General features: G+C 35.2%; 4 protein-coding genes across 4 annotated transcripts in view; 1 reads left to right on the plus strand and 3 right to left on the minus strand.

The window, feature by feature from the left end:
• Positions 1-10,447: 10,447 nt before the first annotated feature.
• Positions 10,448-45,370, minus strand: LOC141542605 (putative polypeptide N-acetylgalactosaminyltransferase 8). Its single transcript, XM_074267142.1, has 11 exons — positions 45,143-45,370; positions 42,339-42,612; positions 38,392-38,558; positions 35,161-35,344; positions 34,404-34,601; positions 29,727-29,841; positions 19,619-19,804; positions 17,650-17,787; positions 16,983-17,078; positions 15,743-15,910; positions 10,448-12,315 (listed from the first exon to the last, which is right to left on the minus strand). The coding sequence occupies exons 1-11, from the start codon at positions 45,339-45,341 to the stop codon at positions 12,169-12,171; spliced, it is 1,872 nt and encodes a 623-aa protein (XP_074123243.1). The 5' UTR covers positions 45,342-45,370; the 3' UTR covers positions 10,448-12,168.
• A 14,717-nt stretch (positions 45,371-60,087) lies between these two features.
• On the plus strand, positions 60,088-84,466 carry LOC141543923 (putative polypeptide N-acetylgalactosaminyltransferase 8). Its single transcript, XM_074269594.1, has 10 exons — positions 60,088-60,377; positions 66,662-66,828; positions 71,709-71,892; positions 73,177-73,374; positions 74,192-74,306; positions 76,398-76,583; positions 78,049-78,186; positions 78,775-78,870; positions 82,600-82,767; positions 84,308-84,466. Exons 1-10 carry the CDS (start codon positions 60,088-60,090, stop codon positions 84,461-84,463), a joined length of 1,698 nt encoding a protein of 565 aa, XP_074125695.1. The 3' UTR covers positions 84,464-84,466.
• Positions 84,467-93,423: 8,957 nt separating this feature from the next.
• LOC141543925 (putative polypeptide N-acetylgalactosaminyltransferase 8) lies at positions 93,424-120,955 on the minus strand. The gene is given in 11 exon segments (XM_074269595.1): positions 93,424-93,579; positions 94,249-94,368; positions 94,370-94,417; positions 96,659-96,754; positions 99,246-99,383; positions 100,331-100,516; positions 108,968-109,082; positions 110,154-110,351; positions 113,710-113,893; positions 117,821-117,987; positions 120,702-120,955. Coding segments are annotated over 11 exon segments (1,662 nt in total).
• An 11,951-nt stretch (positions 120,956-132,906) lies between these two features.
• LOC141542606 (putative polypeptide N-acetylgalactosaminyltransferase 8) overlaps positions 132,907-141,000 on the minus strand; it is a 24,775-nt gene continuing 16,681 nt past the window's right edge. The window contains exons 7-11 of the mRNA XM_074267143.1: positions 137,760-137,945; positions 137,101-137,238; positions 135,676-135,771; positions 135,114-135,281; positions 132,907-133,359 (exon numbers count right to left, since the gene is read on the minus strand). Of these exons, the coding sequence (XP_074123244.1) occupies positions 133,216-133,359; positions 135,114-135,281; positions 135,676-135,771; positions 137,101-137,238; positions 137,760-137,945 (732 nt within the window). The 3' untranslated portion in view covers positions 132,907-133,215. The remainder of the gene's footprint in view (positions 133,360-135,113; positions 135,282-135,675; positions 135,772-137,100; positions 137,239-137,759; positions 137,946-141,000) is intronic.

Genomic DNA, 141,000 nt, shown 5'->3' on the forward strand with positions numbered 1-141,000 from the left:
AAAACTAAAACTAAAATGTGGCAAAATTAGAGTAGAATCCAGGTATTCCCACCTGGTTCTTTTAAGATTTTTTAAGATCTCTGCAATGGAAAGGATTCCATCTTCTGGATTTCCATTTTTTTTTCCTAGTGTCTTTCTCATTTCCAAATAATCTATCCCTATATTTACAAAGAAGTCTGTTATATTCTTATTTCCCCTTTCCAAATGGAGAACAAACTCAGGAATCTTGCCACCTAACATTTGCCTCAACGTGACCATCCATAATGGCAACTGTATGATAGCATGTCAGTTGAAATGATAGATTCAGAAAATCCCATTCCTTTTGATATTATTGATCAGCTTCAGCAAGCTGGACTACTTGAGATGGCAAAGTCCAATCTGTGGGTTCAATTTTCCTTTAGTATTTCTTTTTGCCCGTCAAATATAATAAAGGGTATCCTTAAAATCTTAATAACTTTTTTAAGCTATCAAAGTTTAAAACAGCAGTAACACTTTTGGAACACCCTGTATTTAAGGAATTTCTAAGTGTGATAATGTGGTAATAAATTTTCATTCATATATTACAAAATTATAAAATAATTAAAAAAACTTTTTTTCTCTTTCTCAAGACTAGCCTTTTCCCATAGTATAGATGCCTCTCTCTCAAGGTACTAGCTCTACCCCACCTCTTATAACTTGTATCCTTTGAAGGAATTATAGGAGAAAAAAAAGCAAGTTGAGACAGAGTAATGTGTCTTTTTTAACTTCAGGATTCATATGTATAGGAATTAAGGTGCTAAAGGAGGGAGATAAATGAACCTGAAGTCCAGGAGGGATACTTGTTTTGAAGCAATCCAAGAAAAAGACATTTGAGAGTGATTTAAACAACAGACTCTTTTAGCTCTCTGTGTATAAAAGAACTATAGCCCTGCCAGATGAAATTGAAATGTAATCCTTCCACAGGCCTGCTGCTCTTGAGCTAGGCTCAGGAGGTAAGTAGTACCAACTGCTGAGGGCAAAGGACTTGGACAGAGATGAGAAGAGTCTTCTTAACCTCTGCTTTTAGTAAAGCACAGTGACTATACAAGCAGAGGGACATTTATAAAAAGACAAATGAACAGCCAACTTTCAAGAGTAGAAATCATCTTTTCAATGTCCCTGACAAGTGATCATCCAGTCCCCCTCTCAAGACTTGAGTAATTGAGAGCTCCTCATATTCTAACTTAAGCCATTTTATTTTTAAAAAGCTCTAGTTGTTAACATTTTTCTTTATATGGAGCTAAAATATGTTTTTAAAATAACCATTCTTTGGTCTAGTTCTGCCATCTAAGGTCAAGCAATATAAATTTATCTGCCTTCCACATGACCATCCTTAAGATGCTTCAAGATAGTTATCCTGTAACCCCTTAAATCTTTTATTGTCCAGAACAAACATACCCACTTCTTTCAATTAATTCTAATATGGTATGGTTTCTAAACCTCATATAAATATACACACCATCCTCTGGAAGTCTTCCAGTTTGTCAATGACCAGCCTAAGATGAGGCACTCTGAGATCCAGGCTTTTTACTGTTCCTCATACAATACACTCTATGTCACTGACTCCAGACATTTTCACTGATTGTGCTTTGCCATGGAATTTCTCCTTCCTCATTTCTTTCTGCTGGCTTTTCTGGCTTTCTAGTTTTAGCTAAAATCCTACCCTACACGAAGCCTTTCCCTAGTCCACTTAATGTCTGTGGGCTCCTAAGATTATCTCCAGTTTACCCTAATTAGATCTTACTTTTATATAATCATTTGCATGTTGACTCCTTATTAAATTGTAAACTCCTTGAGGGCAAGGTCTGATTTTGACTTTTCTTTGCAATCCCAGCATTTAGAATAGTGCCTGTATTATAGTCAGTGTTTAATAAATATTTGTTGACTAACTCAGAATTGAGTACAGTATTGCCGAAGGTCCATGACCTAGGTAAGGTACAACTGAGATTATTACTTAATTACTTAATGTAACCCAAGATCATAATAGATGTTTGTTCCATTCTCATAAATTGACTTTACTTCAGAGCCTCACTCAAGGAGCAAGTACCAAGTTTGAAGTCTGTTAGAATTCCTAAGTTCCTTTTTTGTCATTTAAACTGATTTCTGATGTCTAGCATTATAGATGGTTTCATTTTTTATTCTTGTAGCCCCAGAGCTTAGCAAAGTGTTCAGCACATAATAGTAGATGCTTAAAAATATTTGTTGATTGGTTAATTCTCATCTCCCTTATGCTGTACAAACAAATGGTCTTTTGAATCCAAGTACAAGTCTTCACATTTTCCCCCATTATATTTCACATTGGGCACCATTCCAACCTGTCAAGATGTTTTCTGTCATCCAGAGTGTTATTTATCCTTCCCAACTATATGCCATCTGCAAATCTGATAATGCTATCTCAGCCACCTCTGTCTCAAATCAAATGATCTGACTTACTTTATTATTTCCTCATGAGTCATATTATCCACCCTTTATTATGTCTGTGGCCCTTTTCTCTCTGCCCTCTCCAAGTTCCTAAAAATTGTATATGCCTAAAAGCTTTTAAAGTCCTCTATTAAGATGAGTTCCTTCTATTGAAGGTGAGCAGGAGAAGTCTGGTAGATGATATGGAATAGCCTATTGTAGAATTAACATAGCTTTGAAAATGATATTGAAAATTGGGAGTTGAGGGGGAAACCTTTAAAAGATGACTATTATCGTTATTAACAATAATGGCTATTGTTATACTGAGGAAAATTTTAAAGGGCATCTAGTACATTATTTCCCTCACCAGTATTATTACTATATAAGAATTTTCATTTCATTTCCTTTCATTTCAATCAGTCCAGAAAGATGGCCAACTATCTCTTCCTCCAAGTTGTGTTTTTCAGGGCTTACAGAACAAGCCTGTCAGGCTTCTCAGTCTGATATACAATGCCTCATAAGATCTATCTCCAAATTTATATTGCTTAAAGAATATTTTAAAAGACATAGAGCCTATCCCATACTTCATGACTAAACAGGTAGGTTAGGTGATCAACTATCCTCCTTCACTTCAATCCAACTCCACTCTCCCAGTCAACTGCTTGTTGAGCATCTCTACTCATATGTCTCTTGGACATCTCAAATTCAACCATTCAAAATAGCACACATTATAGTTTCCTCCCAAACCCACCCCCCTCCAGACTCCCCTAATTCTATTGAGAATACTACTATCCTTCCAGTCACCTAAGTTTAAAATCTTAGAGAAGCCCTAAGCCATCCCTATGACATCAATTACATGTCTTATTGCCTTTATTTTCTCCCTTCTACAATTCATTATCTACACAGCTGCCAAGATAATATTCCTGAAACCCAGTTTCATGCCTGTGTCATTTTTTAATGCCAAAAAGCTTCAGTGATTTGATCTTGACTCTAGGATGAAATATAAAATCCTAAGCGTGATATTTAAGATCCTCCAATAAGACTTTTACTTACATTTCCTATACTCTGTTCCAGCTAAACTACTCATTTCTTTATATAAAACATTCAACCCTCATACTTGTGACTGAACTATGACTAGAATAAACTCATTCTTCATTCTCTCAGAATTCAGAACAGAACTCAGAAGAGTTCAGTGTCACTTTCTACAGAGCAAATCACCTGAATTGTCAATACTCTATACCTCTTAAAATTACATCTGAGTAAAATGCAAATTGAAACATCTCTGAATTGTTTAATTCAGATTGTCTAATATGACAAAAAATGAAAATGACAAATGTTGGAGAGGATTTGAGGGAAATGGGACATGAATATACTGTTGTTAAAGTTGTCGACTGATCCAACTATTCTAGAGAGCAATTTGGAATGAAGCCCAAAGAGTTATAAAATTGTACTGTCTGTGTTACAAAGAAATTTAAAAAAGAAAAAAGGTCCTATATGTACAAAAATATTTATAGTAGCTCTTTTTGTAACAAAGAATTGTAATTTAGGTTATGCCCATCAACCAGGGAATGACTAAACAAGTTGTGATAGGTGACTGTGATAGAATAATATTGTGCAATAGGAAATGATGAGCAGAATGCTTTCAGAAAAATCTGGACTCTTGATTTGATGCAAAATGAAGAGGACAGAACCAGGAAAGCATTGTACACAATAATAGCAGTGTTATATGATGATCAAATATGAACGATTTAGTTATTCTCAGAAAGATAATAACGTAAGACAATACCAAAGGATGTAAGTTATAAAATATTATTCACCTCAGAGAAAAAAACTGATGGAGTATAAATGTAGATCAAAGCATGTTTTACTACTGCCTTCATTTTTCTTGGTTTTTGGTTGTTTGGCCTATGTTTTCTTTTACAATATAGCTCATATGGAAATATTTTGCATGATTACATATGTATATCTATATCAAATTCTTACTTTCTTAAGAAGAGAATTTAGAATTCAAAATTTTATTTATTTTTTTATTAATTTTATAATTATACATTTTTGACTGTATATATGCATGAGTAATTTTTTTATAACATTATCCCTTGCATTCATTTTTCCAGATTTTCCCCTCCCTCCCTCTACTCCCTCCCCTAGATGACAGGCAATCTCATACATTTTACATGTGTTACAGTATAACCTAGATATGTGTAAATCCAATTTTCTTGTTGCACATTAAGTATTAGATTCCGAAGGTATAAGTAACCTGGGTAGATAGACAGTAGTGCTAACAATTTACATTCGCTTCCCAGTGTTCCTTCTCTGGGTGTAGTTATTTCTGTCCATCATTGATCAACTGGAAGTGAGTTGGCTTTTCTTTATGTTGAAGATTTCCACTTCCATCAGAATACATCCTCATACAGTATCATTGTTGAAGTGTACAGCGATCTTCTGGTTCTGTTCATTTCACTCAGCATCAGTTCATGTAAGTCTCTCCAAGCCTCTCTGAATTCCTCCTGCTGGTCATTTCTTACAGAGCAATAATGTTCCATAACCTTCATATACCATAATTTACCCAACCATTCTCCAATTGATGGACATCCATTCATCTTCCAGTTTCTAGCCACTACAAAAAGAGCTGCCACAAACATTTTGGCACATACAGGTCCCTTTCCCCTCCTCAGTATTTCTTTAGGACATAAGCCCAATAACAGCAATGCTGGATCAAAGGGTATGCACAGTTTGATAACTTTTTGGGCATAGTTCCAAATTGCTCTCCAAAATGGCCGGGTTCTTTCACAACTCCACCAACAATGTATCAGTGTCCCAGTTTTCCCACATCCCCTCCAACGTTCATCATTATTTGTTCCTGTCATCTTGGCCAATCTAAGAGGTGTGTAGTGGTATCTCAGAGTTGTCTTAATTTGCATTTCTCTGATCAATAGTGATTTGGAACACTCTTTCATATGAGTGGATATAATTTCAATTTCATCATCTGAGAATTGTCTGTTCATATCCTTTGACCATTTATCAATTGGAGAATGGTTTGATTTCTTATAAATTAGGATCAATTATCTGTATATTTTGGAGATGAGACCTTTATCAGAACCTTTAACTATAAAAATATTTTCCCAATTTGTTACTTCCCTTCTAATCTTGTTTGAATTAGTATTGTTTGTACAGAAACTTTTTAGTTTGATGTAATCAAAATCTAGAATTCAAAATTTTAAAAACAAATGCTAAAAATTGTTTTTACATGTAATTGGAAAATATATATATATATAAAATGACTTTCAATTTGTACATATTTTGGATTTATTTTTCATTAGACACACTTTTAAATCCCTCTCTTTCACACCTTTCACTTAACTCATATCCCGGACAAAGTTAATGAATATCACCTGCAAGGCCCCTCCTCCACAGATGGTGCTTAATCATTCAATAAGCAAGACAGAGAAGAGCATTTGTTAAGCATCTACTACTATGTGCTAAGCCTTTTCAGAGAAGGGCTTTATAGAATGATAAGCTTGGCCACAGGGTGGGATGTCATAGCCCACATCTCTGGAACTCTTCCAACACGCTGTCCTGAGCAGGAGAAAGCAAGGGCTTCGCCCCATCTTGGAGTCTTTTCAGCCTCCTCTTCTAGGTCATTTCCTCAATAAAAAAGCAATAATAAGACACAGACCCAATACTAGGAAGGGGATGTAAAATCTTCTGCCCTCTTGCTCCTGCCTCTCCAGAAATCTGGGGCTGTAACCTATTCTTTGAGTGGGAAGAACTGCTCAGAGGGTCTTAAAGCTTGGAGCAAAGACCACATGAAGCCTCTGAAGCACTCACAGCATGTCCCCATGTAGCTTTACATAAGCTGGCTTTCTCATGTGTCACCCCCACTCCCAGTGTAACACTGGGGCCTCTGACTGATCTCTCAAACATCTTTCTGCAAAGAGTGAATCAGAGCTGGAGGAGCAGGAGTCCAAAGGCTACTGCCCATGTGGTCCTGGTGGGCCCCAGGAATGGCTAAGAGAAAGATCTCAAGAAGAAATAGGAAATTCCTGATGATCCAAATAATTGGTTTCCTCAGAGAATGAATGCTTGAAGGCAGGGCACTAGGCTCCTTAAGAGATAGAGATAGGGAAAGTTAGATGAGAGTACCAAATAACATAGTTCCAGATATTCCATTTAACAGGCACAAAGATTACTTCTTGGGAACCCACTTGAGATTAGTTCATGGCCTTTCAGAGCAGTTACTAATTTTAGGCTGGTTTGTTCCAGCTCCACAGTGAAATGTAATCCTTGAAGGCAGCAAGGAGGTGGTAGGTGGTACAGGGCCTGGTATCTGGAAATGCTGAGTTCAAATCCACGTCAAACACTTACTAGCCTGTGGCCATGGACAAGTACTTTACCTCTACCTACCTCTGTTTTCTCAACTGTAAAATGGGGATAATAATAGCATCTCTCTCCTAGAGTTGTTGTGAGAATTGGATGAGATAAAGTTTGTAAAGTGCTTGTTGTGGTGCCTGGCCTATTAAAAATCCACTGATCTTTAATAAATGCTTGTTTCCTGCCTTCCTTAAAAGAAGAGATTTTTTTCCATTTTGGTATCTGCAGACACTTAAGGATTTGAGCTGAATTGGACAGTGAGTGTTAAAAGAACTAAATTAGATTGTGCACTAAGAAAACAGTTCTCCATGGCTCTTTACAGTTCTCATTTACCTGCATAGCAGCTGAACATGACAAATTAAATCAGTGCTCTCTGTCTAGATTGAGTTTTCATTTGTCTCACATTGCCAAACTTCTACCTCCCAAATAACATTTATGTTATATAATATGCATCATATTATTATAATTTTAACAAAATATATTTATATAACTTATAAATATATATATATATATATATATATATATATTTATAAATTCAATGCTGAAAAAACTCTAGAATTCCCATTCCACTTTCCCCAAAGCTCTATCATGTGTATTTTAAAAAATATTCTCTTCAAATCCTTAAACTATTATAATTCATTTAAGTCTGAAAGTCTCCAACAATATTTTACTGTCTATATCTTCTTGTTTGTTTAGATTTTAAGTACCTAGCTTCCATTCAATTAGGCATATATTTATTTTTTCATTTTTTAATTTATTTCATTATCTGTGGTACCTTTAAGAATAAAATGGTATCCCTAATTGTTTCCCTTAATCATATTTATTTTTATTATTGCATTCTCTTTGTTCATCGTTGCCAATCTAGCTTTTAAAGATTCATTTGAGGCAAATTAAATCCTATTAGAACTTCTTATTTTAACTCTATGTGATTCATTAAAGTTTAAAGACATTTCATATAAACAACAAATACTTGGAATCTTTCTTCTGTTCCATTTTTCTTTCCATTTAACAAGCACAATGATTGTCATTTATCTTTCCTTTATCAAAGTGTCATGTTTCTTCTGTCTTTTCCCCACCGATACAATTTAGAAGAAGAGAAAAAGGAGACAAAAAGGGGAAAGAAATCAGCATTTCCTACTTGTTTTATTGCTTGGAAAAATTATCATACCAAGACCAAAATTATTGTTTTTCCCCTTATCTTTTTCTTTCTTTTATAATGAGCCCTCCAAAAAAAATGACAAATTTGTTGTATGCTTTCTTTATCACTATCTCCCCAACTCAAACCTCTGTCTTCCTTTCCCTATCACAGTCCAGTCCTGTTTACATTATTGTATGTATTTCCATTATCCTACTGTTTTTTCCTATCCTTTACTTGTACAGTGAAGAATGAAATTCATGAAATCTCTACTCATTATACCTCCAGCTTCAGTGTTTCATTTTCTTCTATGGTGAATGAATTTCAAGAAATAGTTTAAGTTTCTCTTTCTTTTTCCCTACTCTTATCTCTTTTTCTTTTCAGATAATCTATCTATGGCCATTGCAGAACCATTCTCTTTTCTGGAGTTTGACCCTGAGAGTACATTAATTGACTGAATCATTTCATTCTGATAGGAGAAGTTTTCCCTTGCTTATTCAATTTCTTAATTTTTTCCACTGACTTTTCCCCCCATCTGGGTAAACGTCACTTAGATGGAGACTTCTGGTTCAATCACTTCTTAGGAGTGTCAGGATCCCCATGTGAAGATCACCCTTCACTTTTTCTTAGGAGACACCATGTTTTTCAGAGCTAAGACCCAGCAAGCAAGCTCTGCCCTGGCTTTGGCATAACAACAATCCTTTGCCCTCACCCTATGAATTAATTCAGTTATAGCACAATCACAGAGCTGTATCACACCAGGCCTAGGTGGCTTTTGAGCTTGAACAAGCTCCTACAGGAACCATGATTTGGTCATGAAGCCCTGCCATGAATCCAACTTATCTGTTGCTGTTACCTCCTCATTGTCATGGCTGTAATTCACTGTGTGTTTCTCTTATTACTATATGCATCAAGGCTTAGCCTCATTACAGGACATCTCCTTGGTACTAGGGCAGACCCTGGTACCTGTGTCCAGTTTCCTTCCTCCACTGAAATAAAGAAAAGTATTTGTTTATAATTTGTTTATAAGTTTGCTCTTTGGTTTTATTTTTATTTTTATTTTCAGAGTTAACGATGGTTGTATATTTTTGAACTTTAGTCAATTATTTCGTTTGTCAGAGCTAGTAGTTGGGGTCTTACCTCTGTGAGTTCTTTTGCATTTTCAGAGTCATTACCGGTTGTATAACCTCTGTGGCAGTTTGGTCATTTATTTTCAGACTGTGACAGAAGTAACTCTGCTACACTTAGTTAAAGTAAAACTACTCAGTGGTATTCTGGTAAATGTTTAATAACCAACTTCCTTGCCACCATTTACACACCCACCCCAAAGGTAAGTACAAGACACTTGAAATCAGTATCAACTTTTTCTTCACTTCTTCACTTTAAGTCTAGACAATCAACAAAACAATAAATCAACAATTATTGCTGATTTCCAAGGTGTAAATTTAAACATCAGGGAACAGGTTCAACACAACCCCTGGGACTTCCCCATTTGCTGTAGTTTCCAAATTTCTTTCAACTCTGTAGCTACTAGAGACACTGAAATATAGAAAGAGCAGGAAGTGGGGACTTGATAGTAGTTACTGCCAGTAGTTCTTGTTTCAGTATAGGAGAATTGATCAAGGGTTTGATAACAGTCACTTTGAACCCTTAGTGAGAGGTCTGAAGTTGGGGCAGGAGCCAGAAAAATAGGAAATACATCTTTTTGTCAGTCAACAAGTCCACAAACATTTTAAAGCACCTAATGTGTGCCAGGCACTCTGCTAAGTTTTGAGGATATAAATAGCTGGAAATAGCATGGAAAGACAGCTTCTGTCCTAAGAGAGCTTACTATCTAAGGAATACAAGAGGAATACAACCAATAAAAAGGAAATTAAAAAGGAGGAAAAAAAGTATTTTATGAGGGGAGCATGATGGACAAATTCAAAGAAGTACGGTGTGGTATTTATATAGAGCTTTACAGTTTATATACCTCATCTCAGTTGACTCTCACAATAGGTAGTATAAGTGGTTTTACCCTTGTTTTATATATACATCATGATATTAAACTGCAAAGGCTTAAATGGCATGTATAAGGTTTTCTTGTTCAGTTGTTTTTCAGTTATTTCCAACTCTTTGTGGCATCATTTGGGATTTTCTTGGCAAAGATACTGGGGTGATTTGCTATTTCCTTCTCCAGCTCATTTTTTTACAAATGAGGAAACTGAGGCAAACTGGGCTAAATGACCTGCCCAGAGTCAGATAGCTAGCAAGTGTCTGAGGCCGAGTTTGTATTCAAGAAGATGAGCCTTCCTAAATCCAGACCTGGTTTTGTATATACTGCAGTACTTAGCTGCTCCCAAAAGTATCAATTCTTTTGTACCTAGAGCAAGGTACAATTTATTGTTTTATATTTTGAATTTTTCTTATGTTTTGCTATGCACATATCAATGATTTTTTCTATTTAAGTTTTAAATCACACACACACACACACACACACAATGTGTGTGGTATTCAGCTCACCCAATAAATGCCAGAGATGTCTCAAGGTGCCAGGAGAAAGTTTATTCAATTCTCATGAGAAGCGGGCAATCACTCTCACCATATGGAAAGGTGAAAGTGGAGCACAGACAGAAGGGGCACTGTATAATTTCCCTTACATAATATTAACCATCCCCACTGATTCATTCTCATTGACTGAGAATGTGACTTTACATTCTAAGTCAAAAACTACAACAAATAGGGAAGCAACCCATAGATTCAAATGTAAACAAATACATTCCTTTTACTGATCCTGAGACATGTGCTTTCAAGGTATGAGAGATTAGGATTGAGTCAGTCCACTCTAAATTCTCCCAGACCTGCTCCCCTATCCTTGGAATTATTTGCCATTGAGGAAAGGCAGGGAAAAATAAGAACCTGATCCCATAGCTTGGTTAATTTATAATTTGCTTTTTGAAGAAATATCAAATTTTCTATTTGTGTGTGTGTGTGTGTGTGTTTTTAAAGAGGGAGAGAGAAAGAAACGTAGACCTCATCATTTGGAAGGTTAGGAGGAGCACATCCCTTAGAATGTCCCACAAGGAGCCTGATGTGCAGAATTTAAAAGAAGATAATGCTAAAAAAAAAAAAAAAAAAAAAAGCTAATCTAATTTGCATTCTTTATATGAAGAAACATCAAAAAAAGAAACTGCTCCCAGACTACATAGATTTTCTGATCTCACTATATAACTAAGCAATTCTGTACTTCCCAAAACTTTATAAAGACTGGTAAGTTCTACCTCAGGATCTTTGGTCATTAAGAGACTCCTTTGACCCAAGTTATTTGTTACTGCTAGCTTAATTAATAAATTGACCATGGTTGGACCATTGTTTGTTAATTTTCAAATCTAACACTAGGTATGGGGATAAAGTTATACAAAACAAGCCTGCTATCCCTTTTTTACTCTCTTGACCTTCTTTCATCTCCTCAGCCTCAAATTTTTCCCCAATAAATACACATATACCCAGCCAGCAAATGCTGTTTCAGAGAGATTAGCCAGGGGTGTGCTGCAGCCAGCTCATTCAGGCCACTGAGAACTGATTGTTAAATTTTCAATGTGAAGATTTACATCTGATATTGACATATGTTACAAATCATGGTTTGATTTATTGTTTATTGATTGTCTAGACTTAAGGAAAGTGATGAAGAAGATGTTAATAATGAATGTAAGACTTAAAAGTGTATCATGAGTACATTTTAGGAGATTCAGTTGTTAAGACATTTACTAGCAGATCTCTGGAATGTCGCTGTTTGTATGGCTTGTTTTGTTTTGTTTTTAGTGGGGAGTAATGGAAACAAATAGTGACAGTTTTTCTTTTTTCCTACCCTTCCAGTCCAAAGATATTTCTAAAGAGAAATATCTCTTTAGAATGTAAAGGCATTCACAACTCATTTCCCCCTTCCCCCCCTCTCTGTATTTTTTCTATTTCCCTCTTTCTCTCTCAGCATTATAATATAACGGAAAAAATGTTGAATTTAGTATCAGAGGACCCAGACTTCAATTTCTTCATTCATAAAATGAGGGGATTGAACTAGATGATTCTTTGATATTATTATAAGGAATTTATGATATTATCCCATTACTTGTATGTGGGGAAATTGTCACTACATATAAATCACAATGTGCTCTCTACTTTGAGTAGAGGGAAAATTGCTAGTTGTCTCTAATTGAAAAACCTTGTTCCCAGATCTCAGTTTCCTGGGTTCAAGTTGCTTGAATGGCTCAATACCTGCTGGCAGCTTCTTCTCTGACAGTATGTTGGATAGTCCATATTTGGCCAGTGCACTCCCGGAGCACAAGGATATAAAAACTGGAGTGGTTCTTGATCTCCAGGCACCTCTTGGTGGTCCGATTGATGACAGCTGCCCCCTTGATGGGAAAAGAGAAGAGACAGTAGGACTGAATTGTCCTGTTAGCCCCCTTTTCCATACCCCTATCTATACTACTCTCTGGTTTCTTCTGCTGCAACTTTCAAGAAGATGCCCAAATTACCCAAGTTCTCAACATCAGATTAAAATTAAGGATGGTTGTACAATGCATTTGTGGTAAAGGGATCATAGGCTGTCTTCAAAGTGAGGGGCTTAGACTCTGGAGGGAAGTGGTATGACCTCAAAGAATCTGTTAGGAACAGTTGGAGGGTGGGAAGATGGATTGCATAGCACTCTCCCAGAGGCAATCATTCATATGTACCTTCCTTCCTTTACAAGCTTTACAAGCTCCTAATCCTCTCTCTTTCTCTTTTATGTCACTAGTTATAATTCAACAACAGACAACAGTTGTGCTATTAGGAAAAATTGTTACTCTAACCCATCTATGTTCCATATCACCTAATGACTACCCAGCAAACGTTCCCCAAAGGGGCCCTTTGTACTCCTAAGTCAGTAACTGATGAATAAGAATCTCACCCTATCTCTTTTCATTTTGGTAGGGAAGAGTGAATCTAACACAAGAAGCAGAGATGGATATATTATACGCAGTGTCTTGGATCATATTTTATTAACTTTCCCTCCAACTCTTCCAGATCTTAGCTATAATGATACCACTAGGATATCAGTCACCTGGGTTTACAACCCCAGTATCCCCCTCAGCTCCCTAACTTTTATTCACCTCACAGGTCCAAGCAGTTGACAAATCTTGAACCTTTCCATCTCTACAATATTTCTGTCTTTTCTGTACTCACACAGGCAACAATACAGTTCAGGCCCTCATTATCTCCCTCTTGATCTATGGCAGTGACCTACTAACTGGTGTCCCTGTCTCGTCTTTCCCTATTCCCATTCTTCTAAAGGTACTAAGGGACACCTAAAAGACAAGTCTGACTATATATATCATGCCCATAATGAATAAAAATCTAGTGGTTCCTATTGGCACTTAGATACAATATAAACTTTTCTATTTGACATTTAAAGTCCTTTACCAACCTACACCCAAACAACTTTTCCTGCTTTATTATGCTCTACTTCTCTTTCTATCCTCTGAATATGTGTTTCATATTCATTTGAAAACAAGACTAAAATATACAAATATGAATAGTAAATTAAATTGTGATACCATTCATTAAATAGAATCAATTAAATAGAGAATGGATTTCAACTGAAAACTTGCTAAATTGAAACCAGAGACAATTCAATATGTATCCTATTCTATTATCCCCAGGATACTTCTTTTAAAATGAAGCATATTGAATCATACTGTTCCCACTGAAAAAATTGTTTAAAATATTTAGTGAGTCAATTGGTTTTGGTTTTTGTTTTTTTTTTTTTACCATTTAGATAAAAAAATTAAGGTATTTTTCTTTATCCCATTCTTCTTAATTTTTATTTTTATAATTGTTTTATGCTGTATAAAACACTAATACTATAGTACATATATAGTACACGTATACAACTTATATATGTATACATATATAGCATACAAACATACATTTGGGCCAGGGGCTCAAAATTATTTAATTATTTTTAACATTTAAATAAAAAAAATTTAAGATATTGTTTATTTCTTTATCCCATTCTTTTTAATTTTCATTTTTGTATTCATTTTATGCTGTGTAAAACATACTGATACTGTAGTATATGTATACAACTTATATAGATATATGTATATATATATACATATATAAAGATATAGATATAGATATATAGTAAACAAACATATTTGGGATAGAGGCTAAAAAATTATTTTACTAATCGTTGTGTGCTATCAAAAAAAATAATTGTTGCGCTAGGGAAATGGATCTAAAAATGCTGAAAAGATATCAGTCTTTCTAGGTTCACAAAGTAAAGGGAATAAGGCTTCTCTCTGATTCTTTACTCTGACACTGATGTATAATCCCCTATCCTGAATTAAAAGTATCAATTCTTTTGTACCTGTAGCAAACAGGAGGGGATGCTGAGGGAGATGGCTCACTTGACTTAATCAGTCAATCCAGAAATTGTCTAGACAACTGATCCCCAACATGGCTGAAGAGCATCAGCTTCATGCAAGGCATTAGTGGCATAAAGAATGGGTTGTTGTCCAACTCTTGTGACCCCGTTTGGGGCTTTCTTGGCAAAGACAGTAGTGGGGTGCATTTCTTTCACTAGCTCATTTTACAGATGAGGAAACTGAGGCAAACAGGGTTAAGTGACTTGCTTAACATCTCAAATCTAGCAAATATCCGAGGTCATCTTGACTCCAGGCTCACCATTCTACCCACTGCACCATCTAGCTGCCCTGGATCTCTCTCTGCCAGTAGATCTCTCTCCTACAGGAGAGTATTTACCTCATATCCCATTAGACTATTCAGAAGAAAACAGTATGCAAAGGATTTTGGGCCTAAACCCCTTAAAAAGCAGCTGAAAGAAGTCGTTATCCTGGAGAAGAAAAGACTCAGGGAGGCATGATAGCTCTGCCTGAAAGGCTGTAATGTGGGAAATGTATCAATTTGTCAAATGCTCAATTTGTCCCCAAAGAGAAGAAACCGAAGCAACTGGCTGAAACAGCAAGGAGGCAAATGTAGTTATGACGTCAGGAAAAAAAACCAAAAACTTCCTAACAATCAGAGCTGGATGTCTTGAGAAGTAGTGAGTTCCCTGACCTTGAAGGTCTTCAAGCAGAAGCTGGAGGATTCCTTGTTAGATAAATCACAATAGGAATTTTTTGAGAGTACAGTATTGATTACAATTGGCCACTGAAGTCCCTTCTGGGCAAATGGGTAAATCTGGGTTCAGGGCTCTAAGCTTCTGAAAAGGAAAGGGACAGATACTGAACAGAACAGCAGGAGAGGACAGACAATCCTGCAGAAAGCAAGGAGCAGTTTTATACATTCAATTCAGGATCAATCAGGGATGACTCATATCCAGAAGGGAATCTGTCCCAAGCACAAGACCCTAATCTAGAAACCAAAGTTGGAAATATTAGTAAACAGGAAAAAACACTGAATGCAATGAAGAAATAAATGAGTCTTAAACACATGTAACAGAAAGAAAAACAAAAGAAGAAGGACCTAAAGATTTTTAGAAAAATTAGAGATGATAGATGGCTATTTTATTTGGTGTTTGTTAAATCACCTTTTTATTGAAACTCAATTTCTTTATCTGCAAAATGAGGTACAGATGGCCTCTGAGATCCTGTTATGTTCTCGATCTATGATATCATGACCCAATGACTACTTCTTCTGAATAATATTTCCAAAATACATCTTTTACTATGTCACTCTCCTGCCCCAAAATGGGAAATGATGTCGAATTTCCTTTTATATCAAAATTTAATTCTTTATCTAAATCTTTAAGAGAATTAGAAAACTCCATCAACTCACCTGTTTAAAATCCCAGTACATGTATAGCTCTTTATTAATTGCTTCAGTGCATGTCTTTAATATTGGCCAATGCCCTTCACCTGGGTCTATGAGGCAGCGATCTTGCCAATACCACTCAGCATATAGGCGCCCCACATAGAATTCTCCTGTCCTGCAGTAGAAAATGAGCTAAAAAAAGATCAGAGGAACCTGTCAACAATGAAGAACCATCTATAGAAAATATTATACCTAGAAAAAAACTAAAGAGATCAGCATATGGGAAGTCTTTGTTTTTTCCATCCCTATTCTCAGGAAGCAGAAGTATACTCTTCATCTTACTCCATTGTCTCCTTTATTTCCATGAAAAAGAAAACTTCTATAAGGGTGAGATAGATTTTTTTTGCCTTAATTCCATTTTAGTCCCAATAGCAACATGATACAAGAGAGCATGGCTCCATAGGGAAAAATACTAAATTGGAAAACCTATGGGCTTTCAGAACTGATCATGTTAGGGAATGTCTTTTCTTTTAAGTGATGTTTAAAAAGTTCAAGAGACATAGTTTTTGGGTAATTGATAATTTTATTAATAATTCTAGCATTTTATTAATAAATGGAGTGATCATTTGGTACTCTCATATATACACACACATACTCACACATAAGGTTTATGTGTCCTTCATAGAATGAGTGTTCTTGAGAGTGCCAATCAGCTCAGATTGCTTAAATGATTAATGAGAAGAATGAATATTACAGTGATAGGTGGAACCATTCTAATGTTAGGATTACATTCACTTGACCACTTCTAGGACCCATCGTGCCCATGTGCTTCTTTCTTGACCACAGGTGTGGCAGTGTGGGGCCAAGATTGAGGTCTTGCCCTATTCCCGAGTTGCTCACTTAGAGAGAGCCCATAAGCCCTATGCTCTGAAGCTGGGATCAGCCATAAAACACAATGCTCTTCGGGTGGCTGAAGTGTGGATGGATGAGTACAAATCCATGGTCTACTTCTTTTGGAAGGATTCTTTTGGAAGGATTCTTTTGGAATCCTGTAAATACTAATGCTCACATTTTATAGTATCATCCCTTTGCTACCTACATTGAGAACAAAAAAAGCTTTGTCCAAATTTAGATGTTTCCTTCATATTACACATCCCTTTAACATGAACTATTTCCCAATCTCCCAAGGGAAATGTGCTAACTGTAGTTCTAACTGTAAGAACTAGCAAAGATTACGATAGGCAAGATCATCAATAGATAATACCTGTGATCTGTACTCTTTACAATTTTCCAAGATTGGAGTATTTGATGAAAAAGGTCCCTCATCAATGCAGACGTGTTCATTTGCAGAGTTCTTCATCTAGAAAGCAAAAGTCACACCATATATTTAGTGAGGAGAGGCAAAAGAAGTAGGCCCATTATTCCTCCCTAACATTTTCCATCTGGGGAATATCATAAGGAATGCCTACTAAAAGGAAATGGAATTTGGGACCTCAGTGATAGGAAGGAAACAAATACAACAATATGATATCATCTTGTAATTCTAAAATGTTGTAGGTATTTCAACATGTCTGTTCTTAGTTTTAGGCCTTTAAGGTGTTTCCACATGCTTGAGATGGGGGAATGAGATTTCTTAAACATCTTTTGGGAGCTAAAATTCTCAAGAGAATAGAGCAAAAGTTGGAGAAGTTGTTGTGGAGGAGAAAACTGGAAGAGGTGAGCGAGGGGAAAGAAGTAGGATGAAGTAGGGCCTGAGAAATGCAAGAAGCCTGGATATCTTGGAAAGGGAAGAAACATTGGTTATGGCACAGAAAGGGCTCTAGTTTTAGAATAAAATACCCAAAATGAATTTAGGTCAAACAGAGTTTTATATTATATGATTTTTGGAGGGTAGTAAGAGGGAGAGAGAAAGTCATGAACACAGCACTCACTTTTCCATAGCCAACAATGTTTTGAATTGGCTTTAGAGAGGGATACACATTTTTGAGGTACCAGTCAAAACTTTTGCATTTCAATTTCTTTTGGAGTTCCTTCCTGGGAGAGATATCTCCATATTCGATTCCTGGGTTCTGTGAAGAAATATCTTGTCATCCAAATACCTATGTATCACAATGTAAAATACTTTTATTAGTTTCTGGGGGGAGATCACTCCAAAGGACAAGTTGGTATCTGTCTAGGGTTTTGTGTGTAACTTTCATGTTCTTTGGTCCTCATGTGGACTTGCTTCCCTATATGTCAAGAAACTGATTAAGATTGAACAAGACAGAAATTTGTGTTGTTTAACATTTGGATCAGCAAAATGCTTTCTCTGACATCAAAAGCAAGAACAATACAGATGGACAGACACACAGAGAGAACCAAGAAGAGTCAGGACAACATGGAGTCCTATTTTTTTCATTATTCTTTTGTATTATGGTATAACTGAATAGCTGAGTTCTCATCCTATAATCAAACTCTGAATTAATTTTTACATTAGTGATACTTTAGTTAGTTAAATAAGGGAACTTCATGTAATCTTTTCTTTCTGGGAACTTTAATATCTATTTCACACCAGTCAAACTGGGGATACGGTAAGGCTTAAATGAGATAGAAGATATATAGCACTTTGCAAATCTAAAATCACTATATAAATGCCAGTTATCATTATTATTGTTATTATTATTATTATCAACCTGCAGTTATTAGATCTCTAGGCTGGTGATGACTTTATTCTCTGAATTTTCTATATATGTTTGCCTAAAAATACTATTTTATGGAGAACTCATACAAAAAAGCATTCCCATGGTGGTCAGAAGAAGCAATACAAGGACATTCTCATAATTTCTCTGTAGAACTTTGGCATTGATTATGAGACAGGAGACATTCAGCATAATAGGCCCGCATCAACAAAGACCTTGTGTTCTATGAGCAACTCAAGATGAGCAGATTTAGAGACATCTCCACTCCAAATTTTATATGATTTATTGATATTCAACTTAAAGTAAATCAAGCCTTCTGAGCTTATATTGGCCTGATCAGTCACAGTCAGACACACTATATTTTGACCCCAATATAATGATGTCATTTCGGTAGTCTGAGAACAGAAGACAACCACAAACCAACCATATTCTAGCTGAGCTCAAGCAATTATAGAATAATATAGGGGCAAACTGGCAAATGTTTAACAACTAGGCTCCTTAGGGGGAGAGAAAGGAATGGGTACACACAAACTTTTAAGTTTAATTTGTTTTATTAACACTTTCTTAATCTAGAAATCAATAAAACAAAAATAAATCAAGCCTTGATTTATAGCAGTTTCTAATTTCGGAGGTAAAAATGCTTACCCTGAAAATTCAACTTTTGACTCTCCAAGCTCTCTAAAACTGGCTCCCACAATTCCCTAAGTCAAACCCACCAAGAGCTTCCCTATTATGTAGTGGTATTGCTAGCTCCCCTCTCTCAGCTCAACTGGGAGATTTTCTCTTCTAAACATTTTCCAGTCACCTCTTCTAACCAGGATGTTTAGGTTCCTAGTGCACCAAATGTGCTTTTACTGTCTTCTGTGAAGACATCTTGGCAAGAAGGACCAGCGAGCCTATCTCAAGGCTCCATGTGCATGCTAGCACAAGGCGAACTCAGTTTTAGCAATTTCAATCACAAACATGAGTATTGTAGTATTGTAGCTAAGCACTTTCTTGCACATGTGACAGAATTACAACGGTCTCTCTGTCACAAAGCCAGCTATACTTTGGAGGACTCAGCATCTCTAGCCTCCTCCGTGGACTTAATGGATGTGGGATTCAGTGAAAGGAGACTGCTAGGTAACACCTTGGCCAGGGCTGCATTCCCACTTTTTTCTCTATGCTCTTTGATATCCTTCCCATTCTGTTTGCCCCTCCTTTTTCAAAGTCCCCAACAAACCTCTAGAGGCAGATTCCAAAAGAAGTAGACCATGGATTTGTACTCATCCATCCACACTTCAGCCACCCGAAGAGCATTGTGTTTTATGGCCAATCCCAGCTTCGGAGCGTAAGGCTTGTGGGCTCGCTCTAAGTGAGCAACTCGGGAGCAGGGCAAGACCTCAATCTTGCCCCCACACTGCCACACCTGTGGTCAAGAAAGAAGCACATGGGCACGATGGGTCCTAGAAGTGGTCAAGTGAATGTAATTCTAACATTTCCAAGCTACATTTTAGTTCTATTTTTTCAAAACAAAAATCTAGCCTCTACCAGGTCTTTGTCTAAGCTGCATGTCTAACATACTCTTTCCAGCAAGTCAAACTCATCTTTGCTAGGAATTTTTCTTCCTATTTAGGGGAGAAATTATCTCTCCTTCCCAGAATTTTAGATCAGGGTGTGGGGAATGGGGGGATGGGGAGAGAGACATCATGAAGGAGGAAGAGGAGAGAAGTGGATGAAGTATTTATTCTCTTTTCTAAGCATCTGTTCAATTCCCTAAACCATTTTAACATTCTAAGCTTCTTCACTATTTCCTCCATTTAGGAACACATGGATTTTTTTAAAAATTGAAAGTTGACTTAAACAAAAAGAAGTCTGTCTCTTGTCTTCCAGTCTGGCTCATACCGGTGCTTAATAAATGATTTGGTTTTTTTCCTCCCTTTATTCATCAACCATGGAAGCTGCATGATTTTTTTCAGATTCCAATTTTCTACCACAATCAACTGAATACAAATATGCAATTATATTTCTTTCCCCAGATATTTCACAAAAACATTAGGATAGGTTGTTATTACCGGCATAATAATAAGTAATAAGAGAAGATGCAAGGATTGCCAAGTCTTATTCCAGACAGTGTTCCTTACATTTACAGATTACTTTGGTGAGTCGAAAAAACTGGCTTTTGAACAGCCTTCCTTCTTGCCAATCAGCTTCCCAAAGAGTATCTTCATAATACTTTAAATGGATAAAATATTTTATTATTTATTTTTATAATCTTAATTTCAAATTTTCTTAGGACAATATACTTTCCCTAAAAGACAATCCCACAAAAATATTTTGGGGTTATTTTGCATAATGAAGGATGTTATAGATATAAAAGAGATAGTATCATTTTTCTAGAAAAGCTTCGGTGACCAAATAGGAAGAGTAGTGGATAGAGTGGTAAGCCTGCAATAGGAAGCCCTAAATTCAATTCTAATCTCAGACAAGTACTAGATATGTGACCTTAAACATGTAATTTAACCTTTGCCTTACTTTCCTCATTTGTAAAATGAGCACAATTATAGTTCCTACTCTCTCTCCCCCGAGAGTTTTTGTGAGGATAAAAATGAAATAATGAAATCCAATCCCAGACACTTAGTTGTGTGACTTCGGCCAAGTCACTTAATCCTGTTTGCTTCAGTTTCCTCATTTGTAAAATGACTTGGAAAAGGCAAAGGCAAACTACTCCACTATCTTTGTTAAGAAAATCCCAAATCGAATCTGACTAAACAGCAAGTAGTAGAATCATTATTATCTTGGACACACCATTTAATTTCTGTATACTTTTTTTTTCATTTTTAAGTGTTTGTCCAAGGTAATTTTTGCAGGGTTAGGACTAGAATCCAGCTCTTCTGAGCTCTAGCTTTTATTACTCTTTACACTGACATAACTGCCTGTTGTTTTCTTCTTACTCTGGTACTGAAATAAATTATGACTTTCAAAGCTCTTTTATATTCATTATCCCATTTGGCTGCCACAAAAAAAAATTTAAGTAGGAAGAGTCAATATTATTACTATCTCAGGTTTATAGATGAGGAAGCTGAGGCTAAGCAAAAGTAAGAGATTTTGCCTCTGATGTTAGAACTCCCAAGTGTAATAAAAGGACTAGAATTTTTCTGACTCTTAGATCAATGTTCTCATTGCCACTTGTTTCCTTTTCAAGATAGCAAAGGGCTATGGCTAATTTATTCCTTTGTTTAATGCTTTAATTAATAGAATGCTCTCTTTCTCACAATGTCATACCTCTGAGAGTCATCATGATACAGTAGAAATAAGACCAGTCTGGTGGTTTCAATATCTGGTCTTGCATCCTGTTTTCAAAATTTAGTAAATGTGTGAATCTAGGTAAGTTATAACCTCTCTGAGTTCCAGTTTTTTAATTTATAAAACAGAGATAAAAATACTTACTAAAATTACTTCACAATGTTGTTAGGTGTGTGGAGCAATTGTGCTCTAGTCTCACTTTCCCAGGATGTGACCAGGTATATCCCCTCCTCAGAGTTCTAGGGATGCCTCTGAGGGGCCAGAAATGTATGATGATTAGTGCTATAGGTTAAAGCCCTCCATTTTGGTGTGGTAAACCAGTTAAGATTTATTAACATTTACAAATGGATATCTACTTTAACATAGAAAAAGAATAGAAATATAAATTCTCTGGGAAAAGAGAAATATTATTTAATACAATTTCTACATAGCATTGGTCCCACCAATTTTGTCAAGTGTAGCATTGCAGCTAGATGGCTCTTTTCCTCCTAAATCCCAAAAGTGGTTCTTCAGAAAACTGATGCTAAGCTGGTTGGTTGCAAAATCCAATATAGATTCCATTCCTGAGATCTTCCTTCTTGATTTCTTGAAGTCAAGAGATCATAACTATCTCTGACTTCCTTCATCGGGGACTAAGAAAGAATGGACAAACAGAAGCAATAACAGGGTTGTGTGCTCAGTTTCATGTCAACTTCAGGTGAAAGAGCCCAAGGTCCCTTTCCTACCAGAAGGTAACTCATCTTCCTTGTCCAATGCCAGCAAGTGGGAAACACTCCACACGAAGAGTCTGGTAACTTTTGAGTTCCCGCTTCATAGCCAATCACAGAGGCTTTTTCATCATATGGCTATCAGACTAGCACTAATTAGAGTATAATCTCTCCAAGTTCTTCCACTGTACATAATCATGCTTTTTCCAGAAGGAGGCTCCCCAACCTCTTCCACATAAAGGACTTCACCAGCACCCAGGTTATGTAAATGAAGTGCTCCTACATGGTTGCTTCATTGCAAAATGGAGATGACGTAGAATTTTGAAAGATTATCTTGGATAACCATAAGATCTGGCAGGTTCTACCATCCTAGAAAGTTTTCATGTGCAATCCTGGAAACAAATTAAATCTGCTATATGAGGATCAGTCATCATTAACACTATTGCCATTGTAGACAAATTCTGAAGTCATCTAATAAAGAAAATGAAAAATTGTTCTCAGTCTATTGAGTCCCCCTTCTATTTCTGCAGAGTGGCAGAAAACAGAGTAATTAAGAATTACACAATTGTTTCTTGGTTTGCTTTGTGTCTGTGTATGGGTGGAAGGGTGGATGTTTTGTTTTTGCTTTTTTTTTTAACCATCTTTAAACCATCCACTTTAACTTAGCTGTTAATATTCTAAATGTGAGTTCCTTATCCAGTGATCAACAAATGAACCTATTTTCTCAAAGAAATATAAAGTATCAATCTTGACATTCTTGCTTTAAACAAAACCAAAAGGAAGAAGTAACAGCTAAATGGAAGGAAGGCTAATAGTTTCTTCTTGGAGAAGCCAATAAAGGAATTTGCAAAAGTGGTTTTATCAAACTCATAAGTATTTGTGAAAAGTCCACAGTGGAAATAATTGAGGCACTTCAAGGTGCTAGACAGGGCTGGAACCAGTTCTCACTAGTTTCAAGGCTGGCTCTCTGTCCATTATGCCAAACTACCTTTTGACCATGAGAAAAAAAAGGAGGAGGGAAAGGTTGTTACACTATGGTACACAAAGGATACAAGATGCTTAATGAAAATACAGAATAGTACAATTGTACTGCAAGGCACCATAAAACAGAAGTGTTGTTACTTCTTATTTATGTAATTTGTCATAGTGTGCCTTACAATTGGGGGAGCATTGGGTCCCTAGAAATTTTATCTTCTCTCATTTGCAAAAGTATTCAAGCCTAGGCTAATTATTGTCTCCAGATTATCCCAGCATCTCCATCACTTAGAACCCCTCCTCCTTTGAGGTTTGTTGAGCCCATCTATAGCACCAAAGACTTGATGAGATCATTCAAACTAAATCTGCACATGCACTTAGACACTTGGTGACTCCAATAACAAAGATGGAATAGATGGGGATGGTCAGAAATGTAATAGAAATCTAAGCAGGATTAAAAATGAGAGAAGTTAGATACATCTTTGAGAATTCTCATGACTATGCATCATGATTGCTATCCTCAAGAAAAGAATTAATTTAGCAAACATGGTGAACACTGAAACACAATTGGCAGGAAAAACCTCATTAGTGTGAGAATCAGGTGTACAGACTGCTCAATTTCTAGATTAAAGAGCAAATTTCTTCAAAGTAGGAGCAGAAGAAATGAGGGTAAATGAGAAAAAGATAAAGTATGCAGTTAGAAGAATTTTACTGTCATTTATTAAAATAAATAATTGTTGAGATATAGAAAAAAATCTATAGACCCAGGTTTCAATAATTTCATTCAGACATTTAATCAATGTAAGCTAAATGCTGTAAGAAGGACATGCACACTAACCCTTAAAATGTCTAATTCATTAGATATTAAAAATATGGAAGTCAATGGTAACAGTTTAAAATATGAATTCAATTATCAATCTCAGAAAGGTGAAGGAAAAACAAGAGCATGATAGTCTGATAAAACAGAGAGAAGCCAACGTAGGTAAAGCTAGTTTAGAGAGAGTTATGTGACTTGCCCAGGGATTAAGTGTCTGATGGCATATCTGAACTTAAGTCATCTTGACTCCAAGTCCAACACTTTTACCCACTATGCTACCCAATTGCCAAGAAGCTGACAGAATGATAGGATTGGAACTTTTCCATTTTACAGATGAGGAAATTGAATTCCAGAAACCTCAATTGTCAGCACAAGAAAAATAATCCCTTGGAGAATTTTAATAATCAAATATTTGTATATATGATAAATGATAGGCACGTGGGGGGAAAAGACAAAAATGGGACAGCCTCTTCCCTGAAGACATTTAAATTCCTACATAGATACAAAATAAAACTAACAACTGTGAGAAGTCTCTCAGAGAAGGTGGGCCAGGAACTGAGTTTGAAGGAAAATAAAGATTATAAGAATTGAAGTCAGAAAGGAGGGCTTTCCAGGTGTTGGCATTACTTAAAGAAAATTACAGAGGGGAGAAAGGGAAAGCCACCTTGAGAATATCTAGAAGTTCAATTTGAATAGAAAGTAGAATGTACAAAAAAGGATAATATTGAAATTAAAGATAAAAATGTGCCTTGGTGTCAGATCGCTGAGGAACCTAAATTCCAGGATAAGGAGCTTATGCTTTATTCTGAAGACATTAAGGAGTCACTTAGAAGTCTTAAACAGAACAATGATACAAGATCAGACCTGTGCCACAGGAAGATTAATTTGTCAGCTTTGTGGAGGTGGATTAGAAAAGGAATTTGGCCTAGATGCAAACAGTTCAATTGCAATTGCAATAGTCCAAGCAAGAGCCAATGGGGAGCTGAATGGGTGGTAGAATTCCATTGATGGTTGGTTCGTTGTTGTCCTTTACTCTCAAAGAGAACCAAAATGACATTCACTATGTTGGGGTCAAGGTGCAATGTGTCCATCTGTGGTTAATCGAATTGATACGAGCTTGGAAGGCTCTATCACAGGCCAGGCACAAAGAGTCCATATGGTCCTTTGGACTGGAACCATGCAAGTGTAGAAGAGACAAAAATGAGAAGTATTGTCAAGATGGAGCCCACATCTTGGCAACTGATGGCTATGGAGAGTGAAGGAAGGGGGAAAAGTAAGGGAGGACTCAGTCTATGAACTGGGTAAATGGAAGCATATTGGTGCCCAGAACCATGCCTGGGAATGTTTTGCATATGGGACAAGTTCTGCCAGCTATAGCAGAGGCAAGCAGCATGTACCTCCCCTTGTGCATACAGGTGGGGTGAGGGGATGGACCTGAACGGAATTTGGGTAAAAAAGGTCACTCCTGTCTGCCATCTGAAAATTTCTCACAAGAATAGAGTTACTTAGGGTTAGACTCTGTCTTTTCTGTACTGCAGAAGTACTAAAAGTCTGTTGGAGAAAAAGCCCAAATCACTCTAAGATATGGTTCCAATGTTGCTTTTAAGAGGAAAGAAAGTAATTTAAAGATTAATTTGTAGGAGAAGAAATCAGTTCTATTTTGGCTCTGTTAACTTTGAGAATGTAGATGGGGTGCTATAGATGGGCTCAACAAATCTCAAAGGAGGAGGGGTTCTAAGTGATGGAGCTGCTGGGATAATCTGGAGACAGTAATTAGCCTAGGCTTGAATACTTTTGCAAATGAGAGAAGATAAAATTTCTAGGGACCCAATGATCCCCCAATTGTAAGGCACACTATGACAAATTACATAAATAAGAAGTAACAACACTTCTGTTTTATGGTGCCTTGCAGTACAATTGTACTATTCTGTATTTTCATTAAGCATCTTGTATCCTTTGGAAACTGCTAAACATGAGTGGGGGAAGAGACAGAACATTGCAGTGGAATCCAACTACTGATTAACTCAGCTCCAGTTACCATAGTGTAACAACTTTTCCCTCCTCCTTTTTTTCCCATGGTTAAGAGGTAGCTTGGCATAACGGACAGAGAGCCAGCCTTGAAACTAGTGAGAACTGGTTCCAGCCCTGTCTGGGTGAGTTAACCTTGAAGTGCCTCAAGCAATATTCTAAAACCACATATTTCAGTGAAGGAGATGAACAGCTTTGTATAGTGAGTTTTTTCACCTGAGAGCTCCTTCTATCAGTGAAATGTCAGACCCTGTCCTGCCAAACCATTTTGTGGCTCCACAAATGTGCTCCTTTTTCTCGGACCCACTTCTTAGGTGACAAAGAGTTGATGATGGTGGGCTGAATGAAAAGGTTCCAGATTCTTATAAAGGACATCTGACAGAGGTCACAGTTGGGACTTTTAAAGGGACAGACACAGAATTTTTCAATTCTTGGTCTTCTGGACTTCAATCTAGTATTTGCTTTTGTTTTTTTCTTTTAAGGTGAAGTAGATTGACCACTAATCCTGAAATCAGAAAGACCAGAGTTCAAATCCAGCCTCAAGCATTAAGCTGTGGTATTGTTCAGTTGTTCAGTCCTGTCCAAATCTTCAACACTCCATTGACCATATTGTCCATGGCTTCTTTTCTTTTCTTTTTTTTGGCAAATGAAATGGTGCACCATTTCCTCCAGCGGTTTAAGGCAAACAGAAATCACACAGAAAGTGTTTGAAATCAGATTTGAATTCAATTCTCCTGACTCGAGACTCAGTGCACTATCCACTGAGCCATGTAGCTATGTGACCCTAAGCAAATCCACTAATCTCAGTTTGCCTCAGTTTCCTCAACTGTAAAATGGGTGTCATAACTGTAGTTCTTTCCCAGGGTTGTTATAAGTATCAAATCAAATGAGAAAATATTTGCAAAATGCCCAACACATAGTAAGCATTTAAAAATTCTTGTTTTCTCTTTCCCCACATGATAGTGCCAATGAAATAAGATGCAGGAATCAAGTGGACAACCCAGAATGGAAGCCAGCATCAGTTTATGGAAGTGTTCAGACCTTTACTCCCCTACTCAATAAATTTCATGGCTCCCTATTATTTCCAAGATCAAATGCCAAATCTTCTCTTTGGCTTCTGAAGTCCTTCACCACCTGTCCTCTTCTCCCCTTTCCAATCTTCTTATTTAGAGTTAATCCCCTTCAAATACTTTCTGCTCTAGGGATGCAAGATTTCTTGGTGTTCTTTAAGAACCGCCCTCTATCTCCTACTTCTTGGTGCCTTTTCATTGACTATCCTTCCATGCCTGGAACATTCTTCCTTCTCACCTGTTTCCTTGTTTTCCTGGATTTTTTGGAGACTTAGCTCAAATCCTATTTTCTTCAAGAGGTCCTTTCCTAGTCCTCCTTATGAAATCAACTCCTATGTAGTTCTTTGTGGGCTGTCATTCCCATTAGAATGTAAGCTCCTTGAGGGTAGAGTGTGTTTTTGCCTTTCTTTGTACCCCCAGAACTTAGCACAATACCTGACATATAATAAGAACCTAATAACAGCTTGTGGATGATTATCACAATAATGAACAGCTAACTTTTACTCAGACTTTCAACTTTCTGGCTACACATCACTTGGAGATACAAAGAAAGAAGAAGGGAGAATCAGAAGTCCAGGAGGACAGTGCTGGCCTAGCATGTCCATGGCCAGGAAGGTGGGTAGAGTACCAGGCCTGATGTCAGGAAAACTCATTTTCCTGACTCCAAATCTGGCCTCAGACACTTCCCAGCTGTATGACCCTGGCCAAGTCACTTAATCCTGTTTGCCTCAGTTTCCTCATCTCTAAAATGAACAGTAGAAGAAGGAAATATTTTTGCTAAGAAAACCCCAAATGGAGTCAGGAAGAACTGGACACAACTGAAAAATTACTGCAAAACAAAAGGCATGTCCAAACCTGTAGATATATCAAACAGCTCACTGCGGTCATTAAGTCAAGCAGCAGATTTACTTGCACACCATGTGGAAGTTAAATGCAATTTCTACAAAAGCTGCAAGACAGGGACAGCTGGAATGCTGTGAGATGATGTCTCCTTCCTTCTGTGATGTGGAAAATAGGAAACTTGAAAGTCCTTACAAAGGCCTTTTGGATAATTGGTGAAATCCCCTCTCCCTCAAGGACAAAGTGCCATGCCACAGAAAGTGAGAGTGAATTGAAAGTAAAATTTATCAGGATTTGTTCAACTCCTTTGTAACTTACTATCCTATTATCTTTTCATTTTCATTTTATTTTAGCCCATGTGCCATTTGAGTGAGTTCTTTGGAGATCTGCCAAATAGAGAAGCAAGGAAATTAAGACCTAAGTAGGTAGGCAGACGGGCTTCAAGGAGTTATGAATTTTGAAGATGCAGGATAGAACAATAGTAAAAAATACATTGGTTTTAGAGTGAGAAGACCTAGATTAAAATATCAGCTTTGTCATTTACTACTTGTCACTTACCCTTCAGACACTAGTCATGTGGCCCTGGGTAACTCAATTAACTGCCATTTACCTAAGTGTCCTCAATGATATATACATATGCATAATATATTCATACCCTCATAAATGTCCCTGCAGGCCAAGCTCCACATTTTCTTTTCTTCTCTCCCTCCCTCGCTCCTCTCTCTCTCTCTCTCTCTCTCTCTCTCCACATATATAAAGATATGCATATATACACATGCATACATATACTTACTTTATATACATATATATTTGAGTGTGCACATAAACATTCATACATATATGTTTATTCCCTTTCCCTCCCCCCCAACTTTATGTGATCTTGGGTAAATCACAAACTTTGTTGGCTTCAATTTCCTTATTCATCAAATGATAAGGTTGGATGAGATGAGCTTTAAGGTCCCTTACAGATAATGTCTATGAACTTATGATTATTGCATTTTTTTGATACCCCCAAATAAGAACCCAGAAAAGCTTGGGAAACCCTGTGAATGATACAGTTTCTTCCCATTTGTAGTTTTGAGTGGGCACAGCAAGCTTTGAGCACCACCTGGTGGCTAGGAAAAATGTAGCTTGAGTAGCTCTTAGTGTTAATAGCTGCCAGGTCACCAGTAGGATCACCATCATTACCGAGTTAGGGACTAGTGAAAGATAACATCTCAGGAGCTCTATCCAAGTTGTTCTTGCTTTTCTTCATCTCTTTATGTTCTACCCTATTACCTGGCAAAATGAAGACCTGACCTTCCTAAGCAGAGGAAGTCCAATCTTTTCCGGTGAATTTTAGAACTCCCATCATTCTCTCAATTTCTTTTTCTACCTTTGGCTTAAACTAGAATAAAACTAAAATGATAAGTGTAATATATTGTATCTAGGTTTTACTGTAACACATGTAAAATGTATGGGATTGCCTGTCATCGGGGGGAGGGAATGGAGGGAGGGAGGGATAATTTGGAAAAATGAATACAAGGGATAATATTATAAAAAAATTACTCATGCATATATACTGTGAAAAAAATTTCCAAATAAAATTTTAAAAAATGATAAGTGTACCCTCAGGCTGAGCTCCACATTTTCTCCTCCATAGATCTGCATTCCTCCATCCAGCAATCCAATCTCTTCCAAAAACAATCTGTTTGCCCCAAAGATGCCGAAAATGGAAGGACTCCTGCAGGAAGACAGAGACAGAGAGTCATTACTTCCCTCAGGAGATAAATGATCAGAGTTGGAGTGGGGTGAGGCTAGTGACAGGAAAATGAATTGGGTAAAAGAAATAGCAAGAGAAAAGCACCAGGCAGATTTATAATTCTATTAAACATTTAAAGATCAACTAATTCCATTATTAAATAAATTATTTGGAATTTAAGTAAAGAAATAAATACAATATTGATATCTAAATAAAAAGAGTACTCTAAGAGTAAAAACAGTAAAAGAAAATTATAGACAAATTTAATTAATAAAAATGGATTCAAAAATCTGAAATAAAATATTAGCTAAGAAATTACAGCAATATATTGCAAAGAAAATACATTTTGATTAAGTGGGATTTGCACCAGCAATGCAGGAATGATTTAACATTAGAAAAACTATTAATATACTTCATTATATCAATAATAAAAGTTAGAAAAATTATATGATAAAAAAAGAAAAAGAAAAAACTATAAGATTATATAAATATATACAGAAAAAGCTTTTGATAAAGTACAATACTCATTTTTATTGAAAAAACACTTCAAAGTATTGGTATAAACAGATTTTTCTTTAAATTGATAAAAGATATTTGTCTAAAACAAACAAGTATTATTTGTAATGGGGACAAACTGGAAGCCTTCCCAGTAAGATCTGGTGTGAAAAAAGGATACCATTATCAATATTATTCAATATTGTATTATAAATCCTGGCAAAAACAATAAGACAAGATAAAGAAAGAGAAAAAGTCAGAACTGAGAATGAAGTATTAAAATTATTTCCTTTTTTTGCAGATGATATGATGACATACAAAAAAGCCCAAAGAATAAACTAAAAAGTTAGTTGGAACAATAATTTTAACAAGGTAGCAGGATGTAAAATAAATCCACATAAATCATCAACATTCCTGAAGATCAGAAACAAAACTCTGAAAGAAAAGACTGTAACACTAGACAGTATAAAATAGTTGGGAATAAAACTCCCAAAACAAATCCAGGAATTATATAAACAAAATTATAAAAAAAAACCACTTTTGATACAAATGAAATTAGATTTAAATAAGTGGAGAAACATTCATTGTTCATGGATAGGCAGGATCAATATAATAAAAAAGACAATTTTACCCAAATTACTTTGTATATCAAATGCCATAACAATTAAATTGCCAAAAAAATTTTACTGAATTAGGATAAAATAAAAATTCAAGATTATCAAAGGAAATGTGAAAAACAAATGTAAAAGAAGGAGGTTTACCAGTACTAGATTTTAAACTATATTATAAAATAGTAATTATCAAAGCTATCTAGTATTGGCTAAGAAATGAAAAGTAGATCATTGGAATAGAGTAGATACATAATTTACAATGTAAATAAACATAATAATCTTATATTTGACAAGTGTAAAGACTTAAGATTTTAAGATGAAAATTCATAAGTAAAAAAAGTTTGTTAAAACTGGAAAGCAACACATCAGAAACTGGACATATTTTACACCATTTATCAAAACAACTTCAAAATAGATATATTACATACATAAAGAAGGTTTTACACCAACGAGAGGAAGACAAAACATATTAATTATCATATTTATAGATAGGTGAACAATTTATGAATAAACTATTTTTAAAAAGTAAAGTTAGGCATAAATCAGATAATTTCAATTGGATTTAATTTAAAAGTTTTTGTACAAATAACACAAATGTAGCCAAGATCAGAAGAAGAGCAAAAAATTGGGGAGAAATTTTATAGACTGTTTATCAGATAAAAATATCAAATTTAAAATATATAAAGAACTCTGTAAAATCCATAAGAATATGAGTCATTCCCCAATTGACAAATTGTCAAAGAGTTTGAACAAGAACTTTTCCAATGAAGAAATCAAAACAATTCATAATTATATGACAAAAAATGCTCTGAATCATTATTGAGTAGAGAAATGCAAATTAAAACAATCTGGATATATTATTTTATATCTACCATTTCAGCTAAAATGATAGAAAGGGAAAGTGACATATGTTATAGGGGATGTGGAAAAACTGGAACACTAATTCATTGTTGGTGGAATTGTGAACTGATCCAATCACTTTGGATAATGATCTAGAATTATGCCCAAAGAGTTATTAAACTGCTTATTCCCTTTGACTCAGCAATACCACTACTTGGCCTATTTATGAAGGTGATTGTGGAAAAAGCAAAAGAAACTATATGTTCTAAAATGTTTACAGCAGCTCTTATTGTGGTGAAAAAGAAATGGAAATTGCAGGGATGCCCATATTTGGGGAATAGTTGAATAAGTTGTGCTATACAATTATGATAGAACACTACTATAGTATTAAAAATGATAAGTTCAATGATTTTTTAAAAACATGGAAATATTTACACAGAATAATGAAGAGCAAGCTAAGCAGAACTCAGAGAATATTATAAACAGTTACAATAATGTTGTTTTAAAAATGACTTTGAAAATTTTTCATATCCAAGGGCTCTGATAAAGGCCTCATTTTACAAATATATAGAAAATAACTCAAATTTATAAGAAATCAAGCCATTCTCGAATTAATAAATGGTCAAAGGATATGAACAAACGCTTTTAAGATGAAGAAATTAAAGCCATTTCTAGTCATATAAAAAATGCTCCAAATCACTATTGATTAGAGAAATGCAAATTAAGACAACTCTGAAGTACCACTACACACTTCTCAGATTAGCTAAGGTGACAGCAAATGATAATGATGAATGTTGGAGAGGATGTGGGAAATCTGGGGCACTAATACACTATTGGTGGAGTTGTGAATTGATTCAACCATTTTGGAGAGCAATTTGGAACTATGTCCTTTGATCCAGCAGTGTCTACTGGGTCTGTATCCCAAAGATATCATTAAAAAAAAAAAAAAAAGGAGAAAGGACCTACATGTGCAAAAATGTTTGTAGCAGCACTTTTTGTAGTAGCAAAGAACTAGAAACTCAGCGGATGCCCATTAGTTGGGAAATGGCTGAATAAGTTATTATATATGAATGTTATGGAATATTATTGTTCTATAAGAAATGATCAGCAGGATGCTTTCAGAAAGGCCTGGAGAGACTTACACAAACTAATGCTAAGTGACGCCAGTAGAACCAAGAAAACATTATATACAGCAACAATAAGATTATATGATGATCAACTGTGATGGTCTTGATTCTTTTCAACAATGAGGTAATTCAGACCAATTCCAACAGACTTGTGATGGAGAGAAATAGCTGCATCTAAAAAGAGGACCACGGGGACTGAATGTGGATCAAAACATAGTATTTTCAACTTTTTTGTGGTTGTTTGCTTGCTTTTTTTCCTTTTCTTTTTTTTTTTTCCTTTTTCATCTGATTTTTCTTGTGCAATATGATAAATGTGGAAATACATTTAGAAGAACCACACATATTTAACCTATATTGGATTACTTGCTTGTCTAGGGGGAATGGAGAAAAAAGTTGGAACACAAGTTTTTGTAAGGGTGAATATTAAAAACTATCTTTGTATAGTTTTTTTATGTATTTTGAAATAATAACCCATTACTAAAAATTTTTTTTAAATTTTAAATAACTTTAAATTACTGTTATTTTGACTATTATAAATATAATATAATTAATAAATATTATAAATAATTATAAATATAATATAATTATAAATATTTATAACTAAAGAACAAGTGAAGAAAAAGTATCTGTCCACAGAAAGAACTGATAAATAGAAGTACATATAGGATAATTTTACAGATAAACATAACGAATAACCAACCATATATAAATATATTTGTGTCTAATAATAGCCATCTCTAGGCTGGGGGAATGGAAGGAAAAAACTTTATATTATAATTTTGTTGTATATTTCAAAGATCTACATAGCAAATTGTGCATAGCAGATTTGCAGTTTCATGTGCAACCATCTTTTTTTTGTACAATAATACAATATTGTATTATGAACAAGAATTTCTATAAATTAATCATTTAAAAAAGGAAATAGCAAAGAAAGTCTGTTCCAAAATATATACATCCTGAAAAATCTTTAATGAAAGAGCAGAAGAATTTATGTTCAATCCTAATCAGAGGTACTGGAATAAAAGCAAAAACAGGTTTGTTATGTAGCTTTTGCTCTATATATGATATGCTCAATCCTCTGTTAATATTTTATTTTGATGGTTTATCTTGGCATGGCCCTGGGTTTTCAGGCCTTATGTCAGAGAAGTAAAAAATCCTGAGAAAGAAATTATAAGAGTTTGTCTATCTGTTATATGAAGATCAGCCTAATTACAGGCAAAAAAAAAATCTATCTCCTTAATTCTGGCCATCAAATGATGATGAATTCTTTTGGGAATGTGTATTTAGTGAAACTATACTCACATCACTAAAATCAAAGACAATCTATTATAATCCATTTTATACAAACTCTAGAATGATTGAAAAGGAAGAGAAACTAAATTTGTATTTATAATCTCACCCTCTCAAATGCAAAAGTCGAAGTCTCCAGGGCCACAGGTGGCTCTTTCCTTTGAAAATTTTTCCTACTTACTTCACTGGTGCAGTATCATCATTCAGAGCAAGCCAATCTTTTGGCAAAGGATCATAGCGACACCACAGAAGCCAGTTAAAGCCATAGGCAGCCAGTGAGTGTGGAATAACCTTGAAGCTGTTGAAATGAATGTTGTCAAACATGGGTGTTACAATCACAGTGTGGTCCTCCTGGATCCGAGCCAAGATGGGTTCTGCCCTATAAAGAAAATATGCAAAAAAAAAAATTAATCATGAGAACTATTGGTAAGGTTTGTACACATGCATTAACTACATGTCTATGTCTTTATTTTCCTCAATTCTTCTATGTGGTGCATCAGGTCTATTCTCACCCCCATATCTTCAAGATAAAAACCACAGAGTGGGTTTAGAGCCTTTGAGGGTCTAGGGAGAGGCCAGGAATCAGAATCAGAACCACATGTTCTTGAAAAACACCCTCATCCCCAGCATGTTGTTGGTCCTAAGTTTACAAGTATAAAGTTTGCAGATTCCCAGTCTAATGCTTTCTCTACCCCTAACTATATCCTTTCCATACTACTATATACTTTATATACTATATACTTTCTATTCATAATAATTCAGTACTTCCTTGGTTGTTCAAACTCCCAGAAACAAATCTATCTCCTGCTTCTTTGGGATTTGATTTTATCCGCCATCTAGAACTGCCTTTCCCCCTCTTCTTCTTCCTGCAAATTCATGAATAAGTCTAACATCTGGCTATTCCACTTTCCGAGATGAACAATGCCATTCAGTCTTACCACCCAATATTCACTTCAATGTGAGCATCCAAGATGACAACCACATCTGATGTGGCAGCTTGCCAGCCTGAGTTTCGAGCCCCAGCAATCCCTTTTCTCTTGGTGTGACGTATCAATTTCAGCAATCCAGGATACTTGAGAGCATAAAGGTCCATCTGCTTGTCTAATTTGTCCTTTAATTCATCTGCAATCAAACACAATCTTTGCAAGTTCCTAGATACAAAATTCAATGACATCTAGAAATTTATGCATGGCTGCAAACCTGCCAGAATACTAAATTACTAAATGAGGCAAAGTTTAAACAAAACCTTCCCTCTTTATTACACCAAGATAACTGATGAAGAAGTACCCAAATTCTCAAGGTGATTCAGTTGTGACAAAAATATGTATGTGAAATTGCTGCCCCTTCTTCCCCTATTGATTAAGTTGCTTTAGTACTGATTGAGTTTATCCACCTGCCCCTCCTTTGTAACCAAATTCTTTCTTATCTTTGAAGGAGGAAATACTCATTCATTTGGCCTGCCATGGGGCCCAGTATTGGAGATGCAAAATCTTTAACCTTCAAGTTGTTTGGGCCTATGAAGAATTGCTGACTGTGTGGAAATAAAAGAGAGTAAGGAAGATATATCACAATATGGTTCAGCAGGGAAAACTCCTATCATGGGTCTTATATTTTTGAGCACATAAGATTCCGTTGATATTTAAAGATTAATGCCATTTATAATTTTAATTCATTGATTTGCATAAATGATTTGTACTACTTATGTATTTGTTTGAATTACTGCATTCATCATTTTAGGGAACCCTAAAGAACAGGTATAAAGGAATGCATCAGTACTTTACAAGGCCTTCTTTATACTTTGCAGTTCCCTAAGGGGAAATGATAATAATAAAAGAAATGATAATAACTAGCATTTATATAGAACTTTAAGATTTGCAAAGAGTTTTATAAATATTAACTCATTTTATTCTCACTACAACCCTAGAAAGTAGGTACTGTTATTTACAGATGAGGAAACCAAAACAAACAGGTTAATTGACTTGCCCAAGATCACACAGTGTCTGAGGTCCTATCTGAACTCAGGCCTTGATGACTTGAAGCCATCCTGACTTCAAGTCCAAGGACAATCTATTTACTGAATTAGTTAGTTGACATCTAATAGAAACAGGATTATAATTTGAGTCTCTTGCTTTCCAACTCAATGATCTTTCCATATACCATACTGTTACTATGATTGCATTTCATGCTTTTTTAAAGGAGCCTTTCCAGGGAGCAACAGCAGTAAGATCAGATTTGGAGACAGAGGGTCAATCATGGAATTATAGAATTAGACCTAGAAAAGTCTTCAAGGGTCATCCAGTCTAGTCTCATTTCACCTATAATGAAATTGGACCCTTACTGCATTCAGACTCCATTATAGAAGGAAGGAAGGAAAGAGGGAAAGAAGGAGGGAAGGAAAGAGGGAAGGAAGGAAGGAAGGAAAGAGGGAAGGGAGGAAGGAAGGAAAGAGGGAAGGAAGGAGGGAAGGAAGGAAGGAAGGAAGGAAGGAAGGAAGGAAGGAAGGAAGGAAGGAAGGAAGGAAGGAAGGAAGGAAGGAAGGAAGGAAGGAAGAGATAAAGAACACTGACAAGCAAGAACATCTAAAAACATTAAACACACTCTCTCTTCTTTGATTTTCATTGAAGTCCATGCAGAAGGCAAGTATGCTGATAACTTCTGCTCTTGGTGCTAGGAAAGAAGGAATTAGATAGTCGGTAAATTATTTACCATTTTTAGTTGCTGGATCAGTTCTAAAATAATATGGTACAAAAAACCCTGACAGGTTATTATGTCTATCTCCCTGCCACCAGATCAAATTAAATCCCATCCATGACCATAATAATGACCCCATGTTTTAAGACTGGAGGAGGATTATTACATAGCATTTTGTAGTCACCGCTGCAATGCTGAAAAATCATGACTGACAGGAAATAGTTCTTTATGATCAACCAGAGTCTTTGATGCCATTTGTTGTTTTCATTCTTTTTATTTTGTTTTAAAATAAGCATATTTTATTTAAAATAAATCCTCCAGCATGAAATGGAGTTGATGGGCTTTGCTTAGGAGGTTGTGTGAACAATATACTTGTCAAATGCATCTATACAACTCAGCAACAATTCATTATTAGACAGGATATTTCCAAGTTGGTGGCTTGAAAGGACTTTTTCAAAGCTTCATAGTTATCTATTTCATCATCTCCATCTTCATAAATTTTCTTCAATTTTCCTCATTAAGACCTATATCATTATTAAAGGAAGATTCCTCTCCCTGCCCCCCCTTTTCTGTATTCTTTCTCCACTGGATCAGGTAAGCCTGCCCCTTCTTTCTTAACACAGGAACCGTATCAGTCTTGGTCTTTCTTACACCATCTCCTACAGAGATACTTCAAGAGTTGTTGACAGAATAGTTTTTCCCATTAAGATTCTCTACCAAAAATTCAAATGACCTCTCCCCGAACCAAGTCTGTACATTTGCAATGAGCACATTTAAGGTGAGGTAAATTTTCACTTATGTATCTGACTGACCCTATCCATAACTAGTGATGTGCACTTTGTGTACCAGACCAGAGGCTGGTTTATCATCAGCAGCAGCTCCTCCTTTCTCCTGTCCCTTCTGCTTTGTCTTGCGTTTGTTTTCTGGCTCTAATCTGAACTTTGCGGCTGTTAAACACATACTTTCCCAACAATCCTTCACTTCTCCAGGTCTTTCTCCAGGTAAAATGAATGGATTGGACTGGATGATCTCAAAGGCCTCCTTCCACTTCATTTCTGTAGTAAATAGGTCATATTTTCCAGACTTTCATTAGCATTTAGGTAGACTAATGAGTAGAGTACTGGGTTTGAAGTCAAGAAGAAATGAGTTCAAATCTAGCCTCACATCCTTACTAATTATATGACTCGGGGCAAGACAATGTTTCCTCAATTGTGTGGAAATAAAAATGAAAATTTAAAAAAACTATTCATGGTTCTTGTAAGACTCAAATGAGATAATATTTATAAAATTCTTGGTACATAGTAAATATTATTTAAATATTAATTATTATTATCATATCCGAGGTTCTTCTGTCTTTACATTTTCTATATTCCTGAAAAAATATTCAAACTCAAAAGTGTTTGTAAAGCCTTCTGAAAGACACAATTCAGAGCCCAAACTACTCAGTATCCAGGTAGATTTCTTAACCAGACACTTACTATGTGAACTAAAATCATCCACCAGAATGAGTTCTTTCAGCAGGTGAGAAGGGGTCCTATTAATGATGCTGGTGATGGCCCGTTGGATAACTGACATGGCTTCGTCCAGAAAGATGAGAATAACACTAAGAGTTGGGAGCTGGCTTGGATAGTTCTTCGTGAGACACCTTCAAAAAATCATATTTTCAGTATTAGTCTTGATGATAATAATAACAAATAGTAGTAGTAATAATATATATGTCTATGTATGTGTATGTATGTGTAATATACATAAATGTATATAATATACATATAACACACATGTATATTATGTATATATAATATACACATAATAATATATATATATATATACAAGAGAGAGAAGCTTATAACATGACTTTAGAGTTTCTCCCAAGTCAACTAATTCAGATCACTTGCCTTTAGTCATAACTGAAACCTTTCACAGCTGAGATTGTCACTTATCCTATCAGGAAGATTTGAGGTAGAGATAGCAATAAATACTTATCCCAATAGCAAAAAAGTAGTTATTCTATATATCTTATCTACATTTCTCTTCATATTGTAATGGAACACATCTTCTCATTTAGTCTTCCATACATTTATATTTGGATGTCCTTGCAGCCCTTCAAACTAACTTTACAAAAAACAGTGGGTTGCCAATAGATGTATTGCATTGCACCATCATTAATAATAATAATAATAATAGCTAGCATTTTTACAGAGTTTTAAGATTTGCAAATATTTTTACACTTTACAAATATTATATTGTTGATCCTCACAATAAGCCTGGAAAGCAAATGACGTTGATGATGTTATTATTTTCATTTTACAGATAAGGTAATCAAGGCAGATAGAGATTAAGTGACTTCTCTAGAAGCATAAGACCAACATGTATTTGGGATAGATTTTGAGCTCAAGTTTTCCTGACTCCAGGTTCAAAGTCTATATGTTGTATCCCCTCATTACCTCAAGTGCTGCTGTGAAGGGCTGCATACAGCTAGGGTGTTAAGGAATTGGAAGAGTAGTGACTTCTGTCAGTGACTTATTAGGAAACTTTTGGGAACATGATATTAGGGGGAAGGATAGGAGGAGAACCCAGGATAGCAGGGTTATAGTGTCTGAACATTCTTGTGTGGGCTGGAAAATTCTGTGAAGGAGATGTGTTTGTTTGTGTCTTTCTATTCTCAGAAGGAAGGAAGCCAGAAAAACATCTTCATTTCCCTTCTCCTAAAGTCTTCTGGGGTATCCTGTGCTTAATAACTCCCTTCGTGGGGGGGGAGTCAGTTTTCTAATGCAATTGAGACCGAACGTTTGTAAGTCATCTCAATAGAATGTTAGCTTCCTAAGGGAAGACTTTTTTTTTTTGCTTTTGTCTTTGAAGTCCCAGCAGCTAGCAAGGCCATTGACCCTTAGTAGGTGAATAATAAGTGCCTGGTTAATTGATTAAACTTTGAAATTGAACTCTAATCTCCTTGCCCAAGGATTTCCCTTTGATTGTTATTTTTAACATTTTTCTCAGGTTTGTGAAAGTAAAGATGGCATGCTTATCAGATTTGCAGGATAGCTAAGTTCATTGAATGACAGAATCAGGATCCCAAAATATCCCCAGTGATATGAAGTTTAGATGTGGCAAATGTAAAGTAATGAAATCACAATATCGCAGAGTTGGGAGGGATCTTAAGGATCATCTTTATTTTTTCATTCATGTCCAACTCTTCATGATCCCAATTTAGATTTTCTTGACAGAGATACTGAAGTGCTTTGCCATTTCCTTCATTTTACAAATGGGGAGACTGAGGCAAACGATTTAAGTGACTTGCACAGGATCACACAATCTACTCTGCCATTTAGCTGCCCAGAAACTATCTAATCCATCTTATATTTAAACAAATGCCCTCTTTGTACTTAGCACAAAGTAAACATTGATTCAGTAAATAAAGTGTCAATCCTGGAGTCAGGAAAACCTAAATTCAAATCCACCTCAGACACTAGCAATGTGATCTTGGGCAAGTCACCTACTCAATGTCTGCCTTAGTTTTTTTATAAGTAAAATGGGGACAATAATAACATCTACCTTCCTGGGTTACTGTGATGATCAAATGAGGTAATAATTATAATTGAGTGCAATGCCTAGAATGTAGCACTATATGAATGCTAGCTATAATATTGTAATCGTTATTATTACAAGCTGGACAACAAAGATTGATCACGTAGCCTCTGCTTGAAGACCTCTAACGAGGGAAACCACCATCTCCTAAGTTAACTCATTGCACAATTAGAATGCTCCAATTATTAAGAAAATTAGGAAGGAAGCTAATTTTGCATCTTTGCATCCTACATCCATTGCTTTTGGTTTGGTCCATTGTGGTTGAACAAAGGCTAATCATTCTTCCACATGAGTATCCTTCAAATAGTTGAACATAATCGCCATGTCTCTGCTGTTTTTTTTTCCTGCAAGCTAAACTTGCCCAATGATCTTCATACAGCGTGGACTCAGAGCATTTTGCATCCTGATTGTCCTCCATTGGACATTCTCAAGCTTTATCAATTTCATCCTTAAACTGAATTGAACACCGTACTCCAGGGGAAGTCTAATAACAGCAGAAAACAATGGGACCATCACTCTACTATATCTGACATTTATATATTTTCAAATATAGTCCAATATTTCACTAACTTTTTTTAGGCTGCCACATCATTTTGCTTACTCGAGATTATAATCCATTAAAACTCCATTAAAATTCCCATATCTTCCTTTGGAAAATGTATATTGTCTGACCATGCCTACCCCATCTTATAATTGTGAAATTTATTTTTTTGTACCAGTGAAAATTTTTACATTTATTCCTGTGGAATTTTATCTTATTCAGTCCAACGCTAACAGTGTGGCAGCCTCTCCCTTTGGGACATTGAGTGTGTCTTGATGCAGTCTTAAGATAGTGTTTTTTAACTCATGTCACCTGATAAAGTAACATGGAGTTTAAAGTTCACCAAGGACCACAGATTGTTGCCAGATAAGCTTCGGTCTGGAAATGCTTCTTCCATTTTGAACTTGGAAGCCAAGTCTCTAATTTCACATTTATCTATATTAAATTTCATCTTGTTAAAATTTAGTCCATTAATATGATCTATCAGACTGTTACCTATTAAATCCACTATTTCCCTGATTTATATCATTTGCAAATTTGATGTTTGCCATCTCTTCAAGTCACTATTAAAAATATTTTGTTCAATATATTAACATCCCTTTTTTGATTTACTTCTTTCTCCCAACACAACTAAAAGCAATTTTGCTTATTTTTGTCATTATTTATTACCAGACTCAACACATTCTGATTTTAACGCTACTGATAATACCATGTTTCACTCTTATACTTACAGTATCATAGATTCAGAGTCAGAAATTATTTAGTCCAACTTTCATTTTACAGATGAGGAAACTGAAGTGAGGTTAAGGGACTAAACCAGGTAAGAGAAGTAGGCTTAAAACTCTGAAAATCCAGTGACTTTCAACAACAAAAAACAACAAGACACTTTCTGTTCTGTTTACTTGCCTTTGCTTCCATCTTCTTCACATGACTTTTTCAGAGAAAATGAACAGAGAAAAATTAACTGGTTTTTACATGATATTAGTCAATTTACTAAATGTCTAATTTACTAAGTGTCTCAATTTCCTCATCTGTTAAAAATGGGAGTGGTGAACTCAGTGTTTCCTGTGATACATTCCAGCTCGGAAAAGTCTATGATTTATCCAACTGTAATTTTAGAAAAATCATCTGATTAAATTTCATCTAAACTGGAGAGGGAAAAAAGACTAATAATACAGAGGTGGTTTCCTATCTACTTCCTTCTTTATGCTGTTTCTGTTCAACCTTCTCACCTCCATTCCAAGTCGTTTCTCCCCAGAAGCGCAACCTTTTAAAATAAAGCAACTTTTCTCATTTTACCTTGAACTCCGAGTGTCAGGGATGGAGCGATTCAAAGGAAGTCCATTGCTGAAGTAGGCATTGTAACCAAATTTGAGAAAAAGGGACCAAGCCTGTTTTCTCCGAGCCTTGGTCAGGCTTTGCCTCCACTCCAGGAAAAGTGGTATCCTCTTCTTAGTCTTAGCATCTGGTGTTTCTGAGTTCTGCTTCCCTTCATCCTCCAATCTTATTGGTGGCTTGTCAATGGCTTCTGGATGCTTCACATCATTTGCCTTCAGGGTATGTCTTGTGGAGTCTTTTGAATAAGAAGAGGGGAAAGAAAATATTTAAAAGAAGCCCCTTTTGTGAATTCATTCCAATTTTTCTTAGACATTCTATATTACAGGATTAAGAGACTCTGGCTCTAGAGCAAGGATTCTTAATATTTTTGGTTAAACCTGCAATACTCATGATAATGTTTTTAAATATATAAAATAAAATGCATTAGATTATAATGGAAACTAGATATGTTGACATAATTATCAAAATATTAAAAAAAACTTGTATATCTTAAAAGTTAAGAACCTCTGTTCTGGAATATGTATAATATTTAAGGGACACTGTCTAGGCCTCTACCTAATCAGTCTTTATATCACAGCATCTATATTTCAAAGTTTTCTATTATAAATGGCATCAAAATTTATTTGGCTTATATTCCACCCCTTAGGGCATTAGTATGTTTCTTATACAATTTTATAAAATTCTTATTCAATTATATACCAAAATTAATTATAGTAAAGGCTGAAGTATTTTTCTTCCCTGGGAAGGAAATTTGTTCATTTGTTCATACTGTACCATTTTCTGTTTTCCTTTCCCCTCCTCCCTCTTTTTTTCCTCTCTCTCCCCCTCAATTCCTTCTCTTTCGTTCTATTTCTTTTTTTGTTTCTATTTATCTCTAACCTTTTCATTTTCTTCCTTCTTTCCACCTCCCTAATCTATTTCAATTCTCTTTGCCTTCCTGTTTTCTTTTTCTCCTCTTTCTCTCATAGGATTTTGTAATCAAAGATCCATATACATGCTTATCTGGGTCAGTTGCTAAGGAACTCTTATAAAGGTATCACACAAATAAAATCTTAGATGGACACAATAGAACAATCCCATTTTCCCTAAATAACTATAACTACGACCCTCTTAACTTCCCTCATTTTACCATAAGATAAATCTTCTCTTCTCAGTCACTGTCAAAACCCAGTCTACCCACAACCATTTTATCCAACCTAATTCCTCCTTTGGTCAAGCCTCCTCCAGTCCTGACATTTCCTGCAAACTAGCACTTTTTCCATCAAAAAATCTCTAAACTTTCAGAGATTACCTGATGATCTCAAAGCAAACTGAAAATATCTATCAAGCATGAAAAGAGCTTGATCAGAATTGAGTCTCATAAATTCTTGAATGGATAAATAAATGAAAGAATATATGAGTGAATGGAAGCTGACAATCTCTCATAAATACAATGACAAATTTTCATACATTCTCTTGCTGGAAATGAAGACATTCTTCAAAAAAATGATTCTAGCAATTTTCTTCCAGTTCTAAACTATCCTGCTTTTCAGAACTTTTGTGGTTTGTTTCTGTTTTATCTTCTCAGATAGCCTAGGCTATTCAACAGCAAACTTTTTAAGCATCTGTTTTCTAAAGATAATAAACCACTATTCTGTGATGTTTTCCACCCAAGGTAATAATTATTGTACAGCAGCTTTAAAGACATTATTCTTTTATTTTCCTTTCTCAATTGTTCATACTGTACCATTCTCTCTGTTTTCCTTTCCCCTCCTCCCTCTTTTTTCCCTCTCTCTCCCCCTCAATTCCTTCTCTTTTACTCCATTTCTTTTTTGTCTCTATTTATCTCTAACCTTTTCATTTTCCTCCTTCTTTCCACCTCCCTAATCTATTTCAATTCTCTTTACCCTCCTGTTTTCTTTTTCTCCTTTTTCTCTCGTTTCCCTTGTCTTCTATTTCTCTTTCATTCTCTTCTTTTCAATTTCCCCTTCTCTATATAACTCTCACAATCTAATTCTCATAGGCTATTGGTAACCACAATAATATTAACTCTATCCTCTCTCACCTTAGATTCAATTTCATATTACTTAGACACAATTTCATATCACCCCTGAAAGAAGAGGAAGAAAATGAGATTTTCTTAAAAGAGAGAGAGAGAGAGAGAGAGAGAGAGAGAGAGAGAGAGAGAGAGAGAGAGAGAGAGAGAGAGAGAGAGAGAGAGACACTGAAGATGATCAAGGTCAAAGAACTTTTCCCTTGAAAAAATTAATTGTACATTGAGCCAAAGCTAGGAAGAGAACCTAGGGTACTATACACTCCATTCAAGTCAAATAAAAAATCTTAGATCTACTTCCTTTTTTAAGGAGAAGGGGGAGAAAGATTAAGGGAGAGAGCTGGGGCCTATGCCTTCAGCTGTCATAAATGGGAGGAAAACTAGGGCTCTTGTTTTCACTGTGCATTCTTGTTATGTTCCTGCTCCCAAACAGGGCTAGGCCTAAATATTCTTAAGAATCTATGGGCTTATTCTATTTCCTACCAAATATATTATTTTTCAGTGCTTGGCCACACTTTGAATCCGCAGAAATATTCTTTTAAAATTATTTCTTAAATTAAAAAAAATCTTTTAAGTAATCAGTTCAAGTATGAACACATATTTGCACAAATTTTTAAAGCTACACATCACCCAATACCTGCTGTCCTGTAGCCATGATCATATTGATTATATTCTTTGCATAGTCCTGCCCCATAGACTTTTCTCCCAGATTGCCCAAGTATGATAAACTTACTGAGATCTAGGAAAGACAACTGTTTCCTTGCAGCAGCATCCCTGGTAGAAAGATGAAAGGGATTCTTCCCCTGTTGGACTCTTACTGACTTCAAGTTCTGGATAATTCTCTTTGTATAAAATACAAAGAGGATGTGGAATATGCAGAGCAGTATCAAGCCCATGGAAAAGATTCTTGGAATACTTTTCCTTTGCATCATCTTTTACTCATTTACTACCACTGGCTCAATTCCCGGTTCCTTTGGGGTAGTGATAAGGAAAGGTTACAAGTTAACTTCAATGAAGCTCAGAAAAGGCTGTACCTTGTCAGGTACTGAGCTATGACATCCCAGAGCTAGGCATTTCCTGTCTAGGAGTACCTGAGATGATCTGGCATTTCCTAGAACAGCATGAAGTTTATAGGGGACAGACTTTTAAGGACTGGTGGTGGGTCAGCAAGGAATGTTTTTCAGGTTTCAGAAGTCCAATTAATTCTAACTCAATGCCATACTTAATTAGTTGAGATTTACCTCTTCCTGCCTTTTTGACTTGAATTTACCACACTGGTTGTGAAAAATTACTTTGGAGAAAACTATGAAAATTAGAAAAAGAAGCCTTATGACCCAGAATCCAGGCTTGAGGCTCACAGAGCCAGAGTCCTTGCTGAAGCCATCCTCCTGTCCTTTCATATTTCTTTGCCTTTCACTGTTTTCATCCAGGGTTACCTTTGCATAATCTTCAAATATAGATCAGACCTACATCTCCATTAGGTTGAAAAAACCATTTATTTCATCCTACAAAAACAATAAAGAACCTATGAGACCCTATAAAAATGTAGAAAAAAACACAAAAACACAAAATTGCATGATTAACATGTTATAAAGATAAAAATAACAAATTTTGACAATAGAATAAGAGAAGTTAACATGAGTGAGGAGTCAAGGATGACACTAAGACTGAGACCTGGGGACTGGGAAGATGATGGTACCATTGACAGAAATAGGAAGGTTGGAAAGAAGGGAAGGTTTTAGGGAAATATAAATTCTGCTTTCAACATTCTGAGCTTGAAATACATAGAAGATATCCAATTCAAGAATTCCAAAACACAGTTGATGATGTGGGATTGAAGCTTAGGAAAGAGACTAGAACTGGATATATAAATGATAATCAAACTACTAAGAGCTAATGAAATCATCAACAAGATAATATCGAGGAAAAAAAGAAGCACCCAGATCAAAGCATTGGGGGACACCTATAATTAGTGGATATGATCTCAATAGAGATCCAATAAAGGATACTAAGTTGGATTGATCCAGACAAAAAGGAGAATTATAATAGAGTAGTGTTATGAAAATGTACAGAGCAGAAAGTATCCAGGAATGTCAAAGTTTGCTGCAAGGTTTTTACTCAACATATTGGAGGCCTTTTTCATCCTTTTTTCTGACATTGGGAGGATTCTAAGGGAATATTCTGGCTATGCACCTATCATTCTTTGTTCTTGCAATATGACCAGACCATTTTTCTCCCTATCATAATTTCATGGTGATCTGCTTACATCTGGCACACACCTCCCCATCGCACTCTGTTTTATCCTTTTTAGTTCTTCATTAACATTTGGCTCAATACATAGTAACATTGTAAGAACACTAGTATTAGCTATCAGGGCTTTTGCTTTCATGGGAAACTCAGGGCTAGTAAAAGGGATTTGAAAATTCCTGAAGGCAAGACGATCTATTCTCCTTCTGTTCAACTCTGGAATCAACCTATTATATGTGCTTTTTAATCTTACATTCTTATGGAAAAGTTTTATAGAGTTTCTAGACCCATTTTAAAATCTGAGCAATAGGAATTCTTCACCCATTTGTTCTCTTTTTTTTGTAGACAAATAGACTAAAGTCCTTTGATTTATTATAGTTTTCTTTGGGAAGTGCTGGGATTTGATGCTATGAGTACAGTGTCTGGCGCAGACAGGAATATTTGGAGGACCTCACCATTCACAAGTAATTTCTCTTTGGCAAATATAAACTTGTTTGTTTTATGCTTCTATGGGCATTTTAAAAATAGATCATTAGAGGCCAGTGAGTTATTAGATTTGTTTTAAAAAATTGTTTGTTTATAATACTTTCTAATTAATCTTAAATGAAAATTTGATATATGGATGATGGATTTGTTGCTTATAAGGAAGTAATTTGTTCTGTTAAATAAAATGGAGTCATAAAAATCCTTCAGAGGAAAAGCCAAGAAATAAGCTGGGAAAGTTAACAAATGACAAAAACAAAACCAAAAAACTTCACCATAAAAAATCTATTACAATGACAAGTAAGACCAAGATATAAACTCAGAAAAATACAGCAATGTGAAAACATCTATAAGGAAAGCATCAAATAAAAATGAAAATTGTATCCAAGTCCCACAAAAATTCCTAAAAGAGTTCAAGACAAAGATAAGAGTGGTACTGGAAAAATTGGGAAAAGAAATGAGAGTGATAGATACAAGGAAATTATGAAAAGCAAATTAGCAGCCTGGTTAAAGAGGCGCAAAAAATACAAAAGAAAATAACACCTTAAAAATAGAGTTGGTGTAATGATAAAAGAGTCATTGAAGAAAAAAACCTCCCTAAAAAAGCAGAATAGGTAAAATGGAAAAGAGGTACAAAATTCTCAGAAGAAAAAGTTCTTTAAAACGAAGAATTGACTAAATGGGAAAAAAAGAATAAAATCTCAAAGGAAAAAATAATCCCTTAAAAATTAGAATTAGACAAGTAGAAGCTAATGACTCCATGAGAAATCAAGAAACAATAAAACAAAATGAAAAGAATAAAAAAATAGAAAAATTCTAGCGCTTAATGCAATTAGCAAAATGTCATATACCAACAAATGTTTAATTCTAAATATCACTTTTAGGGAAGATATTGAAAAAGCAATAAACCTCATATAGTTATTAAAAATGAATTAAAAGAGCTAAGATAATTGGTACAGAAAATACTTGGGGCTTATGTGATAACTATCTTCAAGTATTTAGAGGAGATTTGAATGGGGAAGAATAATCTATTTTTTATAACCCCAGAATATAGAATGATAGATACATTCTATCAATACACATTTAGGCTTGCTGGGGGAAAAAAGCTTCCTCATAAATAGAGTTATTCCAAAGTGGAATTAGATGTCTTGGAAAGTAAGGTCATCCCACAGTAGACGATTTTAAGTAAAGGTCATGTTGGACTAGATGGCCTCCAAGAGGCATTGAAACTTTGAAATTCTGTGATTGTATAGTTGGAATTCTATTGGCAAAGAAAAGATTTGTTCATGGATTTCTTCCTTCCTCTCTTTACCACATTGTCTTATACTTGGAATGGAACTTAATTTTGATACCAATTTCTTGAATGGGGAGCAAGGGACACAGCTGCCTTATTTTTTCTCATAGTACTAATATACCCATTGCTTTTCTAAATGAATGATAGTTGGTCAGAAATAGTCTCACTTTGATATTTGTATTTCCACTGACTAACACAGTGCTTGGTACATAGTAGGCACATAATACATATTTATTTCTTGGTTGATTTGTTTTAAAAAGAGGAATTATTATCAGCTTAGTAATGGAACATAAATATAGCACAACTTGCTTTGTAACTATTTACAATTAAGCTATTTGTTTTGATACATAAAATATTATAACTTTTAAGTCACCCCCTTCAAGTCATCAGTATTCTTTCCTTGATTCTCATTCATTCTTAATCTTATGGGGCTATAGTGTGTTCTCTATGTTTTTGGTTCAGCTTTTTATGTGATTTAATAATTATTATGCATTACATCATTCATCAAGTTTATCCCATGTATCTATATTCCTCTAACTTGTCCTGGCATTATCAAAAATGTATTTAACCATTCATTGATACATTTAGGCTATTTCTAGCTTTTTTGTAATTAAATATAATGATATTGGTAATCTCTTTGGCCAGATACAGTCTTGGTTTTTTTGTTTGTTTTTTGTTTTTTTATAATATCTTTATGGAATATTGCCAGCAATAGGACATTTAGATCAAAAATTATTATTATCTTTAACATATTGTATGCTGCCAGATGATAGCATCTTCTTAATGCTTTTCACTGATGCTACTGCTCACTCTGTTCTCATAAGGAAAGTGTCCTGTTTCTGCTTTCACACAATGATCTATTCAATCTCTCTGGTTATTTTGTTTTGGGGTTGATGACTTGATAATGAATATTTACTAAAAAAAATTTTTAAACATGTGATAGAACAAAGATATTTCTTTATTCTTACTCTTTTGGGCAGCAAAGCTATATGGTATACTGGATAGAACATCTCTGTTACTTATAGAAGATTACATAGATAAATAATATTACTCCATGAGCCTCAGTACACTCATGTATAAAACAATGATAGTATCCTTGTGATTTCCATTTCAAAATTAATGTGAAGATCATGTTTTCTTTAACTTTATATAGTTGTATAAATATGATTGTGTTCTTTTTGCATATCACATTTATGAGCAGGCTAGATAGAATCAGCATGTATAGATAGAATTATACTGAAAAGAGTAACCTGTGTTTGGAATTGAAAGATTCAGGACTGAATCCTTATTATGCTACTTCCTAAATATATGAACTTAGGAAAGTCATGTAACATTTCTGGACCTCACTTTCCTGATATATATTATACCATAAATTTTCTTGTTTATTTTTTTGAGTTCTTTAAGAGTTCTAATTATGCTTCTCCACCATTTCTAGTGTTTCTCTAATATGATTCTCAATTTTGGAGTACTAGTTGATGCTATTAGAATATTAGCCCCCTTGACATTTTCTTTTCTTTTCTTTTTAAAAAAATGCTTTTAAATGATAGTATTTTTCAACAAAAGTTTTTGTTGCTGTTGTGCTTAGAATTTTTGCAATCCTTAATTCATTTTAAGCTTTATTTAGCAATATGGCATCCAAGAAAACAAACACCATTTCAGATTTCACAAAAAAGGCATAGATTATTGGGAATAATGTGATGATAGTCCCACTATACTCTGCCCTGTTTAGACTACAACTATATTATTTCTCTCAATTCTGAGTACTATATTTTAATAAGAAAATTGATAAATTATAATACATCCAGAAGAGGACAACCAAAAATTAATGAAATATCTTGAGATCAATCAGTACAAAAGTTTTTTAAATAGAAGATTGAAAGTTTGCTGGTAGAAATGGTATTATCATAGTTTTTAGATATTTGAAAGGTCATCAACTCAAAAGGAGGTTTAGATTTATTTATTTGTCCCCAGAAGGTAGAGTTAAGAATCCAGGGGAAAAGTTACAAAGAAGGGGATTTAGGCCTGATGTCAAGAGAAAAACCTCCTAAAATTAGAGCCAACCAAAAATGAGAAGTAAAGGGGGATTCTTTGGAAAGTGATTGGCTGCCTCTCACTGGAGGCTTCTGGCAAAGGCTCAATGACCAATTCTTGGATATGTTAAAAAGAAGACTTTTTTTCCCCTAGGTATGGATTGATTCTCTGAATTCTCTTCCAAGTCTGATATTCTGCCATTCTGTGATCTGAAAATATTCTTACCGAGTCATATTCTTACTTTTGTACTCACCCCCTATTATCTCTCTACATGTCTTAAGAATGTAATTTATTCGTTGACTTTCCTTTGCATTCATATTTTTCTCTTTAGCTCAACCCCTCAACTTCCACCCTTAATCCAATCCCTTCCTGTCTTTTCTGAGAATCACCTCCCCTGCCCCCAACTATCTTTGTTCCCTTGGTTATCTTTGTTCCCTTCTTATCTACAAGCTCATTTCATGCCTCCTGCGAACATGCTTCCTTCATTCTTTTTTCTTTTTATTTTTTGAGATTTGTTTGTTTGCTTGCAAGGTAATTGGAGTTAAGTGATTTCCCCCACTAATAAATTCCAAGTGTCTGAGGCCAGATTTGAACTTAGGTCTTCCTGGCTCTAGGGTCAATGCTTTGTCCACTGTACCACCTAACTACTCCTCCCTTAAAAATCTTCCCTCTCTTTTGTAGTATTATAGAACCAGAGAGTAATAGGTTTAGAACTGAAATGAATCTTAGAAAGCCATCTAATCCAAACCCCTCATTTTACAGATAAGGAAACTGAGTCAAAGAAAAGTTAAATGACTTTCCCAAGGTATTCTTTCTTATTCTTTCCACTGCACCATATTATCTCCCATGATATCTCCAGAAAAATCTTAATTTGACTTATTTCTATTTCTCTCCAGAGGTAGCCCTTTATATCCAACTCCCCCAAAAGACAACTTGTTCCCTCCACTTTATTTCCTCTCATTTTTTAGCTTCCTTCAGTCTGCCTTCCAAACTCATCACTCAATTAAATATTTTTCTCCAAATTTATTTGGAGATATTTCTTAATTGCCAAATAAATGACCTTTCCTTAACCTTCAGTCTTCTTAAACTATTTATAACTGTAAACACTTTTGATTACATTCCTCCTCAAAATACTCCTATTTAGGTTTTAAGATTTGAAGACATTACTATTTTTAAATCATCTCTTTGACAATTACTTCTCAATATCCTTTGCTCCATTGCTCATTCCTCAGCCATGGACATGCCAAAAGATTTGATCCTAGGCTGTCTTTTTGTCTTTCTCTGCTTTCTTTCTTAATGACTTACTTCAAAAGTTCCTAGGAGCTTAGTTGTCATCTCTATATTGATGACTCTCAAACCCATAAACGACTCACATCACCAAATTGTCCACTATTTTCAACTATATATATGCATTTCACACTCAACATATCTCTCAACAGAGCTCGTTATCATTTGTTTCCAAACTCATCCCTCTTCTTAATTTTCTTACTTCCTTTGAGGTTTTCCTTCTAGTCACTCAAATTAATGAACACTGATCTTTACTCCTCTCTCTCCATTACTTCCCCTAGACAAACATTGATTGCCATATCCTATTGATTCTACATCCATAAGATCTTTTGCATCCATCTTTTTCTCCTCAGATGATTTTATTTGCTTCAGTGTAAAAGCACTCTGTTTATTTTTGTTATTATCCCATTCTACAGATTACATAGATGAGAAGTAATATGATTTGCCCATTGCTGGTATTAGAGACAAAAATATTTAAATTTAAAGTGTTTTTATTTAAATCTGGAGTACATTATAGAAGAAATTAGACTACTGTAACACAAACTAAACAGGAAAAAAAACCATTGCGAACATCCTAAATTGATCCTCTCCTGTTCTGAATCAGATTCTAAAATAAAGCAATCTCCACTAATTACTAATGTACCAGACAAAAATAAATAAATAACCCAATAGGGTCCACATGATTGACTTTGAAGAAGCACAATTTGCTCTCATACTAAGAATACATTATCCACACTGAGAACAGAATTAGTAGTACACTAAGTAACAAAATAATAAGAAACTGATGTTTTAGAAAATTTGTAAACCAACAAAATAATAAGCACAAATAAATCAAGCTTTTGGGCCCTTTTAATGCCAGGCAATGGATACCAAAATTATGTGTAACTTCCATACATAAATTGGGGAGAAAGGAAAGAGATTAATGGACAGATCTATGGTTTACAGCATTCCAAAACTGGTGCTTTCCATTCTAGGAAAAAAGGTCTTTTTTATTATTATTATTATTATTATTATTACATCTACTTCCAGTATTTTGTCTTCAAGAAGGGCATATCATGTTTGTTAACAACACATTTAAAATAATTCACCCCAATCTAAAAAACATTTATTAATCATCTACAACATCAGATAACATAACATAAGCACCCTTCTAAGTGCTAGGGATAAAACCAATTAAAAATAATTTAATTGAATATTCTTCCCTCTTAGTCCAGGGAAAAGAAATAAGATAAGAAAAGAAAAATAATAGAACTAATTACTGGTCATTGTTGCATAAACTTTGGCTTAGCTTACAAATCTATAAAATTGGCCAAATACTGAGGAATATTTTTCTTTTCCCCCTCCACTGACTATATTGTTATCTCAATAAGTGTTCTAAAACAAATGTTGGCATAAAATGTCAGTTCCTTGAGGCCAGGGAATCTTAATTTCAGTTTTCACTGGGTAATGTTCAGAAAATTACCTAGAAGGACATATATTTGGAAAACAAAACCCTGCTAAAATCTTTTTTTTTTTATTTTGCCCCTCCAGTTTCACTATATCTTCTACATGGTGACTACAATACACTTCAAAGAATCACAGAATTTCACTGGAAACAGATTTCACCAACTACCTACATCAACCCATGCTTGCATAGCATATATTCTAGAGCTACTAACTCGACCTCTATTCATACTCACAAGTTGAGGGTCCAGATGATAGCTCCTACATCCCTTGTAGCTCTAAGTATAACTCTGAGGGATCAACTAGTTTTTCTAATCCAGCATAATTCATAATCCTCTACCAATGACTGTCAATTGCTTTTGGTCACAGTGAATAAACTTTTATTTATTTGGTTATACATGTATATTCATTTTTTGCATATTTCCATCCACAGTTTATTGGGATTGCCTCATATCACTGAACTACTGAGAAAAACCAAGTCTATCATAGTTGATCTTCACACAATCTTGTTATTGTTATGTACAATGTTTTATTAGTTCTTCATGCTTCATTCAGTATAAGTTCATATAAATTTTTCCAGGTTTTTCTAAAATCACCCTGTTCATCATTTTTAATAGAACAGTACTATTCCATTATTTCCATATGGCATAACTTATTTAATCATTCCCTGATTGATGGGCATCTAGTCATTTTTCCTTTACTTGACACCACAAAAAAAGAGCTGCAACAAACATTTTTGCACATGTGATCAATAAGCTTTTAGAAAGAGGTTTTCAATAAGGGGATATAGAAGCAATAGGTATAAAACATCCTCCTCCAGAAAGGAAAAGCATCTAGGACAGACCCTCCCACTAGTGCTTAGTGCAAAAGAAAGTAAACTTTTAAACTCACAGCTTTTGGAAGTCCTTTTGCTGGAGTCCTCAAAATGTTCAATTTGGTAAGGCTTCATTTGCTGAGCTCTTTGTACAGTATTAAACCTTGATTCTCAAAACAGACAATTCTGTCAGTTGTTCCAGGGACACTTCTAGGACATCAATTGAAAGATAGAAAATCCAAAATCCAAAATAACTCCTAAATTCACTAGGTCCTCTTCTAGTCAATGCAGGGGGAAAAGGTTTAGAGCAAAAGGCCTGAGATTCTGCTCTTCTCCCTCACAACCCCTTCTATCTATTTCTTTGCAATTCTTTAGAGGTAAAATCTCTATCATCAAATGCTCTGAATCTCAAGATCTAACCTCTTCTATGGCTTTATATAGGTCCAACAAGTTATTACCAAGTTTCTAAACCATTGAGAAATACTTCCAATCACAGACAGCTGAAAAGTCTTTGGTTGATTCAAGGGGTTGTTCAGACCCTTGTATACACATCTGATTGTTTGATTCAATTGTTTTCAGCTAAGGTATCAGAGCTCAGCAACTTACAGCTTACTTTAAATAAGGTGTGGTGGCTTGACTGATTTGCTCAATCAATTCATAACATACTAAGTGAATGGTCATCCATCTTCTGCTTGAAAAACTGGAAGAAAGTCTTCCCTATTTTACTTAAATCATACCTAAATACCATATTTTAAGTGATCCTATCCTGCTTTGGAATACCTCTAAGTCCTTGAAAATTTTCCATGTATTTAGGTGTAAATTTGTTTCTTTGCAACTTCTATTTGTGCTTCAATGTGTTGCTCTCCAGAACAAATCTAACCCCTCTCCCACATAATGGCCTTTAAAATACTTAAAAGACAAATAAATATCCTAAGATCTCTCTTTTCTAAATTAAACATTCCCAGTTTCTCTAAGAAACTCTCGTGTTATGAACTCAAATTCCTTCATATGTTTTACCAACTCTGTATATTCTCCAATGTTCTTCAGAAACTATTTTTCCCATAAATGAACATAATATCCAAATGAGGTCTGATCTGGGCCAGAAAAAGTGAAGAGTACAAACACCATTTTAGTTACAGAAGCTATATCTCTTAATGTACCCCAGAATGAGATAAATACACACACACACACACACACACACACACACACACACACACACACACACACACACACACATATATATATACATACGTCACTGACTGTCAAGAATGGGAGATGACAAAACGAATTTGGGCAGACCAGGCAGGTTCATTAAGGCTCTTAGGGATAGGTAGCAGAAAGTTTTAAATGCCAGATTAAAGATTTTTCCTATATTCAGTGGAGAACAATTATGAATTTATAATGAGAATTAATGAAACTTACATGATGACATCGAGAACTTGCCCAAAACCATACATAAAAGTATGAGGAAAATGTAGGGAAAAAAAGAAGTAAGGAAGGACAGCTCAGAACTTAACTACAACCCAAAAGTTTTTTTCTTAGAATCCAAGTTTCTACACTTTAGATAATGATATATCAGTTATAATAAAAGTAAAAATATAATAAAAGTATTGAAGGACATTGTCAAAAAAAATCCCTAGAAGCATAAGCAACCCCTTTCTCCATAAGCATCCTTTGGTAGGCTAAAGTTTGTTTTATCCTTAATAACTATAGGTAGAAAAGAGCCAAAGGCCTAGGTGATAAGTACCCAAGTAAAAGATGGACTACTGGGGAATCCCTTACTTATCCTACTTTTCCACTTTGCACTCACATAAACTAGACCTGACACAGTTTTCTAGACTTATATTTTATACTTTTCTTAGGAGAAGCAAAGAAACCTCAAACAATCAGCCATGAAACTATTCTACTTATATTAATCTAATTTGTAAAGTCCTATAAAGTAAGCCCGACTAACTCAGCAGTGCTTGGAAATCTGCACCATAATGTTCTAAAAACTTGACATTGCCTCCAGGAAAATTTAAACTATTTCAGAAAGCTTCCTTAAGCAGAAACACTTTACCTCTTCAGATTTCATTGAAAAGCAACTGTCATTAGGTTCTTTGCTGAAGTGTACTTTGCCATGACTTATAGTCTTTTCTGACCCCTCCCTAAAGGATTAGAAATTTAGACTGGCAGAAGAAGTGAGAGGATGGTGCAAGGCAGAAGGATACCAATAGTCTTCTCCAAAGCGATGTTTCTATCCATTGTCTTATTGGTGATCTTGGTGTTTTTTATCATTGATGCCATCCAAAAGGTCAATATGAAAAGACCCCAAGAGAATATTTTGTATCCTTCTATTTTGGACAATAAAGGAACAGAATATCAATCTTCTTGGAAAATAACTTTGTACAATCTTGGTAAGTTTATATTACCTGATCTCCTTAAAGTATATGTAAAAGATCTATGAAAGGGTATGTCCAAAGTATCCAGAGGTATTGCATAAATTCATAGAAATGGGGAATTGGTGAAATGGGAACTGTTTAAAAATGTGTTCAAAGATGCATTTTTCACTCTCCAGTTTTTTTATTAGAAGTATTTTAAATGTCCTGAGGTCCAAAGGGGGAAGGTGGGATACTTACCTTCCTTGTACCTTGTTTCTGCAATATGTTAGATATGGAAAAATCTTCCCATCTAGAATGCTTTTTTACTTTTTTTTGTACTGCTGTTGTCATATATTTTGTGTTTTTCTAAATCTCAATATTTGACCTTGCTTCTATATATCAAATATGAACTAATCCTTTCCTTCACATATATAAGTGAATCCTTAACTTTCAGGAAACAGTATATAGAGTAAAAGGTGCCTAAAATGAACAAGAGGACATTTAAGGTTTGATCAAGTGTTTCTAGCAGAATTGGGATTTGGGAGTATAACAAAAGGCTCCAGAGCAAGAAGGAGCAGAGGACAATAAAAATCAGCAAACTTAAAATTTTACCATAGAATTATAAATATTAGTCTTTTTATTCCTCCTATGAGCTTTGCACACAGTAGGTTCTTTCATTTTAAAAAAGGGGAGACAGTAACATGTCAATCACATTAAAGTTTCCATGATAGTGGAGAGAGAGTTAGCATTAGAATACAAATTAAGAGTAGCAGAAATTGGGCAAAGCTGGAGTCTGAGAAGATAGGAGTTGGTGGTTGAGATAAAAATATAGCACAGGAACAGGAACTAGGTTTTCTGCAACATGTTAGAACTGGAAGAATAATCTCCTCTAGAAATCTTTTTACTTCTCTTTGCATATGCTTTTCTAAATTTCAATATTTGACCTGGCTTCTATGTTGTCAGCCGCTGATAGTTACTCTTCTTTCCTTCAAAGAGGATGAGATGTTAGCAATAACAGCAGAAAGAAGAACAGGGTCATGGCCTGGGTGATGGATGGTTAATTCCAGTTCAGTAGCTCTTTCTGGGCTTAGGTTCTCTTGCTATAGGTAGAATCCAATTTAAATTACATGAGTGCTAGGAAGACAAATATAAATTTGCTATCCATCCCCATCCCATCGAAGAAAAAAACATATCTTGGTATTCTACCAATGATGCTCCTGACTTATGATGATAATAATTGATGATGTAGATAATGATAACTAACTTTTCTAGTGTTATTTTTAAAAAAAGATTTGCAAAGTATTTTATTGCAAATATAACCATCAGAGATCCGTTCCTTTTGGCTAATTCATACCATCTTCAGAGTTTTCACTTGTTATTAATCTAATCCCCATAATCCCTATTACACTCTTTCCATTGTCCATACCCTCCAGAACCTTGGGCTTCCCTTGATACTAGGGTTCAGTGATGTGTCCTGATATTACACTTTGCTCTTCTGACTAGGAGATTTTGCAGATGTCCCAACTGCTAAACAGGCACAAGGTCCACTCCCTTGTCTATTCATTGAAATTCTTTTCTTCCTTGAAAGTCCAAATGAGAGCTCCTTTTCCTCCCCCTCTGAACTACTTATACTTCTCCTGTAAACATAATAATTTTCTAACTTATAGAATAATTGTAATATTTTATTTTGTGATGCTTATGGACTAGGTGAGTAATTTCATCAGTGGTACCTGCTAGTACATAGTCTGTACTCTTTGTAAGTAAAAGCCACAAATCAAAAATTACTTCTCCCCCTTAAGGAGTTTTTGTCTCCAATTAGCACGTGAGCTTGAGGGTACTGTCTCTAGGTCAAAAGACAAACAATTCACAAGACTTAATATAGTTTTTCATAATTAAAAAATGAATGATACTAAGGGTTTGGTTTTTCCCATTCTATTCTCACAGCTAGTATATGCCAGAGGCAAGATTTGAAACCTAGTTTTCCTGATTCCACTATGGCACACTACCTCCCAATAATAACTGACTAATATTTCTACAGCATTTTAAAATTTATGAAGTTCTGTGGGGTTGTTTTGTTTTGTTTTTTACACATTATCGTCCTTTATCCTCATTGTGTCGTGAGATAGGTACTATGGGTATTTTTATTGCTATTTTATAGATAAAGATATTGTTTGAATGATATTGCTAATTAGTGTTAGAGACAGGATTTGAATCCATGTCTTTTTAAAATCTTAATCCAACATGCCCTGATATATCAGGCTGTCTTTCTTAATAATATAATTCTTTGTGCCCACATCTTATGTCCCTACTAAATGGTAAGCTTTTTGAGGGCCAGGAAGGCTTAATTTTCCACTTTCATATCTCCAGCCACTGACACAGCACATTCATTGCATAGAATAAATCCTTAACAAATATTTGTGTAAATGATTGAATTGACCTTCAGATAAAATTAAGAAATAGCAGGAGAAAGGGTAGTTAGGTAGCTGAATGGTTGGAGTGCTGGGCCTGCAGTCGGGGGAGTGAATTCCTGAGTGAATTCATATCCCAGCCTCAGACACTTACCAGCTGGGTAACCCTGAGCAAATCACTTACCCCTGCCTACCTCAGTTTCCTCATCTGTAAAATGAACTGGAGAAAGAAATGGCCAACCACTCTAGCATCTTTGCCAAGAAAACCTCAAATGAGATCATGAAGAATAAGACTTGCCTGAAAAAGACTAAACAACAATAAAGGGAAACATTAAGCTCTAAAAATATACTAACACATCCATGTTAGTATGTCATATCAGCACTAAGTAGTTACAAAACATTGAAAGAATAGGATATAAGACAGGCAAAATTTTATAGCCCTAGAATAGGAGTTTTAGGGGAAGGGAATAAATATTTATTAAGCATCTATCTCACAACAACTCTGGGAGGTAATCACCACTTTAAAATTGAAGAAACTGAGGCCGAATTTAAACTCAAGTCTTCTTGGGTTCAAGGTGACACAGTGGACAGAGTGTTGGCCCTGGAGTCAGGAGAATCTAAGTTTAAATCCGACCAAATTGTGTGACCCTGGACAATTTATTTAATCCTGTTTGTCTCAGTTTCTTCATCTATAAAATAAATTGGAGAAGGAAATGGCAAACTATTCCAGTATTTCTGCCAAAAAAATCCCAGATGAAGAATTGGACATGACTGAACAGCACCAACTTCTTGGGTTCTTTTTGGACCTAGCATTCTATTCATTACACCACCTAGCTGACTTCATATCTGTTTGACCCAGGGATTACATAAAATGGTTTATAAAACATGAGATAAGAATCATAATTACAAAATAATACAATAATACAAAATAAAAACAAAATTACAAAAAATTAAAAATATAAAAATGTAATTTTCCTCCAATCAAGTTCACAAGTACTCTAAAATCTAGAACTTCCTCTAGAGTGGAGGAAGGGAGAGGTCACCCTTGGAGCCCCTACTTAACATCCTGCTCTAAGGAGAGTGATGCTCTTGGACCACATGTGCTGTACAGAGAGGGAAGGCATAGGTGGGCCCATTTCACAGCTTCTGGCACCCAGACCACCTAATTCTGAATTCTTGGGAGCCTCAGAAAAATTTGGAAATGTAGAAATGTCTGTATGTTAGAGTTGCTTGCCACATGTATATCATCTCATTTCCTACTCTTTTTCTCTTATACTACCCCACATCCCATGTGCAGAAAATTCCATGAAGATGCAGAAAGAGATGAACTTGACAGAGGCTGTCGTCAAGGCATCAAAAAGACTGGAAGATGATGGGAAACAGACTGTGCTAGCACAGGGAAATGGGGCTCAGAAGGAAATCCAGCACAAGCCATCAAGAAAACTTTTCCCAGATTCAACTCTTTTCCAACAGTGGGGTGAAGGCTTGACTGAATCTGAACAGATACAGGCCCAGGACCTCTTCACTCAGTTTGGCTACAATGTGTACCTGAGTGATCGACTGCCTCTCAATCGCTCTATTAAAGACACTCGAAGCCCCAGGTACAATGGGATTGGGTTCAAGAGGCTAAGTAGTATAAAAAGTTAAGAGATCCAGAGGGGTTTTGTTTAAGCAAGAGTTGTACCTTTGACAATGTACTAAAAGGGATGAAAGGAGAAGCGGAAAATAATGGTGGATGGTATTGAAGGGCTGGACAATGGACTCAGGAAGGCTGAATAGGGTTTATCTTCATTACACAGGTTATGAAACAGATGCAAAATGGTTACAAAATTATTCTAGAATACATAGCAAGGGATCCTGGACAAAAATTCATAGATCCTTAGAGATCTTAGAACCAAAATGGAATTTAGAGATTGTTTCTTTTATCCATCTCATTTTGTAGAAGAGAAAGCTGGTGCTAAACACTAAGAAAATAATCAGACACCACTCAGGACCCAGATTTTATAATATCTATATTATTAAATAGATTATATAGATATTATATAATATCTATGTTGTTATATAGATATTATATAATATCTATATTTTATATAGATATATAATATATCTTCTTCTAATCCTAATTTTTTTCATAAGAACAAACAGAATGCTTCACTAGGTCAGAAAAGTGAATGTGGAAAACATGCTTCAAAGAAGCAGGGACATTCTCACTTCCCAATATTGGTAGTGAAATCTTTTTCTCACTAAAGTGGTCTCACAAATTTTAACAACCAATCAATTAACAAACACTTATGAAATATTAAGTGCCAAGTACTGCGTTAAGTGCTGAAGACAGAAAAAATAAAAATGAAATAGACTCTGACCTCAGAGAATTTATATTCTTTAGGGAATAAACAATATGCATACATGTAAGTAAATACAAAATACATACATAATAATTGTAAAATAATTTTAGGGTGGGGTAAGAAAATAAGGAAGGTTTCTGGAGGCAATTAGAGAAGGCCTCAAATAGGATATAGCAATTGAAATGAATTTTGAAGAAAGCTAGAAATTCAAAGTGGATGTGAAGATGGTACTCCAGTAGTCAGGGCAGCCTGTGGAAAGTCCCAGAGATTTTTATTTGTCTGAAAAGTGTTTTATGGTTATGTTTACATAGTCCCTAGCTTTGTCTTGGTATGTAAACCATTTCAAATGGAATTTCTCCATCTCTTTCCCTAGATATTTTTGGAAATATGTACAAAAGTTGATGCTTTGCTAAAGTTATTTGTTATTTCAACCAGTTTTTTAGTTGATTCTCTGTGTATACCATCATATCATCTGTCAAGAATTATATCTTTGTTTTGTCATTACATTCCTATTCCTTTTGATATCTCCAGCATTCAGAGTACAATATTGAATAACAGTGATGATAATGGGCAGTTTCACTTCTGATCTTACTGAGAAGGCTTCTAGCTTATTCCCGTTACAGATATGATTGCTAATGGTTTTAGATAAATACTACTTATTATTTTCAGAAAAGTTCCATTTGCTTTTATACTTTCTGATATTTTAAATAAGAATGGGTATTATATTTTTTCCAAAACTTTTTTCTGCATCTCTTGATATAATTATGATTTTTGTTGTTTTTGCTATTGATGTGGTCAATTATGTTTATAGTTTCCTCATATTGAACTATATAATGTCTGGACTAGCTCCCTGGAGGGCCTCAAGATCAGTCAGAGTCTGGATAAATCAAAGTTCTTGGTCTTTAGAGGGAGAAATGAAGGAGGCAGACAAACTGCCATGCAGCTTGCCAAAGATGTATCCTAGATTCTGGAGTCCAGATACCCTCTTTCCTCCTCATCCAATTGCCAACTGAGTCTGATCTCTCTCCCCCAGTCCTCCAATTCTTGTCTATAATTACCTCACTACCACACATTCAGCAAGCCCCAATCATGAGGAGAGCCATCACATTACCATATCATCTAAATATATGCTTATAGAGCCATTTATCTCACATGAAAATAATTAGCCTTAAGTGCTCGACTGCCTAATTCAAGAACACCTTTTCAGAGTTTCAGCCTTCTACAGAACTAGTCCTGAATTCCTGGTATATATCTTGCCTGGTTATAGTAGTTTGTAATATAGTAATCTATTTACTAGTATTTTATTTAAAAATTTTTACTTCAATATTAGTTATGGAAATTAGTCTATGACACACTATCTCCCTCTCCCTCTCTCTCTCCTCTCTCTCTCTCTCCTCTCTTTCTCTCTCTCTCTCTCTCTCTCTCTCTCTCTCTCTCTCTCTCTCTCTCTCTCTCTCTCTCTCTCTCTCTCCTTCCCTCTCTCTCTCTTTCTCTCTTTCCCTCTCTCTCCCCTCTCTCTCTCTCCCTCTCTCTCCCCTCTCTCTCTTTCCCTCTCCCCCCCCACCTCTCTCTCTCTCTCTCTCTCTCTCTCTCTCCCCCTCTCTCTCTCCCTCTCTCTCTCTCTCTCTCCCTTTCCCTCCCTATCTCTCTCTCTCTCTCTCTCTCTCTCTCTCTCTCTCTCTCTCTCTCTCTCTCTCTCTCTCTCTCTCTTCCTCTCTCTCTCTCTCCTTTTCTCTCTCTCTTTTTCTGAGCTTTGCTATCTCACTTACTAAATACATAAATGTTGTAATTTACTTTTTGAGTTTCAGCAGTCTCATTTGTAAAATATAGTTAAGAATACTTGGCTATATATCTCATAAGGTTGTCATGAAGAAAGTACTTCGCGACTATAAATTGCTATAAAAATTGGATGAAAATGAAGATGAGGATAAGGATGATGGATAATGTCACCAGCCTAAATAACTCAGAAGAATTATAAATAATAGACCATGCAAATTTTTAAAATGGCAGACTACTAGGCAGTCTTTGCAGATGACAGTACCACTGACATTCCTTCCTATAAGAAATCAGTTGAGTGTAGGTTATTTCTTGTGTATTTAATATAATCTCTGTAATATTTCTACTCTTCTTTATTTCTCCTCTGGGCTTTTGCTATATACATTTATTAGGCACATTTATTAGGCACTGACTATGACAGACATTCTCCTTGGTGTTGTGAAAATATTATCTCATTGGATGGTAAATTATGTGGTATTCTCCATTTTACAGTTCAAGAAATTGAGGCAGATAGAATTTAGATGACTTATCCAGGGTCACATAGCTAATAAGTATCAGAGGCTAAATTTGAACTCAAGTCTTCTTGACTCCAAGTCCAACTGCTTTACATATAAGCAAAGTTTATCTTTTTTCTCTCTGTTCCACATACAGACAAAAAAAATCAAATGACATGTATGTAAAAAATAAATTGATTTAATATTTTTCATAATAAAATATTTTTGAATACATTTTACTTATTTTTCAATGAATAAAAAAAGATTCTTCTTCTCACTGCTTCCCCAAGGCAGGGAAAAGAAAAATAAAACTTATAACAAGTATTCATCATTAAACAAACAAAAAAAAAACCCTTCTATTGGTCAGATACAACAAACGTACTTTACATGCATTTAAAAAAGTATATAAATCACTCAATTCAATTTACTTAAATGTAACAAACCTTTATTAAATTATTATTTTTAGATCACTGCTCTAGTCCCTTAGGAGTCAAAGATTTTAAAATAACCTTCAAGAAACTTATAATCCCCCTATTGAGGAAATAAAGCTTTTATAGACTATAAAATATAAATTTTAAATTCAATCTATCCACAAATATTCATCATACTCTGTTTCAGGTATAAGAAAGAAAAAGATAAATGGACAATAGCCCTTCCTTAAGGAAGTTGCATTCTATGGGAGGAAAGAATCCTTACAAATATGTGTATCCAAAATTTAGAAGAAATAAATACATGGTAATGAGAAGTAGAAATGAACTATATTTAAGAAGATGAGGAAAGGCATTGATTAATGTAACGAGACTGAAATGTCTATATGTCATCTAGTTCAAAATTAATAAGTAATAATTAATAAGTAAATATGCAAGAACTGAAGGAGCCTACCTCTGGAGAGATCTGGGTCTGTATTAAGTTGATAAGTTAACTTGTGGGAATGGGGGAGAGCTCCATGTTAGGGAGTTCTAAGGGAAAGTTCTAAGTTCTAAAAGAAAAGAAGATGGAGGGTGAAACTGGAAGGTAAAGGGTTAAAACTTGGCCAATGACTCAACAAAAGAGAATGAGAAGAAATAGTCGCATAGTAGAAGAAAAGTCAATCAAGAATAACATCAGTTATTCAAAAGAACTTTTTAAACGACTAGCATGTGCCAGGCAGTAGGGATAGCAATATAAAGTATAAACTAATTCCTATTCACAAAAAGTTTAGGATCATACAAATCAAAAGATAAGAAGGTAGACGAGAGAGAAGAGTAAAAAAAAACTATTGTGAAATGGATGCAGAGCAAAAATAAGGAAAAGGAGTGCAAAGCTTTGGAGTTGACAAGGTAAAGGGGAAGATCTTTTTGGAAAAGTTATGGGCGATTTAGCCTAAAGAGGAAAATGCTGAGGAGAAACTGCTCTAGTATTGAATTGACTAACTATTCTAACTAACTAAATAGACTAATTTTCACTAAGTAGGTTGGCGATAGGATATTCTTTGTCTTAATTCAATTTATCAGGAATTGATTAATGTCTTTTTTATCCAGAACAATTATAAGTCCTTAGGGGGATACTAAAAAGCATAAGGAACATCACTAAACTTTACAGAGTTGCAAAATTCTGTTCAAACAAGATACATACAAACACAACATGATCAGCATAGAAAATGGCAAAAGAAAGAAATAGTGTATCACAATACTACTATACCCGGGATCAGTGAGACCTTCATTCAAAGTCCACTTTAGCCCCTTGTTAGGTATATGACACTCAACAAGTCACTAAGTTTCTTCATATGTAAAACAGGAATAATAATAGTGTCTATATCTCAGGATCATTGTCAGGACAAAAATCTTTGTACAATACTTTCCAAACCTTAAGGTTAGAGAACATACTAGATAGGTTTTTCTTACTTTCCCCCCTCCCCCAGACAATTGGGGTTAAGTGACTTGCCCAGGGTCACACAGCTAGGAAGTGTTAAGTGTCTGAGATCAGATTTGAACTCGGGTCCTCCTGAATTCAGGGCTGGTGCTCTGTCCACTGCGCCACCTAGCTGCCCCTAGATAGGTTTTTCAATGATAAAATCTTCAAGTCCTATTGTATAGGCACAAGTGCAGCAGGAAATTGGAGAAGAGTGAGTGGGAGCTGAGTGAGGCTTTGGCGGCCTTAAGGATTTCTTTGATCTTTGTTAGATCTGATAAAGTGTGCTAGGAAAGAAAGAGAAGGGATATTCACAGAAGATATATTGGTTATATTGGTTTGGGCAAAGGTTCAAGGACAGACACAGTAAGTAATGAGAGTGTCCTTGTTGGCCAAGAATAGGTTGATTCAAAGGAATTTTAGGAGTTACATTTGAATAAAGTAGGGACATAAAAGTCTTTATTTTAGAGTCTTTGATCAGTGAGGTAACATAAAAAAACCAGTGGACCTTGCAGGTCATTGAGAATAGACCTCAGGCAATTGTTGCATGACTCCAGGAAAAAAAAATTGTTATTCAGTCATTTTTTTAGTCATGTACAACTCTTTGTTGATCCTATTTGGGGTTTTCTTGGCAAAGATATTGGAGTGGTTTGCCATCTCCTTCTTCAGCTCGTTTTACAGATATGGAAACTGAAACAAACAGGATTAAGTGACTTACCTTGAATCACATAGCTATCTGCGAGTGTCTAAACCCAAATTTGGGCCCAGAAGATTAGTCTTCCTGACTCTAGACCTGAAGCATAATCTCTTGAACCACCTCCCCCAGGTGTATGTAGCTCCCCCAGCTATGAAGTAATGAAGGTCTTCCCTCAAATTGAACAGAACAGATTACAGGTTGGAGAAAAATGGTCTGGATCTATTGACTAGTTATATGGCACAAAATAATGGGAAAGAGCAGAAATTAAGATTTCAAATCTAGGAAACAGGAGCATGGCGGTGCCTTTGCAGAGGCTGAGAAAGAGAGCCAGCTTTTTGGGGGGGATAGAGTTTGAGGGAGGGATAGAATGCACTAAGAAGGTGCATTTGGTTTGGATGGTCTTGTAGAATTTGACATGTAAAGGAAAATATCCTATAAAGATAATACAAATAGAAGAGGATTTTGTTGCAAGAAGGACTTAAGCTAGACATGTAGAAAAACTCCAGAATTGTCACTTAAATAAATGCTGATTTCTCTGTCCCCTAATGGACTTAGATATTGAGTAGGAAGCCACCCCAGTCCAACTGAAGTATTGTAGAGTCATGCATACAGACAAGGGTTTTGGAAGGGCAAATTTTAAGGATTTCTCTTTAACATTTTAATTAATAATAATAATTTTACAGGTGTCTTGAGAAGCAATATCCCCACCAACTTCCAACTCTCAGTGTCATTCTTACTTTCATGAATGAGGCCTTCTCAGTTATACAAAGAGCCATCACTAGTATCATCAAGAAGACCCCTTCTTACTTGCTTAAGGAGCTTATCCTGGTAGATGACTTTAGTTCAAATGGTAAGTAGCTTGGTTAAGGTATTCACATGAATGCCGGGAAGGATTCTTGGTTCTGGTTTAGAATTTGAAACAGCCTTGCAATGGAATTTGCAAATATTTTTGAGTCTACACAGGGGATGTAGAGAACATGGAGAGAATCCAGAGAGAAGTCCCACACATGGTAAACAAAAATGTGGAAAATATGGCCAATGAGGAAAGCTAATTTGGTCTGGGGAAGAGAATGGTTTGAATAAAGAGTTCATAAAAATGTTCAAATAGTTAAAAATGCATTTTTATTAATATCTTTTGTTTTCACATCAACTACATTGTCATTATCATATGGATGTGGCTGTTTTCAATGATGAGATGATTCAGGACTGTTCTAATGGCCTTGTGATGAAGAGAGCCATCTACACCCAGAGAGAGCACTGTGGAGACTGAGAGTGGATCACAACATAGTATTTTCATTCTTTTTGTTGTTGTTTGCACATTTTATTTTATTTCTCATTTTTCCTTTTTGATTTGATTTTTTTGTGCAGTAAGGTAATTGTATAAATATGTAGGCATATGTTAGATTTACATATATTTTTGCCATGTTTAACATATATTAGATTACTTGACATCTAAGGGAGGGGTGGGGGAAGGGAAGGAAAATTGGAACACAAGCTTTGCAAGGACTAATGTTTGTATTTCATTCTCTTAACCATTTATCAATTAGGAAGTAGCTTTTATTTTATAGTTTTGATTTTATTCCTTATAAATGTTGAAAATAAGACTTGCTAGTTATTGCCTGGCGTGAGTCCCCTCCTCTAGGGACCAGAATTAGAACCAGAACTAGCTTCTAGTCTAGAGGATCATGTTAAAGCTATTGCTCCTGTCAAGACTGTCTTTCACCTGGGTGTAAAATTCCATTATCTTCATTCCTCTGAGGATTAGGTTAAGAGCAGCGTTATTGAAGACCTTTTCCTCTTCTGGAGGCTAAACCTTAGTTCCCACCTCTTCAGAAAAAAAGTGACAGATTGATAACCCATAAACCTAGAGGTGGCTAAGTAATGTAAAGGAGCTAAGGTGGAGTTTATGCCAGGATTTTCCATAAGCTTGATAGTGAGGAAAGAAGCCCCAAACTTATTTGATTCAGCATAGATCAAAAGCAGTCAAGAGGAAGCTGCAGCAATTCATCCACTAGCTATCCTCATTCATAAATGAGCTTAATAGTATGAATGTTATGTAGAAAGTGCTTTTAAGTTTGAACCTACTCTTTCTAAGGAATGCAATGACATAAAACAACATTCTCCCAGGTGTTGGAAAAAAAAGGAAAATGCTTTATAACTTTCACTCTCACTGTATTATTGAAGTAATTACACTTTTGTAAAACAATAATTATAATGTTGTGTAATGAGTGAAATCTGCAGTAACTGAGGAAGCAAAAGTTTGAACTTCTGCACTTATTGATTTACTCAGCAATGCATGCCAATCGCATAACAAATTGAGACCAGGTTTCCTCATCTTGACACTGGATCCCAAATATAACAGGAGACAGATTTTTATGCATTAAAAGGAAACAATTAATAGGATATAAACTAGCATAAAAGATTATATAATCTAGCTTCTAAGTAATAAAAATATTAGGGGCTTATTTGCAGAAAAATGAAATTTAAGCCTCAAAATGAAGTCAGTTTTATGATATATAGTCTATTCAGATTACACAATTCTTACAGTTATCTCTCAATTACTACATTAGGATGCAAGCATGAAAAACTCTTACAATGTTAATCTGTATTTGTGATCAAATTATAATATAGAGATGATATCCTCCAAAGGGAGGGAATTGGACAAACCAAAAAACCAAAGATGTAAGATAAGTTTTCTAATTAAATGGAATTATAAATTTTAAGAAAAAACAAGGATTAGAATGTTTTCTCTAAGAACTATGTGCTTATGTATATGATTGACTTCTATGAAAATTCAGGCTTAATTATGTTTTTATAAATTCTCAAATTGGATTAAAGATTTTATATATAAAACTGCTTTGATAACTGTAAAGAAAATTACTTTTCCTATTTCAAAATATCTGTCTGATCATTTTAAAAGACAGAAGGGTTCATTTTACAAGTTAGAGCATTGTGGATTTTTTTTGTTTGTTTTGTTTGGGTTTGGTTTTTTTAGTTCTTTTATCAGGTAGAGGATTTAGATAACGATATATACCATAGTAAGTGGTATATAAATATCTAAGTTTTCTGTAGTTTCAGGTTTAGAAGAGCAAATTTAAGAGATTGTGCCAAATTGTGTTGCCTTATTACTGGCAGATTTCATCAGAATTATCTAGGAATTTCTGTAAGTGATGTAGAACCAGAGAAATAGAGCCTCCTTCAGAGCTATCCTAAGAATGAGATCTTTTCCAGAATGTCCAAAAAAAGACATGTCCAGAGACCAGATGACTGACTATGGGAGATATCTAGGACTTAAAATGAAATGATTAAGTGGGTTACTAAGTTACAAGGAGGCTTGATGTTAAAGTTGATAATTGTTGTGTTTCTTTGTTTCATAATGTTTATATTTGTTGAATTTTCTTGGTGACATATAAATTTCCCCTTTAAAAATTAGTCCATTGTGAGCTCTAAGTTTGATCTGTATCCTGACTTAGTTTACCTATAGAATTTATTAAATGAGGTTTGTTCTTAGACTCAGTTATTGCACTAAACTATGCAAGATGTTTCTCATTAGTCTTTTCTTCATATATAATCTTATATATGTATATGTTTATTTTTATTTAATTGTTTTTATTTTCAAAATATATGCAGTTTTCAACATTCACTCTTGTAAAACCTTGTATTCCAATTTTTTCTCCCTCCCTTCCTCCCACCCCCTCCTTTAGACAGCAAGTAATCTAGTATATATTAAACACATGCAATTCTTCTATACATATTTCCACAATTATCATATTGTACAAGAAAAATTAGATCAAAAAGGAAAAAAATGAGAAAGAAAAAAAAAGCAAACAAACAACAATAAAAATTGAAAATATTGCGTTGTGATCCACACAGTCCCCACAGCCCTCTCTCTGGTGCAGATGGCTCTCTCCATCACAAGATCATCAAACCTTCCTGTTGAAGAGAGCCACGTCCATCAGAATTAATCAGTGTGTAATGTTGATGTTGCCATGTACAATGATCTCCTGGTTCTGTTCATTTCACTCAGCATCAGTTCATGTAAGTCTCTCCAGGCCTCTCTGAAATCATCCTGCTGATCATTTCTTAAAGAACAATAATATTCCATAACATTCATTTAATTGGTATATAATCTTGATGGTAAGCATGAGCACATTAAAAACCTTATAAATTTGGTTTATAAATTTATAAACCTTATTAAGAAATAATCCATGGGGGGAGAGGGCTGGGCCTCCTACTTTTATGAATCAAAGTGGGTGAGGAATAAAACTGAGAGAATTATATGAAGAAACTGACTCCATCTTGTAAAACTGACTCCATTTTGAGACATCTCATTTTCTTGTAAACTTCTGCTTGCGAATTGTGGGAATGAATAACATCCTGTTTCTCATCAGGGAGAATTCACCTGCTCACTTTCCCCTCCCCCCCATTTTAGAAAACTCCTCATCTTTCCACCAATTAGAAATCAGATGTCTTAATTTTACTGGCAAGTAGGTGGTGTAACAAATAGAGCACCAGGCCTGAAGTCAGAAAGATCTTCCTCAATTCAAATCTGGACTCAGATACTTATTAGCTGAATAAGTCACTTAACTCAGTTTGTCTCAGTTTCCTCATTCGTAAAATGAGCTGGAGAAGAAAATAGCAAACCATTCTAGTATCTTTGCCAAGAAATTTCCATATGAGATCACAAAAAATCAAACAATACTGAAGTAATTTAATAACAACAAACTTGTATCCTAGTTTATATTCTGTTGATTATTTGCTTTCAATAATGAAATCTATTTTAATAAATAATTTTATTAGATTTATAGATTTTAATAAAAATCTATTTATTGGTGGATCAGTGCCACGCTGAAGAGGCCTGTTCCCAATTTGTTATGAAATTGATGTGTATTGTTTGATATTCTTGGAAGCTCAAATCTTTGTTTTTTTGGTTATTCATGTTTCATCTGCCACAGTTAATAATAATAATAATAATAAAGTACTTTATTATTTTTTTCCTAAATAGTTGGGGTTAAGTGACTTGCCCAGGGTCACACAGCTAAGAAGTGTTCAGTGTCTGAGGCCAAATTTGAACTCAAGTCCTCCTGACTTCAGGGCTGGTGCTCTATCCACTGCGCCATTTAGCTTCCCTAAGTACTTTAAATTTTGCAAAGTTTTACATATGTGATATCATCTTTCCCCTTTCAATAACTCTGTGAGGTGGGTGTTATTATTTTCCCAATTGTACAAATGAGTTACCTGAGATTAGGGAAATCAAAACTTGCTCTGGATTGATTTACCAGTAATTGCTCAATTTGAACTTGAGTCTGACAGGGGTCATTAAATTTTTTCCAGTATCCTGATTTCAGTGTCTGAGATCAACTCATAATCAGTCCTCCAATCTAAATCCATTATAGGCTATTGGGACATACCTCTCTCTCTTTGAAGATAATATGGATGAGAACCTTTTGGCAGGGGGGTATAATGCTACTTAAACCCATTTAGATACATTGAAGGCCAAAAAAACAAAATAATAAGAGAGTAAAATTACCCCAGAGTATAATAACACTGTTGTCTCTTTGTCTGGATTGACATGGTGGGATAGTAGAAATTGACCAATAGTAAAGTGCCATGGGGATGTAACTTCTGCATTCTGGAATTCTATCTAAAGCCACTTGATAATGAGGAATTTCTATATCACATCTAATATTAGTCCCAGAAATTCAGAAAAAAAATGTGCTTTGTTGGCAGAGAAGCTCAAAAGAAATTTGAATAAACAGATTCAGCTTTACAACAAGAAGTACCCCGGACTGCTGAAATTAATACGTCATACCAAGAGGAGAGGGCTTACGCAGACCCGCCTGTCTGGCTATCAAGCTGCCACAGCAGATGTGGTTGTCATCTTGGATGCTCATGTGGAAGTGACCACTGGATGGTAAGTCTCCACCAAAGAAAAAGGCAATGAATTGCTGGATCCTTCAGAGTCCAGGAAATGAGGGAGTAGAAATAAATGTGATAATAGAAAATTCAAAGGAAAAGATAGCTCCTTTTTCTTGGATTTTGATCATCTAAGATAGATAACATGGTACTTTTTGAAAAACTCTGGACTTAATGTAAGACTTAAGTCTGCCACTACCTATCCTTGTGGCCTTAGGAATCATGTAACTTTACTAGGAATTATTTTTTTAAATTTGTTAAATAACAAAGTCAGGTAAAATTTTCTTTAAGGTTATTTCAGATTGAAATATTTTATGGCAATTCTTGCCATATACGTCTGTGTGCATGTGTGTGTGTGTTTGTGTGTGTGTGTATATATATATATATATATATATATATATATATATATATATATATATATATATATATATATACTCACATTATGGGTTACAAAGCACTTTTCCCATGACAATGTGAGGTTTTCAAGGAGTCTTACAAAAGGAGAAAATTGACATTAAAAAATATTAAATGCTTTTATGTTTACATAGTTAGAATGGGTGGTAGATAGGAATGCAACTAATTCAAAGTTCACGGGGAACCAAGTACTCAAGACATGTCCATTGGAAAATGTGGACAGAAAAATAGATGAACCTTTTCATACAGTACCAGAGTGATCTTTACCAGATCATAACTTCCATATACTTTCCATAGCAGAAGGAGGTCTGGTCCCTAATATTTTCTCTGCCTCTGGCACCAGTAAGTTTGCTTTCCTCCTGCCCTTATCCCAGGCCTCACTATTAAATAGGGATAATATTAATAATCCATACTTTGTTTCTCTGTACTGAACTCTAAATACTCAGGAATAGCTCAGTACTCTTATAGATGATCCTGGAACTATCATACATCCCTTGGGATTCTCCAGAGCAAGATTCATCCTGAGATTGCTGCCCCTCAGTGTCAATGAAGACTTTCTAGGCAAACCTTATTTCTGACCCAGATTACTGATTTTGCTCCAGGAGTTCCTGAACCACCTAAATGTGTAGTTGTAAATTGACTAGTATGTTCTTTTTCTGCTCACTGGTGGAAAAAAAAAAGTGAAAGTGAATGTGAACAGTATTTGGTTCTCTTTTCTCTGGACTTCACTGACACTTCTATATTCTCTCTCTCTCTCCCTCCCTCCCTGAATCTCTTTTTCTCCATCTATTTCTCTCCCTTTCCCTCTTCTCTTCCTCCCTCTCTCCTCTCCCTCTCGCTTTCCTCTTTCTTTCTCTCACTCTTCTAGGGCAGAACCCATCTTAGCTCGCATCCAAGAAGATCACACTGTGTTTATATCACCAATATTGGATGGAATTGCTTATGATACATTTGAATTACGTCATTATCCATTGGCTCCCATTGGTTTTGACTGGGAACTCTGGTGCCTCTTTGATTATATGCCAATAGACTGGTTTTTCTTGAAAGATGACACTGCACCTGTGAAGTAAGTTGGAAATCTTGGAAAGCCTCACTGAAAAACTTGAATTCTTGAAAATGGGAGGTAGAAATGATCAATATGCAGTTTTTTCCTTTCTTATCAGAATTTCCTTAGCATTAAAGACCTCATATATCAAGCCCAATCTGAACAGAAAACCATTGGTTCTTCCGGAATTTCAGAAGTGGCTTTAAGTCCGTTACTCTGACTTGAGCAGAACCTAAATGTTTTTATTTTTAAAAGTTTTATTAATTTATTTTATGGAGTTTTTTATAAAAAATTTTTTAAATAAAGTTTAAATTTTAGCAAAATTTTAGACTGGTTTAGATTTTGTTGATTCATTTTATTTTATATTATAAATATTTACACATGAGAGATCTCTTGTAAAAGAGAAAAACATTTAATTAAAATTGATAACACAGTGATTTCCTTTGAAATTGAATGTAAGAGGCAGCTAGATGATATAGTGGATAGGGCACTAGCCCTGGAATCAGGAGGACCTGGGTTTAAATCCAGTCTTAAACTTCTAATACTTATTAGCTGTTGTGTCCTTGGGCAAGTTACTCATTCCCAATTACCTTGTCAAAAAGGTGAATGTAACAGATCATATTTGTGACGCCCTCTCTAACATCTCTTTTAAAAATTAATTGCATTTTATTTTTTTTTAAATCTCTGGAATGTTTCTTCAGGTCACTCAGGAATGTTTCTTCCTAACCCTTCATGTTTTTCTATTCCCATATCTGTTCTCTACTTCCACTCCCAAATCCCATCTCTTTCTATTCCTCAGTAGAGGAGGTAGTGACATCTCTGTTATGTCTCCTTACAGGAGTCCTTCTCTCCTGGGCATCTTTGCTGCAAACAGGTTGTTCTTGGGAAAGATTGGAGCCCTGGATGCTGGGATGATGATCTACGGGGGAGAGAACGTGGAGCTGGCCCTCAGGGTAGATTTCTTTTCCTTTCCAGTTGAAATGTTGGGGATCATTGGGCAAGGTTGGACTTCTGTCCAGGGTGAGGTTCAAATGCTCCGTATTGCCAGGACACTGGATAGAAGAACTATGGGAAACACATTGGACTTTGCAGGGTGAAGGTTTGCATTATAACTTCACATGTTAGGGAGAAAGTTGAAGTTTCTATCTTTGTTTTTTGCCTCTTCTTTTTTAAAAGAAAAGTTTAGCCCTCATACTACTTCCTGAATATTTGCCTTCAAGTTATCTTGAGTCTAGGCATAGATAGGTATAAGAGACTAGAAAACATAAGTATAACAGTTTGCTTTAAATGATAATAATAATAATAATAATAGCTGATATTGATTGAGGTTTGTGAAATGTTTCACACATTATCTTATTTAAGTATTACAACAATCCTATAAAGTAAACTCTAGAAATGTTATTAACCCCATTTTACAGAGGAGGAAACTGAGGCTCAGAGAGATTAAGTGCCCTGCTCATGGTCTTTCAAGTAAGAGACAATATTTGAAACCAGGCATGTTTAATTCTAACAACCATATCATACTAATCAAACAAAGAAAACTGGGGTAAATGGGACCTAGGCTACATGTCAAGAGGTGTTCCTCACATGTAGTGAGGAAATGAAGAAGCTTTTATTGAGTAGTAACACAGTCCAATGTAACATTTGGTGACCCTCAGTTTAACATTTTTCCCATGCTTACTTGAAACAAGTATAAGACTGAGATATGATTTGGATCATACAGTAAATAAAAGCTTAATAAAATGGATCTAAAGAACAACAACATTTTTGCCAAATTGGATTATGAAAAGTTGAATGTAACCAAAATGATTAATCAACAACAACAAAAAATGATCTTATTTAATTTGGATTTTATGTAATAACTGCCCTTCCCCTTTAATTTCTGAGCCTGTCTCAATTCAAGTTACACGAAGAGCTGTTTTCTATAATTTACTGCTTTCTCTCTTGCCAAAGGGGTATTTCTTTAACTATCTATTAATTCTGCATTCAGATGACTTCAATACAACACAATAAACATTTATTATAAACTTACTATGTGGCAGGCATTTTATTAAGCATTATTCTGTGCCTCAAAGAACTTATGATCTAATGGGGAAAGACAAGAAAGCTGAAAAAAGTTATAGATCTGGAGAGAACCTGGAGAGAATGATGATGATAGTGGAGCTGAAAATAATATGATGAGATGTTCTTAGCTCTCAATACAGGGAGGCTTTGGGTGGAGTTTTATGTTCTACCTTTTAGCTCTCTTTTCAGAGAGGAAGAAGCAACAGGGGGGGTACTGTGGATGTATGAGTAGTAAAGCTGTTGGAACCTCAATGATGAATTTCCTAGTGATAATTTTGTCCTGTTGAGAGGTGTGATGAAGGTGGTGGAGTTGAAACCATGTAGAGCTATTGGACAGTTCTCTATGATTTTGCTTCTTCTGAAGATTAAGGGTAAAACCTAGGAATTTTTGCTTTGGGGGCAAATTCAAAGCAGAGACTCCTTTATCAAATTCTGTTACAAATAGTCCAGTGCTTATATAGAGTCTGGTACATGATAGGCACTTAATAAATGTTTATTGACTGACTGGTAAGAGCTGATGATCTCCAGAAGAAGAGATGAATCATAGGCAGAGGACTTTGCATATAAGAGGAGGGGAGGAGATAGTGTTATGTGAGCATGGTGGAGGTCTCCATATCTACAGGGATAGTGAACCAGAAATCCATGGCATCAAGGAAGTACTCCTTCCTTTTATCCCACCAGACTCCCAATCTTTGCACTATGGGAGAAAGTCTTAGCTATACCTCTTTTCTCATATATTTTTCCTCAGAGCATAGAGGGGAAATAGTAGCTTCTCTTCTGAACACGGAGAGAAAATTTTATGGAAAATGTAGGATTTCAGAAACTTTATGAATAATGCAAGTAGCTCTGTAGACTTCAAGGGGAGAAGGTGGGATATCTAAATTTACATTTTTCAAAAATGGGGCTAAGCTGTATCCTGTGAGTCAATTAAATGGAATTTGCTAGCTTCGCTGTGCACCTGTGGTTTCTCTTGGATGTAGGTGTGGCAGTGTGGGGGGAAGATCGAAGTCTTACCCTGTTCTCGGATTGCTCACCTAGAAAGAGCTTTTAAGCCCTATGCCCCAAATCTGAATCCATACATGAAGCGCAATGCTCTTCGGGTAGCAGAAGTCTGGCTGGATGACTACAAATACATGGTCTACTTCTCTTGGAATCTGCCTCTGGAGGTAATCTGTCAACGAGTTTATCTAGACAAGAAAAGCAGAAAGGATGTGGGAATAAAAAGACAAGAGGGGAGATGCAAACCCAACCAGAAGGGTACTAGACAAACTCCTTCCACTATTATTGCCTCCCTTTCCCCAACCATTATTCAATCTCATGGAAAACATCAAGGATTCTCTGTTCTGAGCCATTTAGCAATGATGGCTTTAATCCAGTCACATTTTCTGATGATAACAAAAATTAGGTCAAAACATATATGATGGGAGCAGAATTTGTATCTGAAGCTGTTACTAACACTAGTCACCCTGTGGATGGGTACAAATACCATTTGTAGAAATCTGCTTGCTAAGGTTTCTTTGTAGAGAAAAGTAATTTTAGGATAGTAGGGAATACAGATCCCTGGATAGAAGGGGTGACAGGGAAATAAATGTGAAAAACAGAACCTGGAAATGAATATGATTAAGAATCAAGGATTTAAATAGAAACTGTGATAGGTTAGCATGTGTTTGGTAGTGGTTGAGGTGTTGGGGAGAATAACCATGATAGAGGATCTGGAAGGAGCTGAGCATTGCTAATGATTCCAAGGTTTTAAACAAGAAAGGGATCTTTAGCTAAACTGAGCAATTACTAATTTACTGTGATTTGAATGTGAGAATTTAGCTCCTTTTTAAAAATTTAGTTTGCAATAGGATGATATGAAGATGGAATTCCCTTTACTTAAGAAACTTTTCATTTTTACCCTATAATAATAGCTAACATTTAAATAGCATTTATTACATACTGGTTCTATACAAATGAACAAGAGCTTTACAAATAGAATGCCATTTTATCCTCACAATAATCCTAAGAGATCAATAATGTTATTATCCCAATTTAGCAGTTGAAGAAACTAAAGCATATGAGGTTAAATTACTTGCCCAGAATCATAAAGTTAATAATATCTAAAATAGGATTTGAACTTGGGTCTTCATGACTTCAGGCCCAGTGTCCTATGCACTGGACTACCCACTTTTCTTTAGCTGCTCCCTCTACAGAGATATTCTGTTCTACCTCTTTGTGATATAACAGACAAGTTGAATTTGACTTGATAATATTGCTGTATAAATAAATGATTTGGGATTTTTTAAAAGAGTTTGGACACTATAATCTTTAATCTTACATGATCTACCTATTTTTTTTCTCTGTGACCTGATAGGAAACAGTCTTTGTCTTCAGTGGAGTAACTGTAGAGTTTAAAGAAAAATAGAATAATCTCCAGTCATGATCCATGTTCACTATGATAAATTGTGTAAAGATCCCAGGATTAATCTGCCTCTCCCAGAAAATTTTCAAAATGTAAAGATAACCCAGAAGGCATTAAACACGTACTCAGTTGCTTTATCAAGTGATCTGACCTGGGCACTAGCTGAGGATATAACAGATTCTGCAATTTGTGAATCTGAAAAAAAAACCTGACTTTTTTTTTTCCAGAACCATGGGATCGATTATGGAGATGTGTCTTACAGAAAAAAGCTTAGAAAGAAACTTAAATGCAAAAGTTTTGACTGGTACCTCAAAAACGTTTACCCATCTCTGAATCCTATCCCCTATGTTGTTGCCTATGGAATGGTATGTACCAAATGCATTATTGCCACGACAAGAAAGCAGGCTCTGTGACCCCACAGTGTTGTACACACAAGGAATATCCACAACTTATCCCTGCTGTACCTGAAATTCTTTCTGGCCAGGATTCTATTCTGAACATGGGATGTGATCCCGGAGCCCTTTTCCATAATGCTCCCCTAAGTTTTATTTCCTTCTTGCTCCATTTCCCAAGTGTATTTTCTCTCACATGATCTCTTTGGTTTTTTTTTAATTCCCCTCCTTTTCCTCTCTCTACGCATACACATCTCAGCTAACCAGGTTATTCATCTCACCTATGTGACCTTAAACACTCATATCTCCCCATAACCAATGTTAGGGTCTAGAGCTGGGAAAAGGATAGTCTTACCAGAATATAGGGAATCCTTAACAGCATCACTATGCAGTTACCATGTATAATTAAATAATTGCTACTCAGGACACCAAACTTCTTTATTTTTAGCTGGCACTAAAATTATATTTACCAATATAAGAAGATAAACCTTGGGCAAAATTCATCTCTTTTCCTTTCTCAGTCTTTCTTAACAAGATGTGCTGTATGTTTTACTCTGATAGCTGAAAAATTCCTTGAATGAGAACCTGTGTGTTGACCAAGGATCTCCCAATGAAGCCAGTCCACTCTTGCATCCTTGCTTTGGATATGAATCACAGGTATCCTCATTGGGTAGATGTATTCTTATAAGACAAAGACTGATCTACTATTACCTCTTGTAACCTTTATTCTCATCTTCATAGAGGAAGAACTAGGAGATTGGGGAACCAGGAGAAGATATAATACCTATACAAAGTCACCTCCCAGTTCTACTTAGGAACTAGTCATAGTAAAGAAAAATTGAAAAGAGGCATAAGTAGGAGAGTGATTCAAAAGTTAGATTAGAGAAACCAACAGGATATGTTACCTGTTGAACAATGGACAGTATTGGTATGTTATGATCCATGGAATCATGAAAAGTTGGGCATGACTCAATAAGTTTTTTTCAACAAACTATTATACTAGTAATTACATACATTATAAAACACAAAAATAGAAATTAATAAAAGGGATGTTAAAATAATAGCAGCTCCCTTTGCATTTTAGAAAATTACTTTAGTGGTGCTATGAAAAATGATTTGGAGTGTTGATTTCATTTAAGCAGAGCAAAGAAAATTATATAAATAATGACTAACAATACAAATGGAAAGAATGACTATAAAAAAATGAAAGTCAATGTAAAATTATAAAGAGCAAGCATAACTTGAAAGAATAGATAAGAGAAAATACACCTTTTGCAGAAATGGGAGTTGTACTTTATGTATACATGTTGTACTTTACATATACTTTCAGATATTTTTCAATCTATTGATCAGTTATGCTGAGAGAGTAGATAGTTATGCTGAATCTAGAAGCAAAGAGAACAATTAAACAGCAAGTGCAATATTCCAGGTTATGAACAGGGGATGGATATAAGAAATGTAAAATCAAGAGATTTGACTATAGGTGGGGAAATTGCATCTGAGGGGCTGAGCTAAAACTTGTCCAGCAGAAGAGGATTTATTAAGGATACATAGGTTTGATTTTTCTAATTTGTTACTTGAGTTTTATTTCCTTGTTATTAAATAAAGTTGAATCTATCATTTTTTAAAAAATCATATTTACCCAGCATTTCAAGATTTACAAAGCACAACTTCTAGCTCTAAACTTATGGTCCTATGCACAAAACAAATTACGTATCCCAGGCATTATTTGTTTCCATTTAGCAGATGAAGGGACTGAGGGCCTTCCTTGTCCTTGGCAAGACATCCAGTAAATGTCTGAGGAAGCATTTCAGTCTGTTGCTTTAACATACTGATGGCTTGACTACACAAAAACAATTGATTCTGAAATGACTCCCATGTTGATAGTCTTTAGATACACAGGGTATCCCAAAAGTCTTAGTGCAATTTTAAACTACTTTTTAAGAAATCACCAAAATTTTTGGGACATCCTCTATAGTTAATTAAGTTGTAGTCAGTTTTAGAGATTCGGGAAGTTGGCTCTCTGAGTAACCAAAGCAGTAGCTGCTCTGAAAAAGATAATGGCAGAAACAACACAGAAATATAGCAGTGCAAAAAGAAAGTATTAGAACAAAATTTTAAAAAACAGTAAAATTTGAAGAACAGTTGCAACTTCTACTAAAAAAAGCTATCAATCTTAAAATTATAATTCTTCGAGACAGAAAAACATGACGGGTTTGTTAAAAAAAAAAAACACAAAATATATATCAATTAAAAATAGAAAAACTCAATTTTAGCATAATTTTCATGGCTTACTATGTCCATTTGTTCTCTGACTTTCTTCTTGAAAAAAGTATTCATAACATATTGTCCAGAGATTTCTGAAATATGTAAAATGTTTGCATATATTTTATTTAATTCTGATTCTTAATGTAATAGGAGGAAAAGCCAATGAGGGCTAAATCTTTGGAACATGCTTAGTATTCTCTATCTGATGTATGGAGGCTGAGTGAGATTGCTTCTGAAAATACATAATTGAGAGTCCCTTTCCTTTTTTGATTCAGAGCTTGCACAGGTAATTGTGGTTTTCTGACTTACTCTGTAATGAAAAAAGCCTTTTAATTGGCTGCTGAGCTAGACTTGAGAAGGCATGCAAAAGTCTGGAATAAACAAAATCTCTCTCCTGTTGGTAGTGATCCAGGCAAGAACTGATGTAAGCAACTGGATAGGAAGAGAGGTCACCACGTGACCTACATTATACTACTATTTCGTCCATCTCTGTTATTTCTTCTTTCCTGATCAAAGGGGACTCAGAACCATAAATGGAACCAAGTTCCTATCTTGAATTCTTTAAAAGGTCAGAAAAACTATCAGAATCAAAGTAACAGAAGTTGGTTACAGATTCCTTTGTCAGCTGTCAAGCTTAGTGTGATGCTGTCCCTAAGCAGTAGTCCAGCAATGAACTGACCCAGCAGCTGTCCTAAAAGAAAGGGAGTGATATTCCTACCAATTACAGCACCCCTAAATGTGAACTTTGTGGGGATTTTGAGAAAGGAAAAAAGAATTCCCCAGAGCACGAAGAATGAGTGTCTCCCAAGTTGGAAGAGTAGAATATTTTGTAACAAGCACTTTAAATTTGGGTCTTCTCTCTCCAAACTAAATAGGTATGTAGGGTATAAAGTGAGCTACAGGGAGGACCAATTCATCCATCAGCAAGACCAGCCTATTGTATTTTGCCATTGACACTTTATCAGAGCTCATATTCCCAAAGAATTAATAGGATGTGAAGAAAGGATAGTGCTTCCATTTTGGAAGGTTTTTGTACTTAAATTCTTGCTGTGTCTTATCATTAAACATTCCCTTATAAAGGAATTCCTTCATAAAAAACAATTGATATGGGGGGATGTTAACTAGTTGATTGACATTGAAGGAAAATATCCCTGATAGGGACTTGTGAGTGACAGGATTAGGAAAAAAATCATCCCCTAGTAGTCTTCTTCAGGGCTTGACTTGCTTAGTTCAAGTGGTAATTGAGAGCTCGAGCTCATGTTACATTTATTTTACAATATAGACTTTCCACCACTTTCCACCGCCTCTATGCTGAAGACAGTATCAATGTGTATACTGACTTATTTTAGGGTGTTTTATAATGTTATTCATAGAATATTGTGTTCTGAGTGTGTGTGAAGTGCAACAATCTCCCTAGTAGTCTGTTTTGAATTCATTCATCCTGAGTCCTGCAAGAGGCAATGACCAAGAATTTCATTATTTTTTTTATTTCTTCAGACTTCAGTCATGACAAGGATGCCTTTATTGATATGTTTGGCTGCTCTAGTAAATCATCCCTGTTTTTATTGGGGGGGGAAGCTCATAAAATGTCAGTGAATGAATTAATATTTATAAAGGGTCTAAAAAACTGTGCCCTTTTCTATTTACTAGATACTATGATTATAAAGGGGAAATGAGCCTCAGATATAGTTGTTTTATATTTTTTTCTTTGTTTCATGGATTGCCAGGGCCAAATAATTTACCACTCAGTAATAAGCCTATCAGGGAGTTGCTTCTCCATAGCAGTATTACAGTGGTTCTCAGACTATAGGACTGTCTTTCTGGGACTATACATAAAATTGTGATATCTTCTAGAGCTTGTATTCTATAGCCATAGCCTTTAAGAACTCATTCAAGCCACATTGAGTAAGTAAAATAGGACTTTTGCAGCATGTCTCAGTGTAGCTAAATTCCTTTGTTTATTTTCTGCGCATTTAGGAACTGGTGTTCAGTGATTTTGACCCAAAGGAGGGAGAAATATAGGATTAGAGTTCTGAGAGAGAACAGCTCGTTGGCTTTGTCCGGTGGAATTGTGTCACTGATAACTCAACACTGACAGATTCCTCTGCTCTTATTTAGATCTTATTCTATTCTCTGAGTGGACAACTGTATTTGGGGAAGGTATATGATAATTGGCGTGCATATTTCCCATGCCTGGTGGACCCTGGAGAAGGGGAAAGGCCAAAATCAGTACCATGTTCTGATGGAACCGAACAAGGGATGCACATATTTTGGGATTTTAAACAGGTGAGTATCAATAATTTAGTTTTTTTTTTCCCCAGATTCATTTTTGTGAACATCAGGTTAGGAGTTTAGACTTAGTGTGATAACACCAAACTCCCCCATTGCCAAGACATTGGCAGTTTCTGATCACAGAAGGAACATTTGGAAATGTCCTAGGAAAATTTTAGTGCTGTTGACAAAAAATACGCATTGAGAGCTCAATCAGAAGACAACAATCTAAGTCACAAAGTGGCAATTGTAGCTTATATATACAAATATAAATGCTTTCAGGTTTACAAAGTACTTTCTTCACAGTAAGCCTGTGAGAGCAGTAGAGAAACTATTATTGTCTCCATTTTGCAAATATGGAATCTGAGGCTCAAAGATGTCATTAACCCAAGAATTCACTGCTCAAAAAAGGAGCAGAATCAAGATTTAAACTCAGGTCTTGTGATTACAAAATCATTGTCTATAAACCACACTCTAGATGGTCTCTCAACGAAGACAATGAGATTGTCAGCAAGTGGACTTGCTAGACTTGAAATCAGAAACATGTGGCAAAATTTTCTTATATATGTATTAGTTATTTAGCCATGAACAGGTCACCTAGCTCTTCTGATCTGTTTTCTTTCTGTAAAATGTGGATACAGAGACAATATTTACCTCAGAAAATCATTGTAAAGCTCCAGTAAAAATAATGTATGCAAATCACTTTGCAAACATTAAAGCTATATTTAAAGCCAGTTATTGTGATTAAAATCTGAAAAAGGATTTGGGGGGAAATAGGAAGAAGGGAACAATGAGAAGAAATATTTTTGAGGGAGAATCCTACCAAGCTAAATATAAAAGGAAGAAGGGATTTCATCTGGATTAGCAAATCAAAGAAGCACTCAGAAGCAAATGATCCTGACAGTATCTTTCCCGCTCACCCTGTTCCAGTTATGTTTTAATGGAGCTGAGGGTAAAGTAGGGGAAGGAAAGAGATTACTGACCCAAGTCCTATCTATAATCCTTAAAGAAGCATGTTCAGACCCAACTCTCATATAATTTATCTCTTCATTTTCCTGTGCATTTTTAGAGAAAGAGATATCCTTTCAAAAATCCAAAACTGGCTTCTCCTGTGCTTTCAGCCTCATTTTATCCTGACTTCTAAGGGATCTGTATCTCAGACTAATTTTCTCTTCTGATATCTTCAGTCACTACCTCTCCTGACTCCTTTTCAGTCTTTACATATTATCATCTCTAATAGCAACCCTTTGCCAACAACCAAGTAATTCTCCCCTTTCCTTTCACTGACAAACTTCTCAAAGGAATAGCATAGCCCACTTTCCCTATTTTATAATAATCAGTTCTCTGTTCATTTCCCTTCTTTCCCCCAGTATCTTATTAAAATTTCCTTAGAAGATAGTCAGTGATCTCCTCTAGCCAAACTGAAAAGGGCTTTTTGCATAAAGGAAAACAGAAAGATCAACCCTTTTGGGTAGAAAACATGGATGTGGGGGAGGAAAAAGACTGGGCAGTCAGAGTATTTCAACCATAATGTCTGTTCTCTTTTTCTATTTAGGGGGAAGCTATCATCAACAGAAACACTAAGAGGTGCTTGGAAATCAAGGAGGAATCGTCAGAATCCTATATCCTAATCTTCCAAGAGTGTACTGGGCAATCATGGAACATTCAACATATGGTCAGAAACTGGGAGATCCCAGAAGTTTTTGATTAACATTGAGTCTAGCAAATGACTTAGAGGATCACAGAATGTTAAAACTCCAGGGGCCCTTAGAAATCATCTAGTATAATCCCTTTACTCTAAAGAGTAGAAAACTGAATTCTAGATTATATAATTTTACCATGTACCCACAAATAGCATATTGCAGAACAGGCTAACACCATTTTCATTGTTCTTTTTATTAAATTATGTTCTTCTCTTGAGATAAAAGAGCTTGGACTTGAGGGTACCAGTGCCATCAAAGTCAAGGACCATAAGACCTGGCCCTTGTGGCCTACTTTGAGGTAGGAGAAGCAGATATCCATCCAATTCCATATATAAGGGGGTCATCCTTACAAGGGGATGCTTGATAGAGAATCACAGAAAAAATAAGATATAATGATAACCTATCTCACCCTTCTCTAGGAACAGGAATTTCATTGTAGGAATCTTTGTCAGAAACCTTCTAAAATAAAGAACATTGCATGACTACAGACTGATTATATTGGTGGGAGAGAAAAACCATATTTCTTTGGTTTTTGCCAATGCTATTTAGTTCACCTCTCTTACAACTACCATTTCAATGGGTTTTTTTTGTCCCTTCTGCTCAAATCACCTCATTTCCTTTAAGAGATTATATTTCAGTTTATACTATAAGGGCAATACTTATAGTCATCATTTTATCCAAAGATCTCAAAGAATTATCTCTAGTTGCCTTTTTCCAAAAACATGACAAATTTGCCTTTTTCTATTATAATACCTTTCCTGTTTTTCATCATTTTCCAGAAATGACAGATAACAACCCAGCAATAACCTGAATCTATAAGTGGTCAGGGAGCTTTCTTTTTTCCTTCCTCTTATTTCATCTCCCAATCTCCAAACATAAAAATATTTTCCACTTTTTCTGTTCATATTTTTTTTCATCTGTTTATTACTAGAAGCTTTTACATTCCTTCAAGAACACATTATTCTCTTTGATAATCTGTACAGCACAGAAGCATTAAAAGCATTACACAATAAAAGTCTTACAGCTGAAAAGAATATCAGTCTAAGCCTCTCATTTTGCACATGGAGAAACTGAGACTCAGAGGAGTTAATTGCTTTGCCCAAGGTAGCAGTGGTAATAACAGAGGGAAGATTCCAACAAGGATCTCCTGAACCAAAATGAATTCTTTTTTTTCTTATTCATATGGGTATTGGGCAAGAAAGTGCTAGGAAAAGAATGAAGGCTAGAGAGACAGATTAGAAATAGGAGATAGGATGTTGAAAATGATGACTCCATCACTGCCATCAGAGATGGGACTTCTGAAACAAGAGTGAGAGATATGTCCGATTAGTTCTAGATTGTCTGCTGGATTAAAAGTGGTGATTTCTTTCCTTTTTTTTTGGGGGGGGGGGCTACATTTCCTTCATTTTTTTAAAATCAGGAAACCACATACTAAATCCAAAGTTTATCTGTTATTTAAAGTTTATTTATATTTATGCTTAACTAGTTGAGATGTCAGCTAACGATGTGGCTGATCATAAATGTTTCAGTTTATATCCTACACTATTTATGGATAAGGAGTATTTAGAAAGTACAAGCCAGTGGCAGGAAGGCAATGTAAAAAGAAAGATACAGTGGTTCTGACCTTCTGTTTATTTAAAATTTTCGGGACTCATTAAATTAAATTAAAGAATTTTTGATATTTATTTCTTTTCTATTTTAGATAAATATCTCCCCAAAGTTATATATTGTAATGTTCTGTTCTCTAAATTGTACTCGTTCTCTGGGAGCAGGTTTCTTGGGGAGCTTCTGAAGGTAGCCTTAGTTTCAGTTCAGTTTCAATAATCACTTCAAATGCAGCCAGGAGTTTAAGTCCAAATCCTTTATTGTCTCTTCCAAAATCTTATCTCCTTCACTTGGGGCTCAGCTAGTTTTCTGGAGGCCTATCTCTCTCCTTGGTTCCCGAGAGTTCTTGCCGCTAAGTCCTTTGTCTCTTCCAACTTCTGCCTTTGGTCCTCCCAAAGTCTCCAGCCAGCACAAAGGTGGAAGTGGGAATGACTCTTGACTCCTTTTCCCAGAGAGTGGGCTTGTGGGTTTCTGCCTTGTGAATCTCCCAAGGTCCATGAGCAGGCTTTTCCTTTCCTCCTTATATATGCTCTCTAAAGGTGTGAAGTCTAATGTGTGAACCAGTGAGTCTCAAGTTCTGGTCCATAACATCTCCTTGTAGGATCAGATCAATCATACTGAACCATGCTAAATTAGATAATTATTGTCTCTATCAATTTCAGTGATTAGCACCTTATAAGAATCCTAACAATATATTGTAAGTTATCCCCCACCCACCTTGTTTTAGGTGAAAAGTGAACCAGTGACCATTACTATCAGGTGAGAAGCTGAATATTGGTGAGCCACATTGCATTCTCCATTATCCTAATGCTTGAGACCCATGTCTTTCTATTTTACAACTTATCAGCCAACTTTGAACACACCCAACTCATGTTTCTGGATAACTATTTGGTTTGCTCCAGATTTTTTCCTTCTTTTCTCTTCCCTTTGCCTCTCAGCTCAAAGCATCCATGGTATGAACATGTCTTTATGAAGCATTAATGCCTTCAGGAACTTCTGTTCCTTGAGCCATCTAACATGTACCAAATCTGACTGCGCCATTACTCCTGCCCCAGTTTCTCACAGCATGGCTTTGGGATGTAGTACCATGTCTGTAAATCTGAACACTGAAGAACATATCCACCACTGGCATTTCTCCAAGTTCTTCACACTGAGGATTTTTCCACCATGACCAGGTAGCCATGGAAAGGGCAGCTCTCTATCACTGAGTTGTTTTATGATTCTAAAAAATACAGCTTACATATACCCAGACAAGCCAGTTTCTCAGGCCCCACATCCACCTAAAGCTACTTCTTATGTTCTCTGGTGTTAAAATAGGATCTAACCTGGAATATGCCAGCATTCAGTTCAGTTCAGCATACAGGTATTAAGCATATACTTGATACAAAGTATAGGACTTAACTTTTGATATAAACAAAAAATGAAAATAATTCTTGCCTTTAATGATCTTAAATTCTATCTGACTTGATTAAGTACACAGATAAGGGAATATGAAGTTATTTGTAGGGAAAAGTACTGGCAACTTGGGAGATGCCTAAAAAATAGTCTCTGCTCTTAAGAAATATATTCTTTTTTATTAAAACTTTTTATTTTCAAAACATATGCATGGATAATTTTTCAACATTCACCCTTGCAAAACCTTGTGTTCCAATTTCCTCCTCTTCCCCCACCCTCTCCCTGAGATGGCAAGTAGTCCAATATATGTTAAACATGGTAGAAATATATGTTAAATCCAATATATGCATACATATTTATACAATTATCTTGCTGCACAACAAAAATCAAATCAAAAAGGAAAAAATCAGAAAGAAAAAAATGCACGCAAATAACAAAATGAGTAAGAATGTTATGATCTGATCCACACTCAGTTCTCACAATCTTCTCTCTGTATGTAGATGACTCTCTTCAACACAAGATCATTAGAACTGGCCTGATTCACTTCACTGTTGAAAAGAGCCACTTCCATGAGAATTGATCATTGTATAATATTGATATTACTGTGTACAATGAAATCCTGGTTCTGCTCAGGTTATTTAACATCAAGTCATGTAAGTTTCTCCAGGACTTTCTGAAATCATTTCTTATAGAACAATAATATTCCATAACATTCATATACCATAATTTATTCAGCCATTCTCCAATTGATGGGCATCCACTCAGTTTCCATTTTCTTGCCACTACAAAAAGGGCTGCCACAAACATTTTTGTACATGTGGGTTCTTTTCCCTTTTAAAAAATCTCTTTGGAGTACAGGCCCAGAATACAGAATATAGTAGAAACACTGCTGGATCTTAAGGATATGCACAATTTGATAGCCCATTGGGTATAGTTCCATATTGCTCTCCTGAGTGGTTGGATCAGTGAGTGGGAAGAGACTTGAGGGAAGGATTATTGTCATTGCAATAGATGAAGCAAGAAATGATAAGACCCTGAAATAAAGTAGGATATGTGTGACTAGAAAGAAGAGTTAGGGAAAATGTTGTGGAGGTAGGAGTGGCAAGATTTGGTAAATGATTATATATATTGGATGAGGGATACTGGGGAACTATGGATGGGAGCCACTGATGGAGTGACTTTCTTCCCACCACTGTATCAAGGAGATCATAGAGTTGTTCAAGTACTGCTTGGAATCTGTTCAAAGACCTTCCAAATGAAAAATTTTGGTGGATTTTGAACCCTGTTGTTAAAAATGTAAAATTGTAAAACCTTCTGAAGAATTTGCAAAGAAAATTGATGGACATCAGGAAATGTGGACATTTAATAGCCGAATTAAAAAAAAAACTTAATAATCGAAGTTAATAATACATTTCTTCACTTTGGGTACATACCTATCTTTATTAAGTATCTCTTCTAGCTGCAATAGTCATCATAATCATATATTTGAATAAATTAAACTTAGAACCACATTTTCAAATGGCTGCATCAGAAAATGTTAAATCAAGATTTTCAAGAATAATGAAAGCTACTTATATTACTCATATGCTTCATTTATGTTTTAACATTTTTTTAAAAATAGGAAGTACAAAAAAGTTTTTCATACTATTCAGATAAAATTGTTACTTTTTAAAGTTATATTTATTTTATCTATCTTCTTGCATTCTTATAATATAATTCACATATTAGTACATTGATACAATATACACTTTATGAATAAGCATATGCATATATAGAGAAGTTATATACTCAGAAATCTTTTACTGATAGGGTGCATGATCAGAAAAAGTTTGGAGATCATTAGATAAGTCCATTGAGAAACACTGATCTAGTATTTGGAGCAGGTATGGTAGATGGGGAATAAATTATGCTTAGATTGCAGATGAGTCAGAAAATAATTCAGTTTGCATGTGGAGAACTGAACAAACTTTTAACAATTCTAAGCTATTGACCAGAACTATGACCCATCTTTTCAATACAAATGTTTTCCCAGTGATTGTGTATGGCTGTGAATCTTGAAACACTACAGTCTCTGAAGAGTCACAATTGTGATTAACCAAAGGATAAAGGTGAGACCTAAGAGGGGCTCAAGAAGAGTACAATATATTTCTGATAATGACCTACATTATGGAATAAGTAGGATATTATGGAACATATGGAATAAGTAGGATATTACTGAAGAAATATAAAATTAGAAAAGGTGGTAAAATAGTATTTGTATATGACTTACATTTATTTATTTGTGGTATTTCTTCCAGGCAAATATAGGTTCACTGAAGGCAAGGATCATATTTTAGTTTGTCTTTCTCTTCTCAACATTTTAGACAGAACTTTTTTACAACAGACACCTTGAACTAAAAATGGGGGAGGGGATTGAAAGATAATAGACACAGAGTTCTATCGAAATCCTACTCAGGAAACATACATTACAAGAGGAATGCCCCAAACACATTGGATGGAGACTTATCTAACAATAGCTAGCATTTATAGAATAATACCTTAAGGTTTGCAAAGCACTTTTAAAATATCAATTTATCATTTCAGAAACAGAAGTTTAATTTGTAAATAATTTGCTCTTATTAGCAAGTACTTTAAGACACAGTATACAGTTAGAGTCAAGTTCATTGTAACTCTTACTTCAAATAATAATTTTGAAAATTTTCAATCTTTTTGGATGACCTTTCCTCATATCTGATTAAATTATGATTGCTTTGTATAGTAACTTATAATGTGACTGACAAAGAGCTTTTACTGGAAATAAAAGAAATGTAAGCTCTGCCAGTTTCTTGCTGGCTTTGTGCTCACCTAAAATTCTCTGTAATACAGAGCCTCTTAATAAGAATCTTTCTGAAGCCATTTATCTATTTTGTGAAGATTACTTCATTTAAAATGAGACAAGTCTGTAAAGCTACTTAATTGTACATACATAAATTGCAATACTTTGCAATACCCTGAAAGTGAATGAATAAGAATATCACATCAATCCCTCCATACTGTTGAGCTCCCTTTAGAATCCCTTATGTCTGAACATGACACAGGACCATCTGATGCAAAGACAGAGTGAAGGTACCAGTGTCAATCTGTATAATAAAAATAAAGTTTAGCTAATTTCTTCTGAGGGTGGGAGAAGAAAGGAATGGTTCTGTTCATTACATCACAGGATCCTGTTCATCCCATCACAGGATGAGCCAATAGACCAATGTCTATTGACTAAATTCAATATGGATCCAGATGGATGCTGTATAAAGTGTATCTAACATTGTGTATATCTGAAGCAGGCAATACAGACTGACCACAATCTGGGTGTAGAGTTGAAAAAGAAGGGAAAACAAACTGAATTACTTTTGGAAAATTTGACAAATTAATCTGTCTATGACAATGAAGCACATGGGGGCATCTGCACTAGCACACCAGACTCCTCAGAAAATAACTCAGGTTCAAGATATTTTGTAGGTCCATCCATTTAAAACCATACTTAAAAGCCCTATAACAGTTACATATTTTTCCTATTCAACTAGAGTTCACAATTAATTTAATATAAAGACATTTAATAAAATAGAATTTTTAAAGATCCACAGTGATCAAGCTTCCATTAACCTATATTTACTAGAAATTCACATACTAACCATCAGAATAGACACACATATAATAACAATAATAATACAACAATAATAATAATTAGCATTTATATGGTGCTTTCTATGTGCCAGGCATGTGCTAAGTTCTTTATAAGTATTGTCTCATTTGATCCTCACAATATCTTTGCAAGATAGATACTATTATTATCCCTATTTTATAGTTGAGTATTCTGAGGAAAACAGAATGACTTATACCCTTTGGATGTGATATAACCACTGAGTACATTCTCACTCTAACGGTCTCCTCTATACCCTTTATACCTAGAGAGAGATCATAACCCTCCAGTAAAGACAACTAGCTACCTAACTTAAAAATTTTTGTCATTCCCAAGATCCTCTCTGATTTAACATGCAAATGTATTTGAACCAGAACAAAAGATAAGATCTCAAGGTGACTCAGTCTTTGAGAACATCCTGACCATTCCTCCAAGTGATTTCTGGACATTTTGCTGAATCTCCAAACTTTACTGGTCTCATCAATTAGGTATTTCTCCCTGCCATCATTTTCTGTGCTCATTTCTTCAGAGATAGCCAATAGCCAGCCATCTTTAACTTCAGTGTGCTAATATACCTTGGCTAAGGTAGTTAACACTTCTTTTACTCAGGACAGTAATTCTATCCTTTTTTATTTATTTTTGCTTCTCCTTATTATATTTCTATTTGTCTTCCCTTAATTCCTTAACAAAGTTTTAAATCTTTAACTTTATGTAGAGTTAATTGGTAATTAAAAGCTCCTAGGCACTTGACTTAGAAAGTCAAGGTGATGTTCAGATTTGAGCTGCTTTGTGGATCAGATTTAGTAGCACTGGAGATAACTAATGTGTACAAAAATCCTCTTGGAAATAGCTTGGAGGCTCAACAACAAAAACTATTTCCTGTGTCAAAAGTATATAAGCTTACGTGGCAGTAAACACATAGACATATCAATCAACATACCCTGTATTAGTTACCCAGGTTTTTAACAAATACCCATCAGACAATAAAACAATCGAATAACAAAACATTTATCAAGTGCTTTCTACTATACTAGGCACCAAAGATAAAAAGTATATATCTTCACGCTCCAAATAGACAATAAAAATACTCAGAAGATCTGTAGTTTCATAATGATGGGCAATTTGTAGTGTGAAAACACTCTCCACCAACCCAGATTTCAGATCAACCCATCACTACATAGATAAGCCCTAGTTTAAGGCACATAGAAATGAGAGGAAGCACTCAATCTAGATCTTCTGGTCTAACTCCCTGACTCAGTGCCATGATGTTTTTGCATTTACTAGAGCATTTACCAGAGAGTGGCTAGAGAAAAGTAGTCTGATGAATACAGATTAAAGTGGTGATTAGAAGAGTATGGTTTACATGGCATATTTCTATGTACAACAATTTCAAATATAAAAAAGAGAGGAATGGAAGAGAATCTTTGCTGTCAAGAGAAAATCCTTTTTGAGAATTTTACTTAAAAGGATCATCTGAATACAGTTTCACTTGATTGTATGAGAATAGAGTTTCTCAAGTCATACAGAAAAGCACCAAGAGCACTGGACTGCCTTCTGAAGTTACAAGAAAGGGAAATTGTGGAGAAAATGAGTAAGCAAGGTAAATACATAAATTGTTGGCTAAACAACATTATTAAGACCCAAACATAAATGCCCACACTGTCACTTTTGTCTTCCCCTCCTATCAACAGACACAAACATTTTGCATCTAGATAGTGTTTATTTCAAGAAATTTCAAATAGTGATAACTGCCAACGGGAGTTTAGCTGGAAAAAGGTAGAAATAGTTTGTCATAGTATTCTCTTCCTTGTCCTTGAAAAGTCCCACTTTTTGTGAATGTAAATTGTTAGCACTACTGTCTATCTACCTAGGTTACTTACACCTTCCGAATCTAATACTTAATGTGCAACAAGAAAATTGGTATTTACACACATATATTGTATCTAGGTTATATTGTAACACAGGTAAAATGTATGGGATTACCTGTCATCAAGGGGAGGGAGAGGGAGGGAGGGGATAATTTGGAAAAATGAATACAAGGGATAATATTATAAAAAAAATTACTCATGCATATATACTGTGAAAAAAAATTATAAATAAATAAAAAAAGAAAAGTCCCACTTCTTTGTAACTAGATCTACCAAGTTGCATGTATAATCTATTTGAGTTTATAACATTCATCCTCTATAACTTGGGTGTTCAAAAATTGCCCTTCTTTATAGTCATGATGAGCAACCACCTTTGAACACTTTCAGGACCTGACATCGTTCTTCCAAATGCCAAGCCAATTTAGATTCACTTGCTAGCCTCAGTACTGACCCAGTCTCTGACAAAATGGTCAATGTTCCACACCTGCCCTGTACACTCCTGGAGGATGAGAATATAGAATCTTGTGGCATCTTCCTGCATTTCCAGGCACCTTTTGGTGTCCCTGTTGATGATAGTTGCCCCCTGAATAGGAAAAGAATAGGGAATGATTTCAATGAAATGTCCTGTCCAGCAAATTTTCTTCTTGTCCCATGTCTCCATCCTTCCTACTCAATCTTTGCTGTCTTCTTTCTATAGCCAGAATTATGTGCAGAATAGATAGCAAATCTATCCACTTTAGCCTTACTGAAGTTCAGAACACCTGAGATCAAATGATCTCCTAATTCAGCCTGCTCTAAAGGTAAGGGGACAGGGGGAGGAATAAGCATTTATATAGTGCCTCTTATGAGTTAGGCACTCCACTAAGCTCTTTTTATAGCTGTTTCATTTGATCTTCACAACAGTAGACAGATGCTATTATTACCCTCATTTTATAGTGAGAAAACTGACGAGATTAGAATTGAGTTCTTCCTAGCTCCAGTCCAGCACTCTCTACCTGCACCAGCCCATGCCCAGCACGTTTCATGGGGCACTTAAGTGGTGCGGTGAATACAGCACTGGGTCTGTAGTCAGAAAAACCAGAGTGCAATATCTGTGAGACCATGGGCAAGTAATTTGATCTCTTTTTGCCTCAGTTTCTCAACTGTACGAAAAACTGTAACAATAATAATAGCAGGGTTATTATGAGGATCAAATGGCTTAGCATAGTATTTGGCTTTCAAGTCAAAAAATCTAAAATCCCCATGAACTTACCTGTTTAAAATCCCAATGTGTATGCATCTCTTTATATTTCACATCAGAGCATGCTGCTAATTTTGGCTCAGGCCCTTGTCCAGGATCCACAAGACACAAATTTTTGGAGAACACATCATCATATAAACAGACCCAGGTACAGCTCTCCAGTTAGAAAGTAGGATACAATCTAAAAGGGAATAAAGTAGTCTGTGAAGGGTACAGAATCATTGATGATAAACACCTAACTCAAGGAAAGCCAACAGGGCATGGGGAAATCATTATGTTTGCTTGTCTTATTTCTGGGACCCACCTCTGGGAAGAGGGAGGTCTCCCTTTATTCTTTCTTGTTCCATTAAATCCCAATTGACATCCCTGGAGAAGACAACCTCTATGTTTGGTTTTTATTTTTTGATGGGAGGGTATTGGCGAGGCAATTGAGGTTAATTGATTTGCTCAGAGATATACGCCAAGTAAGTATTAAGTATCTGAGGCTAGATTTGAACTCAGATTCTCTTGTACCCCTTAGCTGCATGAGAAACCCTATGAAAAGGTATCCACTTTCTTCACTACTTGAGCTTCAGCAGTAATATGGCAGGAAGAGCTTTTACTATTTGCAGATACAATATGTAAGCAATGGGCTTAGAAAGGAAAAAAGTAGTTACTACCCTTAAGGATCTCACAGTCTGATGGAGTAGATACAATGCAAAAAAATTATAAATGAATTCAGTAATAATGCTAACAATCAGTAGGATTTATATAGCACCTATGTATGCTAGCACTCTAGTCACAGTACCCCTTAGATGCTTCTAATATTCAGGATAAAATAGATATAATCAATGGAGGGAAAGAGCTAGAAATAAAGGGGAGGGAGGTCAGGAAAGACTTTGTATAGAAGATGGGATTTTAACTGGAACTTCAGGGAAGTCAGGAGATGAAGGTCAAAAATTATTCCAGGCACAGGGAAGTCAGTGATAATATCACTGACTCACAGAGCACTTGATAGAGGGAGGTGAGGTGAGGAGTGTGTGTGTGTGTGTGTGTGTGTGTGTGCAAGAATAAGTGAGTGTAGGAAAACTTAAAAAGGAGAGGGGTCAAGTTGTAATAGATTTTGAATGCTAAACAGATTTTTATATTTCATCCCAGAGGTGACTCCAGGAAGAGACCCTGGAGTTTACTGAATAGGGACTTGATGGGATCAGATTTTCATTTAGGAAGATTAATGTGACAGATGATAGAAACTGGAATGGAGTGGGAAGAGACTTGAAGCCGGGATATCAATTAGCAGGCTTTTGCAATAATCCACACATGAAATGATAAGCATCTGCACCAGGAAGATAGTGCTCCTAGTATACTAGACATATACTAGAGATATTACAAAGAAAAAAATAGTAAAAAAAAAAAATAGCACTTGGCAACAGATTGAGTATAGAAAGTGAAAAAGAGAGAATTGTAGAAATGGGTATGATGCTTAGATTACCAGCCTGCATGTTTGGAAAGATGGTAGTTGAAGGAAATCCTTCTAAAACAGAAAGTATAGGGATCCTGAATGTGAATTCCATATATGTGATTTCAAATATGGTCTTGGGGAAAAGAAGGATACTTGCTTCTTGACTCTTAGATTAATCTCTCCTTATATTTTCTAGTTCTTCTCTCATCTTCTAAATATCTTTGCATTCACAATCCTTTTCTCAGACTTTCTTCTTTGACCATAACAAAAGAATGCCAAATTGCAAAGAAATCCCTAGTGGAATGTTGTAAGAAGTTCTGCCTGACCCTGGGGGATAGTTATCATGCTTATTAGCAATAAAGGTACAATTAATATACTTATCAAATGTGTGGATGAAACAAGTGAGGAGAGAGAAATACCACCTTGAAGGATAGTCAGGATCCAAATAGATCTTAAAAGGCTAAATAATTGAGTTAAATGTAAAGGAAAATTGGAATTTAAAGGTCTTTTTAGACCTTTATAGAATGTCTATATAGAAGAGACAATTTTTAGATGAAGAAATCAAAACCATTTCTAGTCATATGAAAAGGTGCTCAAAATCACTATGGATCAGAGAAATGCAAATTAAGACACTTCTGAGGTACCACTACACACTTCTCAGATTGGCTAAAATGACCGGAAAAGATAATGACAAATGTTGGAAGGGATAAAAAAAGTGGAAAAAAAAAAGTATGCTTCAATCTGCATTCAAGTTCATCAGTTCTCTCTTGTGGAGGTAGATAGCATTTTTCATTCTAGATGTCTTGGATAATTGTCTTGATTAGAATAATATTTAGTCCTCCTTTACATTAGCTATTCCCAGCTTCCCTCAGTTCTCTATTAGGTCTTAATCCAAAATCTAACAAAAGCTAAAAGGAACCAAAATAAGATTTATGAAGAGTGGGAGGTGGCAGAGTAGAAATGTCTACCTTGGGACCATACCTGTGATTCATACCCCTGGCAAAAATCCATGACTGGAATTTTTCCTGACACAGGATCCTGATCAATGCAGAACTTGCTGTCCAAAGCATTTTTCATCTGAAGGAGCAAGCACACACAATACTTTTGGTAAAGAGAGACCGAGAAAGTAGACCCATCATCCAGACCAGGATTTGGCTTTTTATTATTGATATGCATTTTCATCTTAAAGGATGATAGATTTAGTCTTGGAAGTAACTTCACAGAGTATCTTGTGCTATAGGTTCATTTGACAGAGGCCTAGGGAAATTAAGTGACTTGCCTTAATATCACACAGGTTGTTAATCAACAAAGTTGTTTCTTAGACTATATTCAGTACTGACACAGCCAAAAGAAAGATGAAATTTGGAGCCTGTCTATTTTTTACACACTGGGAATGAGACACATATTTCAGAGGACAAGACAGCTGTAATCTTTTCAGGACATCCACTTGCCTCCTGAAGAATCTTAAAGTGGCTTCTGGAAAAGGATGAGTGCTTGAAGCCACTTTCTTAAGTTAGCTGAGAATAGTGCTGGTACCAGAACTTTGGTAATGGGTGGGAAACATCAAGGAAACAAGAGGATCTGGCTACCTTATAAAAAGAAAGAAAATGGTGATTGGATCAATAGATCTAGTAGTATACAAAATTTCAAGGGAAATAATGATTTACATAGTACTTTATTTATTTATTTTTGAGGCAATTGGGGTTAAGTGACTTGTCCAGGGTCACACAGCTAGGAAGTAGCTGAGATCAGATTTTAACTCAGGTCCTCCCGACCTTAGGGTCGGGGCTCTATCCACTTTGCCACCTAGCTGTCCTTTACATAGTACTTAAAAGGTTAGCAAAACACTTTATCTATGCTACCCCAGTTCATGCTCAGTGGATCCAATAAGTATACAAAATTTAAAGGGAAATAATGGTTTACATAGTATTTTAAAGGTTGGCAAAACACTGTACCTTACTTACAATTCATGCTCACAACCACCCTTTAAGTTATTAATAAGTTAATAAGTACTCTAAATTAGCAAGTTAAATACTATTATTAATTCCTATTTTGTAGGTGAATAAACAGAGCTTGAGAGGTGAATGATTTGCCCGAAATCTCACTTCTTAGACTAAATTTAAACTTAGTTTATCTTGTCTGCAAATCCATTTCACCATTTACTTGTCTCAAATCTGGGAAATCTGGGAATGGAAACCAGGTGAGAAGCACTGGATAGTAAATAGAAATCCTGATCATAAAGAATTTCTGAGAGGAAATTTTGGGAAGTAGGTCAAAAAACTTTTGGCTCTCCAAATTTCCTCCACAGAAAAAGACATTGCATTAAAGGGAACATAGAGCAGCTGAAATAAACAAAATTCAAGGAAAAGCAGTTCTCCTAAAATGAATTTTTTCTGCCAAGGGACATTTGGTTTTTTATAAAATCCTTCACAGCCGTACAAAATTGTCAATTTAAAGAACTTGAGCAGTGGGAGGCTATTGTCATTGGCAGTTGCTTTAGCAGGGTCAGACCAAATGGTGTTGAAGGCCTTACAAAGCCAACAGACTGTACATTTCCCACCCCTGTTCTGAAATAACCTAAGAAGATCTCAGGAAAGCTCTGACTTCCAGGGGCAGATGTTTGGCCTGAGTGAAGTGCAAACACCTCCAGGTCAACTCTGCAGATTCAATGAAACACAAGTCCTGGGAGCAGCTAGGGAGCTGGGAAGCAGACTCAGCCTTAGAAATATCCATCTTATGGACAGTGGGGTTCTGATAGCTGAGTAAGAGAAGACTGAACCCCATTGTCGAGGGATTCCAAGTACAGTTGTGCTGATCAGACAAACCTGGGCTGGGTGACCCAGAAGGGGCTACCCCACACCTGGTGCAGGGACCCTGCTGGCTGTGGGCACCAGTAGGAAAGCAGTCCCAGGTTCCAGGGAAGATAGGATGACTGTAGTCTGCAGCCACCAGGGGGATCACCAAGAATAAGGTCATGGGGCAGCTAGGTGGCACAGTGGATAGAGCACCAGCCTTGAATTCAGGAGGACCCGAGTTCAAATCTGGTCTCAGGCACTTAACACTTCCTAGCTGTGTGCCCTGGGCAAGTCACTTAACCCCAGCCTCAGAAAAAAAAAAAAAAAAAGAATAAGGTCATTTGGTGGATTGTGTGAGTGACCCAGAACTCTATCTGGGCTCCAGGATAGACCTCAGATAATAACAACAAGAAGGGCTTGAAGCTTGGGGCATAATTCCTCATACCTTGGGACTAGAACTTGATCACACTAATAATTGATAATAAGAAAAGAAAAGAAAAATAATTAAAATGAGAAAGAACTCAACCATAAATAGTTACTATGGGGATAGAGGTTCATATTCAAAGAAAGAAAATAGAACTAAAAAAGCCATTCCATCTTCAATGAGAAATGTCAAATGGAGCCAGAGCCAAAATGGTGGAGAGGAAACAGATCTTTATCTGAGCTCTCCCCAATCTCCCTCAGATCAACAGCAAACAGCAGATCATTGCCCTTGAAGAAAGAACCAAATTTGTTTTAATGTGTCTCAGAGTATACATAAATATGGTACTTACTCTTCCATAACCGACAACGTTTTGAATTGGCTTTAGAGATGGATAAACATTTTTGAGGTACCAGTCAAAACTTCGACAATTCAGTTTCTTTCTGAGTTCCTTTCTGGAAGACACGTCTCCATAGTCTATGCCATGGTTCTACAAAAGAATCATCTTTTCTTTCAGAATATCAAATCTCGAAATGTATAACTCCCTTATCTATGGCCTAAGAGGGTTCACATAACAAGTGGACAATTGCTCCATGACAAGTGGATAAATACACAGTATCCTGTGGGTAATCTTCAAAGTCTTTGTTTTTCTTGAAAGAAGAGAGTAGCAGTGCTTTAGCTTTCCAACCTGCACAACTGCCTACACAACTACCATCACGATCATTTGTCAGGCCTCCTTAAAATAAGTTATTGCATGCTGTCCCCATCTTTCATAAAAGGACATAGTATATGAGCTGAATATAAAGACTGCTTTCCTACAAGTCATGGCAAAGTCAAAGTGGAACATGATGTGTAAAGTTTCAGAAAAAGTGAATTTATCTGATTTCATTATTTAGCCATTTCAGTTCACTTTGGCCCTGCAAAGAAAGCAGGAAAAAATAGAAGTACTATACTATGTGAACTAAGAAGTGGTTTCTGAAATGAGGACTTCTCTCATTCTGTCCTAATATTCCTAAAGAGCAAAACTGTCATAAATTGGAATCAACATGTGCTAATTATTGCATATTTATAATACCTTAGGCTAGTAACAGCATTTTTTTTTTGTTTTCTCACTATCACACCATTATATACAAACACACACATGCACACACTTTTATTGGACATTTATCATATCTTTCAAGGTTTATGGTTTTAGCGATGCAGGCTATATTGAGGGGTGGGTGAACAATGTCCATTGTCATTTAGTTACTCTATGTGACATGCCTACATTTGCTCAGAATCCCTGATTTCTTCCATGGAATTGCTAGTCAGGTTGGAGATTTGGGGATCTGTGTGGAAGTGAGTTTGACCTGAGACTGAAATGCTACATTTTTATCTTTTTCCTTCTCTTACCCACCCTCTCTCATTTCCTTTTCTACCTTGTAGTTAGTGACAAACCTTCACAGGAAGATTCCAGTAATAGTAAACCATGAATTTGTAATTATCCATCCAGACTTCAGCCACACGAAGAGCATTACGCTTCATGTACTGCCCAAGATTCCAAGCATAGGGCTTGAAGGCTCTCTCTAGGTGAACAATCCGAGAACAGGGAAGGACCTCAATCTTTCCTCCACACTGCCACACCTGCATTAAAGAAATAACATATTATGTGTGTGTGTGTGTGTGTGTGTGTGTGTGTGTGTGTGTGTGTGTGTGTGAAGGGTAGATCAGTACAATCATGGAGATCTAGCTCACTTAAAATTTTAGCACAGTTTTTGAGAAAGTTTCTTGCCCTCTTTGGGAATAAGGTAGAGAGGTAGGACTTAGTACAGTAAAGGTGGATTTTGAGAACTGGTTGAATGACTAGTCCCCAAAACCAGTCAGTAATAAGTCAATGTCAAGTTGGAAGGATGACTATCATGGAGTAAGTCAACAAGTAATTACTATGTGACAGATTCATAATTTTGAGGAGAGTAGTTTCAGTTGAATGATAAGGTCAAAAAACAGAGTGCAGAGAAATAAGAGAGTGAGAAAAAAGAAAGTAGAGGTAACAAGGGTGGCCTTCTCAAGGAGTTTAGATACAAAATAGTTGTATAACAGAAATAGATGGATCAAATGAGGATTTTTTTGAGGGTAGGAAAACAAAATATAGATAAGAAAAGAATGAAGATTAGTGAGAGAGTAGGAATAATAGAGGGGACAGTTTGCCAAAGAAGATGGGATGCAATGGGATCCCTTGTCCATGCAGAGGGGTTAGGCTTGACCAAAAATAGGGGCCACTTCTTTATATAAGACAGGGGTGAAGAAGAGCATAGGAGAGTGTCCGAGTGATATAAGAAGGAGAGGAAGGAAAGAAATAAATGTTTATTAAAAACTTACTATTATTTCATTTGATACAACACTGGGAGATAGATACTATTATCTTCTCTGTTTTAGCACCAAGAAAATTTTGCCTGCCAAGGCAGACAAAAGTCAAAAAAAATTGTCCCAAGTCACACAACTTGTAAGTAAGTGGCTGAGGCTGGAGATGAGTTCAGTTCTTCCTTCAGTTACTTTGTAACTCTCTCAACTTATAGATAACTCACAGATTTATATACCCAAATCTTAATCTTTCTGCAGAACCCTAGTCCTTTATCATTAGACATTTCAAGCTAAATGCTCCATATGCATCTCAAATTCAACATGTTCCAAACAGAAGTCATTTTCTTTCTCAGTACCCATCCCTTTTCTGAATTTTCCTCTTTCTGTTATGGGTACTGCCAGCCTTGAATCTTAGGTTCTCAATTTCAATTTCATACTCATCCTTAACTACTCACCTTCTCTTGCTCAACATATACTATTAATTGGGAAGTTTTGCAGATTTTGCTTCCATGACAAATCTCACATCTGTCCCCTTCTCTCTATTTCCATGACCACCTTTCTAATTTAGGTTTTCATCAGCTCTTGTCTAGAGTAGAATTTCAATGGTCTACTAAGTATTCTTCCTATCCCATGTCTTTCTCTTCTTTAACTCATCTACCTCACAGCCAAAATGTTATTCCTGAAACAAAGTGTTGCCAATAACACTCCCCTGCTCAATCAATTCCAGTGACTTTCTATTACCTTTTGGATAAAATAGAAATTTCTCCATTTGGCATTTAAAGTCCTTTACAATCTGACTTCAACTTCCCTCTCCATTCTTACTTCACATTATTCCCTTTAATAAAGTTCTTAATCAATCCAAATTGGCCTTCTTGTAGTACCTCATAGGCAATATGCCATTTCTCATCTCTATACCTTAGCATAAATTGGTCCTCTGGGCTTGAAATTCCCAGCTCAGGTCCAACTTTTTTAATTTCTAGTTATCTTTAAAGTTCAGCTCAAAGATCATATTATATATGAAGTTTTTATGATCGCCTTAGCTACTTAAGGTCTTTTCCCCAATATTATCTTGATTTTATTTTATATGCATAATATTTATATTATAAATTCATAAATAATGTATTAATATTACATATTATGCTTATAATACTGTATGTGTGCATATTTGCCACTATTTTTGAAAGGTACACTTCTTTGGGAAAAGCCTGTTTCATCTTTGCCTTTGTATTCTCTGTACCCAGTACAGTCTTTGGGATATGCTAGGGCACTTAATGAATGCTTATACTTAAATGATCTCTCTAGTAGAATATAGGGTCATTGAATGAAAAAAAAATTTTTAATGATCTAGCATACTCTCTTACATAAGATTGATGCTTAATAAAAATTTTAAGTTAAATTTAATGAAAATATACAGCCTTGAAAGAAGACTAGAGTAAGGGTAAGGAACACATGATTTGACTCTGAGGAATTATCATATGAAAAGCTATTAGACTTGTTTAGCTTGGCCCTGGAGAGAAGACTAGTTGTAAGTGACAGGAATTCATATTTCAATTCAACTTAAGTAAAAATTTATTAACACTTAGAGTTGTTCAAAAGTAGAAGTTACACCCCCATCAACAAGTTGGGGTGACTCTATAGCAGATATATGTACATAAAGGCAAGGGATACACTAGATGAGAAGGCAAGAGTGAATCAAATGTATCAAAGTCTGGTTTAGAGGGGGTTTGGTCCCATGATATTTTGAATATTGTTATTTGCTAGCAGTATTAAATCATCAGGGATTTTATTAAAAATAGAAGTACTGAGGCAATTTTATATTACAACGAAAAAAGCAAAAGGCATTTGATATTGAGACCATTATTTTTAGGGTTATTAGATTCTCATGTAATAGATCTTAGAAAACGTGTTTCTCTAAGTTATAACTGAAATAAATGAGCTGTTTTAAATAGGGAAAAAAAGAAAGTAGAATTTAGGGCTCTCTCAGTCAATGGATATCTTCAAGTAGATTACTGAATGAATACAGGTTATAAAATAAGAAGGTTACTTGTTGCTCTTGTTTCACACAATCATATTAGAGAAAAATTTCAAATCATAAGAAGCAAATGGCAAAAGATACAAAGTTTCATTAGAGTTCACTAGGATTATCCTGTTTTCTTATAAATTTTTATAGTAGCAGCCAACAGTAAACTATGAAATAAAATTAAGGATTATCTTTCAGGGAAAAAAGGATGGACATTCGAAGAAATAGGTGAATTTCATTTATTTTTGATGAAAGGCCAGAACTGAACAGAAATTTTGTTTTTCAAATACAGAATTCAAGAGAAGCATAAAAAGGTAAAAAAAAAAAAAAAAAAAAAGAAAGAAAGAAAAGAAAAGAAAAAAATTTTAAAATATTTAAAATAAAATATTAAAATATTTTAAAAGTTTACATTTTTATATGGGCAGAAGATATGTTTAACTCTTGAGAACTATATCTTTGTAGGGGTATGCTTAGAGGGTGTAAGTATAATTTGACTTTTTTGTAATGCTATAAAACAGAAATTAAGGGTGAAAAAATAATTGCACTGGAAGAAAAAAAGGTTAAAATGGAGTAAATTACATCATATTAAGAGACAAAAGAGAGCTATTATAATTGAGGGAAAGAATGGGGGGGATGAGCATTGTGTGAATCTTACTCTCATCAGATTTGGTTCAAAAAGAGAATATCAGACATATCTATCTTGTATCACCCTCTAGAGAAATAGGAGGGGAAAGGAGAAAAAGAGTGGGGTGGCTAATAGAAGGGAGAACAGAAGTAGAAGGGGGAAGGGATTAAAAAAAGGGGAAGGAGCTGTAAAAGGGGAGGGCTGTTTGAGGGAGGTGGTAGTCAGAAGCAAAACACTGGGGAGGAGGGAAAGGGGGTAAGGAAAGTTAAAAGTGTAATTTGGGGAAAATAAGACAGTGGGAAATACAGAGTTAGTCATTTTAACTGTGAATGAGAATGGGATGGATTCTCCCATAAAATGGAAGTGGATAGCAGATTGAATTAAAAGTCAGAATCCTAGGATATGTTGTTAACAAGAAACACACTTAAAGCAGAGTGATACATACATAGTAAAAGTAAAAGGCTAGAGCAGAATCTATCATGCTTCAGCTGAAGTTTAAAAAAAAAAAGCAGGGGTAGTGATCTTGATCAAGCAAAAGCAAAAATTTAATTAAAAGAGATAAGGAAAGAAACTAAATTTTGCTAAAGGATAGCATAGATAATGAAGTAATATCAATATTAAACATATTAGCATCCAAATTCCTGAAGAGAAGTTAAGAGAGATGCAAGAAGAAATAGATAGCAAAACTATTCTAGTGGGGGATCTCAACCTTGCTCTATCAGAACTAGGTAAATCAAGCAAAAAGTTAAATAAAAAAGAAGTTAAGGAGACAAATAGAATTTTAGAAAAGTTATGTATGATAGACCTTTGGAGAAAATTGAACGGGGACAGAAAGGAATTTTGGGGCAGAAGTGGTACATGGAACCTACATAAAAATTGACAATATATTAGGAAATAAAACCCTCAAAATTAAATGCAGAAAGGCAGAAATAATAAATGCATTTTTCAGATTGTGATGCAATAAAAAGTACATGTAATAAAGGAACAGAGGAAAATAGACCAAAGTTTAATTAGAAAGTAAATAATATCTAATCCTAAAGAATGAAATAGTGAAACAACAAATCATAGATACAATTGATCATTTCATCCAAAAGAATGACAATAATGAGACAACACACCAAAATTTCTGGGGCAGCCAAAGCATTTTTTAGAGGAAATACTCTGGGGTATAGGAATAAATGAAGTTTTCCTTTAAATGATCAGGAACATCTATTTAAAATCATCAGCAAGCATCATATATAATGGGGATAAACCAGAACCATTCCTAATAAGACCAGAAGTGAAATAAGGTTGCCCACTATCACCATTATTAGTCAATATTGTCTTAAAAGTGTTAGCTTTGGAAATAAGAGAAGAAAAGGAAATTAAAGGAATTAGAATAGACAATGAGGAAACCAAATTAATCACCCTTTGCAGATGATATGCAGATGAATCCTAGAAAGTCAACTAAAAAACTAATAAAAACAATTCACAACTTTAGCAAAGTTGCAGGATACAAAATAAATCCACATAAATCATTTGCATTTCAATTTGTTAGCAGCAAAGTCTATCAGCAAGAGATATAAAGAGAAATTCCATTTAAAATAACTGTACAACCTACCTGCCAAAACAAAGTCAGGAACTATATGAACACAATTATAAAATACTTTCCACACAAATAAAGTCAGATCTAATCAATTGGAAGAATATCAAGTGCTCATGGGTAGGCTGAGCTAATATAATAAAAATTACCATTCTACCTAAGTTAGGCTAAGTTAGCCTACTTATTCAGTGCCATAACAATCAAACTACCAAGAAATTATTTTACAAAATTAAAAAAAATTATAACAAAGTTCATTTGAAAGAACAAAAGTTCAAGAATTTCAAGGGAATTAATGAAAAAAAAGCAAATGAAGGTGGCCTACCTATATTATATCTAAAAGTATATTATAAAGCTTGATTATCAGAACTATATGGCACTGGCTGATAAATAGAGTAGTGGATCAGTGGAATAAGATAGATTCACAAAATACAATAATCAATGACTATAGTAATCTAGTGTTTGATAAACCCAAAGACTCCAGCTTCTGGGATAAGAACTCACTATTGCTGGGAAAATTGGAAAATATTATGGAAGAAAGTAGGCATTGACCAATGAATACCTAACACCCTATATCAAGATAAGGTTGAAATAGGTGCATGATTAAGACATAAAAGGTGATACTAAAAGAAAATTAGGAGAACAAGGGATAGTTTACCCCTCAGCTCTGTAGAGAAGGAAGGAATTTATGGCCAAAGAACTAGAGAACGTTATTAAATGCAAAAAGGATAATTTTGACTATATTAAATTTAAAAAGTTTTGTACAAACAAAACCAGTGCAGCCAAGATCAGAAGAGAAGCAGGAAATTGGGGGGAAATTGTATTCAAGGGTTTTGATAAAGACCTCATTTTTTTAAAGATTTTTATTTTCAAAACATATGCATGGATAATTTTTCAACATTGACCTTTGCACAGCCTTGTGTTCCAAATTTTCCCCTCCTTTCTCTACTTCCTCCTAGATGGCAAGTAATCTAATATATGTTATACATGTTAAAATATATGTTAAATCCAATATAAGTAAACATAGTTATACAATTATCTTACTGCATAAGAAAATTTAGATCAAAGAGGAAAGAAAATGAGTAAGAAAACAAAATGCAAGGAAACAATAATAAAAAGAATGTGAATATTATGTTGTGATTCATATTCAGTTCCTACAGTCCTCTCTCTGGGTGAAGTAGGCTCTCTTCATCACAAGATCATTGGAACTAAAGGCCTCATTTCTAAAATACATAGCAAATTTTAAGAATGCAAGCCATTCTCCATTTGATAAATGGTCAAAGGATATGAACAGACAATTTTCAGATGAATAAATTAAAACCATTTCTAGTCGTATGAAAAAAAATTTCTAAATCACTATTAATCAGAGAAATACAAATTAAGATAACTCTGAGATACCACTATACACCTCTCAGATTGTCTAAGATGAAAGGAAAAGAAAATGATGAATGTTGGAGGGGTTGGGAAAACTGGGACACTAATACATTGTTGGTACAGTTGTGAACTGATCCAACTATTCTGGAGAACAATAAAAGAACTATGTCAAAAAATTTATAAATAAAAATTAAAAAAAAAGAACTATGTCAAAAGAACTGTCAAATTGTGCATACCCTTTGATCCAGCAGTTTCTCTACTGGGCATGTGTCACAAAGAGATCATAAAAAAGGAAAAAGGACCCACATGTGCATAAATGTTTGTAGCAGCCCTTTTTTGTAGAGGGACAGAATTGGAAACTGGGTAGATGTCCATCAGTTGGAGAATGGCTGAATAAGTTATGGTATATATATATGTGTATATATATATATATATATATATATATATATATATATATATATATATATATATATATATATATATATATATATATATATAATGTGTGTGTGTGTCATATAGAGACCTATATGACTAGATGCTATCTGAAGTGAGTAGAACTCTTGGTTCTCTTGGAATATTTTACATGGCAACAAGAGTATGCATGGTCAGTTCTGATGGACATAGCTCTTTTCAATAGTGAGATAATTCAGGTCAGTTACAATGGTCTTATAATGGAGAGAACCATCTGCATCCAGAGAGAGGACTATGAGGACCGAGTGGGTCACAGCATAGTATTTTCACCCTTTTTGTTGTTTGCTTGTTTTTTGTTTTCTTTCTCAAGTTTTCCCTTTTGGATCTGATTTTTCTTGTGCAGCATGATAATTGTGGAAATATGTATACAAGAATAGCACATGTTTAATATATTGGATTACTTACTGTCTAAAGGATGGGGTAGGGGAAAGGGAGGGAGAAAAAACTGAATTCAAGGTTTTGCAAGGGTGAATATTGAAAACTATTTCACTATGTTTTCTTGAAATAGTGGTATGCTAAATGGCCATGTACACAGTAGGAGAACCATCTTTTGGTGGGAAAATATTGTCTTTGTTGTAATGGTGGGAAAATATTGTCTTTGTTGTAATGGTGGGAAAATATTGTCTTTGTTGTATAGCTAGTTGTGTAGGAGTCAAGAATTAAAAATCTAGTTCCTGACTCTCCTGAATTTTTCATACTACATTAGACATCAATAAAACATATTCTCTACTAGAATAATAAGACACAAATTAACCATTACATGTATTAAAATATAACCAATTTTCATTTGTCTTTCTGAGTACTCTTCAATTTTTTTCTAAATAGGTTAAGTAGACTTCAGAATTGCCAGGTAGAATTACATTGGGTCTTTCAGGTTTAATTGGTGGCAATTATCAGGCATTTTTGGAAAATTCTCAGTGAATTTTTGGTAGTCTATACTTGGTGAAAGAAAAGTAGAGGAACAAAATGGCAATCATTTGTTAAGTTTCACTTTAGTTATTCCCCCAGTATCCAGTGATAGTTATAATGTTTTATTCATAAAAATCCCACCCAAGGAATTCTGCTTCTTATACCTTCCCAAAGATCTTCTCAGCCACCTGATGATTTGAGCATTTACCTCTCCTACCCTTAAACAAAAGAGATCCAACTGTACACAATTATTCCAAGACTGTTCTACCTATTTCTGTAATGCCAGAGAAACTGAGGCAAGACAGAAGTTGGTTTTTAATATTTTAATTTTGAGAGTTTAGAGTAGCTGATTGAATGGGACTCATGTCCAAAATTCATTCGACCCTCAGCAACTGAGTCAGGGAGCTTTTAAAGGGTCCTTAGCTAATTAGCATGTACAAGCAGGATATAGAAGCTGAAAAGGTAATTAGCCAAGAGAGAACTCAACTTTGTATTTAGTATGTTTGGATCATGGCTCAGTTCCTGTCAATGAAGGGAATAAGAGGCAGGAAGTGAGATAACATAATTCTGCTCCAGGGAAGTTTTGGACAAGGATGGAGTCAGAGTTGCAAGCACCTGGATTATTGTTTTTCTTTTCTATCTTTTATTATGTCATAATGATATGTAAAACTCAATTTCCAGTCTTAATAGCAAGGAAGGGGGCAGCTCCCAGCATTTCTACTCCTGATTTGGACAGGAAAAACATCAGAAATTTACCCTCAGGCCTAGTTCCACATTTTCTCCTCCATAGACTTCCATTCCATTATCGAGGGATCCAATCTCTTTCAAGAACAATCTGTCTGCAGCAAAGATTCCCATGATAGAAGGACTCCTATAGTAACACACACAAAATAAAAGTGCTGGAGTATGGATTTGGAGATGTGAGGAATAGAGCAGGGATTTGAATGTAGGAGAGGAAGAAAAGAAGGAAAAAAGAAAGAAGAAAAGAAGGAAAAAAGAAAGAAGAGAAGAAAAAGGAAGAGGAGAAAAAGAAAGAAGACAGAGAAGAAAGAGTAAGAAGAGAAAAAGGTGGAGAAAAAGAAGATGGAGGAGGAGGAGGAGAAAAAAAAGAAAATTAGACAAAATAATGTTAAGGGACACGTCAATTATCAGAAATCCTCCACAGCTGTAGATTATAGCATCTGAAGGAGTTGCAGGACAGCCTTTGCTGACACAGGTGCTGTGGATTGGGAATGAGGTAAATTGGAGGCAGAGGGAAGAGGAGAGAGGATAACCGATGCAAGGGCCTCTTAGTCAGAGAGGTCAGAGAACAACAGCTGCCTCTCAGCCTTATCATCCTCTCACAAAAGGAGATCCATTCTGGGTTGGAGCTCTAGCAGCCACTGTCAGATGGCTCTTGTGTATTCCAATAGCTCTCCCATGTATTTCAACATAATGCCATGCTGACATTTTTTATCTATGCCTCAAAAGTCATTATGGAGAAGTGATGGATTTAAAATGCAGAAAGGGATTTTTTTTCATTTGTTTATGCTTCTCACATCATTAATATGGGAACTTTTGTTTCTGTTAATTTGTTCAAGGGAGTTTGTTTTGCTTTTTTTCCCCATTGGGGGAGAGCAATCTATAAGGTTCTGGACGTAAATGTTTGTTCATTGATAAAAAGCAAAAAAAAAAAAAAAAGGGGGGGGGGATAGGAATGGGTGAAGGCAAGAGCAAAGATCCATTTGTCCTGAAGATATCCCCGACTCTTGTCTCCTAAATTGCTTTTGCTTTGTTATACAAATTGCTAAAAAGTGTACTGTGCCCTTATCTGATTAAGAAGAAAAGCCTAGATTGATTTTTTACAACTTAGAAATAGCCTTACTTGCTTCCAAATTGAAAAAAAATCCAAGTCTCTGGGATTATGATAGCGTCATTCCCATTGCAAGTAATTCAGACTTACTTCATTGGTGCAGTTACATCCATCAATAAAAACCAGCTTTTTGGAACAGGCTCATAAAGGCACCAGAGGGCCCAATCAAATCCAATAGAAGCTAAAGGATAATGTTCCACTTCCAAGGTATCAAAATGAATTTTGCCTAATGATGGTGACACAATCACAGTTCGGTCTTCCTGGATCCTTGCTAGGATGGGCTCTGCCCTAGAAAGGTAACATAAGTGTGTCAGACTATGTTAAGGCAATGCCAAATGAAACCCAGAGTAATCTATATGAAAGAATTTCCTTTACACCAACTTTTCTGCTTTTTCCCACTATGTAATGCCAAACAGAGATTTACGTAAGATGAGATGAAGGTACTAAAATTTAGAGGGTACAAATAGAACTCACACTACTTCAGCAGCATAAAAGTAAACTTGCTAAGCACCTTCTTAACAATCTTTATAGTTAAAAATAAGCTACCAGATAATGCAATTCCTCCTTCTAGCAGCTGTATCTCAGGAGAATTTCTCCCTAGCCTGGTCTTGTTCCCCAACAACAGACTTGCAGCATCTTATTTTCTTTTCCCCACCAACAGGCTATATTTCTCAGGGTTCTCCCACCTAATTAAACTTATCTTTATAAGTTTCTTTGATGCTTGATTTAATCTTGCTTGTTCAGGAAAGCAAAATTGCTAATTATAGTTTTACTGGATAGTAAGACACAACAGTTGAACTTTAGGGTGACTGAAATCTCCAGAGTGACTAAGGCAGAATGATGGATTTATGTCAAGATCAGTTTGTAGTTGGAAATCCCTCTATCCCAACATTAGGAGTCCCTCAAAAATTAGATTAAACCCTGTTCCAGGGGACCAGGAAGGCCGATTGATTTAAGTACAACCCAAGGAGTGCTGAGTCTTTCTTGTATGAAAGGTTCAAGTTTAATTCAGTACTAAGAATAAGAGAATTAACAAAGATTATCAATTCCACTTGATAGTCTGGGCTAACAGCCCTCCCATGACCATGTCAGCAACTAACCAAGAGCAGAGGAATTTACTGAAGACAAGAGCTATACTCCCTTACATTTGAAAAGAATACCATCTACAAGGCAGCTAGATGGCACAATGGATAGAGCACTGGCTCTAGAATCAGGAGGACCTGAGTTCAAATTCAGCCTCAAATACTTACTAGCTGTATAACTCTGGGCAAGTCACTTAATCCCAATTGCTTCACACACACAAGGATATAATCTGTGAATTCTAAAAACAGTTTCTAGTAATCCTTAGTTAACCACCCATTCTCTACAGCTTGCCTCATTATCACTATTCTTTACTGTTATGACCACTCTGCATTTGGGGCAACTTGGTGGGATAGTGAATAGAGCACTGGGGTTAGAACAGCTCAGTTTAAATCCAGTCTCATAATTTTATTAGCTGTGTGACCCTAAGCAAGACACTTAATTTCTATGTGTTTCCATTCCCCCATTACCATGGGGTAATTATAGTACCTAAATCCTATTTTTGTTGGGAAGAAAATTAAGATAATATTTGTAAAACATTTTGTAATCTTAATATATTATACAAACATGAATAGTTGTTGTTATTATTATATCCTGTGTGTATTTATGGAAGATATGCTCCAAAGTTTGGGGAGGATTCTTTTTATATTGAATCTTTTATACTTGCTTGGTAAATAATATATCTAAAATGTAATTCACAAGGACTGATAATCATTTAGGAGCACACAGTGTATGCTCATGAAAGCCTATAGCACAAGAACACCCAACAATCTTCAGAGTTAATTATAAAATTCTGAGACAAGAAGTAGTTTTCACTCTCAGGGACCTAGCCTGCTAATTTTACCTAAAGTTGGGGAAGTACCAATATACATATGCAGTGTAAAATGCGTAAAGATATTAACAGAATGGGGGTAGGAATAAGGAAAGGACTTAAGTTGGGTCTTTTAGGAAACCATGGATTCTAAGAGAGAGAAATGAGGATGGAGTATATCCTAAGTACGGGATACAACCAGAGCATGGAAACAGGAGGGGAGCAGTATGTAGAAATAAGCAAGAAGATAAATTTGGATGGGCTATAATATCTGTGAATGTATAATAAGGCTTAAAGAGTCATATAGGGACATGAATAAAAAAGCCAAACAAGAGAACAGAACCTCTCCTCAAAGAGAGAAGTTTACATTAAACACTAAAGGTGATTGATTCTTGGATTTTACTGAGAAGGGGAGGACATAATTAGACCCGTGATTTAGGAAAATCATCTTACAAACCAATGAAGATAGATTTTGAGGGAGAAAAACCTTAAGGCAGTGAGAACAATTTTACAAATTGCAGTAGATCAGGGATAGGACTGGAACTAGTGTAGTAGCTAGTGTGAATAGAGATATGGAGCTAGATATAAAAGATAATATGGAAGTAGGAACAAAATTGTATCCTATTGTTGGAGGTGATTGCCATTCTAAACCTTCATTTTACAGAAAAAAAAAATTGATACTGAGAGGTTAAGTGAGTAGCCCATAATCATATAGTCAGGAACTGTCCAAGGTAATATTTGAATTCAGGACTTCAGACTTCTAGTTCAATGGGCCACCTAGCTGCCTTTAATAAATGTTGTTTTAATATGTTTTTTTTTTAATTTTCTTCATTTTTGTTGAGAGTTTTGGGGTTTTTTGGGGGGGAGAAGGATTTTTTGTCCATATTTTCTTTGACAATATGACTATTATGGAAATGTTTTGCATATACAACCTATATTGAATTGCTTGCATTCTCAATGATGGTGAGGGTGAGGGAGGAAGAGAAAAGAATCTGGAGCTCAACGTTTTAAAAAGAAATGTTAAAAAAAATTGGTTTTGCATATAATTGGGGAAGAATAAAACATAAATTTTTCAAAAAATAATTAAATAAGTTTTATGACATGAGTTTTATTCTTCCTCCCTTTGTTTTAATCTGAAGTATTAAAATATTCTAGGTAGTCAATCAATAAGTATGTATTCAGTGACTATTCTGTACTCATAATCATGCTAAACCTTAGTGATTCAAAGAAAGACAAAAGTCCCAGTTCTCAAGAAGATCACAGACTAATATGGAAAAATAATACAAAATGGCTTTGCATAATTAGAATGCATACAGCTCAAAATGGGCAGAAAAGGCCAGATTTGAATCTGAGGTGACAGAGAGAAACTGAAGTTTATTGAATAAAACGGGGATAGGGGAGAGATTCCATGAAAATAAAATAGGAAAATTAATTTGACAGCTGAGTGGAAGATGGACTGGAGTGGAGAAGAATTTGAAGCAAGGAAACCAACAGAAGGCTATTACGTATAGTGTAAGAGTGTGAAGTGATGAGGGCTGTCATGGTAGAATCAAAGGAAAGACAGAGGTGTAAATTTTGCATTACACTATTTCTACTCCCAGAGACAATAGACTATTCTTTTCTTTCAGTCTTTTCTTGTTTAAGCTTTGGTGCTGTCCTTCCCCATCCCTACCCTATCCCTCTAAGGAACCATGAAAAGATGCATCATTTCTTATTCTTCTTCCCCAGATATATAATCAATCCATATAGTCTTACCAACCAACATTCACTTCAACATGAGCATCTAAGATAATGACCACATCCGCTTTAGCAGCTTTCCAGCCAGAGATACGGGCTTGAGTGAGCCCCTGCCTCTTGGTATGGCGGATCAGTTTTAGTAGTCTGGGGTACTTGAGGTTGTAAAGCTGGATCTGTTCACTCAGTTTTTTCTTCAGTTCATCTAGCAACAAAGCACAAAATTTACTGATATGGTACTCAAACTAGTACAACATCTGGGTGATACAACAGAGTGCTGAGCCTGAAGTAAGGAAGACTCACCTTCTTGAGTTCAAATCAGACATTTACTAGCTGTGTGATTTTGGGCAAGTCACTTAACTTGGTTTGCTTCACTTCTTCATCTATAAAATGAGCTAAAGAAGGAAATGGCAAACCAATTCAGTGTCTTTACCAAGAAATCCCCAAATGCAATGATGAATAGTTAGATACCACTGAAAAATGACTGAACAACAAGTAGCATGTACTTTGTAAATATGGGTAGAGATATCCTTGTTGAATGTTCAACAAATCCGCAGGATATTAAGTCATAAGTTGAATCTCCCCTGTTGCAGTTTCTATTCCACCTTTACTCAAAGGGGCACATGTGTCATTCATTGTCCTCTAGGATACACATTTCCAGATTCTTCCAAAGTTATGTGTATACATACAACCCACACCTTCTTCTTTTTACTCCATTTTTACTTAAGTATATCTGAAAGAATTTGGACTCAATTATGTTTTGTTTTCTAGTTTATATTTCAGAAGTATAATAGATCCACAAATGATAGTCATCAAACTTAATCTAAGGTCTAGTCAATGAAACAGCAACACTATTGTTATTGTTTATTATTGTTTTATTATTGTTTATCAAAGCAGCTCTAATAAATCTGTTGAAGTCACTAACCAACTTCCTAAAGTTTGACCTAACAGTATATGTAATTTGTTATAGGTAAATTTCTTTTGTCCAGATATGTTAAATCTCAGGGAAAACCCAGTGTGGAGATGAGGCATTTAATACAAATACGATGTGCTACACAATCAATTAAGTGGGGTCCAGACTACTAAACCAAGGAAATTCAATTTGAGGGAGACCCTAATCTGTGGAAACATGATCATCATATCCTTGTTCCTTCTTTTCCATGTTCCACCTTTTCAGGATTCTGGCCACCGTTTGCTAATTCTGTATATTTGACATCAATCCACTCCTATGGTCATAGTCTTCCAAATTTATCCATCTTCTTTTCCCCTAATCTCCATTATCCTTACCAAATTTGATCATAAAATCCTCTGCTTTGGTAGCTGGTTTATGTCTTTATAGCTCAGTCTTTGCCTTTGCCAAATCTACTTTCACTAAAGAGAGGTCTATTTTACGAAGTTCTTTCACTGTGCTCTCTGGAATTCTCATACATATGGAAGCAGCTAGATGTTGCAGTGGATGGAATTCTCATATTTATATAAATATGTCACTTTCAACCTTGATTCCCTTTACACTTGTTCCACACTTCCCAAATGGAATTAATTTTTACCACATACTGACCAGTCTTGATTCCAGAAGACTAAAGGGAATTTAAGATGTGGAATGAAGAACACATCACAAAAGGTGAGCATATGCATTTGTGTTGCTTAACTGTACTTCTTAATTATGAGAATTCTAGGGTAAATATTGCGAAGTAACTGAATAATTTAAACAATCATTAATAAAACATTTTTTACAAACTAATGGAAATATGCCTTTTTTCTGATAACACCCAGCCTTGGAGAATCTCTCCAAATGTGGCTATTTCTTCTTTCACAATTTGACTACTCTCATGGCTAAGAATAAGAGTCAGAATGCTTCTGATTCCCCTTTCAAAAATTTATAACGTTGTGCTTTGGAGCAAAATAGAAGTTGTGGTATTTGGTTATAATGAAATATTATTGTGCAATAAGAAATGATGAGCAGGATGATTTCAGAAAAACCTGGAAAAACTTACATAAATGGATGCAAAGTGAAGTGAGCAGAAACAAAGAATATTATAGTACAAAGAAGATCAGCTGTGAATGACTTGGCTACTCTCAGCAATACAATAATACAAGACATTATTTTTTAGTTTATTGTATATGAAGGATTGATCTATGTTTTCTTTCACAATTTGACTAATATGGGAAATATGTTTTGCATGATTGCACATGTATAATCTATATCAAATTACTGTCTGCAGGAGGGGGGGAAAGGGAAGGAATTTGGAATTGAAAAAATTTTTAAATGTTAAAAATTGTTATGTGTAATTGTAAAAACTAAAATTTTTTTCTAAATTTTTAAAAAGGAGAAAAAACATTATTGGTCAATGAAAAAGGAAGAGTAGCCTTCTTAATATTATATAAAGGGATCAAAAGAAAGAGAAAGGAAAGGACCTTATTTTTTCAATATATTACTTAGGACTTTTCCAGCTCCTCAATGGACTTATAAAAAGAGAGAAAGATATTTATCTACCTTTCTTATACCCAGGAGTCATGGAAATAATATCTCCTTTCTAGATAAGTCTGCCATTCAAATCCTTGGCTTCTTCTTCTGTTCTTTCTCTGACTACAAGTCACTGAACATTGATGCTGAGAAATGGTTGTGTCTAGCCTATAATATGAATTCAAGAGTTCCTCAATTCCTGAATTAGTGCCATCAGACTAAAAAGAGACTGCTTCTTTCAGGAATAACTAAGGAGCTATTTCTGGCTAATCAGAATATTTGGACTTTTAAGTTGCTCAGAGTGTATAGATCTAATATGAATGTGAAATATCTATCCTCAAAGTTGTCTTTATCTCTTAGGAGATTATATTTCATCGTATCATTATCATTTTTTTAATATTAAGGTATGCTTAGGATTCTTTTGTATTGTAAGTATTACATTTGTGTTGGAAGAAAGAAATACCTGTTCTATCCCTGTTGGACATTACTTTTGAGAAGATTTTTTAATCCTTGTAGGAAGATATCCTAGACATGCCATACCTAAAATTTATTTTAAAGATTGTTTTCCTGTTGTGAGGAAAAAATGAGAGACTGAGAAAGAAGGAGAGGGAGGAAGGAGGGAGAGACAGAGAGACAGATCGGGGGGAGACAGAGACAGAGACAGAGAGAGACGCATACACACAGAGACAGGCTGTGGAGACAGAGACAGAGACAGAAAGACAGAGAGAGAGACACACACACTCACAGAGACAGAGACAGAGAGAGAGACACACAGAGACAGACAGAGAGAGAGAGAGAGAGAGAGAGAGAGAGAGAGAGAGAGAGAGAGAGAGAGAGAGACTCACAGAGACAGAGACATAGAGAGAAAGGGTCTCTTTTTTGGGGTCATGATGTTCTTGCAGGAGACTATGATGTCCACTTACACCAGAGTCAGAGGCTCAAGGGGACATCCCCAGGGCTGCATATGATATCTGAAGGGCTATACTGGGACCTTAGGGTTTGATTCCAGTTAACCTTAACCCAAGTGTTTAATCCTCTTTGTGTTTGGGGTTCATCTAAATTTGTTTGATTTCTTTTAAAGTCAGCCTACTTACTTTATTGTTTGGGGATAGAGACCTCCATTTAAATTGCCTTATGGTTTAATAAGAGTCCAACAAAAAAAAAAACAAATAAACAAAAAAACCTTGAAGCATCTTGTCTTTTGCAAGGAGCACTGATCCCTAGTTACAGAGAGGGATGGATCAAGCAAGAGCTTCTGTCAGATTGTCCTTTAGCAACAACTCATCATTCCCAATTCTCAACATTCTAATGCTCAATTATAAAAACATCCTTAGAATATTAGGAGAACTGACTGGGAATGGGACTAGGTAATTTCAGATTGCATAGCCTCCCTCACACATACAATTCAATATTTAACATCTCTCACTGTCAGAAAGTCCTTATATCTAACCTATAATCCTTGTTGCTGTAGCTTATTTTGTCCTCAGTGGAGCTAGAGCCATGGGCAAATTTCCTCTGTTCCCTTATTCTTTCTTCATAAATTATATACTCTAATCCCTTTGTCATATATATGGCTCTTTTCTGTTACCTCTCCAGTTTCTCTAGGTGAATCAAACTAGTTTAGACCAAAAAACCAGAAACAAAATCCCTTCCCAGTATTCAACTCACCATTTGAACTGAAGTCATCTACCAGGATGAGTTCCTTCAGCAGATGGGAAGGGGTCTGGAGGATGATGCTATTGATGGCACGCTGTATAATTGACATTGCTTCATTCATAATTGTGAGAATGACACTGACAGTTGGAAGTTGATGAGGATATGTCTTTTCAAGACACCTTTATGAGAACAAACTATCAATAATGATATCAATGTATTATTACTATATAACTTAGAATATATCTCCCAAAGTCATTTAGTCCATCTCTGTCTGTGATACCTTAATCATCCCTGACAGATAATCATCTATTATAGCCCTAGTTCTTTAGAAGAATAAATTCTAACATTTGTTCCCAAAACAGCCAAGGAATCTTTGAATATGTCTAAACTTTTGCTAGAGTTAATATCAACATCTTTTTCTTTGGCTTTCAGTGGACATTTCCATTTGAATGTCATTCTACCTTCTCAAATTCATCATATCCCCAAATAAATTCCTTTTCTTCAACCTATATACCAGCTACCCTTCACAAATTCTTTGTTTCAATCAGTAGCTCTGCCATTCCCTTAGTCTCACAGATATGAAAATTTAGAATAATTTCTCATTTGTTCCTCTAGTTTTACAGTCACTCAAACAGTTACATCTACATGTTTTTCAAAGCCACTTTAAAACTAGAGGAAAATAGAATAATACATTTGCCTGTTGTACAACAGAAGAATATTTTATTAACAAAATGCACCAAATTAGTAAAGACAAGATAGTCTCACTTATATATAATAAGAGAAAGCTTATGAATTTATGCTCTGGGGTGTGTATGTATGTGTGTGTGTCTGTGTCTTTCACAGTTATAGAAAATCCCCTTTGGGGAAAATCCCTATATGAATCCATTTGAATCTCAATACTCATTTTTATAAGTCTTTAACTGTCCATCCATCTATTTATCTATTAGTTTATCATTTTAGGGTCACACAATCAATGTGTATTGGAAACAGGACTTATATCCATGTTTTTCTGACTCTAGGGATAGATATGTCTGTATGCAATGTACTTATGTGTATATTTGTAAGCATAGGTAATCGTGTGTATATTTACATAGCATCTGAAAACAGGGATAATATAAAAAAATCTTGAACACAACACCTTTAAAAAAGTGTCCAAGGAAGCATCAATAATAACTGATATGTGTCTTCTTTCTCATCTTTAGAAAATATATCATAGGTTATTCACACATGATATATGAGAATATAAGTGGGAAAAAGGCAGCCTTTCAAAAACATTATTCTGCAGTAGATTAGATAAATAAGATAGATAGAGCATATATTAATCACTTATTGTGTTCTAGATACCTTGCTAACATTTTGGAATATAAAAACAAGCAAGTGAGGTAGGTCCTGCCGTTAAGGAACATATGTTCTAATGGCGGGAGACAACACATAAAAGAAGCTAAAAGGCAAGGGAAAGGGTGGGATGAGGTGGAAAAATCTGGAAAGTCAAGAGAGTAGCCATGACAGAAGTGAGATTTGGCTGGCTGGTTATTTCCTCAAGTGGAAATTCTGAGCAGGAATACACCAATGTAAAGGAGGGGTTGCAGAAGAGAAAGCATCACCAGGGAGGCTGCAAGGAAGCCTGGGCTCCATCCAGATAGGGTGAAACCATTCTCCCATCAGAGCTGAAGTACCCAGTGCTAGAGTCCAAGTGTCTTTGTAGAATAGAAATAATGAGAGACTTAAGCCATAGTGACAAAGCAGCCAGGAATTATATGGAAATTTGGGCCACAAATTCAAGAATTCACCTTGTTTTATCTTTGTTAATCTTTTTAAAAGAATTATATTCAGTTAAAAAATGCTGCTTTAAAAGTACTCTTCCAGCAAAAAGTCTTCTGTCCAAAATTATTCAAGATTCTTTGAAAGCCATAACAGACATTACTTCATTCAGCAAACCTCTTTATAAGTAGTTTATAAGTATAAAGTATAAGTATAAGTTATACATCAGGCTAATTTAGAACTCCCATTGGTGAGTGATATTATATTTCATAAAATCCCAGAACACTTGTTGCAACTGAAATGGTCCCTAACCACTTGAAATGTTTTAGCCTGACCATTTATACATAAGTGGATGAAGAATATTTATTAAGCAAATTACAACATGCAATAGAATAGATCACCTAAAAGGCTTTTCTTTATTCCCCCAATTTTTAAAACACTTTTTAAAGTTTTGAGTTTCAAATTCTATCCTTTCCCCCCAACACTGTCCAAGATGATAAGAAGACATAGGTTATACATATATAATCATGTAAAACATTTCCATATTAGTCATTTTGCACAAAATAAATAAAAAAATGAAAAAGTGAAAAATAGTATGCTTCATTGTGTATTCAAGCAATATTAGTTCTATTTCTAGAAGTGGATAGTTATATTTCATTATTAGTTCTTTTAGATCATCTCAGATCATTGTATTGCTGAGAATAGCTAAGTAAGTCAATAGTTAATTGTCCTAAAATATTGCTATTACTGTGTCCGACATTCTCCTAATTCTATAACTTCATTATGCATCAGTTCATGGAAGCCTTTCTGAAATTATCTTGCTATAGAGCTTAGATAGATGATAGATAGACAGATAGATAGATATAGTCTTGTGTGAGCTTGCTCTGTATTTTCATGGCCATTTAATCACACTAAAACTTACTTTTCTCATGTGTAAAACAGAGAAGAAAATGTTATTTCTCTTTCCATATTTCATATTCTACTATAATACCTTTCTTCCAGCCTTGATTTTACTCAGTTCATCTTTATACCACTTATACTCATATACTATGCCCCCAACTCTGCATTCTCAAAATTGTATAACCTTGAATGGAAACTCAGGATGACTCGATTTATGTAAATCCAACTTTACCTGGGATTGCGACCATCTTTGAAAGATCGATTGAGAGGCAACTGGTCACTTAGATAAACATTATAACCAAACTTCATGAAGAGGCTCTGAGCCTTGGTCTGCTGGGACTCTGACAGGCCTTCACCCCAGTTATGGAAAAGTTCGGAGTCTGGATAAAGTTCACTGAAGCTTTTGAATTGTGCCTTTGTCTTGGGTTCCAATGATTGGATATAATTCTTTCCAACCTGCGGCTTTATAGTTTCTCTGGTGATCATCTTTGACTGCTCTATCTTCTGTTCTGTCACAGAGTTTCTTATAAAATTATCTGAACATAAGGAAATACAAAGAGAATATTTCAGGCAAATTCCAATCATCTATACAACTCTATCTATTCATGCCAGTTTCTCAAAAAACTTCTTATTTCAGGGATTCAGAAGCCTTGATATCAGTACTTACTCTAGGCACAGGCACTCTTCTCATTATGTTTCTTGAATCTTACTTGTCAGGTGTCCCATAATTTCAGGATTTGGGTATCTGATTAGCTCTGACCAAGTTATCAAATGCACAGTAACTTTTTAGTGCCAGTGGAAGATTAAATATTTTTCCATACCCAAGGATATTTGAATTTTAAGGTGAAATTCTGGTGATAACATGGTTTAACCCAAAGAAATAAATATCCAATGCTGAAAATTCTGGCATTAAGGATAACCATTGGGGAAAACATTTGAGGAGAACATTTTAAGGGACCATGACTATCTTTTTAAAAAATAATAGCTTTTCATTTTCAAAATATATGCAAAGATAGTTTTTTAACATTCACCCTTGAAAACCTTGTGTTCTGAATTTTTTCTCTCTCCCTTCCCCCCCCAGATAGCAATTCAATATATGTTAAACATGTACAATTCTTTCATACATATTTTCATAATTACATGATTATGTTTTAAACCTACTGGAAAAAGGACTCAAGTAGAGCATAAGAGAAATGGGGTCAACCCAGTCATCTCCCAGAGTTAGATGACAGTCCCAGGAGACAAAACAACTCTAGATTATCAAGAGACAGACCATCTGGGAAGAACAGAAGCAGAAGGAAAAATAGGGTGTTAAACTAAATCTAATGTCCTTCTGGCTCTAAAACCCTGTGTTTCTATAATCAATCAATAATAAACATTTATTAAGCACTCACAATGTTCTAGTCACTATGCTACATTTTGGGCTTACAAAGACAAGAACATTTATCCTAAATATTCTATCAAAATATAACCTAACCTATAAGAAGAACCATTGACTCCTGCTCCTGTTTCTGTTTGTTTTGTTCTTAATATTATGCTTTGCTTCTGTTTTTTGCTGACACTACTGCTATGCTGTTGTCTCCTACACTGGCCCTACCACGGCCACACCAATTCTGCTAACTACTCTTCTATTCTCAGAGCTTCTCTCCTATCTATGACAATGGAATGAATGCATATTCCACTTCATTTTCATATATTCTTGAGTCAGCTCTGATATTAATTATTAATCTGATATTATTTCATTGGTACAAGGAATTGTGCCATGGAGAAAATATATCTAGAATTTAGATTTTCAAACAGTTTTCTAGGCAACTGGGAAGTTGCCCAGGGTCACATAATGTGCTCAAGACAGGATTTGAGCCCAATTTTTCTGACTGCAAGGTCAGCTCTTTCCATATTGGGACACACCATTTACAATTTTCATCATGCTTCTTAAACAACCTCAAAGAAATGGAAAAAGCCCCCATTATATGTAGATTTCTATATTAAGTGTAGGGGAAATCACAAAACTTAAATACGGGACCATCCTGCCCATATAAAGCTCATGGTCTAATAGTAAGCAGAACCATGAGTACTGGCAAACATTTATAGCACATTTTATTTTTAATGGAGATTTTTTTCTGCTCTCTGCTGCACCAAATTTTAGTTACTCTCCCAATCTCAGCTGCCATTTGAAATCCTTGAATGAAAATTTCCATTGAAACTTTCCTATGAAAACCTCTTCTGATCATTTTAGCAACTTTTTTACCCATTCCTTCATCTTTCCTCATGTGAAGAATTTTTGTTGTGCACATACAGCCTGACAGACTTTGGGTGGGCACATGGCCACTTAGATAAGGATCCAACTTTCCCATCAGGCCTGGGAACATTTGAATAATGATTTTCATTATCCAACTGAAGCACAAATAGACATCTTTATGTGCATATGGAAAGTTCCCCATCCCAATGCCAGGATTTGGCTTCTGAAGCACTTCTCCACAAATTATGATTCCAAGGAATTGATGTGTAATCTTACCTAGATCATAAACAGTCATCTTCTCAAAAGATCTGTGTGTTGTATTATCTTGTAAGGAAGGAGACATAACATTCTGCTCTCCATGATGTCTTTTTATCTTTATTTTGTGGATGATTCCCTTGATAAAAATAACCAGAATAACTTGGATAGTCAAGACCAGAATTAGTCTTTTGGAGAAAGTCCTTGGAAACATTTTTCTTAGCAACATCTTCTATCCACCTGCTCCTACTGGTTCAGTTCTATGGACCTTTGGGGAAGGTTCAGAAAGAGATGAGGATCATTCCCAAGGAAGTTTTCACAATGATCTTGTCTTATTAGGTGCAGCACTATGATACCCCAAAGAGACAAGTATTTCCTGTTCAGAGAGTTGCCTGACACAGTTCAGCTTTTGCAGTGGACCGTGCTAAGCATTTAGAATATGCTGGGACAGACTCTCAAACACTTATGAACCAGACAATTAAACCTTGCAGACTTTTGGGAAGAAGCCAAAGGAAAGGCTTCACAATTGGTTAGTTGAAGCTTTCTTAACCATTCTAAAGACTAGTAATAGCAGTGTACATTTCTCAAAGAATATCAAATCTGGGGATAGTGAATACAGTGGTGGGGACTAATGAGGGAGGAATTAGAAAAAGAAAAGGATCTGAAAAAATAATTCATAGAGATGATCCCACCTGGATTCAACAGAGATAAATGGAGGATGATCAGCTAAAGGATAAACTAGCAGAGGATCACTATAACTAAATTGTTCCTCTTCAAAATGGTCTTAATCTTCATCATTTCATCCCCCAATTGTAGAAGAGCAATAGGATATAACAAAGGGAATCCTATATTTGAGGTAAATAAAATCTGACTATTTTACCTCATATCTCTTCTTGCCTTACACTTAATAGCTTGAAGCCAAGGGTTTGTCACAAAACCTCTTATCACTTCACTGTATCCAAGGTTCCACATACAGGACCAGTTCTATTGCCTTGTATTCCAAATCCTCACCTCTTCTGGCACAATTAAAATCTCCTTTTCTTCCCAACCTCACCAAAAAAAAAAAAAAGAAAAGAAAAGAAAAGAAAAGAAAAGAAAAGTTCCTGATCTACCTATGCAGCTGTCCTCCCTTTTACCTTTCCTTCTTACTATTCAGGATACCCGAGTACAAGATCAAAGGGCAGAAGGATAAATTACCCTACTCTAAAAGAGGCTTGGTAGCAGCCTGGAGAAAGTGCTGAAAAGTGGGATGATCAAAGCAAAAATAAATCATCTCCTATTTTCTTATTTTGAGTTTAAGTTGCTTTTTTAGCAACTTTAGTTTTAAGTTGAGTTTTGAGTTGCTTTAAGGCCAGGTCTTATTGACTCCAGGCCAAAGGGGGGGAAAAGCTAGTTTAATGGTTGCCTAGGATTTGCCACAGTCAATTCAAAAGTCAATTTTTCTACCTTTCAGGAAGAGCATCCTTACCAGAAACTTAACAAAGCTTTCTGGAATCACAGTCCAGTCAATTCAGGTTGAATTCTATATCCAGCAAATTCCTGGGAGAAAACACACACAGAGAGAGACAGAGAGAAAGATAAATATTTGTTTCTATAAGCTGCCCAGGTTATTAATAAGTAAACTAGGGTTAGTTATGGAAGTAAATAAGAAGTTAAGTCCCTTTCAATTCCTTACTTTCCCTTTTCTTGGGAGCTAAGAATAAAGCTCCTTTGAGTGAAGGGATACAAAGATCTTGCTCAGGAGTGCTCCTTAGTGGAAAGAACATAGAATTTCTATAGGATCCAAAAATAATTTTATGGATAAAAATTAGAGGATAGAATAAGGAAGGATGCTGACTTGTTTGCATTTCTCATGGTCTTTGCTGGTCCATTGCTTTTCTGAAAAAATTAAGGCAGCTCCTTAATGTTTTTGTCACTGACAACACTGCTCACTTTGTTCTCGTTGTGGGATTTTATGTTCTCAGAAGGAGATCAAATTGTGCATTATATTATGTGAAGATGTATGTGATTCCAGAAAAGGAGTTCTTAGTTTGAGAACTATGAGCTTGTTTTTAAAGTATTTTATAATTGCATTTGATATAATTTAAAAATTATACTATGAATTTTTATCTTCTACATTTAAAATCATTATTCTGAGGACTCCATAGCCTTTCTCAGCCTGCCAAAGGAGTGCATCCCCGCCCCCCCCCAGATACATACACATACAGGGGTATAAAGTTCTATTAAGGTGATGGTTTGATTATGAGATTTCACTTTGGGGAAGATATGAAGGCTTTCTTTTATTTCACTTTGAGAATATGTTGGGGAGAAGGATAGTTCAGTTTGTTTTTGTTATAATAGTCATATCCTAGATGCTAAGTCAAGATCACTAAATTTTATGTCTTGAGCACATAATTAGCAGTTTTCCTAGGCTTCTTTGATAAACAGAATTAATGGTTGCTCTCTCCTTAAGAACAGTGGCCTCAAACTTAAATTTTCATATTTGTTTTAAGTTTAGAGCATACATTTATAAATCTTTGTCTCTTTTCTCAAAGATAGTTTTGAGTTCTGGCTCTTATGCTGACTATGTGACCATAGATTATTAATCAATTAGCCTCTCTAAGCCTCAATTACTTACCTATCAAATGGGGTAAATAAAATGGATATGAATTACCTATCTCAATTCTCCCCTTTTAAGTGAAAGTACTTTATATATTTCTCTTTTTATTTCAGCTTTTCTCAATTTTTAAAAATCTGATCTGATGGATCAAAAAAAGAACATTTTAATATACATAAAGACAGCTGTATATAGCTTGGACATATCTAGTTATTTAAATGTTGTCTCCATGATTTGAACATGAGTTCCTTGAGGCCAGGAACAGTGTTTTTGTTCTTTAACAAGTGAACCAGGATTTTTTTGATTTCTCCCAATTAAGATTAGTTTTCCCTAAAAGTAAGAGAAGTTTTTTCTATGGAACTTGGCCTCTGACTCCTTTAACACAGCTTACTGTTCACCTAAGGAATTAAAAGATCCACACACATACAGTCAGAGCCCCTCCAAATTGGTGATTTTCTGTAGAGGGACAATTTCCAGAGAAGCAAAATGCTATTCTATTGTAGTTGAGAAGATGCTATGCATTGTTGTAAAGAGCTTGATACCTGAGGCTGAGAATCTTCTTCTGGAGAATAGCAGAGGAATAACTAAATCTCTGAGGAAACAAGAAAAATGAAGGCTTTTAAAAAATTAATCCTAAAGCCAGTATTTTCTACTTCTTCATCAAAAAGCTGGGGGAATCTATCAGCTCTAAACTAAGAAAGCATGTCAATATGTACTCTTCTTCAAAGAAGAAAAAGCCAAGGATTTCAGATGAGCTAGAGTCAATGAATGATGTTACACTGGACTAGTGTCCATTAGAGACTACAACAGAATAATAACCAATAAAGTGTACATCTAGCTAAAAAATATAGAGCAAAGGACATGAAACATGTCCAAAGAAACTATGAAATCAATGATAAACAGAACTATCATTAATGATGTAATAGCATCCATCACTAGATGATGCTACTGCAAGATTGAAGGTGTGTCCTGGCCATGTGTTATTGAATCAATATTTTTTATAGATGTACTTTCCATTTATATTTTTCATGCTATGATTGTGCTCTTCCCAATGATTCTACTTGCATTCATGAGAAAATGCTACTCTTTCAAGTTTATGGGGAACTACCTTGTTTCTACTTTTCATTTCATTAAGTGTCTTTGCTTTTAACTAATCATGTTCTCTGGTTGATTGTTAAAGGTAAATGCATATGTGGAGGCTCATAAGCTATGGTTTTAGAACTACAGAACTACAAAGTACTTTGATCTTGGGTAACTATTCCCTGAGGTTCCACTCTTAGAATCAGGGATGATGATAACCCAGGTGCTACAGTTTTATCTCCAGTACTTCACGTTTATTTTTAATAAGCACACATAATAAATACGCATGCTATGCTTCTTTATACATAGTGTTTAATAAGTGTGTAATAAGTGAACTGAATTCTCCTCTTGGGTTATTCCATATTTTCTTCATTCTGAAGCCATCAACCCTACCTCCATACTGCTCATTTACCATATATATGTAATTTTTCATCCTGAAGTTCCTTTTGACTCCCAGGAGGGTCAAGATATAATAGAATTTGTAAACAACATGCTTAAGGGACACTGGTTTGATTCACTTATTTCTCTGAACTCTTTCCATCTTCATCCTAACTTAGCTATAGGGAAACAATATGATTCAATAGACAGAAATCAAGACATTTAAATTATTGTCCTTCCTAACCAGACTTCCAACTCATTTCTCATATTTACTGCATGGATTTGGTCAACTGGCCAAGTTTCTTAATATTATCAAAAAAGTTCTTATGAATTTTTCATTTAAAAAATATCCACAAGTGATTTCAACAAACATTTATTTAATTCACTTAATTTCAATAGTTTCTCATTGCCTAAAGTAAACTAACTCTTTAGTTGGTATTCATGGTCTTCTACAATCTGACCTGAATATGAAATAATTGCCCTTGACTCCATTCTACACAACTCTGCCAGGTGTATACTCAATGGTCTTAGCACATACATAGCCAATCAATGACTCTCAATCAAAGGTCAAATAATTGTCCTAAATTTAAGTAATTTTAAGTTAGTAAAATTAAGTAATAGTAAATTTTAAAATTAAGTAAATTAGGAGTTAGGGCAGAGAGGATATGGAAGTCTAAGGGCTAAGTTTGAACATTTTGAGGTTTTGAACATGGCAAAAGAAATCCTTCTCTGGCTTCAGGAATAAGCTCAGATGATTCACATTGACTTAGAGATAAAATTCAAAGTCCTCTGACATTTAAAGCCTTTCACAATCTGATCTCTTCTCACCTTTCCAAGATGATTATATATTATTCCTCATCGTGTACAGTGTACATTCCTTGTATAGCCAAACAGAACTCTTTGTCACTCCCCATATGTACCATTCCATTCCACCTATATCTCCTAGGTCTATCTTCATACAGGCTGTTCCCCTTGAATGGAATGATCCACAATCCCACCTCCTTTGCCCTACCCTTATCTCCACCTCTTAGAATCCTCATTTCTTAATAAGGCTCAGTTCTATGGTCATCTTTCCAGAGATTTATTGCTGTTCAATTGTGTGACTCTTTATGACCCCTTGGATTATACTATCCATGGGACTTTCTTGGCAAAATATGGGAGCAGTTTGCCATTTCCTTCTCCATTGGATTAATATAAACAAAAAGGATTTAATATGTGTATAAATCCTAATTTTAATTCAGATCTTCCTGACTCCAGGCCCAGAATTCTATCCACTAAGCCACTTAGCTACCATCAGTTGTTAATTACTTTCCCCAATCACTTGCATTTGTTATAGGTTGTATCTACCCCTCTTTGAATATACTGTATCCCCACCACTCCCAAACAAGCTCTTGAAGATCAAAGATTAGTTTCTTTTGTATCTATATTTTTACCCCTGACAATATTTACCACATGTGTGTTGATACAGATTAGAAAGGCATGTTCCTACCCCCTAAGAACTAAAATCATCTGAAAGTTCATTCCCTAACTTTTTTTATGGACTCACAATCTAATTAACTGAGGGAAAGAGAAGAAATAAACTTTTTAATATTTACTTCCTCATGTGGCTCAGTTTATATTTGTAAACCAAGTCAGAAGTTTCCCTCATTAAACACCACCTAATTTTTCTTTCATTTTTCTTTTCCTACTTTTCTATCATCTTCTTGGAATTGGAAGAGTTATAAGAATGTTCAAATTTTATTAAGTTATTGCTTAGATCCCACCCTTTGAGGTAAAATACTAAAACTATATCAAACTTGTCCTATCTACCATGGAAAACATAAACTCACAACACTCATTTGACTCCTCATTTCAAAGAAAAAAGATATTACTTGAAATGAGGCTTTTCAAAATGTCCTTTGAATGTCCTTTGTCAGACCAAGATACCAAAAATTGGGGTCCAGAAAATATACAATTATATATCTTATATGCAAAAGAGACAGAGCTAGAAACAGAGATAGCATAGCATATAGAAAGCAGGGATGGAACAAGAGACAAAGGGATAGACTTTCCCATTAACAATGTTAATCTCCTAAAACCATAAAACTCATATTTTATAAGAGATTGGAAGAAATGTGGAAGGTCCAGTTTGCTTCGGTTTGTTGTTGTTGTGTGCTGGTTCATTGTTTTTCTGAAACAGTTGTTTCTTCATGCTTTGTTACTTAGATCACTGCATTTTCTGCTCTAGAGTGAGATCAAACTGTACCTCACATAATCAGTCATGAGGCTCATTGTACATCTACCAGAATTATTTAGTTTTTCATCTGATAGTTTCATTTTTAATTCACCTTAGAGATGAGAAACTTCATTTTATCCTACTCTGAACATGTGTTGGTGAAAAAGAACAGATCACTCCTGACTACATAGGATACTTTAAGATCTAATACTAGCAAACCAGTCTTCACGATAATTTTGTAGCAGGCTCTTTTTCTCCTATAATACTTCACTCCTAACCCTGAATATGAGCAAATTACATTTCTGGCAGTTCTGTGGTCAATCCAAAGCTTGCCTAATTGGCTGATTAGTCAGAACTCAGTGAATATACTAAAATTAAAATTGATTCTGTATCATTTTCTTATTGGTCCTATTTATTTACAAGTAATTGATTTTATTGTGTAACTGCTTAAATCATGTTGTTGTTGTTGTTATTGTTGTTTATCAGAGTTCAGCTGGCATAAAATGGGTTAAGTTTAAAAATTGATCTTTCTTGCCTCAAGGAATTTAACTGATCTCAGAGAATGTGTGTGATTAGAAAGAGAGTTTGGGACTTATAACTTTATGCCAAAAGCTATTCTTAAAGGATGTTTAGTTTGCTGTTTAAAAGTCTGGGTCACTTATCTCTCACCTGGCCTCAAACAAAAAATACTTCTTAAACTCATGACTCATTGCTAGTCAAACTTCCAACCAATCATATTGCTCCCTATGTAGCCTTGTAACCAATTATTTTGTCCTTAATTCTCTTTTGTCATTACTCTTTTCTGTTTTTTTGTCTTGTGTTCCCAAAAATACTATATAAAGGGAACTGTCCTCTTATCCAGGACTTTTTGTTTTAATAAAGACAAATGATCAATTTATTGACAGTTAGCATATCACTGACAATAAATATTATTTTGCTTGGAGATCTTCCTCAGTTTGCCTTTTGGTTAAAATTTTATTTGTGACAACACAAAAGGGGTGATCCAGTACCCTACCTCTCACTTGCTTTGCAATTATGAAGTATGTGAACCATTTTGATCTGGTCCTAAAGTCAAATTGGAGAGAGGGCAGTTACCCTATTTCCCATCTGGTATCTATGCAGACTATGAGCACATGGCTACTTCTGTGTGTGTGTGTGTGCTTATTCTTTCATAACCTTGTATGAATGAATAAGCTGTGATGAATATGTTCATGACTGACAGCAACTTTATGGATTTCAAAAGGTCTGAAGGCTATCTGGCACATAGCATTTGATGAGTTTTTATTGATTTATTGACTGGTTGACTATTTCAAAGGAACACTATAAAATTTTTTAAAAGGAATTAAGATCTTTAAACTCAATGCAGTTACATAAGCATACACACACATACACAATTTCTACTTGAAAGTCACAATTTATGTTAGAAGAATTCCTAAAAACCTTGAGAGGTTTCAGCATTCTAAATGCATTTTCTCTGTAATGTAGGAAAAAAGCTTAAAGAAAAGGATTGGGGCAATTAAATAAGGCAGTGGATAGAGCACCAGCCCTAAAGATCTGTTCTAGACACTTAATACTTCCTAGCTGTGTGACCTTGGGAGGGAAAAATCATTCTTATCTTAATTGGTCAAAGGAAGGAACAATGTACAGACAGTTGGTTATAGAAATAAATTTCACTCAACAGAGATGTAAGAATGGCATTGAAAAGAAAATACAAGGAGAATTTAGAGGAATGGTAAATTAAAGGAAAGGTCATTCCTAAGCAAAACAAACTCCAAAAAGGCTTATATAAAAATCTTCATAGCTTTTTGTGAGGTGGCAAAGAATTGGAAATGTGGAACATGTATCCATCTATTGGGGAATATCTAAACTAGTTAAGGCATACAAATGTGATATAATACTATTGTTCTGTAAGAAATGATGAAGGGCATGGTTTCAGAAAATCCTGGGAAGACATATATGAATTGATGCAAAGTGAAGGAAGAAGAACCAGGAGAGCAAGTTATACCATGATAACGACATTGTAAAGACAAACAACTTTGAAAGAATTAGGAACTGTCACCGGTGCCATGGCCAACCACTTCAGAGGACTAATGTTGAAACCTACACTCACCTCCTGATGGAGAGGTGAAAGATTCAGAGTACAGAATAAGGTTCTTTTATTGTCCTACATGGCAGATAATAATGGAAATTTGTTCTGCTTGACTATAGATGTTTACAAGAGGGACTTATTTTTCTTTCTTTTTTAAGTTGAAGGTATGGTTGGATTTTTGAGAAAGAGTATAATTTGATCATTGAAAAAATTAATTAAAAAAGAAAGAGTAGGCTTAAATTTGGGTATGATTGTAGAAAACTACATAGAGAGAATATGTGTGGCAAAAGGCTAACAGCTCCTTCATTGATAATCCTTTTCTCTTTGAAACAGCTAGGTGGAGCAGTAGTGGTCAGAGTGTGAGCAGGGTCAGATCAAAGCAATCCTACTTCTTCACAGCTGCAAAGGAAAAAAAAAAGGAGTGATAAAGGAGCAGGTCACTCCTTTTTATATATCCAGACTTCCAGCTAAACAATCCCTGAATCATCAAATCTTCTGGACTCAGCAGCCAATTGAAGAATTCTTTGTCATTTCCTGTCGCTATCCCTGTAACATCATGGCAAGGAATTGGCTAGTCACAAGTGTCCACATGATCGCTTTGACTGGAAGTAGCCAGAAAATAACAGTTCACATTCCATTTCCTATCCTCAACACTCCAGGTCACTCTCATTGCATTCATATTTATATATTTAGTGTTCTTTCCACATGACAACCCTTTAAAACAAATATAGTGAAAATGTATTTCCTAGACGACATAGTAAACTAAATGTAACTTAAATCACCCAAAATTCAGATTTGATTTTTTTTAATTTATGATAATGTTATTTTCTTGCATTTAGAGACATCTACCAATACTATGTCAAAATGAAAAATGATCTTTAGCCATAAGGAACTTACATTTCACTGAATCAGTTGTTTCAAACTTTAGAATAATGATAGCAACTCAAATTCATTTTTGGGAGTTTTTGCTTTTCTTCTTTTTCTATAAATTTAGAGCAGTCATCTAATTATTCCACTATTATTTAAATCCTTTATTAAGGATAGATGCAGGAGCAATAAGTAAAAGTTGAAAAAGGTAAATTAGGTTTAAAACAAAACAAAATATTTACCTAACAATTTGAGCTACCTGTCCCAAAGTGAAATTGCTGCTTTCAGAAGTAAGATGACGTCTTTAAAAAGAAGTTGAATGATCAATTACTAGCCAAGTGTTAGGAGTGAGCATATCTCTCTTTTAATTAATTAATCAGTAGTGGTAGTTTTTTGTTTTGTTTTGTTTTACTTTGTTTTACCAGTGGAGCATTTCTTTTCAGATTTGGTTTAAATATATGGACATAGAAGCCCTTTCCAACACTAAGATTCCATGTTTGTAATTTTTTTTAATTTAAGGTCATAATGTATATTCCATTCAGAACAGGAGCAAAGATGAAAATCCTTCACAAGTAGAAGCTAGCATCCCCTCAAGCAAATTAAGGATAAACAAGTATAGGCTAAGGATAATCAGATTCAAACTGAAATGAAATAAGACACTTGTATTTTTTCTAATACTAAACCAAATGAAGTTTATTTCTTTATAGCAGGAGGACATTTAAAGGAAAGAAGGGATTTCACTAGTGATGCAGTTGATTTGAGCAAGGGATTCTTCCTCAGGCTGCTCTTGGTCCTGTTACTGGTATAAGGTTCAGCGCTTAAAGGAAAAGTTTCAGTTCCTCAGTGTTCTAGCTTGACCAGGAGGTTATGTCAATGATCAGAATCCTAGTCCTCAGCCAGTTATATCCTGAGAATAATTGCAATACCTTTTAAGGGAAAAGTAGCCTGACTTGCATGAATCAAGGCCTTAGATTGTTGCCTTCACTGCACAAACTCATTTGGGGCAAGTCATTAATTGGTTTTGGAGTTATAACGATTCCAAGCTTTTGACAATATGCTGGATCTTCCACTCCTGCCCAGTACATTTCTGGAGAATGAGAGCATAAGATCCTGAGCCATCCTCTTTAATCTCCAGGCATCTCTTGGTGCTCCTGTTGGTGATTGCTCTCCCCTGAGAGGAAAGATCTGTTGGTCAGTCTAGTATTTTTCCAATCCTACATCCATAGTCTATCTGTTCTAACTCTGCCATGGTCAGGACTGGGTTTAGAAGAGTATCTCACATTTCTTAAAATCCTCCCCCCCCCAGAGTCTGCATCTTCCTAATCTAGATGAAATAGTAGGCAGTGTGTTAAAAAGATTTGGAGTAAGGAAGGTCAAAGTTCTAATTCTGTCCTATTCATGTGACCCTGGGTACATGTACAATTACTCTCTGTCTGCTTCAGTTTCCTCCTTTGTAAAATGAGAATAATAATAGCATCTACCTCATAAAACTGTTTTGAAGATTAAATGAAAATATATGTAAAGTGCTTTGTGAACAAACATAAGCTATTGTTATCATCACCAAAATCAACTTCTCTTCTCCTTTCTCCCCTTTCTCTTCATTGTCTTCCTTTTCCTCCTTTTCTTCCTCCTTCTCCTTCCTTTTCCTCCTCTTCCTCTCCCTTTTCCTCCTTCTCCTCCTCCTCCTCTTCTTTGCTTGTGCTCCCAAAATCTAGACACTTTAGAAATGACATCTATCCTTCAAGATCCAATTCTACTGTCCCCCAGTACAAGAAGCCTGGTAGACTTCTTCTATGTCTCCTACTTAGCAACATCAGAGCACAGTGGTCTGTACCTAGAGACTTAAAATCATAGATTTAGAGTTTAAAGGACTTTAGAAGAAGCTAAGAGGTACCATAAAGGATTGGATTTGGGGACAGGAAGAACTGCATTTATATGTAGTCTCAACCACTTACTAGCTGTAAGACTCAGGGCAAATTACTCCTTTCAATCTCAGTTTCTTCTTCTGTAAAATGAGAATAATAGCACCTCCCTCCTAGCATTGTAAGAATCAAATGAGATATCTTTTCAATGTGCCTTGAAAGTGCTACATAAATTCCAGCTATTATTATTAGAAGTCATCTAGTCCAACACTCATTTTTTAGATGAGGAAATTGAGATCCAGAATGATTAAGCAATTCAGCCATAGACATATAGATGATTAATTTTTAAAAAAGGATTTGAACCCAGGACTTCTGATTCCCAATCCTATATTCATTCCACTATACTATAATACTATTTCTTTTATTTTTAGAATTATTTTTAATCTCATAACATATATTTTAAATTAAATTGAAATTCTATATTTTGGTAATTTATTTAACAAAACATTTATATGCATCCATTTTGAATGGACACTCCCCCCTTATCTTTGACTCAAGGTTCTAATTTTCAGGATTTTTCCTTCCTGATGGAGTAGAGAGAGTACTAGACCTGGAGTCAAGAAGACTAAATTTCTAAACTTGCCTCAGACTTGCTTTGCTGGGCAAGTCACTTCACCTCTGTTTGCCTCAGTTTCCTTATCTGTAAAATGGTGATAATAATAGCACCTATCTCCCAGGATTTGTATGGAATCAAATGAAATCAAAATAACAATTTAGTTTCTGACACAGAGTAACACTATATAAATGTGAGTTCTTAATATTATTATTCTCATTGTCCCAGCTGTCCTCCATATCCTTATCACTTCATGCCTAAATTCCTGAAATAACTGATCTCTATATCACTTGTCTGTTCTCTCTGCAATCCAGACTGTACATCATTGTCAGATTCAGTTTTTTTCACCATGTCCCTTCCCTCATCAAAAATGATGAATAGTTTTCTAGCCCAAACAGAGTAAATCTAACCTCACCCCCCCATTCAGCGTAGATGATTTGAAAAACTTACCTGTTTAAAATCCCAATACATGTGCCACCCATTTGCAGCTGCCTGAAAGCATGGCTTGAAAGCCAGTTCTTCACCTTGGTTAGAATCAATCAAGCAATGATCACCCAATCTGAAATTAGGATTTAACATTCCCACATGCAATTCTCCAGACAGAAAATAAAGTACAGTCTATAAGGAAATAGGAAAACCAATTCATTGACATGTCACTCTGTTATCCACCCCTATCTTACAAATTATTTGTCTTAAAAGAAAACCATCTTTCCTACTTGATTCCTTAGCAAAGCTAAGGAAAAGTTTTGTTTAAAGTTCAGTTATTAGTTTCATCCTAGATGCCCTGGTCCCCTAGCTTCTCACTAAGACCCAGCAATAATTATCATCTATTCAATTCAATAAATGCCTACCCAATACCTACAATAGTAAAGGCATCATGCTAAGCACTGAGAGGCAATAAAATCCGCATTATGATGGGATGACTATTCATTTAAAACACTTTTTAAATAGATCGTATTCAAACCTCAAATTGCTAAATTCTCTTTCATATTTAAAATTCTGTGTTCTCTACCTGTGTATGGTTGCCATTACATATAGACATGATTGGTGCATCTGCTATGATAGGCCCATGGTCAAGGCAGAACTTCTCATTCAAAGAGTTTTTCATCTGTTGGAACAAAACACACAAAATATTTGTGAGCTGAGACAGAGACATCTGCATGTCCAGTGAGAAGGTCATAGGATGGTACTTCTCTAGTAGCCTATATCCTGGGATTACTCAAACTGCTCCCAGTCCTGTATTCTAAAAGTGCTCCTAGGAGCAAGTGCTTGCTTGAGGTGAGTGAGCTTTCTTAAAGAACTGGTTCATCTAAGATTTGAGAAGAAAAGAAAAACACTTAGGGATTTTGTGATATGTAGGAAATTATAGAAATAAAATGCAAAATATTCTAGAATTCCCAAATCCCAAATTCTAGAAATCTAGAATCCCAAAAGTTCTTAAGATTTTTATAGACACAAAAAGCTATCAAACTGTGCATACCCTTTGACCCAGCACTGTTACTACTGGGCTTACATCCCAAAGAGAACTTAAAGAAGGGAAAGGGATCTGTATGTGCCAAAATGTTTGTGGCAGCCCTCTTTGTGGTGGCCAGAAACTGGAAACTGAATGAATGCCCAGCAATTGGAGATTGGCTGAATAATTGTGGTGTATGAATATTATGGAATATTATTGTTCTGTAAGAAATGACCAGCAGGATGATTTCAGAAAGGCCTGGAGAGACTTACATGAACTGATGCTGAGTGAAATGAGCAGGACCAGGAGATCATTATATACTTCAACAACAGTACTATATGATGCTCAATTCTGATGGACGTGGCCATTTTCAACAATGAGATGAACCAAATCAGTTCTAATAGAGCAGTAATGAGCTGAACCAGCTACACCCAGAGAAAGAACTCTGGGAGATGACTATGAACCACTACATATAATTCCCAGTCCCTCTAATTTTGTCCGCCTGCATTTTGGATTTCCTTCACAGGCTAACTGTACACTATTTCACAGTCTGATTCTTTTTGTACAGCAAAACAACTGTTTGGACAAGTATACATATATTGTTTTTAACTTATACTTTAACATATTTAACATGTATTGGTCAACCTGCCATCTGGGGGAGGAGGTGGGGGGAAGGAGGGAAAAAGTTGGAACAAAAGGTTTTGCAATTGTCAATGCTGTAAAATTACATATGCATATATCTGGTAAATAAAAAGCTATAATAATAAAATTTAAAAAAAAAGATTTTTGGAGACAAATCCTCACTATGGGCCAAGAGTGAGACAAATTGAAGGACACAAGATGAAGAAGTGAAATCAAATGTCCTAACAATATATCAGCCAGAAAGAATTTCAAGAACACTGATATGCGTTCCTTGGAAGGTAGCTGGACATGGATGTAGTGTTCACTGTAATATGCTATAGCTTCAACAACTATGATACTCACTGTTCCATAGGCAGAAATGTTTTGAAATGGCTTCAGAGCTGGATAAACATTTCTGAGGTACCAGTCAAAACTTTTACATTTCAGTTTCTTTCGGAGTTTCTTTCTGGAAGACACATCTCCATAATCTATTCCATGGTTCTATAAAGAAATTACTTTTTCTTTCAGTTTCACAAAGCTTAAACTATACTGCTCCACTCCCTTTCAAATTCTCCCTTCTAACATTTTCCCACCTAGGAATCTTGGCTCCTCAGGATTACTTTCCTTTCCTTCGTGAAAAGCAAGCCTTTGTGGTTAGAGGCAATACAAACCAATAATTAAGGCATTTGTGTACAAGCCACATACAGATGTTAGTAATAGATTCATATACAAACATAGACAAATGGACCCTATTACCGATACTGCTGACTGTATTCATCAAACTATATTCATTATACCTCGAATGTGTGAATAGACTATATTTTTCCGATAAGTCCCTCTCTGTACCATGACTGAATCTGCTCAGAAGACTTAGTCATTGATCTCCAGCATGGTACCACTTATTCAGATTTGTGGAAAAGGGAATAGTTGAAATCCCTGAGACTGAGGCTGGGTTGGACTCTTTTCTCTGTGTCCTTCCACTCCCTGTCATTTATTTTCTTTTCTGCAAGGTCCTGATATACCTTCATTGGCAGATTCCAGGAGTAGTAGACCATGGGTTTGTATTCATCCATCCAAATTTCAGCAATACGAAGAGCATTGCGCTTCATTGTTGACCTCACATTGGGGACATATGGTTTGTGCGCTTGCTCAAGATGAGCAACCCGGGAGCAGGGTAAGACCTCGATCTTGCCTCCACACTGCCACACCTGCAGAAAGATAAGTTACATCTATGTCATAGCCTGGTAAAGTACATTTAGTCTTGCACGTAGAGCACATTTATGTACTCTTTAAATTTTTTTAACTTATTTTATTCTTAACTTAACAGAAAAAAACAAGCATTTCCACAACATAGCAGAATGAGGAGGGTGAGAGATAATTGTACATGAAACTTTAAATCCATTTTATGTAACTTGCTATTCCTTTTAAAAATATATTAAAGTTACTATATAATTTTTTTCTTTTTTCAACCAGATCACACAAATGGCTACCATTTTTTAAAATATAAGTTCATTCTCCCCCCCCCACTGCTAACATGTAATTTTGCATGTAATATTAATTAATTCAATTTATATGCTATTTTAACAGCTTCTTTAAAGTAGAAATCCAATTATGCAGTTCCCACCTCTTCCTTTATAACTATGGGGCAGCTAAGTAGCACAGTAAATAGAGTGCTAACCTTGGAGATAGGAAGACCTGAGTACAAATCCAGCCTCAGCCACTTACTAGCTGTATGACCCTGGGCAGGTTCCAGCACCCTTTTTGCCTCAGTTTCCTTATCCATAAAATGGAACTGGAGAAGAATATAGGAAACATTTCAATCCCTCTGCCAAGAAAATTCCAAACGGTGTCACAAGTTGAACACAACAAAAATGATTGAATAATAACAACTTCTATAAATATACTAAATTGTAGTTCTCCCATCATTCAAAGAACTACTGATATTTCCCTTTCTTCAATCAAATTCAATATATAGCTATTATGTGCAAGACATTGCTGCTACTCTCTACTACCTGGAAAAGTCAAGAAAGTAAAGATTATTCAATTGATCTTTCATTGAGAAGAAATTACTTTCCTGATCTTGTCTATTTGTCTAGTTAGAAGATGAGTCAACTGCTAGACCATACAGATGGAAAAAACTAAAGGTTTTTTTAAAGTTTTTTAAAGGGATAATGGCTTGCTATTTGTGTTAAGTCAATTTTAAACAATATGATGAAGTAGATGTAGCCACAATACTGGCTCGGGGGTATTTCAGTATTCCAAAGAACCCTGAAGTGACATGTCACTAATGAATTTTAGTGGTGAGAAACCATGATTTGTAAGTTTTTGTCTAGGTAAATGACCTATTCCTTTGTCAACATAAATTAGTGATTTTTATGATGTTTAATGCCAATTTTAAGAACTTTGATGTTTAATGGAAAATATACTTTAAAAACTACAAAAACATTTTAGTGAATTGTATTTTCTATTAGTCTGTGAAATCTGATGAAGAACTGACAACATTACATCTCAGACTTAAAAACCTACTGTTATCATGTATTATATACACTTAGCATTAGGCATTTATTACTTTTCCATGGGATTCAACTTCTTTATCATATTTTCATTAGCCATGAGGTACCAAACCTAAATCCTAAGTATTACTTCAATTTTTTATTTGTTTTACAGTGATCGTAGTAGTAGTAGTAACAGCAGCAGCAACAGCAGCAGCAGTAGTAACAGTGATAGTTGTGGTCATCATTGTAGTTGATGTAAAAAAGTAAATACAAGTAATTTATCCTTGTATAGGCATGCAGTTTTCAAAAACTTTTCATATCTTCTCTCTTATAATGCTCACAAAAATTATATGAGTTGATCAAAATCTTTATTTTATAGAGGAAGAAACTGAGATTTGAATAGATTCAATTAACTAGTAAGCAGTAGAGGCAAGTTCTTTTTGGCTAAACCAGTGTTCTATACAAAATGCCATTCTGCCTCTCCAGAATTAAGAGGCTTTATCTGGAGCCCCTCTGCCCAGGAAGCATATAACCCTTCACTTGATCCGTTATTTCTTTCTAGCCAAATCTGTTCTATCTTTTTCCCATGTCTCCTCAAATTTCATTCTCCAGCTATCCACACTTAGGGATCACAGAAGAAGGATACAAAATTTCATCTGAAGGAACATGCTATCTGCATCCAGAAAAAGAACTGATATATAAATACATGTACAGAATAATTTTACAAAAAAAGAATTTTATATCATAGCTTCATTATATTTTTAAAAGAATAACAAGTTGTACATAGATTTGCAGTTTTGTGTGCAATCATTTTTTATTATGCTGCATATAAAATGCGTGTTTCATTCCATAAACTAAAAATAAAATAAAATTTTAAAAATTCATTCTCCATATTTTACAGAAAATGTTTTAAGTGTCAGGAAACCTGGACTTTCCTAATCTTGACTTTGATTTATTGTATCATCACAGGCAAATCATTGAATGACTCTTTAACTTGCTACATATATTAAATTTTCTCTCTAATACTCAGAATGGTTGTAAGTATAAATAATAATTTACATTTTGACAACATTATATAAGACTTTATAGGAAACTAACTGTTTGAGTTAGTTGCTATAAAATTTATTTCAATTATTATATCAATTTGAGAGGCGTATTTGAAGAAATGAAATTGCTTGCTAGTTAGTGTCACAAGTCTCCTTATTGGCACTGTGTCCAATGTTATTGTTTTTGATCTTACTATTTTGTATTTTGAAAAATACAAAGCTGTGTACAATTACAAGCCAACGTTATCATTATGATATAGAAGGAAGAATACTAGAGCATCTTTGTCACTGAGTCTACATCACACAGACCAGGTGCAGGGAGAGGAAAAGAATCAATTTGTGAGGCCTTAATATATTAGTTTAATAAAATAGGGTAAATAAAATTTCTAGGGATTTAACTTCCTGAGGTGCCTAACTCCCAATCAAAAAATTAGTAACATATTCAAGATTCATTGTAATTATTCCTCTTCCTCTCCCATTAGCTTCAAGAAAATCACCAGTGCTCAAAATTAATACCGGTATCTCTTCTATAATACTGATATTTCTTCTACTGATATCTTTTCTATTTTGGGAAAAATAATATACTTTAACACTGAAAGAAATTCCTATTCACTTATATATTTAATATCACCAACAGGATGATTCTTTTTTTTAATAGCAAAAGAAACTAATAAAGACTGTTATTTCAAAAATATTTTTCCAAAAAAGGTGATCAACTCCAA

Source organism: Sminthopsis crassicaudata, chromosome 5, assembly GCF_048593235.1.
Source record: "Sminthopsis crassicaudata isolate SCR6 chromosome 5, ASM4859323v1, whole genome shotgun sequence".
Lineage (NCBI taxonomy): Eukaryota > Metazoa > Chordata > Mammalia > Dasyuromorphia > Dasyuridae > Sminthopsis > Sminthopsis crassicaudata.

Bases quoted from the DNA above. Each gene is read 5' to 3' on its own strand.
- LOC141542605 (XM_074267142.1), bottom strand. From the start codon at position 45,341: ATGATGCAAAGGAAAAGTATTCCAAGAATCTTTTCCATGGGCTTGATA. The intron at 17,788-19,618 runs GTTTGTTGGGGA...ATTTCTTCACAG, and splicing joins TTTGGAATCTGCCTCTAGAG to AACCCAGGAATCGAATATGG. The intron at 15,911-16,982 runs GTATTATCTATT...ATCTTTTTTTAG, and splicing joins GTAAAGAGTACAGATCACAG to CTCATTTTCTACTGCAGGAC.
- LOC141543923 (XM_074269594.1), top strand. From the start codon at position 60,088: ATGCAGAAAGAGATGAACTTGACAGAGGCTGTCGTCAAGGCATCAAAA. The intron at 71,893-73,176 runs GTAAGTCTCCAC...TCACTCTTCTAG, and splicing joins GTGGAAGTGACCACTGGATG to GGCAGAACCCATCTTAGCTC. The intron at 73,375-74,191 runs GTAAGTTGGAAA...GTCTCCTTACAG, and splicing joins GATGACACTGCACCTGTGAA to GAGTCCTTCTCTCCTGGGCA.